Source organism: Meles meles, chromosome 18, assembly GCF_922984935.1.
Source record: "Meles meles chromosome 18, mMelMel3.1 paternal haplotype, whole genome shotgun sequence".
Taxonomy (NCBI): domain Eukaryota; kingdom Metazoa; phylum Chordata; class Mammalia; order Carnivora; family Mustelidae; genus Meles; species Meles meles.
The window spans coordinates 59,944,332-60,085,275 of record NC_060083.1 but is presented as its reverse complement, the minus strand read 5'-3'; the positions used below and the strand labels follow the sequence as shown (position 1 = coordinate 60,085,275).

The window sequence follows — 140,944 nt, the reverse complement described above, 5'->3', positions numbered from 1 at the left end:
GCACGGCTTTGCCACAAGGCGGAGCTCCAGAGCTTGGATGTGCTCGCGCAGAAGAAGGAAAATCATCTTTTTAAGGCGAGGGCGATGCTTTAGCTGCAGCCACAGATCCTTCCTAACACCGGGTGCCGCAAGCGGGGTTGCCGATTGGCGGAGGGGGGCGCTGAGGAGTGGGTTTGGGGTAATTTCTCTGCCTGGCCTCAGGACAGGGCCTGAAGGCGCAAGGCGATCCGCAGAGGATGCATGCTCCTCCCCAGGGAGCAGCGGCCTGTGAAGGAGGCTGGGAGGCGGGAGGCAGAGGCTTCGGATGCCCAGCGAGGCCAGAGGGGTTCAGAGCTGGCCCCTCCCAGCCCATCTGTGGGGGGCGGAGGGAGGGGCAGGCGGGGCAGCAGCTTCTGGGGTGAACAGTGTGGTTTGGGCCCCGAGGAACATCTGCTCAAAGTTAAGGCCTGGCTGCTGGGGCTCTCCAGGGCCCTGCCACGCCGTAGCCGAATGCCCAAGTGTGTGTGGGAACGTGTGTGGGAACGTGTGCACGAGTGCGGCCCTGCACGTGACTGCGGTCCCGCCTCCGGACACCTGCAGAGCACCTGGCTGGGGCCGGCAGGATGTTTCCGCCTCGGCCTCGCTGAGATGAAACCGGACCTCATCGTGGCCGGAGGAGGACCAGAAGGCGGCCCAGAGCTGGTGACACACGCGCGCGCACACACACGCACGCGCAGGCACGCACAGTCACGCACAGATGTGCACGCACGCACACACGAGCGCGTACACAGGCACACATAGATACGTACACACGCGCACCCATGGGCCACTCACAGACACGTGCACACACGCAGGTGCACGGGTACACACACGCCCATCTCCCGGTCGGAAATAATGTGACAAGACACTCCAGAATGAACAAAAAAATGTCGAGGCTGGTACAAGCCAAACCTGCAGGTTCCTGGTTCCCTGTAATCAGCCCCACTGAGTCGAGTCGTGACTGAAGCAGAAACCCAGTGATTTGCTTGCTGACAGGCCACGGAAGGGCCCTAAAGTCAATCATTCTGGTGGCTGTGCTTTTCTGGCCACTCACCAAGTTGGGGAGCCGGGTCCCTGGGAGGAAAGGAGCAGAGCTGGGCTTGGCCAGGCTGACGTCATAGTTGGCTGAAACCCAGGCGCCCCCCTCGCCTGTCCCCCAGGGCAAGTGACAGAGGGGGGGCGATGTCCCCCTCCCGCCGGCTTGCAGAGCTGTCTCCTCGGCCCAGCTCTGCTCAGTGGCCTGCAGAACCTTGAAAATAGAGCTAGGAGCTGTCTGTTTCCACGTTGGGTGCTGGGGGCACCCCCCCCACACACACCCGCTGGCCCCCAGCCCGGAGGCTCCTGCCTTTGCCTCCTTGGCGGCTGGGTTAGAGAACAGGCTCGTCTGACTTTGGGCCGAGGCATCTCCCACCCTGGATCCACTTTCTTCTCTCCTCAAATTCTGGGACCCCCCACCCCCGAGGTCCCTCTTCTCTGGTCCCTCCTCCTTGCACACTTTTTTTTTTTTTCTCATGAGATTTGCCCCTTCTCTCTTTGCACCCGCCTCATCCGGGGAGGAGGCTTTCTGTAAGGAGGAGTAAGGAGAGCTTCCTTTGCGTGATTCCAGCCGGAGTCGGTCTAGAAGAGACGAGCATCTAGCCTGCAGAGGTTTGTAGGAACCAGGTGTCCTCTCGGGCCTGACTGCAGGACGGAGCTGGGACCCTGGGGTGGAGAAGGGGTGTGGAGGCAGAGAAGCCAGGGAGCTAGAAAGAGACAGGGGGGTGTTGGGGGAGAGAGGGAGGAGGCCAGGGAGAGAAGGGCTTCCCAGTTAGATGTCAGCCCAGGGGAGAGAAGGAGTATTTGCACTGGGCCTTCCGGACACCATAAGGACCAACACCCCCGAACCCTGAGCCTTCTCTCCTTAGAGCATCTTCACACCACCTGGACCCCGATGCCGCAGGGACAGCCTGCAGGGGACCCGCGGGCAAAAGCGATGCTGCTGGACACGGCCGGGGACCCTGAGACCCCAATCTCAGACCAGTGTCCGGAGGCACCAGGTGCCCCTGCCAAGGGTGAGGGGCAAGCGCCATGTCAGTGACAGGGGCCAGAGTGGCCAGAAAGGGAGAGATGGACAGGGCCAGCCGGGGCGTGGGGAGGGCAGGACAGCACAGCTTCCAATATATCTGCTCTGGGCAGCCCTTGGGAGGGTGAGAAGGGGTCCCAGGCACTTCAGCAAGAGGCCTGGTACCCACTGGAAGGGGTGGCCCAAACCTGCCCCATGGACAGCCCAAGCCCTCCTCACCAGGTTTTCCTCAGCACTCAGGATAAAGCCTGAACTTCAAGTACTTGGCCCCGAGACTGTCCTTCCTCGTGACGCTGCTGCCCGAGCAGGCCATGTGTTCAGGCCTGTGACTCAAGTTCCCAGGGCCGGAAAGAGCAGAGTCAGAATTTGAATGCAGACCTCTCTGACTCTGAAGCACTGTGATCATGACCTTGTGGATGGCGGTGGTAACTGAGGGCTAGGGGGAGACTTCCCGGAGCCAGACTCTGTTCCAAGTGCTCCTTCTGCCTCGCTCCTCTAGCCCTCACACAGCCAGCGAGCCCGGGGCCATTTGAACCACTGTTTGTTTGTTTGTTTGTTTTAAGATTTATATATTTATTTGACACCGAGAGAGAGCAAGAGAGCATGAGCATACCAGCCAAGGAAGCAGCAGGCAGAGGGAGAAGCAGGCTTCCTGCTGAGTAGGCCCCCCGCCCCGAGGCAGGACTCGATCCCAGGACCCTGAGATCATGACCTGAGTCAAAAGCAGAGGCTTAACAGACTGAGCCACCCAGGCCCCACTGAACCACTGTTTTATGGACAAGGAAATGGAGTTAGGGTTCCAAATGAGGACTGGACAGTGAGTATTTCGGGGAGAGGGAAGAGCGTGAGAAGCCAAGACGGTATTCTGTGGGGAGATATTGTCCAAGCAGCAGCGTGCGGGGGGACCATGCCTGGCTCAGCTCTACGGAGTGACCCCTCCCACAGTCGTCCCTCACTCCAAGAACTCCCGACGTAGTAGGGCACAGGGTAGCTGGCGCTCTATGAAGGTGGTGGGGGCGGGAGCTGCCGGTGGCAGGACTCACGGGGCATTCTGAGGAATTTGGACATTCTCCAGAAGCCCTAGGACCCCTCGAACCAGGGGAGGGACGATCCGCAGATGGACAACTTCTCCCGTGCCCCTCCTACTCTAGCACGTTGGGGAGCGCTTGTTCCTTCTGTAGTAGGGAGAACAAAATCGGCATCTAAGACGACACTAAATGAAACCCAAGTGCGCCCATTTCTGTCCGTCCCTGGGGAGGGTTCTGGTGTAAAGCCCATGTAAGTCCCTTAGACAAACACCTGTTCTTCCTGTCCTGCTCACCCCTAAGTCGTGGGCTTTAGCTTTCTACTGGTCCATGGAATTACTCAAACAAACACATCACATCCTACCAGGGAAACAGAGGTCACTTCAGCCTTTTAATATTACAGTGTCTGTCTCCCCCAGCCCATCGCCACGCTCACTGTGTTCCTGAAGGCAGCCCCCGTGTGGTGTGTGGTCCCACATGGCCTGCAGGGTCCTCCCCCCCGGGCTCCGAGTACATGGGACTAATAAACTGTGGATAATCATCTGTCCAGGGCTGGGTGCTGTGTGTTTAGTCCTCCCTCCCCGGCAGGGTCAGGTGCAACGTGTGTGTTTGGTTTTGCAAAGATGCCTTGAGGGGCCTTTGTGGTGACGACAGCAGGTGGCGGTTCTGAATGAGGTGGGGCAGCGCCGAGAGAGGAGAATGTCCCTGGGAGTCTGGCCTGAGCAAAGGGCAGGGAGCCCCGGGGAAGCAGAGCGGTGGACGAAGGGTCCTGATGGGACCCGAGTGCGCTGAAGGTGGGGCTGGAAGAAGGAGGGCGGGGGGGGGGGGGGCGGTGTAGACATTTCTCCAAGGAATTCAAGAAGAGTAGGGGATGTTCACTAACCATAATAATCAGAGCTTTTATAGCGCGTGGCTGCGGCAGGAGCTTTGTTTTGTTTGTTTGTTTTTGCAGGAAGAAGTGCACCTAATTCCCAGTTTTGCCCTCAGAGTCAAGTGTTTTTCCCGTTTTGTGGATGAGGAAAACAGAGGCTGGAGAGGCCAGTCCTTGGTCCACAGACACAGACCAGTGGATGGTGGAGTCTGTCTTTAAACCCATGTCTGTCTGGCTACAAAGGCTCGACCCCCCACCGCTGACTGTGCTGCCTCCGACAGGTGACCAGAGGACAGTGCCATGTGGCCAAGGCTGACCCAGGGTCTCAGCTGGCCCACACCCAGGATCTCCTCTGGCTCTTTGTTCTTCATTTGCATGGCCTGGGGAGTAGCCCTGGGGAGAGGCTCCTCATCAGGGATCCTGACACGGCCTTGAGCAGCTGGATGGGATCATGCTTGGGTCCCTGGGCCCCTGGACTGCCTGCCTGGCTCCTTTTCAGGAACAGCAGGTAGTACTCAAAGTGACGGTTTAAACCAACAGTCCTGGCAAGACAGGGAGGCAGGCTGCAGCTCTGGCTGCAAGGCTGCTTCTTCTGTTCAGCTGACAGGGTATGTGGGGACGTGGAGGAGGCCGGAATTTAGCTTCTGCCTCTGCCTTTTGGATAAGCTTGGTCTTGACGTGGCTGACATCACGGCACAACTGAGGGAGTTTTCTACTTGCGCAGTTTTCAATGTATCGTCTGCTTTTTTTTTCCTAATGCTTTGAAGAGGTTTTAAGTGCCCATCAATAATACTTTCCAAATGTTCACAGATGTTGGGTAATTGATTGGGGCTGGCATCAGAGCGTGAACAAGGGAGGAAGGAGAATGCCTGGGAGGCATCCTTAGCATAGTCAAGCACGCGCTAACTCCCTCTCCACCCCACGAATGGGTTAATGTGGTTAACCAGGGCCAGGGTTGCGGTCCCTGGTGGAGTAGACTAAACACCTACTTGTCTGTTCTTGGTGGTCTTAGAAAATGTTCTCTTTTCCGCTTTACTTTTAAGTGAAATCCAATGTGAATGTTACTGTGCTGTAGTTGAAAAGATCAAATAATAACAAAAATTGCAGCCCCAACCCTCGGTTCTGGGACAGCCAGTTACAGTGTTTTCATCTTTCATTTCTGCATTGTGTCTCCATGATTCTAAATGCTATGCTTACATTGTTATTTTCTTGATTTATTAAGTTTAGATATTGTCTGTTTATTTCCTATTCTGGTAGGTGAGGATTTAGCTCTTTAATACTCCAATTTCCATCACGTATTCTTTCCCAAACTTTCCCAATATGGTTATATTGCTTTTTTTTTTTAGTTAAATAGTCAGTGTTTGTATTATTATGCCTATCTAAATATTGCTGTTTTCTTTCTTCTACAGCCTTTTGTTTTTCCTGGTGTTAATCATTGCCTCAGTTTTTTTATTTGTATAGTTTTCAATTTCTCTTGGATAATATTTTCACACATGCTTTGAAAAAGTCTCAGATGGTTATCAATAATATCTTCTGAATGTTCACAGGCATTAGGTAATATATCTATTCCATTCTTTTCTTGGAGACTTCTCTTTTTGCTCTGGTCTGGATCCATCCCTTCCACCACTGTACCCCTCTCCATCATTCTGAGACTTCAACATTTTCCTGTGCTGAGTTTCCTGTTACTTGGATCCCAAGTTTTTGTCTAACTTGATTTATGTCTTCGTTTTGCTGGAGCACATCCTCTGAAGCTTTCATAGAAGGGGTAAGTGGGGGTAAGTGTCCTAGTGACTCTGAAATCCTTCTATATAGAATGTCTTACTCTGCTCAGTCCTCCCACCAACTCCTTCCATAATCCAAAGAGACAAAGTCACTTAGAACCAAATGTCCGGCCAGAGTCAGGTGAGTTCCAGGTGTCACAAGAGGAGGACAAGCTATGGGTCCTTAGCCTCCGGAAGAGTCTGCCTCCTGCATCTGCCCAGGATTCACCCCAGCTGATCTGGCCTTGCAGATAAATTCCTGTCCTCCCAACCAGACAACTCAAGTGTTAACCTATCCCATGATTTATATCCTCTATAAGATCATATGGAGTGAGCTCCTGCCTTGGACACCAACCTGGAGGTCCAGCTTTGGATGGGCCTTACATACTCAGTGGCCACAGGATTTTCCCTATAGCCTGACTTTTTTTCTGCAGAAAAGAATACCTCCCACCCCTCCACAGCCTACTTCCCTTCCTAGGCCTGTATTTACCGTGTGTCATAAGGCAGTTCAGGTGGCAAGGCCTTGAGCTCAGGGTCAGAGGCTTGTATACCCAGCAATCATGAATAAGTCACTCAACTCCATTTTACAGATGGGGAAATAGAAATTCAAAAATTCATACTTCTCCATGGTCAAATAAGAACATATACAAAGGGGTTTATATGATGTTTAAACATGACACAGAGTTTGGGATTATTATTACTCTTAAAGAAATCAAGTCATTCCCAGGGGTCCACTCTATCAGTTAATTTGCCAAGTTACTGGGATTTTCAAGGTCAATTTTACCTGTGGGCAGAGTCTATGCAGAATTGAGTGACTTTCAGGGCGCCTGGGTGGCTCAGTCAGTTAAGTGGTTGCCTTCAGCTCAGGTCGTGATCCTGGGGTCCTGGGATCGATCCCTGTGTCAGGCTCCCTGCTCAGTGGGGAGCCTGCTTCTCCCTCTGTCTCTACCTGGCACTCCCCCTTCTTGTATACTCTCTCTGTCAAATAAATAAATAAAATCTTAAAAAAAAAAGAGTGACTTTCTTAAAGCCAGCGGGACCCAGAGTTTCTAGGAACTCATTTTTAAACACAAGGATAAAAGTATTTAGAGCGGCAGCACAGTCACCGCTGAGCATTAGGCTTACCTGGGGAGTCTGAAAAATGCTGCTGCCTAGGCTGTGCCCCAGCCCCATTAAGTCAGAGTTTCTGGAGCAGGATCCTGACATCAGTGTTATTTAAAGCTCCCAGAGAGTTCCAGGACACCTGGGTGACTCAGTTGGTTAAATATCTGACTCTTGATCTCAGCTCAGGTCTTGACCTCAGGGTCGTGAGTTTAAGCCCCATGCTGGGCTCCATGCTGGGTGCGAAGCCTACTTAAAAAAAAAAAAAAAAAGAAAGAGGGTGCCTGGGTGGCTCCGTGGATTAAGCCTCTGCCTTCAGCCCAGGTCATGATCTCAGGGTCCTGGGATCGTGCCCTACATCGGGCTCTCTTCTTGGCGGGGAGCCTCTTTCCCCCCTCTCTTCCTGCCTGCCTCTCTGCCTACTTGTGATCTCTGTCTGTCAAATAAATAAAATCTTTGGAAGAAAGGAAGAAAGAAAGGAAGAAAGAAAGAAAGAAAGAAAGAAAGAAAGAAAGAAAGAAAGAGAAAGAAAGAAAGAAAAAGCAAGCAAGCTCCCAGAGAGTTCCAAATGCAGTCAGAGTTAAGAAACCCTTATATCAAAGGTTCCCTTAAGGGAGTGAGTCTCAGCTCTGGCTGGACATTCAAATCCCCCCCATAAGGGGACGTTAGAAACACTGATGCCTGCTGGAAACTCACCCTGGAGAGTGACTGACTTGCTTTGGGGCAAAAGCAGCCAGGTGATTCAAATGTGAAGGCAGACAGAGGAACTTCGCTCTAAGGTGGTTATCACCCTCCTCTTCTTGAGACCCCCAGGAATTAGAGGGCAGAGGTTGAGTGTGGGTGTCTTGTGATCCACAGAGCTTTCAGATGTAAAATTTGCCTTGCCTGGAGGAGCCACGGGGAGCTGGTGTTACCTCTCTACCGCTTGTTCTGCCTCCACAGCCGCCACTGGCATTTCTTTCCAAACCATTTCTTCTGCTGTAGTCCCTGCCAGTGCACCAGACCTTGCAAACCCAGGGGGTGATAGACTACAGCCTTCCAGCCCAGGTGGAAAATGCTCTGCTGGCAAAGTGGGAGGAGTCAGGGCTGGGGGGTGCCTGCAGAGGAGTCTTGGGTTGGTTCCTTGGATCCTTTACCCACTGTAGTGGAGAGGTCAGCCTGGGATCTGAGGACGCTCAGAGATCACACGCAGAACATCTCACCCCTATGAGCAGAGCATGATGGGGGGCTGGTGGTTATTGAGAGTGGAAGACACCGTTTCTCCCCGGAGAGAAACACAAACACACAAAAGGTGTGTAAATCCATTCATCTCCTGGTCCACAGAGGACTGAAGCCTGCCGCAAAACAGAAGGATTTGGGTTCCACTTCCTGGTCATCAAGACAACGATATCCTGGGGTAGTCCTTGCAAATTGTTGAACTCACCATCCCCGAATTAATGGCTAAGTGTCAGGCACTGCTGAGCTGCCAGAATTCCCAGACGAAGGGTACTGTCTTTGTCTTTAGGACCTTCCCCTGGTGCCATGCTGGCTGGAGCCTGGACCCAGCTCAGCACAGAAGCAGGTGGGTTCTCTGTTGGCATTTTCACTCCCTCACTCTTGACCTCAGACTTTGGACCCCGGTTTCCTCCCCGTCGAATGGGGTAATACTTTTTTGACTTAACAAGATTTTGTGAGGCTCACACATGATAGTGTGAGTGAATTGGCTTTGAAAAGCCTTTCCAAGGCACATAAACACAAGGGATTATAGGGCAAGGTCCCACGGGCTCGGTGGTGCTATGAAGCTGTGTGCACAGCCCGCGATCCCCCATGGAACTGGAGACTGTAGAATTCATCACCTTTGGAGGTTCACTTTGTTGTGTGTGCACAGAGAAGAGGAACAGAGGTGGGGGGGGGGCTGGCCTTTGCCTTTCATGGCAGTCTGGGAATTTGAAACACTCAAATCCATCATTCTTAAAAAGCTTTTTATAGTCTTTCACAGGCTTACGTCTCTGCAGATCCACACATCACAGGTACGCAGCTAGACAGAGCTCGTTAAATCATGAGCTAATGCAGGGGCTAATTAAATGCTACTGACACTTGTTACCATCTGCCGAGCTGGAGTGAAGTCTGAAAGTTCTGTGTGTTTTATTAAAGCCTCAAGTCACCACCACCCTGTGGGGCTGCGCTCTCGTGGTTAAGCCCCAGAACTAGGGAAACAATATCAGAAGACAGATTCGATCCTTAACTGATTTCCATTTTAAGACACAAGCTGTGGGGATTATTACAAAATTACTCCAGTTAATTAAAAAAAAAAGAAAAGCTTTGAAGTAATTTACTTGTGTTTATGTATTTTGTCCCAGAGTGGTCTCTGCGGATACACTAAATTCCGGGACTGTGTGGCTTTCTCTTACTGCTGACTGCAACAGGAGAATCTGTGAGATTAATTATTAACATTGATTTTTCTTGATCTTTCAGTAACTCAGACGAATCCTGGTTAGTTGGGCTTGGTAAATGGATCGGTTTCTACAAAGTAGCCCCTCTACTCCTCCCGTAAACACACAAGATGTTCATTTCCACGGATGAAGGGAGGAGAATGGGTTGTCCTCACGTCCCACAACCTGCCATACTCCCTCTCTCTGCCCAAGCCTTTTTTGTTCTTTGGCTTTCAGATTCAGATTCAGCTCTAGGAGAAAGGAATAAGGAGCCTTTTACTTAAAAGGAGGGGGCTGTCTACTGTTTCCTTAATGATTTGTAAGGGCTCTTGATATATTCCGGACACGACTCCCTTGTCAAATATATGTGTGCACATCTCTCCCTCCGCTCCGTGGGTTGTCAGTCCTTAATAAGCAATCAGTGCCTGCCAGCCTCACAAAAAGGAGAGAGAACCACACATTATAGAGTACTGATAAAGGCTACTTATAAAGTAGTCTTACCAACACGTCAAAGCTGAGTCTGACCAAGCTGCTTGATCTAACCACTAATCTACAGGAAACATGGGGGATGGGGGGAAGCTGGCAAACCACAGCACGGACGGGGTGTAAGATTCGGCTCGTGGGAATCTCCACAGGGCAGACGATCCTTTTTTTCAGCTAATAAACCAAAAGGGTAGATTACAAGAAACTGAAGAACCATACCAACCAATTACAATGTTCAGAACTTATTTGGATCCTGATTACAATAAAGCTGCGAAAAAAATATTAAGACACTTGGAGACATTTGAACACTGGATGTTTGATGTCGTGAAGAAATGAAGGTTATTTCTCAGAGGTGTTGTCATGAGGCCGTGGTTTTCGTCTTTGGTTTTAGGAGTCCTTGCCTTTCAGAGATGCCTCCTGAGGTACCCATGGATGAAGTTGAGGATTTACTTAAATAGAATCTCATGGGAGAGCGGTCAGTGGGGGATAGGATGAAAGTAAATTCACCAAGGGTTGATCATTATTGAAGCTGGGTGACAGGTCCATGGGTATCCACCGTAGTGTCTCTGTGGGTGGATATTTGAAATTTTCTACAATAAAAGGGATTTTTAAGCAAGCGGTTTGCTGAAGCCAGGGTATCAAGTGAGACATCACTAAAGTCTTGAGAGTAGTGAGTCCCTCCTCACCCTGTGATGTGATTCTCTGGGTTCACGTGCTGCTGATCCTTAAGAGCCAGCCCCATGTGCTGCCCCACTTTTGACAGCTCCCTTCCCTGCATGAGGATGGTGTGAAGGCTTCCAGTTGCCTAGCAATAGCTGGCAGCAAATCGATCCCCCGCTCGGCAGCACAGCAGTTGAATATTGATTATCTGGGTGATTTGGAGATTTGACTCTCTGGATGAACAAACTTTTTTCCTGGGTAATTGATCAGGGCCATGACAGGGGGTGAGCAAGAGACATGGAAGAGGAGGGTTGCATTCAGGTGGAGAGACTGGCAAGAAAGTAGGGAGTGTTTAGGGCAGAGGGTGGAGAGCCTAATGTCAGAAAAGTCAGTGATGTCCGTGAGCACTCCACCCTTGAGCTCTGCTCTCCAAGACCCGCCAGAAGGGACCGCCGTGGATTCAGCACCTCCACTGCTGGACAGAGCCTCAGGGAGTCCAGGTTTCTGAAGGTCAGCCTCAACGCTGCACATTCTCTGAGTGCTGGGATGGACCCTGTTAGAGCCGGCTAACTCAGCTGGTTAGCACACGATGTTAACGGAGGCCAAAGCCCCAGCCTGGAGCCTGGCATTGACCAATGACTTGAGCAGTTGAACTAGGTTTGCTCTGCTTGTAGCCATATTGATAAGCAATAAGAGGTAGCTGTTTTCTGGGAAGCTTGGTAAGATAATGGGCCTGACACCATGTAATGGGACCCTCACTCTTGGCAAAGCTACTGCAAGTTTATGCTCTTCTTTGGGGATGATCAGCAATGCCAACTGCTGCCGATTTCATATTCAAAAGAACAGCTGGGGAGAATGTGGAAGGAGAGGAAGCCTGCCCCCTTGAATTAGCCGACTATTCTTGTCTAACAACCAATTGCAAAACTCAAAGGCTTACAACAATAAGCATTTATTTCCCCCCATTTTTCTGTAGGTCAGTGGGGGATTTGGCTGAACTTGTTTGGGCTCAGCTGGACTTGGCTCCAGGATTTGAGTGGGGTCTAGACCTGCTCTGTGCGTTTCTGTCCTCACCGGACCTGGAGTTACTCAGGGCACATCCTAGTCATAAGAGAAGGCAGATGACCTAAAGGGCAAGACTATGCTCATCAGTTTACTTCTACCCTTTGCTCATATCGTGTCTGCTAACATTTCATTGGTCAGAGCAAGTCCCAAGGTCAAGCTCAGTAACAGTGAGGCAGGAAAGTATGCTCTGCCCACAGTGCACACAGTGAATACTTGCTGAACAGTAATTTAATTTACCTGAAAGGTGGTCTGTATTATAGCTAGGACAGTCCTGAGAAAGACAGTGATGGGAGGGGGGAATCAACAGGGTACATTCCAGTTAGCAATGGCTTAGGCAGGGTCTGTCTCTGGACCTCTTGCCCTCCATGGGTCCCTGGAGGTAGAAGCAGGTAACTAACATGAGAGTCCAGCAGCTGCTGACTGCCCAGGGAAACTTGGAGGCTAGGAAAATGTGCCTGCAGCTTTTTTGAGCTGAGCAGTCTTGCAGCATTAAAAGTTCTCCTGTGTGTGCGTGCGTGCGCACGCGTATGTGTGCATCTATTTATAGACCCTTGAGGGGGGCAGGGAGAAGTAAGGCCTCCATCAACACCAGGCAAAGAAGGCAAAGGGATTGTCAAGTCTGCCAAAGATGTATCAAAGACGCAGTGGTGTTTGCACAGAAATCTCTGGCGTGTAATAAAGGCTGGGAAGAGCAAGGAGACTGGAATTAAAACACAGGCTGGATAGTTAACTAAACACAGTATTTCCTGGGAGGTGTTGGCAGCTGTTTAAATTCCAGAACACGGAATAGCGTGTAATTCTGTCTTATTCACCTAGCAACTACACGGCAGCCCGGCTGGGCACTGACAAGGAGAACCGGACCGGCAGACCCATCTGCCTCCGACAGATTCCTGGGTTGGGGCAAACAGCAGGTGGGCCCAGAGAGCCCCTGGCTAGCTCGCACGGCGGAACCTCGAGAGTGGGAGACGTTCTCTTGCCTCCTTCCCGGGAAAAAGTGAGGGGAACAGCCTCCGTCCGAGCACCCAGAGGAGCCACGGATCCCCTCCCCGCCTCTTTCCGGCCACGGTGGTTTGCCTGCACGTGGAGGATCAGAGACGAACGCGGCATCGCCCCTGAGAATGGTGGAGGAGGCTCCCAGCAGAACGTAACACGAGCTAAATCCTGAAATACATTTAGGCCAACAAGAGAGCAGGAGGGCGTCGGGGTAACGACGAAGCGAGCGGCGGCAGCGAGTCCGCCGGGGCCTGCAGGACACAACGCGTCCGTCCGCATCAGCCCGCGGTGCCGACTGCAGAGGCTGCGAGCAAGAATCATTTATTCGCGCTGGGGTCTGTGCGGGGGGCTGGAGTGAGGGCACTGGATTCCACGGACATTCATCCGGGGCCCCCCGCACAGCAGCCACCCCCAGGAAGCCCTTCCCTGGAGATGGCAGAAACGCAAGAGCATGGCTCTCGGCACACGGGCCTGTGTCTCGCCTGCTTGCTTCCCATTGGCCAAAGCGAGTCACATGCCCCCAACACTTCCCATTGGCCAAAGCAAGTCACATGGCCAAACAGCTTCCCATTGGCCAAAGCAAGTCACATGGCCAGCCTGAGGCCGAGAGCCCGGAAATACATCTTAACTTTGGCGGGAAGAACCGCCGAGGCACGTCTTAGAAAGGGCGGATTCGGGGACAGGTGATGAGCTGGGGCCGGTACACGCGTCTCCCACAGCATCGGAGGGACGTCTGCAAGCAACTGGACAGTTCGCCGGAGCGCGGCTCGCGCCACGGGGTCAAAGGAGAAGGCACTGCGGAGACGGGGAAGATGTCCCGGCTGGGACCTCGGGGGCCGGGCAAGGAGCCCGGTCTGTCCGCGTGGGCGGCGGGGGCCTGCCCTGGCCCACACGGGCTGCTACGCCAGCGTCCGCAGCCTGCCGGCTCCAACGACGGACGTTTCTCTCTCACGGCTCTGGAGGCCTCCTCCGGGCTGTGCCGCCTCCTCCCTCCGGAGCCTCCTCCTCCCTCCTCCTCCCTCCGGAGCTTTACTCACAGCTCTGTGTGCCCTTTCTCTCCTCTCCATGTGCTGGAATGCGCCTCCTCATTCAAGGCAACCTTCAGTGCCACCTACTCCAGGAAGCCTTCCGTGTCTCACCACTCAAAGGCCACCCTCCCTCCTCACCTGCACCTCCTGCGATGTAAGACCCAACAGTAAGGTGTGTATTAGGTGCTGCCTTGGTATCTTCGAGCCTCACAAGACCACAACGGCCTGAGTTTGGGTTCCTCGAACCAGGTTCCCCCTCCCCCAGGAGCTCCGCAACCAGCCCCGCCAGCCGCACTTCCCCCGGTCCTCAGCCTCATGGGTTCCCTGTCCCTGCTGCCTGCAGAACCACGCAAACAAGCCAGTTATATCCTCCCCGGGAGCCTGGGGCCACCTCACCCTCTTGTTACTATAAAACCAGCCGCCCATGGCCCCTGGTTCTTCACTGCTCCTGAGTGTGGGCCCCCGTGAGGCCCTCCATAGTGGGCAAGGCCCTTCCCCAGCCCAGACCGTGCATCTGTCCAGTGTCAGGCGTCCTGTGCTTGGCCATCTCGCACTGTTTATTGTGGGGTTCCCTTCGTCACCGTGGGGTGCATAGGAAACGGTCAGAATCTCTCCCTTCCTGCTCTGGTCAGTTTGATTAGGCACTTTTGGCCCTTATCACTCTTTCCCTCAAGGTCAGGGAGAGTCTGGCTCCATCTTGGCGGCCCCAGCACCTTGCTTGGCCCATGGAGTCAGCTCCAGGAATGCGCCTGGACCAGATGCTTCCTTCCCTCCCCTGCTCAACCCCCAGCGCCCCTCCGTCAACCCTTGTAACCTGGGGCTCTGTCTTGCTTTCTCAGTGTTCTTTGTCCACGCCTAGGCTGAGCCTGGGAATTCTGGACAAACGCTGATAGACCCCCCCACAGCAGCCCTTGCAAAGACTGCCTCCAGAATCAATACCCCAGGGCCATTTAAATATTGTCTGAAACCAAGCCAGTCCCCGGCTCATCTCCCTCACTCGCCTCCAAATGATGTTTAATTTCTCTCTAAATGAACTTGCACCATGTCATACCACATTACGGCACCTTGGAACATCCCCATCCTGATCCGCGAGCAGCTGACACGCGAGCGATGGCCCCGCTTCCTCTAAGGACATTTTCCCGTAATGTAGCTGATTAAAATACAGCTGACTGCGGGAGAGGCAGCGGCGCTCCAGCCCGCCGGGGTGAGCCGCTGAAACGCAGAGATAATGAATAATGGTTTGTGGCAAAACTGATAACGTTCCCGCTATTATATCGACTGGGGCTGCGGCTTCAGTTAATCGTGCTAAATTGCAGGGCCGGAGCTGTGTTCTGCCGGGGGCCGGGCCGCTGCCCTTCCTCTTTTGAAAATGTCCATTTGTCTGAAGTTGGGTTCTTGTTCCTTCCTCCTGTCACTCCATTCAAATGAGCTGGCTATTTTTGCCACTGGCCGCCGTGGGAGTGTGAGTTTGGAATGCAGTAGAGCTGTGCGTTCCATCTGCTGGCGTGTGCGCCCACCTCCCGCGGGGGTGCGCGCCACGTGCGCTGGGCGCCCCACACATGAACCGGCAGCCTGCGGTCCAGAGGAGGAGACAGACCCCCAGCCGCGGGGTCGGTGCCGCCCCTTGAGGACTGTGGCTCTGTGGCCTGGCTAAGGGTCGGTTTGAAGCCGGCCTCCTGCCCTTTGTAGCCATGAGACCTTGAACCTGAGATCCCCTTGACTACAAAGGGGCAATACCCCTGTACACACATTAGGGTGTCATGGCATTAAATGGGTCACGCAAGGGGACTGCTGAGCACTGTGCTTGGTACCAAGTGAGCTCCCGCTATGTGGGCTTTGTCGCCGGGAGGCCTGTACAAGGGCCGCAGGGAGCAGAGGGAGCAATGACTGCTGCCTCGAAGATCAGGGTGGCTTCATGGAGGAGGTGACCCGGAGCTCAGTTTTGTAGGGGAGAGTGAGACTGTGGGGCCAAGTCCTCGTGGACGGCTGGGGCTACCTGGACCCAACTCCTCCACCAGCTCACGCCCAGAGCAGCCCTGAAATACGGAGGGGCCCACACCCCCAGAGACGGCTTCTGGCCCCCGACGGGAGTCGCAGCCTCCTGCCCAGTGGTCAATGAGTCTGGGGCATAGTCCACGTTGCTCCTGGGGCCCCAGCAGGCTTGAGTCGGAGTCCCTGACACATCCTCGCTGCTTTGCCTTGTGCTCCTGCCTCTTGGGGTCTCCCCGGATAAACGACACACATCTACATCCTGGGCTCGTGTCCTGCTTTCGAGGGAACCAATGGAGGGAGAGAAACACACTCCTCCCCATCCCACCCCTACGAGTCTGCTCTTCACCCGGCCAAGCCTCAAGAAAAGAAAGGTGGACACAAAGCTTTCTCTGAGACGCACGGTGGGCAGGAGCTGTGCCTCAGAGGGGCAATTCCAGCCCCCCCCCTTCCACTCCCACCCTGAAGAGAAGCCTGGGGCTCAGAGCTCCCTGGAGTTGTAACCGGGGTAACTCCCCAGTCACAGTAAGCCGCCCTCTGCCTCATCACAGACGTCAGCGGTGGGGGGATGAGAAGGCTGGCAGCGGGCCCTCTGCCCCCAGGGTCCTTTATCAGCTCCAAACCCACCAGAAAGCGCCCCATGGGCCTCCTAGATGGGCTGACTCACCCAATGCAGGTTCTGATTGGAATCCAAATGTGTCCACCAGCTCCTGCTGCAGGAAGCCGGAGCGACACCCCGCCCTCCGTGGCACTCCACGCGGAGCGCTTACCTTGGTTCCCAAGGAATCTGCGTTTGGTGGGATGTCTCTGCTGCCAGGGGCTGGGCTTGGCTGACGGCAGCTGGACCTGTGTGCACCTGCTGTCGGTTGGCAGGTGCCTGGGGGCTGACGGGTCAAGGACAGCCGTGACCGGTCTCCGCATCACCGCCGTGCTCTCCCAGGGCTGGCCCGGGCTTGTGCTCAGGAGAGAGCAGAGGCCGAGGCTCGGAGCTGACATTAACTTGGCCCCAACCTTGGGGCTGAAGCAAGTCAGGCAGCCCCCCCGATTCAAAGGGTGGGGAAGGCGATAGACTCCCGCCTTGTCACAAAGAATGTGGGTACAAGGGGAGGTGGAGGGGATCTGTCTGCCCACCGAAGGGGTGAAACCTGGGTCCAGTCCCTGCTCTGCTCCTCTTAGCTGTGTGTCACTGGGCTGGGTGCCAAACTTCAACTGCAAAAGGAGATGATGGTCGCCGTGAGGCTTGCTGGATACTAGGGACAATTCAATTCATTCATCAAACCAGTGTTTACTGAGTATATACTATGTGCTAAGCATTCTCCAGGTATGGGGGTGGTGCTGTGAACGAAACAAAGATACGTGTAGCTTGCTCTGCGGCTGTAGGGGACAAACCTCAAGCAAGCAGAACAGCCAGTAAACGAAACAGAACATTACAAGGTGCTACGCGGTGTGGCAAAGCAGGGTGGAGAGGATTAGGGGGTTGGGGAGGATGGAAAGGACACACCCTGAAACAGGGTGTCAGAGCAGGCTTCCCTGAGATGGTGACACTCGATCCCAAGGCACAAAGGCGATGAGGATGTTAGCCATGTGGGCAGGAGCGTTCCAGGCAGAAGAATGAGCCAGTGCAAAGGCCCTGAGGCAGGAGTATGGCCGGTGTGTTTGAAGAAGAAGAAGGAGATCAGTGTGGCTGAAGCAGAGTGAGGGAGGAGATGAGCACAGAGGTGACGGGGGGTGATTGTGAAGAGCTTGGAAGCCTCCAGAAGCTCATTTACTGGGTGAAATGGGAGCCCATAGAGAGTTTGGCTGCTGTGTGTGAGAAAGCGCCTGTCCTCTGTGCTGAGAATGCACCGTAAGGGCTGTCACGAGGTGGCATCCAGGACCCATGATAGTGACGGCCGGGTGGGGCAGTGATGGGAGCTGGGGGGCATGGGGGGAGGGCTGGTCCCCCTCTGAGTGTGTTTTGAAGGGGGAGCCACGGATTTCCTGTGCAGTGGCTAAGGCATGGGAGGGGAAAGGGAGTCAGGAAGAGTACCCTTCCCGCAGTCCTTGAACCTGCGAGTCCAGACAGAGAGGAAGCAGAAGATGTGCGCAACAGGTGCCCTACAGCAGGGGGAGGGGCCTGGGTTTGAGTCCCACCGCCACCACCACCGCCGCCTACTGGCTGTGTGTCCTCTGGCAAGTCACTGGCTTCTCTGTGCCTTTTGTAAAGTGAGCTGTTAATGATGCCCTCGTCCACGGGGCCCCACGAGCACACGGGGCTAATGTCTGCAACACTGAGCAGAGGCCTCACTGAGCACTTGGAAATGGGATCTGGAATTCCGGACAGGGAGGGCCCTAGGGACCCGACTGGCCCTTCTCCCGGCCTAGCAGGGACCCCGGGACTGGGAGTCCCTCTGAGCTGCCAGTGGGCTCTCTGCCACTCTCTACCAGGTTTCCTGGGGGGCAGGGTCCTACTTTGGGTCAAAGGACCGCTGAGGAGGCGCAGAGATTTCCCCAGGTCTCTACCAAGTACTTACCACTGCCAGGCCCGGACTAAGCCGCTCTGTGCACCTTGCAAATCGTGCCGGGACCTGGGGACCCCAGTCCTGGCATCGCCCCTCTCCGAAGACCCCCTCCTGCTCTCCACACCTCCCTGGTCCCCCGCCCAGGCCAGACAGTCTCCCCCAGGGGTGGAGGCTCCGTCCTGCTCCTGAAAGGTGACTCATTAAATGGACAGTTGAATGCAAATTGGCGTGCACGCTTTTTCGTAAGGCTTTTTATATAAGTAAGTGGCTAAATCAGGAAAACATCTCTGGGCAGACCATCTGTCTCAGTGTGAGCTTTGAGAAATATGGTCACCTAGCAATGTTCCTGTGTCAGACACTAAAAACACAAGCCCGGGCAGGCAAGGGAACATCACTCCTGCTCTGAAAGTGGGTGACCAGCCCCGGCTTCATGGAGCACAAAGACCCCCCCCCCCACCTCAGGCCATAGCGAGTGGGGCTGGGGCTGCCCGGGTGGGGGCCAGCTCCAGTGGGGGAGCGCCTGGGCCGGGCCCCATGTCCCCAGCAGGCCACACGGGAATGTGCAGACACGACTTTAACTGCCCTTGTCTATTTTCCACATCTCTGTGGCTCTCGCGGGCGCCCCCTTCCACACCCTACTGGGCCCTTATGAGGCAGTAATCGGGGGCCGCTGCTAGAATGGCCCCTAGAGATGATGCAGGCAGCTGGGGGCCATGAGGGGGATGGGGTGTGTAGGGTGGGGTGGTGAGAGCCCAGCGTGGAGGTACAGAAGGGCGCCCACAGGTGGCCCCCTCCTGGGAATGCCACAGAAGCGCTTCTGTGGACCGAATACTCATCATTGTTTCACTTCTGTGACCTTTTTCTTCTGCTTGTTCTATTATTTGAGTATCGATGAGGGCCCGGCAGGGAGATGGAAAACACGCAGGTGTGGAAGTTGGAAGGAGCGCTGGTCACGATGTGCCTGCTTTCCACCCCTGCTCCGTCGCAGAGAAGCAGGCCTTGGGCCCGCGTGTGTCCTCACAGGGGAACAGAGTTCCCAGGACCTGGGCGGGCGGCTCTCTGCGTTTGGGGATCTTTCCCTGTTCGGGGCTTGAATGCGCTCCTCGGTTGTGTGTGTGTGGCCCTCGACTGTGCGACCCCCCTGCTGTGTCGGCTGTTGGCTGGGACGGAGAGGCGACCGGTCCTTCACAAGAGAGGGGTATGTGCCGATGGCGGGCCAGACCTGTAGCCACGGGGACCGGGGGCCGATGCTCACTGCCGAGGCTGGTCTTGCGCGGCCGGTTCTCTGCGTGACTGACGCCCAGCTCCACGCCATGCCTGCGAGAGTTGCGTGCGTCTTGGCGAGTCCGACACCTGCAAACGGTGCTGACCCCTGGGGCCGCTGCTCCCCGTGGCGGGTCCTCCGGCTGGGGGCTCCCCCCGGGGGGCCGGAACAGGTGTCACTGGTGTTAACAGTTGCAGGGATGGTGGAAGACTTGAGGATCCAAAGCAGACGGTGAGGTGACCTAGAGGACACGGCTACCACACTCGGGGCTGGAGGGACGGAGGACAGACATGGAGCTCCCAGGACCTCAGGACCAGGGTCAGTGGTGGGGCCACGTGGAGAATTAGAGCCTCTCCAGGTGGGGGTGGCTGGAGGAAGAGGGTCAGGGGAGGCTCTCCCATACTCCCACCCTCCCCCTGGCCACCAGTGGCCTGAAACCAGTGGGAAGCCTACGGATAGGGGAGCCCTGGCAAAGCCAGTGGGGGCTCAGACCCCCCAGAGCCCAGCGCCCAGAAGGTGAGGAATGGATCTGAGGGTGCACAGCCAAGACTGACCTGGTCAGACGCGTATACTCATGACAAATCTCAGAAGGTCCCAGGATGGCTTCCTAAGGCTGCGGGGAAAAATATGACACGAGCCTGGGGGTTTAAAGCCATGCACATTTCATGTCTTCATCGGGAGGTCGGGGATCCAGAACCAGTCCCACTGAGCTGGAACCGAGCAGTCCGCAGGGCTGTAGTCCCACAAGAGAGTCGGCTTTTGCGGCTTCTAGAACTGCATCCCTTGTGGCCCTTCTCCTGTCCTCAAAGCAGCAGAGCGGCCTCTTCTCACCTCTGTCTCTGCCGAGGTTCCCCACACCTTGTCTTTCCCCTGTGGTCGAATCTCCTTCTGCCTCCGTCTCAGGAGGGCTCTCGTGATTGTATTTAAGGCCCATCCAGAAAATCCCGGATAATCTGCCCATCTCAAGATCATTAACCGTGGGGCGTCTGGGTGGCTCGGTTGTTCAGCATCTGCCTTCGGCTCAGGTCGTGATCCCGGAGTCTGGGATCGAGTCCCGTGTCGGGCTCCCTGATTAGTGGGGAGTCTGCTTCTCCCTCTCCCCCATTCCCTGCTTGTGTTCTCTCTCTCAAATACAATAAATAAAATAAAAAATAATGGATTATTAACTTCATCCATTGGCCCAATCCCTTTTGCTGTAGAAAGTTATGTTCACTAGACCCAGGGATTAGGAGCTGCATACTTTGGGAGCCGTGACTCAGCCTTTCCTCGGTACCAGAGTGGACAGCCACCACGATGGTGACCTGCTGCTGGGTGACAAGTTAGCCCCACACGTGGCAGCTCCCAACAGCGGATCTTTATCATCTCACAGTTTGGGCAGGTCCGACGTTTGGGAGGAGCTAAGTGGGGTGGTTGGGGCTCAGGGTCTCTCTGGAAGTCGCAGTCAGGCAGTCAGCTGGGGCGGTCAAAGGCACTCCGAGGTGGCTCGGTCCCGAGGCTGCTGGCAGGAGGGAGCTTCTCTGGAAGGCTGGGAGGCCTCCCCCACACCCAGTGTTCTGGGACCGGGAGCGCAGGCCGGAAGCCTCAGTGCCTCTTGGAGTTGGCCTGTGTTCCCGTGCTGTCCCCCACTGCGACAGCCCCGCCGAAGAGGGGCCACCACAGAAATAACCCTTCCTCACAGTTGTGGAGGCTGGAGGTCTGAGATCCGGGGGTCGCAGGCCCGGCTCCACCTGAGACCTCGCTCCTTGGCGTGCAGACCTTGTCCGTGTCTTCACACGGTCTTCCTTCCTTCCGTGCGTTTCTGGTCCGGATTTCCTCTTCTTGTAAAGACACACATTCTAGAGGGTAAGGACCGCCCGTGTGGCCTCATATTGCCTGACCCACCATTTTAAAGGCTTCTCTCCAAATACAGTCACATTCTGCTGTGCTGAGGGGTCAGGACGTCAACATGTGAAGTGAGGAGGGGACCCCATTTGGCCCCCAACATAGCCTCGGAGGTTCTGTTCCCAGAAAGGGAACGTCTTCTCTTAGGCACATGGACCGATCCCGCTGCAGGGAGGGCTGGGGGGCACCAGACAGGGTGTGAAGACCGGAAGTGGGGCTCCCTGGGGACATCTGAGAGGAGAACTCTTACTAGTTCTTGCATGTGTCTCTAGAGCTGCTGTGTGTGTGTGCACAGGCACGTGCACGTGCGTTCTTTGCACGCGTGTGTAGAAACGTATGAAGCCGTCATTCTGCACCTCGCTCTCCTCGCCGAGCCGGTTGCCAGGAGCTGTTGCCGTTTGTTTGACTCTGGACGTTTACGTTGTTTCCACTGTTTTGCCATTGCACGTGATGCGACAATAAATATCGTGTACCGTGTCGTCCCCGTGCACACTGGAGGACTACAGGGGACGTGCCTGCTGCCGGAGCGCTGGGCCGGAGGCTCCAAGCCCGAGACGGATGCTCTCTGATCGCGGAGTCGTTCTGCTGGACCTGCTCCCATCTATCCTCCTGCGACCCCCTGCCGCAGGACCCGCTCGCCCACTGCCTTGCCGCAGCCCTCACCCCACTCCCTCCGGCTAGTCGGGGTGGTAAAAAAAAACTGGTATCTTCCCATCGTTTTTTTTTTTTTTCTTTTTTTTTTAGGTTTTATTTATTTATTTGACAGAGAGATCACAAGGAGGCAGAGAGGCAGGCAGAGAGAGAAAGAAGGAAGCAGGCTCCCTGCTGAGCAGAGAGCCTAATGTGGGGCTCGATCCCAAGACCCTGATATCAGGACCCGAGCCGAAGGCAGAGGCTTTAACCCACTGAGCCACCCAGGTGCCCAGGCATCGTTTTTTCAATGGAGGTAAAAATCACGCAACAGAAAGTTAACCATTAAAAAAAAAAAAAAGTCTTCATTTTTCGGAGCAAAATGGGGCAGAAGATACAACTGGGCATCCCCGCACATGCACAGGCCCCCCCCCATCAGAGGGCACGTGGGTCACACTGGACAAAAGCTGCCTGAACACCTCGTCCCCCGGAGTCCAGGCGGTACGTGACGACTCCTCTTGGCATTTGGACAAATATGACACAGTGGCATCACAGTGTCAGGCAACACTTTCACTGCCTGGAACAGCCTCTGTGCTCCCCACTTGCTCATCCCCCTCCCTGCCCTCCCTGACCCCCAGCGACTGATCTTTTCACTGTCTCTTAGTTTTGCCCGAATTAGCCATTTTGAAGTGAACAACTCTGTGGGATTTCATACAGTCTCAGTGTCGTGCGACCCCCGCCTCCATCTAGTTCCAAAACGTTGTCATCACCCCCAAATAAGCCTGCGCACCCATCAGCCCTCGCTCCCCATGCCCCCTCCCCACTGGCCCTGGCAACCAGCAGTCTGCCTGCTGTCGCTATGGATTTGCCTTTTCTGGGCATTTCGTATCAATGGAATCGTATGACATGTGGCCCTTTCTAAATGAGTTCCTCCGCTCAGCACAAAGTTTTCAAGGTTCATCCTCGTTGCCGCGTGGACGGCGATCGTCTCCTTTCTGCGGCGGAGGGCTTGTCCGTGACGCGACAGGCCACATTTTGTTGGTCCGTCCATCCACCCACTGCTGGACATCCCGGTTGTTCCCACTTTGGTGCAGTTTCGGCTTGCCTGTCCCCAGCCGGCGGTGAGGCTGGACCTCTTCTCCCGTGTTGGCTGCTCTTCAGGGTGACCTCCGAACCCCGGGGAAGGACGATGGGGGACAGGACGAAGGGACGGAGCTGGAGCCGCGCTCGCGTCTCTCGTTCCCACACTGGTGTCCCCGTGGGGGCCAGGACCTTCTGGGTGTCAGAGGAGAGAGGGCTTCTCTTGGGGACGTCATGACTGGGGGGATGAAGAACAACCATTTATTTATTTATTTTTAAGATTTTATTTCTTTATTTGACAGACAGATCACAAGTAGGCAGAGAGGCAGGCAGAGAGAGAGGAGGAAGCAGGCTCCCCACTGAGCAGCGAGTCCGATGCGGGGCTCGATCCCAGGACCCTGAGATCATGACCTGAGCCGAAGGCAGAGGCTTAACCCACTGAGCCACCCAGGCGCCCACGAGTGACCGTTAATAGAGCAGGTGCTGCGCGCCTGGTACTCTCCTCTGGATCATGGCCTCCCACCCCTGTGGGGGCTGCAAGTTGGCTTGTGACTCTCCAAGGGACTGACCCAGGAGGTGTCACACCACGCATCAGCGGGTGCCCCACAGGTGCGGGGCCCATCAGCAGGCCCGGCTGACATACCCCTTGAGCGCCTGCCATGCACCCTCAAGAGGGCTGCCTCGGGGAAGCTCATTCCTGCCCTCCCTTCCCCAGCATCTCAGTCTCCAGCACTCTGGAGAGGATCAGAATTTCTCTTTCTCACACTTGTTGGATTCGTCATCTACTGCAACTTAACAAAAGACTCCAAAACGTAGCAGCTGAAAACAACACGCATTTCCTATCTCACAGCATCGGAGCATCAGGATCTGGAGGTGGCTTAGCGGGGCTGGGTTCTGGCTCCGCTTCCCCGGGGAGGCTATGGGCAAGCCATCAGCCAAGGCCACGGTCATCCGAAGGTTTGACCGGGGCTGGAAGGCCCAGTTCCAAGATGGCCCCTCACACAGCTGTTGCCCGGAGGCCCCGATTGCTCTCTGGTTATTGGCAGGATGCCCGGGTCCCTTGGCCTGTGCAGCTCCATACGGGGCTGAAAGGATCCTGCCTTCCCCAGAGTGAGGGATCCCGGGGAGAATCAGAAAGGAGCCACAGTGCCTTTTATGACTCATCTTGCAGGTGAACATTAACGCTTTTACCAATTCTGTCTGTTAGAAGTGAGTCTCCCAAGCCCAGCCCATGTTATACTCAAAGGGAAGAGAACAAAAGTCCGCTTCCGGAAGGGAGGAGTATCAGAGGATTTGTGGGCATACTTGAAAGTCCCACACCTCTCTGTCCCTTGGTTTGGCTCTGGGTCTTGGGTCTTTGGGCAGGTATCCAGGTTCATTTACGTGCCCGTGTAGTGGCCATACCCGCGTGAGCCTCAGACTCCGGGATGGGGTAAGACAGTTACCTCTCAGTTATCTGGAATCTGGGGTGGTTGACCAACCTTCCTCCATCTTAACACACTTTGTTTCCTGGGAAAGGAAGGGGCAGATCACTAGGGGACGGAGTCACTGCCCCTGTTCCCAGCTCCCTCCTCCAAGGACCGCTGGTGAGAGTCACAGGCAAGGGTAGGAGGGGGGGTCATTGTGCAAAGCTGGAGTTTTGCACCTGGTGTTCAGGGATCCCAAGAGGTTTGTGGATAGAATTTAAGGAGTCTGTGGACTTGGCTGGGGGAAAATTTCCTTCTTTATTTTCATAAAACTCCACCTGAAATTTCCCACCTCCTTCCCTTAAAATGCCGTCAATAGGACCGCAGTGTTAGATGTGTCTTTGACTTTGTCATTAAGGCCCGTTACGCATGGTTTCCTACCCCATCCCAGCTGTGGCAAGAATCTTGAAACATCATGTACACTTATTACTGTTACAAAGTTATTGTCACAAAATGACTATGGTTATTAAGCCATCCACTGGGTAGTGCTATTTAATGCACCAGTTAAAAAAAAAATACACACACACACACACACACACACACACACACACACACACGGCTTTTCTACTGCTTTGTAAATATTTTGATAACTGTATTTCAACATAATTGAAAGTTGTCTGCTTTGGGGGCCCCCGGTAAATAGTTCATTCCTACTATCCTTCAGTATGGGTCCAATGTCCATTTCCCTACCACCGCTCCCTCCCCCTCTGTGGGCATGATGTCTGAGGAACTCAACTCATCTCCCATTACCCCTGCCGCCGGCCCGGCCCCCTCCACACGCTCTCTTTCCCAGCCATGACCTTTTCCACCTTCCAGGTGGAAACTCCTTCCAGGAAAGTCCTGGTCATCCTTCAAAACCCAGCTCACATAGGACTAATGATGCCCCCAGAGAGCAATGATCCCTCCCCTGACTCACTCCTCTGTGGGCCTGTCCTGATGGTTGTTTCACGGTCACGCCATCCCCCGCCCCCCTAGGGGCTGGGAGCTCCCCGAGCGCCTCAGTCTTCTCAAGTTTGAAATTCTAATTCTTGGCATGCCATCTGACACCCACAGAAGACACGTTATAAGTGAAGGGAGTTGAGTGAATCATAAGCAAACACATTCCAGCCTGCAGGAACCAAGCGGTCTGCTCTCCCCCTGCCCCCAAATAATTGTACCCTGTTTGATTCAAGTGTTACTCATTTGGAATTTGGGGGAAAGAAGGCTAGGCAGGCCGTGGCTTTAGCACTGTCCATAATAAGTGACTTACCCTTTCAAATCTCCATCGGTAGAACCGGAGATGGTCCAGGGATTAGAAGGGATAATGTGTGCAGGGCACGCAGGAGAGAGGAATTCATACAAATCCTACAAGACAGCAACAAATCGCTGACAGAAAGGGGACGTAAGCGAACTCCGTGAGTTCGGAGAAGGGAGACGTTGTTTCTGATGAAGCATGGGAAGACATGAGACGAGGTGTTGGATCCTGGTCCCGGAAGGTGCCTGGTGGACCCAGCAAGGCCGTTTCTGGAAAGGATGGAGCACTCAGTCGGGCCTGGCTGGTGAGGCGGTACCATGAGAGGAACGAGTGTTCATTTTTCCATCATCCTCAAGCATCGCACTCGTACACGCTGGCAATGCTGATTGCAAATCGTCTCTTTCCGTTCTCTCAAGAATTCAGCAAGACATTTGACGAGGCAGATTCCATTTTGTCGGCTGTGCTGCTGGGTGGGTTTTAAAAAGTTCCTTTAGGGACGCCTGGGTGGCTCAGTGGATTAAGCCGCTGCCTTCGGCTCAGGTCATGATCTCAGGGTCCTGGGATCGAGCCCCGCATCGGGTTCTCTGCTCCGCAGGGAGCCTGCTTCCTTCTGCCTCTCTGCCTACTTGTGATCTCTCTCTGTCAAATAAATAAATAAAATCTTTAAAAAAAAAATAAAAAAAAAAAATAAAAAGTTCCTTTAAAGATCGTCCAACAGTCTATAATTCACCCTTTTTCCTAAGTAGGACAGAGCTCGACCGTAGGGAGTCCAAATCTGGGCTGGGCTTGGAAGATGGACGCCCACAGCTACGGAGGGTACCACCTGCTGTCCTGGTCCCCTCCCTCTGAGGTTGTCTTGGAGCTTGAGGGGTGATGCCAACTCTTTTCCAGGCATAGAGGCTGGGACTCCATGAAAAGCACTGGCTTCTCTAGACAATTGCCTCCCCTTCGACCTCAATTATTTGTTTTTGCTCCTTTGACAAACCTTGAGGAGCCATGATTCCACGTACCAGGGGCACAAACATGGGACAGTTTGGACCTTGCCCCCGGGCTGGCGATCTGGAACTGGACTCAGTCCCCAGTGTGCCCGGCTTCTTTCCCCAGGCCCCTCCTTGCCCACTGCCTTAATCCACATTTCCTCCTCCTGCTCCCAGGTCTGGAAAGCTGCAGCAAACCTAAGCCGCTCTGGGCAGTGGGGCCCGGTGGTAAGAGTGCTGATCAGCCTGCTTCTGGTCCTGGCCTCTGCCCCCTTTCAGCTGTGGGGCCTTGAACAAGTCCTTTACCCTCTGTGCCTCAGTTTCCCCATCGATCAAATGGACATCATATTGGCACCAGCTTTGCAAGGTGGTTATAAGCATTCGATGAAGGAATAATTGTGAAGTTCTTAGAGTAATGCCTAGCCCCGAGGAAGCGCTAACCTAAATGTTTGCTAAATCGTGTTTGGTCATTCGCTCATTATTTATGTATTACGACCCCACTCTTTCATTATTATTACTCTTTCTCTTATTATTCACTCAATTGCGAGTCCTTGTTTATCCCACGGGCACTGGGTGTCTGCTGAAGCCCAGGCACTCATTATGACCTCAGTAATAGGCTCCTGCCCTGGGAAATTTGACCAGAGGCCCCATGACCCACACACCTTGCCCAAAGCATCACTGCACGTTTTCACACTCCAGAACACTCGGTCTTGTCAAGGTGAAGAGTCAGGCCTTGATTTCACAGCTGGCAGGTAGCAGAGAAGGGTCTGATCCCCAGGACAGTCTATCTTATTAGCCCCCCCGCAGACTCTTGGAGGCCCCCACCGGCCAGCTGTTGGCAGGAGGCGTCTGGATGGAACTGACACGTTCCTATCAAATGCAGGTGGTGCCGACGGCGCTCAGCCGGCTTCCTGCCCTGCCCACCCCCCACCTCCTGCAGGGCTGCCCTGGGGGGCCCATGGACACCCTGGGAAGGAGAGTAGTTAGAGGGAGGCTAGACTGGCCCAGCTTCCGGTTCCAGAACAGCAGCTGAAGCCATCCGCAGGCAGACTTCTGGAGCAACCCTGCTGAGCTCAGTGGTAGCAACCCCGGAGGTGTCAGGAAGGTTAGCCGCCCTGCCGTTGCGGTTCAACACTAACTGCTTTGCACAAGCTTCCCTTTGGTGCCGAGCAGGGGAGCCAACAACCCTCAGAATCCTCCAAACCCACAATAAGCGGACAGTCCTCACGGAGGATTCCAGGTCCCCGAATTCCTCCCTCAACCAAACTGGCCGGAGTCCCTGGTTTCCCAACGACTCTGTCCTGGGTGGATACAGATGTCACTGGGATGCAAAACTTCTCAGTCTCTGAGTTGTGTGGGTGGGGAGTGTGCTTGGCCCCGCCTGGGAGGCGGGTGTGAGGGTAGGGACAGGGGAGGGTCGTGGAGGGGAGAGCCTGAGGGCCCTGGGGGTCTGCAGAGGAAGGGTGGCCGGGCAAGGTTGCAGACTCTGGGGGCAGGGAGTCTGGTTCCCCAGGCTGCTGGCTCTGGACTGTTCTTAGCTGGGGTCTCTGAGTCCTGGCTGAGTCGCAGGGTCCTGGGGAGCATCAGCCCCCATCACATGGAACACCACGGCTTTGAGTACTACCTTACTTCTCCCCATACTGACCCGAGGAGGCAGGCGATCTTACGGACCCCATTTTGCAGACAGGGAAAATGAAGCTTAGAAAGGTAAATAACCACCCCAAGGTGACACAGCCGGCAAGGCTCAGGGGCAGGGCTAGAGGCATGCCCTGCTCCTCCCGCCCCCCACCCCTACCGTGTGCTGCGCCCTGCAGGGGGTGCTCCTTGCCCCCCACAAACTTCACTCCCGTGTTCAGCTTGGGGCAAGCGTTACGTCTGCAGGGGTGAGGGTAAGATACTATTTCAGGGAGAAATGGGGTAGGAAAGCCAGAGGTAAAGAAGCTCAGAGAAGTGCAGTGTGGACTTGGTTTCAGCCGTGGTTTCGAGCTGGGTGTTGGGCTGACAGCTGGGGACAGCTGGTGCCAGCTGGGGGACAGTGGGGAGTGGTGACGGGGAGACAGTATCCTCAGTCCTCTTCACTCCCCCAGAGGGTCCAATGGTGTCTCCCTCACCCCGGAGTTGTGTCTATTCAGACTATGGCTGTTAGAGATTAGAGACTAAACTGTGTCCCGTCAAAGTTCATCCATTGAGGCCCTTGCCGCCACCGTGCCTGTGTTTGGAGACGGGGCCTTTAGGGAAGTAATTCAGGTTAAATGACGTCAAGGGTGGGCCTGCATCTCTGAAGACGCCTGTCCTTTGAAGCTGAGGGAGGACACCAGAGTGCTCGCTCCACGCCCAGTGGGAAAGCCACGTGGGGACACGGCTAGAGGACAGCCCCCTACAAGCTAGAGAAAGGTGTCTCACCAGAAACCAAGCCTGCTGACACTCATCTCTGACTCCTGTCCTCTGGAACCGCAGAAAAAGACGTGTCCTTTGTCTAAACCACCCAGCCGAGATGGACGGATTCAGCCACCTTGTTTGGAAATAGGATTTTTGTGGACAGAATGAAGTTCCCGATGAGGCCACCCCGGATTCGAGTGAGCCATAATCCAGTGTGACTGATGTCCTTATAAGAAGAGGTGAGGATGCACGGACAAACAGAGGAGAAGGCCATGTAACAACAGAGATCGGAGGGACACCAAGGCTCGCAGGTGGCCCTCCGGCGCTGGGAGAGAGGCCTGGGAGGGACTCTCCCCTCTAGCCTCCGACAGGACCAACTCTGCTGACACTTTGATTTCCAGAAGCGTGAAGGAAGAAATCGGTGTGGTGTTAAGCCCCGGGGTCTGTGGGCGCCCCGTATGCAGCCCCAGGAGCTCGGCTCCTTGTCCCTCCTCATCCCTCCTACCTCTCCCAGAAGGAAGCTGTTCTGGGGAGGCCAGCGCTGTTGGCCAGAGAGGGACCCGTGTGTCCTGTGGACACCCTGCTCTGAAGAATGAGCCTATCAGGGCAGACCAGATCTTCAGCCCTGTGCACAGGACCTTGTGGGGGGTGGGGAGGGTAGTAGGAGCAGAAGGCAACCCTCTGGGTGCTTCCAGAGAACCTGGCTGGTTCTCTCTGGCCTTGGACAGAGCCTGTGCCCTCCAGACATCATGCGCCTCAGCACAGGTACCAGATCTGGGGGCCGTTGGAGACGAGGTGGCTGATTCTGGAGGAGGGCTTGAGGCTTGAGGCTGGAGCTGCCGCAGTTCACCCGTACTGTCCACCCCACATCCTGGGGTAAGGATGTCTGTTTTGAGATCCTGCAAAGATGAGAGAGGTCTCGAATCTGCCGACCAGAGTCCCTCCTCCCTCTGGGTTTGTCTTTCTGCAAATTTGGTACTTACTTCCATTAATTCCTGAACAAATATAAGAACTCAATCAGCAAGGATTCCTACATGATTTAAATGACTCCAAATTCTTGCAAATTTGATTGATGTACGTTTATTCACTTTGGAAATACATGAGATTAGCCGACGCGCATGGCTGGTCCGTCAATAAACATGGAGTCTGTAGTATTTCACCTACACATTCCTGCGTGTGAGTTTTGATGTTTGATCCTTCCACCCCGCGAACACACCGGAATCTGCTCAGCTGCGGCCCACGTTCGGGTTAACGCTTTTTTTGCGAAGGCCCTCCTGAGGTCAAGGTCTAGGACACGAATTCTGGAGGAACAGGCGCCGTGATAGTGGGACAGGAAGCACTGCCGGCTGAGACTGGTCTGGAACTGCCTTAACCAGTTCACGCCCAGAGAGCAGTTCCAGTGGGAAACGGCAGACTGTGCTTCCTGGGAGTGGCTGGCGGCAGCAGCTTCACTGTCACAGAGCGCTCTGTGCATGACCCTTTCCGCTTGTCCTGACTTAGCCCACCCAGCCGCTCACCTGGCCTCAGGCACCTGCAGACCACAGCCAGTGGAGGGCTGTCGTGGCCCCCAGGGGACTGAGCAGCGGGCTGGGGGCTCTGCCATCAAAGCCCCAGTGGGCACCCCCTCCCCCTTCAAGGCCACGACCAAGGCCCCCTAGATGGGGGACAGACTTCAGTAAAGCACCCGAAGTGAGTGTGGACGGTTCGAGTGGTCTCTGGGAGGGAGTCTGGGGCGAGAGGGGAAGACGGCAAAAGTCAGGAAAGGTTTGGGGGGCTTCTCTGCAACCTAGAACCCAGCTGCTAGAGAAGCCCCAGGGTTGGTGAATCCGATGGCATGAACCCCCAGCTCGAAACATCCATCAGGGTCTGCCCAGCCATTTAAACGTGCAGATTCTCAGGCTCCCCCCCCCCCCCCCCCCCCCGCGGACCTGCCTCTCTTGGGAATCCGCGCTCAACGCTCACTTTCCAGGGTGAGACCGACTCCCACGAGTGTTGACGGCCATGCCTGAAAGATGATGCCCATCTGGGCAGGGCCGAGGCCCCATTCTCATTCCCATATGCCCTTTGACCTTGTGCCCTCCCATGTCCATCACCCTCCAGCTCCAGCTCCCGGTCTCTATCCCCTGGGCGCCAAACCAGCAGGGACACTTCCTCATTAGACAGCGTGTTTGCACGTTCCTCTCCTGTTACTGCTGCGATGGCTGACCATGAATTTAGTGGCTTAAACAACCGAATGTGTCGCCCGAGAGTTCTGTAGGTCCTAAGTCAGATACAGGTCTCACTGGGCTCCAGTCAGGGTGGGTCCCATTCTGGAGGCTCTGGGGAGGACCCCTGCCCTTGCTCATTCTTGCTTCTGTCCCTTGTGGTTACAGGACTGAGGTCCCTCTCTACTTGCCGGCTATAAATGGAGGCTGGTTCTCATCTGCCAGAGGCCACCATCTTCCCTGGCTCATTCCTCCATCTTCAAAGCCCACGACGGGTGTCACTCTGAGCCTTCTTTCCCAGCACAGAAGGGAAAGGCTCTCCACCTATGAGGGGCTCAGGGGAGGAGAAGCTTCCCTCTACCGGCACGTTCCATGACCAGGGGCAGGGAGCCGGGCTGACAGAGGCGTACGAGTGGAAGGAAGGGCACTGAGGTTGGGTTTGCGCGGACCCGTCTTGGCCATCCCCATCTCCAGGGATAAACGCTCTTCTTCCCTTCCGGGGGCAAGAGGGCAGGCTCCTTCCCGGGGCGGCTTCCTGGTAGGCCCCTGTGTCTTTGATGTCCCTCTGGTGCCTCCTGAAATCCTTAATACTGTGAACAAGGGACCCCCGTTTTCATGTGGCACCAGGGAGGCCAAGAATTACGTAGCTGGTCCTGCTCCTTCCATATCAGAATTTTCGGCTTTCTTGGCTGTCTCTCCTGCAGACGCGTGACCCTCCACTGTCTGTTTCATCTACCGCCGGCTTCCCAGGACGTAGCTAGTCTATTACAGAAACCAGGAAGTGTGGCCGAATGGATGAGCTTTCCAAGCAGCAGAGACCGGGGAGGTCTCCGGCAGATTCAAAGCCAGAGCCCTTCCCCCCCCCCCAACAGACCCGAAGGGAACCCCTTCTGGTTCCAGGTCAGCGCCCCTCCCAGTGACTGCCGGGGAGGGAGGATGTGGGCAGGGGGAGGGGACGGGACCAGCTGGTAGCCAGTCTGGGACCAGTTATGCGGGCAGCTAGAGTGAGCATCTCGTTCCTGCTCCAGCCCTGGGGGAGAGTTCCACAGCTGGGTTCACATTTAAATATCCTAAAGTCGATACTATGAGATTAATCTAGGGTTGATTTTCACTCATGCAAATGAAACATTACTTTGCTCGTGTAGGGAGCTCGGCAAGAAAGCATTTGGGGAACAAAGTGGGCTGGGTGCGTGAGGCGTGTGGGCAAGACAGCGAGCCGATCCAAACAGCGGGGCCTGTCCCAGAAGGGCCGTCCGTGTGTCCCTCCTCCGGCAGATGGGGTGAGGCCTCATCTTGCCATCAGACGAAGCAGGTGAAGGTAAGAAACCGGCGCTTTGGCACGTCTGCCAGGCCCTGTGTGCCAGGCGCCAAAAATAAGGCACAAAGAAGAATAAATTTTTGGTTCTGACACTTTAATTTCATCCTTTTCTCCCGAAGCTCCAGACTGAGCAGCTGTTTACCAGGAAAGGAAATTCAGAGCAAGGTGATAAAAAGGTCGGAAGATGGGAGCAGTAACTGGTGTGTGACGGTAGCCGCTGCGCTTCCAGTTTCCAGAGGCTCCATGCTCCCAACGTGGGCACTAGGCGCACATGCCGGGCACGCCACCTCCTGGACCACCTGGGCCCCCTTGCCTTGGCCTCCTGCTCCCTTGTCGGCTTCTGCCTTCCTTCTTCCACCTCTCGCCCTGGTCAGAGGGGAGGCCTCCTCCCCAGGGACGTGCTTTTCCAATACACATCAATCAATCCAGAGCCCCCCACCCCAAAGCTCCTTCTCTCTCTCTCTTTTAAGATTTTATGTATTTATTTGAGAGAGAGAGAGAGAGAGAGCGCAGGTGCACAAGCAGGGGGAGGGGCAGAGGGAGAAGTAGAAGGGAGAAGCAGACTGACTGCTGAACACAGGGCTCCATCCCGGGACCCTGGGATCACGACCTGAGCTGAAGGCAGATGCTTAACCGACTGAGTCACCCAGGCGCCCCCGCAAAGCTCCTTCTCTATCAGGCTCATGCTCCAGGCCACTATGCACTTGCCGTAATCATTCCAGCACCAGGCATCAGACAACTCCAGAAAGCTCCTATGCCCTCGAGCCTGCTGAGATTAGTCCCAAACCCGCTTACCCTGCCGCGCCCATTCCTGCGCCCATTCCTTCCCCGTGGCAGCCTCAACAAAGGTTCTTGCTGTCAGTTCCCTCCTCCCCCTGTGCCTCCTGCCCAGAACCCTTGTGACTTCCCTGCCCTGGCTTGTCCCCCCCCTCCCAGGAACTGTGAGTAATGAACTATCTTTTCAGCGGGGGTCATCAGAACGGTTTCCTTACCATAACTCAAATTTTCTATCAATACACGATGTTTTAAAACAGTAACAAACAGGCTCCTCGCCCACGGCGTGGACAGGCGGGAGAAGTAAACAAATGACTCCTTTCCACGGTCCCTCCGTGCACGTCTTCATCCAAAATTTATTGAGCAATAAGGGGCTTGTAAAACATCTCCCAGAGTGAAGCTTGTCCTTTTACTCCGTTCCACGGTCCTTAAATGTCCACGTCGTCAAATACATTTCTCTTGATTCTGTATAATCTGTGCCTTGGGGATCAGAGGTCCTTCTCTATCTGGGCATCATAAAGATTGTTCTGTATTTTCTCCAAAAAGACTTTTAAAGTTTTGCTTTTTTTCCACATTTAGGTCTTTAATTCACCTGGATCTCATTTTCATGTGTCGCATAAGGTCGGTTCTCATGTTACGTTTGACCACACCCCTTATTACCGTAGGTACCGCTCATTCTTCCCCTCCCCCATTCCTATTACCATCTGCCCAGTTCCCACAAACCGGTCATCCGCTCCTGGCTTCCGTTCTGCCCTGTGGGTCTGTGTGTTTAGATCCGGATCGCACTGCTTTATTTAACGGATCCCTTTTAGCAAGGATGTACTTCTGGAAGGGCCCGCGTCTCATCTGTCTTTTTCAAAACAGTGTTGGCAGGTCTTGGACCTTCATCTGCAGACATGGAGCATGGGGGGGGGCGCGGAGGACAGCACTCCAGGGACAGTGAAGCCCCAAGATCAACGGGACTGGCTCTCAGAACAACCTCATGGCTCATCAGGGTTGGCCCTGGAGCACCTGCAGAAGGTCACGTGAGGAAGAAACATCCATTTGGTTGAAGTCACCATGAATTTGCATCGATACCAATTAAATGCCACCAAATATTTACCCGGAGTCATTTTTTTCTTTTTTTCTTAAAAGATTTTATTTATTTGACAGAGAGATCACAAGTAGGCAGAGAAGCAGGCAGAGAGGGGGGGGATGTAGGCTCCCTGCCGAGCAGAGAACCCGATGTGGGTCTCGATCCCAGGACCCTGAGATCATGACCTGAGCTGAAGGCAGAGGCCCAACCCACTGAGCCACCCAGGCGTCCTGTAATTTTTTTTTCTTATGTGTTAAGTTAGCTGAAGATCCTGGCAGAATACGGAATCAAAATCACAGGACAGGAATCCTCATCTCGTTCTTGGCTTTAAGGAAGATAACTCTAATGGTTCATCATTAAGTACGATGCTTTTTGGTAGGTGTTTCTTATCAATTTAAGAAAATTGCTGTCTATTCTCAGTTCTTTAAGAAATCATGAGTGGATATTGCATTTTATCAAAGGCCTTCTCTGCATCCAATAAGGTGATTATATATATGGACTTTCTCCTTTAATCTTTTAATGTGGTGAATTATTTTAACAGATATTTCGGTGTTAAACTGCTTATATCCCTGAGTTAAAGACTGTGCACTCACGATAAAGTATTTATATATAGACTACTGGATTTGGTTTGCTAATTTTGACATAGGATTTGTGCATCTGTGTTCCTATTTTCCTTGTAGGTACTCTTTCTGCCTGTTTTAGGCATCAAAATTCTGCAACCCGTATAAAAGGACCTGGGGAGCCCCTCCTTTTGTCCCTGTCCAGTATTTCCCCAAAGGAAATTTCTATGGAACAATTTGTATCAAAAGGGGTTCTGTGTTCCTTGAAGGCTTAGTAAAACTTGCTTGTAATATTGTCTGGTCTGATTATTTTTTTTTGGCAAGTAGATTTATGACGGCTAACTTAATGTCCTAAATGTTTCCAGGTTTTCTATTACTTTTTGAGATCATTTTTGATCATTTTTATTTTCTCTATGCATCTACTTCATCTTTTACAACTCTTAAATCTTTTTTGACATAAAGTTGTTCATAATGCAGATTTTGCTAAAGAATTCTACTGTGTGTTTATGTCTTCCTTTGCGTTCCTGATGAAATTCATTTTCGAGTTCTTTGCGGGGGCGATCTTTATTTCCAAAAGTTTATTCACTTTGTCTTCTTGAAGAACTAACTGTGCATTTGTTAATTCTTTCTTTTGCATATTTCCGTTTTCGCTGATCTCTGTCCTTATCTCTTGTATTTCCCTCCTCCCATTAAACACTTTATTTCTGGTATTTTTTTCCCAGTTTCTTGTGTTAAATACTTCTTCATTAATTTCCACTATTTCTTCCTAATGATGAATTACTTTTATTACAGTTTTTTTCCATGTTTGGAAATCTCATCCTTTCGCTGTCTTACTTGTAAATACTGGCTACTTTCTATTATGCCTTACCCTCTGAATTATTTAGAAGTATGCTTTTTAGCTTGCAAACATTTGGGATTTTTCGTTTTACTATTTAGTGTCAGGAGGTGACCTGTATGTTATCAGTTGAAACTTCCTTTGCAAACTAATATGAAATTCAGTTTTGTTAAATGTCAGATTCGAGTTTGAAAAGAATATTTAGCGCCTATGTACATCTAGATCAAGCTTGTTAATTATGAGGTTCAAATTAAGCTATGATTTTCTGACCGAGACATGCTCAGATTTTCCCTGTGGATGTCTCCTTGGTTTCTTTGGCTGTTTCACTTTCTATATTTGAGAACAAATAGAGGCAAAGAGTTTCAGAACTGGCATATTTTTCTTAAAGAATTATTTGGGGGGGGGGTGGCGCCTGGGTGGCTCAGTTGTTAGGCATCTGCCTTCCACTCACTTCGTGATCCCCAGAGTCCTGGGATGGAGTCCCGCATCCGGCTCCCTGCTCAGTGGGGAGCCTGCTTCTCCCTCTCCCACTTCCCCTGCTTATGTTCCTTCTCCTGCTGTGTCTCTCTCTGTCAAATAAATAAAATCTTTAAAAAAATTTTTTTTATTACTGAGTAAACAATTCTTGTCTTAATGACTCCTTTGTTAGTAATATCGCTATTTCTTTTGTATAATTTTATGTATGTATATATTTTATGCATACATGAAAACTTTTTTTATACATGTTTTTTAAAAGATTTTATTTATTTATTTGACAGAGAGAGAGAGAGAGAGACCATATCTTCCCAGATATGGGAAGTAAAAGAAGGGATTAAAAAAAAGATTTTATTTATTTATTCAACAGAGATAATGAGAAAGAGAACAGAAGCAGCGGGAGTGGGTGAGGGAGAAGCAGGCTTCCCGCTGTGCAGGGAGACTGAGGCTGGGCTCGATCCCAGGACCTTGAGATCATGACCTGAGCCCAAGGCAGACGCTTAACAACTGAGCCACCCAGGTGCCCCATGCTTGATTATTTTTTATGGCCACTTATTCTTTTCAAAATGTCAGATTCTAATTCCTTCTTTCATTTCCCATATCTTTTAAAATACATTTTAATTATACTTCAGATGTTCAGACTGTGAAAATCAATAAAAGGAAACCTCATTTAGCATGGAGCCCAGAGGCCACAGGGAAAGCTCTCACTTTCTATCATTCGTGTCCATTGCGGTCCCAACAGGAAAAGACCAGGGGCACAAACCCTTACCACCTGAGCTACAACTTTGAGATACCAGCAAGAAGTTTTTCTCTTCCCCTAGCAATAGCCCAGCCAATGAGAGACAGTCACAGCCCAGCCAAGGAGAGACTGTCATAGTTCAACTAATGGGGGGGGGGTCACAGCCCAGCCAATGAGAGACTGTCATAGCTCAGCCAATGAGAAGCCCCCATACTTCCAATTCCCAGTGTACTCCAGGACTTTGTCTACAGCAACCCCACCAGCATCCTCTTTCCTCTATAAAACACCCTCCTCTTTGTTCTGTGGACCTGCGGGTGGTTCTGCCGTGGCTTCCACGTCCTGGAGTGCTGTTCTCTGCTATTTCAGAATAAACCCATCTCTGCTGGTAAAATGACAGGTAGTTTTATGTTTTAAGGTTCATAAGATGTTCTATGAATTCCAGGTATTGGGGAGCTAATTCTTGTTTTGTTACTTCTAATGTTTCCTTTTTTGGGGTGGTTTATATATGCATTCCATAATTTTTCCTTCGTGGGTTCATAAGACAGTGTTTGCCCCAGGCCCGTGGGAGTCTGGTACACTTTAGGTTGCAAAATTGTCCCCGTGGAGCAATTTCATATCTGCTTCTGCCAGGGCTCAGGTGTTTAAATGGTCCAGGAACCGTTTTTATGTTGCTCTTGTGACTTGGGCTTTATCCAGCTCTCAGTGTAACATCAAGAACCTTGTTCCTGTTTGGGGGAGAGGCCCGGGGTTTTGATTCCTGACAAGCGAGTTATTTTCTATCCAAATCCCTCAATCCCTGGCCCAGCAGGTGGAGTTTTGCTAGCCCCCTTTGTGCTGGCAGCTCTTGAAGACCCCAGGCTTTAAGCTGGGGGCTCCATCCCAGCCGCTTCACCTTGAGTGAGCTCCAGCTGTCACCTGGGGTCCCCCGTGTTCGAACCTCAGCCCCCATCGCCAGATCTGAGGAGTATCAGGGTGCTGGCGTCTGCTTTCCGGCTCCAGCCTTTAATTCTCAATTCCCCATCCTCAGGACCTTCCTCTGTTTCTTTCGAGTGTGAATAGTCAGTATGAAAACCATTGGGTGCTGGTGGTATATTTTGCTCTGTTTATCTTTGCGCTAGAAGAGAGGAGAGAAGAGCCCCAGTGCATTGGTTTGCGATGTGGCTGGAAACCCTTCTCTCCACTCACCTGTCCTCCACCTGTTTTAACATAGACACACACGTTTCAAAGAGCCCTTAGATGGAGGAGGTTGGAGGGAGGGATGAGGACCAGCCAGCGGGGAGGTGGGTGGATAATGAGGGAGGGAATCCTCATGGAGTCAGAACTGAGCTCACCTGTCTGGCCAGGCGGAGATCCAGGCTACAGACCCTCCTTGCCCCCAGGGAGCACACCGCAACCCGCAGTTCTAGAATTCCTGCCGGAAAGAGGTCACTGGAGGGAGAGCTTCACAGGGAGCCGGAAAAGTGCTAGGGAGAAGGCATCAGTCTCTCCTAAAATGGAAAGCTGCCCGCTGCCAATCCCCAGTCAAGCAGAGGAGACAGTCGAGGTGGCCGTCACCAAGCTGCCACAGCCCCAGAACCACTGTTGAGTGATTGTTGGGTACTTTAGTCTGGGATGGGGGCTCTTGAAGCAATATTTCATGGGTGAGCTATTGAGCCCTCATTAGGACAAGAAATACGGTTGTTCAACAGGCCGATCACGGTATAGCTTTCTTCTCGTGGCAGATGTATGAGGTTCATTAAGCTGACCAGCGCAGCCTCCAAAGAGGGAGGTGAAATGAGCCAGAGGAGGGAAGAGGTAAGAGGACAACGGCGGGAGGTGGGGTAGAAGCAGCTTGACTTCCTGGGGGGTGATTCTGGAACGTGGAAAGGAAGCAATGGGAAGTTGGTCTTCTTCCCTGCTCCTTACAAAGAATGTTCTGACTCCGCCGCACAGGTGCCTAAAAGGAACCCCCCAGTCAGTGCATCTGACCAGGACACCCCAGAGATCTCCCGACTTCCATCGTTAAATTTCCACCCGGTGCCACCCTCCCCCAAACCAGGACACCCTCCCCCAAACCTGCACAATCATCCTGACCTGTGGGTAATCAGGAAATCAAAAACAAACTCGCCTCATCAGGAAAACGCTGGGCACCTACCTGCCCTGGGAAATCTGTATGCAAATTCAGGCAGATCTGCAGTCCTCGGTGCTTCTGGCTTGGTCTCCAGCCAGGTCCCGAGCTCCACCAGCTCCCGAGTTCCAGCAAGACGAAGCTGGCGGCAGACTGCGGTTCAGAGCGGGGAACTGTCAGGACGAGGGGTTTCTGTTTCGGTGGGAAGGGGTGGGAAGGGGTGGGAGGGAAGGAGGTCAAGCTTTCTTCCCAAAGCCATGTCAAATGGTCTCTGCTTTGTCCTGGAGAGCCCCAACTTGCAGCTCACTTTTTGATTCTCAAAATTGTAATTGACACTTGGGGCGCCTGGGTGGCTCAGTGGGTTAAGCCTATGCCTTCAGCTCAGGTCATGATCCCAGGGACCTGGGATCGAGCCCCGCATGGGGCTCTCTGCTCAGCAGGGAGCCTACTTCCTCCTGTCTCTCTACCTGCCTCTCTGCCTACTTGAGATCTCTCTCTCTCTGTCAAATAAATAAATAAAATCTTTTAAAAAAAAATTGTAATTGACACTTGAAAAAAAATCAAAGAACCCTGGAGGGAGAAAATTAGATATTGCAAAATTGTTTCAGATATTGCGAAGCAAAGCTTCCCACAGCCAGGGCACTCCTCCGTGGTCTCCGTGTAAGTCGCCTGGTCTCTGGCCACACCCAGCTCCTATGTGCTTGGGGACATGCAGCCCGCATCTGGTTGCTGTCACTTCACGCCTAGCATCACTCTGCAAGGCCGGCTTGTGTTACGGTGCATACCGCCCCTGACTCTGGGGGGCTCGGTGTGAGCCGCGGTGTCCTTAGCTCGTGCTGAGTGCCTGTCAAGTCCGCTCCAGCCCTGCCCCAGGAGGTGACCCAGGCAGAGTCTAGCGTCAGGGAACACCAGAAGCTGGAAGGGGCAGGGAAAGGGCGGGGGGGGGGGAGCTTCGGAGCAGAACACAGCCCTGTGACACCCTGATTGCTGACTTTGGGCTTCCAGAACTGTGAGAAAATAAATTCTGTTGTTTTAAGTTGTGGTACTTCCTTACGGCAGCGGCGGGGGGAAACAAATACAGATTGATCTTCGCTCTAGGACTTGGGCTGATGGAGCAGTCACTACCCAGACCGCTGGGGGGTTTCATCAAAGGAAAAGAAAACAAGGCACAAGGTTTGATTCGGTTCTCAAAGTTCCCACACAAAGGGATCCTGCTCCCATTTCCTTGGCTGGAGCAGGTTGCCTGGATGCCTGTGACTTCAAAAGGCAGGGAAATGTAATCCCCTACCCCAGAATTTGGCAAACTTCTGTATAGGGCCACGTGGTAAATATTTCATGCTGCGGGCTGCGTGGTCTCTGTTACAAACACTCAACTCTGCCATCTTAGCGAGAAAACAGGCACGGACGAATGTAAATGAATGTGCGCTCCAATAAAACTTTATTTATAAGACCAGACAGTGGACCATATTCTGCCAAAGAAAGGGGCAGGGGATGTTGCTGAGTAATGGGATTGTCTAGCAAACAATCTTCAGTGTTTTTTACGTCCTCTTCTGGTTATCTATTGTTGCATAGCAAATCACCCCAAAACTTCGTGGCTCAGAGCAACAACTATAGTTAGCGTTGTCTCTTACAGTCCTGGGCGTTGACTGGGCTCACTTGAGGGGCTCTTCCTGGGATCCTTCATATGGTTGCTGTCAGGCGGTGGCTGGAGTTGGAAGCATCCGAAAGCTCACTCGTGTTCACATGTCTAGACTAGCTGCTGGCAGCTGGCGCTCCCCGGTGTCCTTATCTTTTTGTGTCTCTCCACATGGTTTCGTCCTTCCTTCCTTTCTTTCTTTTTCTATCTTTCTTTCTTTCTTTTAAGATTTTATTTACTTGACAGAGAGCACAAGCAGGAGGAGTGGCAGGCAGAGGGAGAGGAAGAAGCTGGTTCCCTGCTGAGCAGGGAGCCCCATGCGGGTCTCGATCCCTAGATCATGGGATCATGACCTGAGCTAAAGGCAAATGCTTAACCGAATGAGCCACCCGGGTGCCCCCCTCCACATGGTTTCCACAGCGTGGCCTCTCTTACCTGGCAGCTCAGGGCTCCGTAGACCAATGGAGAGAGAGTTCGAGAAAGCACCCTATGTGGCTATTTCAGTGAAATTCAATTAAAATTAAATAAAATTTAAAATTCAGTTGCTGGGGCACCTGGGTGGCTCAGTCAGCTAAGCATCTCTGTTTAGCTCAGGTCATGATCCCGGGGTCCTGGGATCAAGACTAGCATCTGGCTCCTTGCTCAGCGTGGAGCCTGCTTCGCCCTCTGCCTGCCACTCCCCTGGCCGGCGTTCTGTCTTTCAAACGAATAAATACAATCTTTAATAAAGAAATAAATAAATAAAGTTGCGTCGCTGAGTCACATGAGCCACATTTCAAGTTTTCACGGTGGCCCCCATGACCAACAGAACGTGCGCCAATGCAGCCTTGCGCTGTCTAGTCTCGGAAGTCACACGGCATCATTTTGGACTCATTCTGTTCCCGGCCCTGCCCAGGTTCAAGGGGAGGGGAGCTAGATCTCGTGTCCTGATGTGGGGCGGCAAGATTCTGGAAGAGTGCTCGGGGCCAAACGCATGGCTGGGGCCATCTTTAGGAAGAGCAGGCCCATGGGCGGGACTTGGAGGGGCCTAGAGATCACCTCTGCAGAGCTGAGACCTCTCCAGACCCTTCTCGACACAGTCTAATTCCTGGGTCGCGAGGGGGCAACGAGCTAACCCCATAGTGTTTGTTGCGGTGCTTGACACGTAATGAGCGCTCGGTACACGCCAAGGTGATGGCGTTTGAAGGTGGGGGGCCTCTGAGGGCTGAGTAGGTCATAAGGGTAGAGCCCCCGTGAATGGGATTCGTGCCCTTAGAGAAGAGACTCCAGAGAGATCCCTGGAACCTTCCACTGTGTGGGCCAGCCCCCACGCCCACCCCAACCCCTATCCCACAGCAGGCCTCTGGCCCGGCGCAGTCTGAGCTGGGGGGAGGGGAAGACAGCCAAGTTCATTTGGGGCATGCGACTAACATGGTGGGCTGTGTCAGTGACCTAAAGTGGTCGCGGAGCTCTCACCTGAGAGAGGTTGCCAAGAAGCCGTGGCATCTGCCAGCCTTTTTCTCCCGGGCTGAGGGAAGACGGCTGAGGGGCGGAGGGAGGCACAGAGGGGACAGGCTGCGCTGAGCAGAGTCAGCGAGGACATTATGTCTAGGAGCAGGACCAGGGATATTTTCCAAAGCACGAACAGTGTTTATTCGGGTGGGGGTAGGTCTGATAATTGGCTTTGCTTTATTCTGTGTGTTTTTCTCTATTTTGCCATTTTTCTACGGTGATCTGAATTACATAATTGCAAAAAAATACTTCCTCTTTTTAAAATTGTGTAAAAAGTGTGCACGCGGAATCAGGAGGTTGTCTCTGTGGCCTGATCCTGGAGTGTTGTGACCAATCGGGCCAAGCTTGTTTACTGTCCTGCCTGCTTGAACAGGTCTCCACGGGCCCGTCAGGCAGCCTCCGGTTCGGGGCTCCTGCCTTTTCTCCTTCTGAGCTACATTTGCTCAACACATGGGGTCCCTCCCAAGGACAGGAGCCCAGTAAGGCAATTCGAGGTGGGACATATTGAAGTCAAGGCCCAGACTATGGGAGCGTAGAAGAAGAAAACCTCATTGTCTCTGGGTTAATTTGGTGCCAGGAACTGTGTGTGGGATCTACAAAGCCCCTTCCTCTGCTTGGCCGGGGCAACTTCTAGAACATTCCTTAATTAATATCTGTCCTTTCTTGCCATGCTTTCCGGGCCCCTCATCGGCCAGTTGAAATGTTCTCCTGGAAACAAAAACTCTGTTTGGAGGCTCTGAGCTTCCAGTAGTTTCTTTCCAAGATCTGTTTGTCTGGAGAAGAGCTCACTGAATGGTACATCCATAAATTCCTTTTCGAGATCACAAAAACACTGGGCGGGGGGGAGTGGTTGCTACGGTGACAGGGAGGGGCCACACTATTAATCTGTAGAGAAGGATGGTGGATGTCGCTGACCCTGGCAGGAAGTCTCCGGTTGAAATGACCGTGGTCTCTCCTCCCACTGTTTCCGGGTGAGGGGGAGATGGGCGCGCGCAGACTGTGCAGAAAATTGCCCAGGACCTTTGGGTTCCCTGTTCCCGGTTCTTTGCAGACGTGTTTGCACGGTGCACCCCGTTTCCAGCTCTCCCGGGAGACTGTGCACACGTGTGGGCTGTGCATTTAAACAAATAAACATCCACCGACTCTGAAGAACAAACGGGGCGGGGGGCAGCTCTCTAAGGCTGAGAGGAGGGGGGATAGGAGGCCTCAGAGGGATTTTCTGGCAACTTCGGAGCCTTCACAGTTATGCAAAACGGATGGTGATTTCCCTTTGATCTGAGGAAGATGCAAAGCAGAAAGGAAAAGCAAAGCTGCAGGGGAAAGGCGGGAAGGAGCCAGCCTCTGTGGGTCCCAAGGCAAGACTGTAGTCACAGACCCCAAAACGGCCTTCCCCTCCCACTTGGCGGTCTCCGGCACCCCCATCTCGGGACCTGGTGCTGGAGTTTCAGTCTTCCAGCCCAAATAGGATGCATGGCCTGTGCCCTCCATCCCCAGAGCCCAGAGAACGTGAGTCCCGTTCAGGGGAGGCCCAGAAGGCCGGCGCAGGGCGTCAGGGGTACAATAAGGGTGGCAGAGAGGTCCGCGTCAATTTCCAACCTGCCCCCCCATGAAGCCAAGGGCCCGGAGCACCTCCCCACAGCACCCCGTGGCAGGGGGGCGCCCACAGGGGAAGGAGGCGGCTCCTGACCCTGGGACAGCCGGTCTGGGAGCTGGGGGCTATGAGAGCAAGCTGGGGAGCTCTGGTATCTTGGTACTTTGGGGAAGTTGCCAGACAGGGGGTAAGGCTGAAGCCCAGGGCAGGAGCCGAGGGTGGCAGAGGAGGCAAGAGACGAGACGCAGGAAAGAAACGCCGGAGTGTCGTGCCTGAGTTTTCGTGTCCGAGAGACCACCAAGGAGCCAACACCGATGCAATCACACGAGGGTTTGTTCGACAAGCTTAAGCTTGGGCCCAAGTCTACCCGACACAGCGGAGTAGGGACTTGGACCCCGAACCAGATCACAGTCAGAGTTTTTAAAGGCAGAGTAGGGGTGGACTCGGCAGTAGGTGATTGGGCCACGACTGCTGGCCCTATGTGCCTGTTGTGGTTTTTTTTTTCTGACATGATTTATTACAACGTTAAGCTATCCTATTCCTGATTGATCTTTGTCTTCAAAACCTTTGGTCAGTCTTCCTGGAACCAGGGGTCATTTACTGGTCATGGAGACCTAAGATGGCTGCCGGGGCCAAGATGGCTGCACTTGTGTCAAGGCTAGACTTGAGGTGGGTACAGCCTTGTTTTTCTTGGCCTCCATAGGAGCTCGGTGCACCCCCAGAGCTTAGACTCAATCTTGGGGCAAAAGGAACCACCGCAGGGTTTTCCAGGCCGAGCTCTAACTTTGGGGGGCCCCAGGCCCAGAGCGTAGAGGAAGGTACACGTACCACGTGTCAGGTCTGAGCATTTACAAATTCTAAGTCAAGCCAACAAACTCTCAATAAAATAGGCTCTGGTCTTTCTATTTTCCTACCTTGCGGATAGGCCTTTAGAGCACCTCAAAGGTCAGATTCAAGTTGAGCATTTTCAGACTGCTGTGCTGGAACATGATGTGGGACCCAGAGGCAGGAGAAAAATGATTAAATTTCCTTTACCTACTGACAAGCCCTTAAAACAGGTGGAGTGACTCTCCTCTAGGGACTCAACTACCCCCACCTTAAGGCTTTGCTCAGGGCAAAGGACAATCCTAGACTGACAACTCCCTACCCCCAGCCAGGATCCTGTAAGTCTACTTGAACAATTCCTTTGGAAACTTTATCTCTAAACCTCAAAGATAGTGTCAACAATTGTTCCCAAGCAGATGGCCTACTGATAGACATCTAAAGCGTCTCAGGAGAAGGTTTTATTACTGGTAATGAATAACCCTTTCCCCAGACAACAGCTAGCCCCTCAAGGTCCCAGAAACCTTGCTTCCAAAATTCCTTAGAGACTTAAACGCCATCCCTAACCCCCTCCCCAGCTTACAAGTATACAATAGACCACCCCTCACATCCCCGGGGCAGCAGCTCTTCCTGCCCACGGGTCCTGTCCCCGTGCTTTAGAAAACCACCATTTTGCACCAAAGACGGCTCAAGAATTCTTTCTTGGTCTTCAGCTCCGGACTTCGCCCCACCGAGCCTTACCTATGTTCTAAAACTTCATCAGGAGACGCGGCCGGGTCTTCCCCCTTTTCCTTTCCACCCCCAGCCCCAGGTCCCAGCTTGGGCCATGCCCCTCGAAACAAGGGCTGTGTACACCCGCCCAGCTGCACAAGGACAGACCTGGGTGTGGGCAGACCTTCTGGAGCCCCAAGTCCCAGGGCATGGTCTAGATGGGGGGCCGCGGCCTGTCCTCTTGGTCCCGTGGACTGTGTGTAATCAAGAACTATTTGGCCTTTGTCCCTGGTTCTTGGGAGGTCACCTATAAAACCCTGCACTTTTTTTTTTAAGACTTTTTTCCTTTTTAGATTTTATTTATTTATTTGACAGACAGAGATCACAAGTAGGCAGAGAGGCAGGCAGGGGTGGGGGGAGCAGTCTCCCCACTGAGCAGGGAGCCCGATGCAGGGATCCCAGGATCCTGAGATCATGACCTGAGCTGAAGGCAGAGGCTTTAACCCACTGAGCCACCCAGGCGCTCCATAAACCCTGGACTTTTCTGAGTGATGGACATGTCTCTGTGACTCGTGGCTGGTCCCTCCAACCGCCCTCCGGGTGGAAGCTGGTCATGTTACGGAGACCGACCACAAGACTAGAGCCCAGCTTTTGGGGAGGGGAGGGGCTGGAGACCGAGCTCTCCCTCTGGAAGGGAATTGTGATAAAATTTTGGACCCTGAGGCACAAGTGAGCTTTCTCCAGCTGGCAGTGCTCTCCAAACGGCTGTCGCATGTCCCTGCGCGGGGAGGCCAACGGAGGCTTCACACTTGGGACCTCACAGACTTTGCCCTTAGTGTCTCTCCCTGTGGCTTGTTCCAGTCGGCGTCCTTGGGCTGTAATTAGAGGATAAACAGAAGTTCGGTGCTTTCCTGAGTTCTGTAAGCCATTCTAGTGAATTATTAAATATTAGGGGATTGGAGCCCCCGAGTCGGCAGCCAGTTAATTAGAAGTGAAGGTGGGCGTGGGGGGGGGGCTCCTCTGGTTGAGCGCCAGCTCTCGGTTTCCACTCAGGTTGTGATCTCAGGGTCGTGAGATTGTGCTGGAGACTCTCCCTCTGCCTCTGCCCCGTACTCCGCACCCTCACTTACACTCTCTTTCATAAATCTTGAAAAAAGGGGGACCCCTGGGGGGCTCAGTGGGTTAAAGCCTCTGCCTTAGGCTCAGGTCATGATCTCAGGGTCCTGGGATTGAACCCCGCATGAGGCTCCCTGCTCAGCAGGGAGTCTGCTTCTCCCTCTCCCTCTGCCCCTCCCCCACAAAATAAATAAATAAACTCTTTAAAAAAAAAAAAAAAAGGAAGAAGTGAGGGTGGCCTGGTGACCCCCGAAGCTGCCACTGGTGTCTGAAGGGAGGGAGTCTTGTGGAAGACGGGTCCTTAACCTGTCAAATCTGCCACAACTCTGGTAGACTCCCTGCCCTAGGGGAAGGGTTTCCCCAGCGGGGGATCAGAATGGGGCCTACTAAAATGGGGACCCAGGGAAGGGGTCCCTCTTGCCAGGACTAAGTGGGTCCTGAGTTGCAAGGGATTGCTTGTTTGGGGTAACGCCCAGTGGACAGTGCACAGGTGGGACTGGGAGGGGGCAAGCTGGTCCCGAAGGCCAGGAGGGCTCTGGACAAGGACAGTCAGGGTAGGCAGGAGGGACGCTGAGGGAAGCACGGAGGCTCTGCTAAACCATCCCTCAGGGGTCACAGGGCAAAGGCCACATCATCCTCTGAGGGGCCAGCTGGTTCCCCTGACCTGAGGCCTTCCAGATCTCAAAATCCCGGCACACAGTATCTTACCCACAGAAGTGCCTAGAAGGTGCTGCCTGTCACCCTGGGCATTCAGCTGGATGGTAGCCTGCCCAGGCCCCTGCTTTCCCTCAGGGACACTCTTCCCAGCTCTCGATGCACAGAAAAGCAAAAATCAGATTTACAAAAAAAAAAAAAAAAAAAAAAAAAAAAAAAAGACTGGAGAGGGCTTATTTGCATTATAATTTCTTTTTACCATGCCTAAGTTTTCCCTGTTAAATAGCAAGCACCCTGGGGCATCGGAAATTGAATTCAATTCACAAAATCCTGACTCACTCCTGGGTTTCAGGGACCCACCCCCCTCCTTCTGCCCTGGTGGAGTCGACCTGGACTCGAAGTTATTTTGGGGGGAGCGGGGAGGGGAGCTGTGTGTGTCTGGCCCATCAGACCGCAGCCCTGACGCACGGTCCCCAGGATGACATCGTTCTGCCTAGGTTTTTGAAACCCTTGCAATTTCAACTAGTATATTAACGGATACATATTTTTGCAGCATTTTCTATTTGTGCTCATGGGCTTTTATTCTATTCAATAAAGGAGAGGTGTTAAACGCGTAACAGAATGTGACTTAACTTTACAGCCCTCTCGGCAACGCTCCAGAGACGCGCGGTCCTTGAGCCAAGTCACGAGGGCGAGGCGGGGTGGGGGCCTGGAGCTGGGAGGCTGGGGGCGTGGCTAGTAAAAGGACGGGGCGGAGGGCGTGGCTAGTAGAAGGACCAGCGACCAAGGACCCGGGAAGAGCGGAGCCCCCAGGCTGGGGAGAGCTGGCTGGGCCCGGCCCTGGGATCCAGACTCCTTTCTTCTTTTTCATTTTTAAATGCATTCTCAAGTAGAAGGGGGAGTCCAGGGTCATAATTTTTGGTTCAGAAAGTACAGGGATCTGTTTTTCCTGCCTGTTCTCTGCCTTCCTCAAGATGGACTTGTCTTGACTTCTCTTTACAGCCGACATCAAATTGGTCCCACACACCTGGGATCCGACCTGCTGTTGCCTGTGAGGGCTGAGTGTCCTTTAGTGACCTGGTCACTGCGGGTGCCCCGTGTCCCTGTATGGTCAGGTGGCCAGGGGGTCCCTTTTCCTGCCTCCTCAGGAAGGCCGTTTGCAAAAGCCTGTGCTTTTTGCAGAAGTCTGGTGCTTCGGAAAAGAGCTTTTCGGACCACTCGGTTGCGAGCACACGTCAAAGTTTAGCGTACACAAGAGGCGGTCCCAGCACCACTCCGCGTCCAGTCTCCCCGCGGACCCTCAGGGCGTAAAGTGCTGAGGGCAGAGCTGTGATTTCTCCCTGAGCTTGGGCTGGGGTCTCCTGCGTGGATGTGGGTGGGGGTTGGCCTCCCACCCGTGCACCCCGCCCAGCCTCTATGCGGGAACACCAGGCACACCCTCTCCTGCTCCCGCGGGCCTTGCCGTGAGCACACACACCAGCGTACACCATGTGATAAGTGTTCTGGGGACAGGGACAGACTGTTGGCCGGAAGCCCCCACCTGCTGTGTGCTGTCAGACAGGCCCTGGGTGTGCTCTCTGCTGGGGTTCTTTGCCAATGATCAAGGCCAACGCCGCCTCCTCCCGAGCCTGGTTTCCTTGCCCCGTCCGTCCTCCATCCTGAGAGGGGCCCCACGCTGATTCCTCTGGGCTGACCCCGGTAGTCTGTTCCAGCTGCTGTGACAAATTTCCACAGACTGGGTGGCTTAGCCACAAAATTTATTCTCAGGGCTCTGGAGGCTGGAGGTCAGAGATCAGGGCTCCAGCTGGGCAGGGCGCTGGTGAGGCCCCTTTTGCAGATGGCAAAAGGCGTCTTTCTTGAGTCCTCACAGTGCAGAAAGAGAGGGAGCTCTTTGACCTTCCTCTTAGGAGGCTGCTAATCCCAGGCACAAGGCCCCACCTTCATGACCTGATGACTTCCAAAGACCCCGCCTCCAAACACCATCGCACTGGGCGAGATCCCAAGAGCACCCCAGGTGGTCCCTGCGATGCTAATCTCTGACTCAAAGTCTGCCCCCTGGGGAAGCCAATGTGTGACAACGGGCGCCAGGAGTGTTCCAAAAAGGCCCGTGCTCGATTGGATTTTGGAGCTTGGTCCCCCACCATCTGGTTGGCAACATGGACCCCAATGGTGGTAGTGGCTGGAGCATGGACAGATTTCGGCACAGGTAACAAAACTTGTTAAAATCGTACCCATGGCAAACGGCATGGCGGGGGCTGAGAAGGCACCCTGTCCTAGATCTGCCACTGGATAAACGTGGAGGAGACGCTTGTCGAACACGGTGGGTGATGCCCTGGGGGGAAAAAAAAAGCAGAGAAAATCCAAGGGTAAACAGTGGAGGGCCTTCTTGGGGAGACCCTAAGAGGCTCTCATCTCTTGGATTAAGACCTCAGAAAACCCAAGACTTAACCCTAAGAGCAGCAGAACTCCATATAAAGCTCAACCCTCAACCCATGCCAAGCTCAGGGCCCTGGTTGGGGAACATGGGACCCTGATACACGGGAAAGGCATATCTGGACTGATGTTCCCCAAAATCTTGAATCCAAGATTTCCTCCAGACTCTCTGAGGCTATGGAAAGGCCCACACCTTGCTGCTAAGGGCCAACACCACCGTCCACCTCCAGCCCTGGACTTGAAGACCATGGAGAGGCTTCTCCCCGGCGAAACAACACGCATTGCTTTCAGAAGCTGCCCCCACCGCCCCTTCTGGCCACCGGCAGGCGGGGTCAAGTCGCGGTACTGCCCAGCTGAGGACACAGAAGGAAAGGATCCTACCCCAGAGGAAGTAGGGGGTGCAGCAAGCCCGTGCCTGCGGGAGCCAGACAGGAGCACAGGGAGAGGAGTGCTGCAGGGGTCTGACCTAGCCTGGGTGAGGGTCGGGGGAGGCACAGCTAGGGAGGGAGCCCTCCTCCAGGACTTGGGAATCAGCCCCAGGAGAGGCAGACACAACTGGGACAGCCCTGGAAACACGGGAAGGTGATGCCCACACCAAGCGAGCTAGAAATGCCAGAATTCCACGCAGACAAGGGAAGGACAGGTTAAAAGGCCAGAGACGTGGGTGTGTTCGAGGAGATAACACCCAGTAAGGACAGAAACCCACCAGGGGAGCGTGATCCACAACAGGGCCCGGAAGACGCAGGGTTTCCGGGGAGTGGGAGGAAGGTGCCGGTTAGAGGACATCGGAGTCACCAGAGAGTGCGGTGGTGACTTCTCAGTGAGCCACAGCTGGCGGTGGGACCTCACCCTCCGCTCCTCATCCCCACTCTCTCTGAAACAACAGAGGCCACATCTAGCCCTTAACCCTCAGGGTCCCTTTGGATGCAATCACCCCAGGGAAGCCGAGATCCAGATCGCAGGGACAGCCTGTGTGGTACAAGCTCCAGGCGGTATCTATGGAAATCACAAATGCACGCACCCTGGGCACTAGCGAGGCCCCTGGCAGTGTGTCCCACGGCTGTCCTACATTAAGAAAAATAATCCGCCACTGGGAAGTGTCCTTTCAGTTCCTGCTGGGATGCTCTGTGCCACACCCACACCACACGGGGACGTCTAATTACACAGAATGTTTGCACCTTGATCTGACCTACTTCTTACTACTGATGAGGCTAGTTTGCAACTCTGAAGGGCAGATGTCAGCTTGTAGAAAACCGTTAGCCGCGCCAATGATTCTTGTCTAATAACAATTCAAATGAATTTTGTCTGGAAGAGATGCAAATGATTTCTGTCCCATAGAAAAGCTAATCCCAAAGGTTACCATTTCATTACCCCTAAGGATGTTAACCAGCTTTGTACCTAACACAGCTGTCTTATTTCAGATTTCTCTACGGGCCTATATGTATCCAGGCTCTTGAACTCTCTTTGAACCGAGCCGGCTGGTTCCTTTGTTAATGAATTCAGTAAGTCTTAGATATATAATCACTTAAAAAAATATATTTTATTTATTTATTTGAGAGTGAAAGAGGGTGAGAGAGCACAAGTGGGGTGAGGGGCAGAGAGAGAAGCAGATTCCCCAGTGAACAAGGAGGCCGACAGAGAACTCAATCCCAGGACTCGGGAATCACGACCCGAGCGGAGGACAGATGCTTAACTGACTGAGCCACCCAGGTGCGCCTACACATAATCATTTTATAGTGGTATAAGAATCACGCTTTTCACTTTTCAAAAATTAAACTTTGAGGCACCTAGGTGGCTAGGGAGAAGGCTGCTCAGAACAGAACACAACAGTCTACGTGTACTAGGACAGGGCGAAGGGCTAGAGCTCAGAGTCCCCGAGGACCGGATTTCTCTAGATGTGGGGCCAAGTCTACAACAGCTTTTTCCCAAGACAGGTTCTTGAAGCGTAACGAAATACAGTAAAATTCACGCTGCTTACATGTCCTGTTCTGTGAGTTCTGACAAGGATATGCAGTCACATAGCTACCATCACCACAGAGACATGAAGCAGAGAGCGCCTGGGGCTCGCCCGCGTTACTGCGCAGACAGGCGTGTCTGCCTTCCCGTTGCTGTGTGCGACCCCGTTGCGTGACTCTACCACACTGTGTTGCCTGTTCTCCACTTGATGGGCTCTGGGATTGTTCCCCTTTTTTGGTGATTATGAATGAAAGGTCCTTGTAAACATTCCCATACGAGTATCTAAGCCAACGTAGATTTTCATTTTTCTTGAATAGACACCTCGGGGTGGGATGCCGGGTTTCTGTTAAACACGTGCTTAGCTCCATAAGAAATGTCCAGATGGATGGTTTCCAGAGCAGCGGTATCTTTCCACCCTCCTTCTAGCCTCACATGAGAGTTCCCATTGCTGTGTCCTCACCAAAACCTGGTCTTGTCATTACTGCTAACTTCAGCCGTTCTAATAAGCATGTAAGTGTACCTCCTTGTCGTCTTCATCTGAATGTCTGTGATGAGCGTCTTCATGGGCGTGTTGGCCATCTGCTTCTCTTCTTTGGTGAAGTGTCTGTTCAAAGCTTTTTCCATTTTTTATTGTCCAATTCATTGCTTTCTTATTATTAAGAGTTACAAGAGCTCTTTGTATATATCCCAGATACAAGTTCTTTATCAGATATGAGCTTCGTGGAGATTTTCTGTTTCATGACTTCTTTGAAGACTTCATTTCCACAATGAGCAGGAGGGATTTGGCTCACCTTCTTCTCATCCCCCTCTGCCTCTCAGAGTCTGAAAGTGATCGTTGTTGCCGTTATATTGCTATCATTGTCATTATTTTGGTTCTGTTGAGCACCTTCTGGCTCTGACATGTGGACCTGTTTCATGTTGTGTCACGGTCAACAGTACCTCTCAACCCTACTTTGTCATAAGGCTATGTGCACACCACCCCCCTCCTCCCCATAATCTTTCCCACTCCTTCTGACAGCCACGTTTTAATTTTTACAAAGGTCTTATGTATAATCTGTCTCTGAACTGCAATCGAGTGTTGTCTGCTTTATCCATAGTTTGACTTTAATCATGTCTGTATCATACTATAAATTCTACAGAATACCCCTTCTCCCAGGAAACCTTGATCTCAGAATCCTTGTTCCTTGAGTGGCAACCTTGACTGACTTTCTCTGGGTGTAGGGTGACCAGCCATCCTAGTTTCCAGGCTTAAAAGTCATACGCCTTTAAGTGCTGGAAACAAGAAAGCTACCTGGAATGAGCTGGTCACCCTAACCTTGAAACTTCCTTGACTCCTTTTCTTGATTGGATCCAGTGTTCTGGATCCTGTATGTTCCTATGTATTTATTTATTTATAAAAGGTTTTATTTATTTCTTTGACAGAGAGAGACATAGCGAGAAAGGGAACACAAGCAGGGAGAGCGGGGGACGGAAAAGCAGACTTTCCGCTGAGCAGGAAGCCCAATGCGGGGCTGGATCCCAGGACCCTGGGATCATGACCTGAGCCGAAGGCAGACGCATAATGACTGAGCCATCCACACACCCCGTTCTTCTTTATTCATTTCCTGATTATATCATCCAGCAACTTTCGAAGAAAGGACATGTTGAAGATCGACTGTGTCCTTCCACATATGAAATGTCTTTATTCTGCTCTAAGGTTTATTGACAAACAGTTTAGCTAGGTATAGAATTCTAGGTTGGGGACGATTTTCCCTTATAGCTTGGAAGGAATGTTCTATTTTCTCCAAGCATCTGGTTCTATGGACAGGTAGTGAGGTGCCAGTCTGACTCACCTTACTTTCTCCAGACTGTTTCTCTTTGCTTTTATGTTCTCCACCTGCTTCTGCTAGTTCTGCATTTTGAGATGATTTATTTTCTAGCGCTTCTATTAGACTTTAAATTTTAGCAAGCGTATGTATATATTTTAATCTCAAGAGCTCTTCAGTTGTTCTCTGGTCTTTTTCTCCCTAACCAAATTGAGTCCTTGTTATATAAATAGAACATCTTCTCTAATCCCTCTGAATATATTCAGCAGAGGTTTTGAATGCTGTCTGCCCTCCCAAGAATCATCTCTGCTTCCTCTGGCCAGTGTCTTTGCTGTTTTCCTGAGTCTCCCTCCAACCTAGTGGCCTTCCTCAAATGGCCTGATGACCTTCTGTGGTTCATCATGTATAACGGAAGAGGCCTGGGTGGCAAATTGGTGTTTCTTCAGCTATTGGGTCACTGGGCCTCCCTATCCCCTCTGGAGTAAGAATTCTGTGTAGGCCAGGGTAAGGACAGGTTTTTATTAATTAAAGCCCTCCACCACCACCTCCCCATACTGGATGGGAGAGCTTTGCAGTATCCTCCCGGGTGCCACCGTCCACTGGTGGCCTTGCAGCTCAGTGGCCTTATCTTCTCCAACAGTTGTTCCAACAACTTTTTTCTTCTTCTTTTTTTTTTTTTTTAGATTTTATTAATTTCTTTGACAGAGAGAGACACAGCAAGAGAGGGAACACAAGCAGGTGGGTGGGAGAGGGAGAACCAGGCTTCCTGCAGAGCTGGGAGCCCAATGAGGGGCTCCATCCCAGGACCCCGGGATCATGACCTGAGTGGAAGGAAGACGCTTAATGACCGAGCCACCCAGGTGCCCCGTGTTTCAACTTCCTCATCAAGGAGGCTTCTAGGTTTGGGTTGGGTGAAAGGTAGAGGAGGTGGGGGGGTCAGCTATCACTCGTGCAGAATCTCTTTTTGAAGGGACCTTCTGCAACTCCCGTGCCCGGCAACCATGTTCTCTTGTGCTTTACAACATCTATCCGCAGGAGCCCGGAGTCTCCGGGGGGCTCTGTCTATGGCCAGCTGCTCCCCCCTCGCTCTGCAGCTCCATCACTGTGTAGTCCAGGCTGCGGGGCCTTCCACCAGCGTAGCCTAACTACGTCATCTCTGTCACAGACCCGTGACCTCCCGCCCCCAAGGCTCTTTGCTGCTGTGGGTATATTTGCATTTCAGTGAGGACTTGGAGGATGCTCACGTGCACAGCCCTCAAAATGGAAACCTCACCCCAAGATTGGCAGGAAATGAGCTTTCATAACACAAATGAAAGTGAACTTTTTTTTTAAAGATTTTATTTATTTATTTGACAGACAGAGATCACAAGTAGGCAGAGAGGCAGCCAGAGAGAGAAGGGGAGGCAGGCTCCCTGCTGAGCAGAGAGCCCGATGTGGGGCTCGATCCCAGGACCCCAGGATCATGACCTGAGCCGAAGGCAGAGGCTTTAACCCACTGAGCCACCCAGGCGCCCCGAAACTGAACCTTTACTGATGCTTACAACACCCCAGGCACTGTTATTCCTATGCCTTATCTCATTTATTTTTTGTTATTTCTCATATCCCCACCTTATAGTTTAAAACTGAGACATAGAAAAATTAAGTAACTTGCTCCCTTTTGTGTGGCTAGGGAAAGGTGGAATCAGAATTCCAACTTCCCATCCTTTGGACTCGAGGCTTCAGATGCTAACGGCTCTGCAGCCTTCCCGGGGCCCTGCAGGACCGTCATCATTGGGCAACACGGCCCGGCCTTCAGAAACCAGCCACGTCCACACCAGGCAGCTGGGCGGATGCAGCCCCCAGGCTCCGTGTCCTCAATCCCCGCCCACGTTTGTGTCCCAGGGAAACTGCGAATACCGGGCTTACTCCAGGGGGTCAATGCTCTCCAAGAGGGGCTCCCGGGGAACGATCTGATCAATCCTGGGACAGCTGTGGGGCTGCAGCGGCCTCATTCCTCTCTTCCCTGGTCATGGATACACCGCAATTAGAGCCTCGCTTGGGGCTGGAGGAGGAAGGAGATGAGATCTCCCGCAGGTGTGGGTGCCTGGCAGCGTGAGGGTCCTGAGCCTAAGGCAGCGCTGTCCCCCACCTCCAACCCATTCCCCACCCCGTCCACAGGAAACACCATCTGCTGCGCGTCAGAGCGGTAGCTGCTGTGTCCGGAAGACCCCTGGTGGTCACGGGCACAAGCTACGTCATCTCTACTTTCCCAATAACCTCTCAGGTAGGGCGGATCATGCCCCCCCATTTTTAAAGATTTTTTTTAGGGTTGCCTGAGTGGCTCAGTCATTAAGTGTCTGTCTTCAGCTCAGGTCATGGTCCTGGGATTGAGCACCACATCGGGCTCCCTGCTCGGCGGGAAGCCTGCTTCTCCCTCTCCCACACCCCTGCTTGTGTTCCTGCTCTCACTGTCTCTCTCTCTCTCTGCCAAATAAATAAATAAATAAAATCTTTAAAGAAAAAAAAAATTAATTTATTTGAGAGACAGAGACAGTGCGTGAGCGGTGGGGAGGGACAGAGGGAGAGAGAGAGAGAGAGAGAGAGAAGCAGGCTCCCTGCTGAGCAGGGAGCCCAATGCGGGGCTCAATCCCAGGACCCTGAGATCATGACCTGAGCCAAAGGCAGATACTCAACGACTGAGCCACCCAGGTGTCCCCATCCCCAATCTTCTGATGAGAAAACTGTCTCAGAGGTTAGGGAACTCGTCTAAGACCACCAGCTGGTAAGTGACAGAGCCGGACTGTCACCCAGGTCTGAGAGGGGCTCACGGCAGGGTGCCCTGCACACAGAGACAGGATTCCCACCTCCGCCAGCCTGGCTTATCCCTGAGGGGCAGCTGAGCACCAGAGGCTGAGCTCATGACACCCCCAGCCTGGGCGCTCCCAAGGCCAAGGTTGTGATCCTCAGGAATTTCTGAGGGTGAATCCTGGGCACACACCCCCCACCCCCACCCTGGCCATACCCATTGTCCCGAGACACAGAGACACAGCCACACCGCTGTCCGCTGTCCGTCAAGCTTCTGGATCAATCCTCCCTCCCCAACTGGCCTCCGCTGGCCGCCTCACCCTGGGCCGCTGCCCCAGCCAGGCCAGCAGCCTCCAGCCCCGCAGCACTGAGCAGAGCTTACCCGCAGCATTTTATCACTTTTGCAGAGCAGGGGTCTAGCGCAGCCCTGCAGAAGGTGGAAAAAACCCAAGGAAGGGAGGGAGGCGAGGAAGTGGGGGGAGGCGTGTGAAAGAAAAGGACCAAAAAGTAATTTTCAATTTTAAAGGGACATCGTCCTTCCAAGTGGTCAGAGAGATCACTTTTTCTGTTGTTGTTGTTTAAGATTTTATTTATTGATTTGACAGAGAGGCAGGGAGAGAGGGGACACAAGCAGGGGGAGTGGGAGAGGGAGACGCAGGCTTCCCACTGAGCAGGGAGCCCCATGCGGGGGGGGGGGGGGGGAGCTCATGATCTGAGCCGGAGGCAGACGCTCAACGACGGAGCCCCCAGGCGCCCCGAGAGGTCACTTGACAAGCACCTAGCTCAGTGCCCCCATCTCCCTCGCTTTCCAGGCAGAGAGGCGTCCCCAGTGCCCCAAGGGGGGTGGTCTGGGTCAGAGGCAGCACAAGGAGGGGCTGGGGGACGTGGAAGCGCCAGGAGGTGTTGGGGGGGACTTCCACGGAGTCGCTGGGCGGGTGCCGGCACCAGAAATCATCTCCTGCTCCAAGCCAGGCACCTCCACGCTGAGCTCATTAAATTCCCGCGAAGCCTCAGGACGGAGATGTTGTAGTTCCCGCTTCGCAGACAAGCAGGGGGAGGCCTTGCTCTGGGAAATTTCCATCCTCACCCAGGGGAGGCTCCTCTGGGAAGCCTCCCGCACTGACCCCTCTGCTCCTTAACCCCCCTCCCCCACCCCGGGAGGGAGAGAAGAAACGGGTAGGAGGGTAGGAGGGTGGGAGTGGGCCTCGGGCCCACGGGGTCCCCTGGTGCCCAGCACAGCTCCTCATGCATAAAACAGGAGGGACCTTTTCCTCAGCCGCTAATCAAAACCCCGGAGCCCAAAGATTGCAAATGAAGGGCCCCTGTCAAGCCATTTCCCTTGCAAACGAAGCCGCTCCGTGTTTTTTCCTCGTTAATACCTCATAACACCGCCGCCTGCGGGGGGGCCTGGCTGCTCAGCCCGCCCTGGCCCCCCACCCCTGCAGCTGGTCGGCTCGTTTCAATTAGCTCCAGAGTCCCCGGTAAACAGAGGAAGCCAGAGGCCCCTCGGATCCCTGACCCTGCACCTCCCCTCACGGGGCCCAGGAGACTGGACTCCTGTCCCCTCAGGATAATTAGCTGATTTTCAAGGCTGGGGAGGGGGGCAAAGCTCTGCCCAGCTGGAGAGGTCAGGCTGGGCGAGGTCTCCAGCCTTTGTCAAGTCTTTGTGGTGGAGCTGGGGAGGCCGGGCCTGGAGGGTGGCATCAGGGAGCCCAGGGGCACACACACCAGGTCTGAAGGCAGACCCCAGACCCCAGTGGGACCCTGGAGGAGGCATCTCAGCCTGCAGATCCCCGCCCCAAATGAACCCAGAGATGAAGACAGACCCAATTTACTCCCTCCCTCCAAGTCTCCTGATCTGTAAAATGGGATAATAAAATTATCTGCCTTTGCAACTCTTGATCTTGGGGTCGTGGGTTCAAGCCCCATGTTGGGTATAGAGATGACTCAAAAAATAAAAATTTAATTTAATTAAAAAAATTTTTTTAAAGATTTTATTTATTTGAGAGAGCCAGAGAGCAGGAGCAGGGGAGGAGCAGAGGGAGAAGGAGAAGCAGGCTCCCCGCTGAGCAGGGAGCCCCATGTGGGGCTTGATCCCAGGACCCCAAGATCATGACCTGAGCAGAGGCAGACACTTAAAGACTGAGCCACCCAAGTGCTCCTAAAATAAAATATTTTTAAAAAAATTATCTGCCTTGGGGCGCCTGGGTGGCTCAGTGGGTTGAGGCCTCTGCCTTCGGCTCAGGTCATGATCCCAGGGTCCTGGGATCAAGACCCGCATCAGGCTCTCTGCTCCGCGGGGAGCCTACTTCCCCCACCTCTCTCTCTGCCTGCCTCTCTGCCTACTTGTGATCTCTGTCTGTCAAATAAATAAAAAAAAAAAAATCTTTTTAAAAAAATTATCTGCCTTGTAGGGTTGCTGCGAGAGGTAAATGACATGTTGTAGGGTTGCTGCGAGAGGTAAATGACACGATCTGGGCATAGCCCTTGGTTCAGGATCCGGCATTTAGAAAGCACTCCCCAAATATGAGCCCCCCTCTGTACTAACATCCAGCCAGTGCTTCCCCAGGACCCTCACCCCAGCATCCCTGGGGACAGCTGTTCTGTTGTAGAATCAGCTACTTACAACTACAGGGCCTGGGATGAGTTGCTTAACTACTCTGTGCTTCCCCGTTCTCATCTGTAAATATTGTACCCATTTGGTGGGGTCGGCTAATAAAGAACAGAGCTCCAGTGTTCTTAGAGGCACACAGATTTAAAGCCAGATTCCTACAGCCAAATCCTGGTCCCAGCTGTGTGTCCTTCTTCAAACTCCTCAACCTCTCTGTGCCTCAGGCACTTCCCCTTTAACCTGAGGGATTCTAACAGTACCCACCTCAAACACTGTGAGACACCGTAAAGGACCATTCTTAGAAAAGCAAAATCACAGCTCCATCAATTAGAAGATGAACGTGTGTCCAAGAATTTCTTGAGCTCATTCATTCACAAGGGAACCAAAATGCTACAACCGTTTCAAAGGAGAATTTAAAAAGCGCAGGTACGCGGACGGTCAGGAAGGCTGCAGCGAAAGGACCAACGCAGCCAAACCAGCCACGGGGCAATAATCCACTTCGGGCCACCAAACTCAGTCATGTGCATTTTTACCGACGAGGATGATTTGGATTCGTATCTGTTTTCTCCAACGCACAGAGCCGTGACATAGCTCAAAGATAGCAAAAAGCCGAGATGAGCCGCAGCCGCGCTGGACAGGACACCTAGTTCTGGGGGGGTGCGGTGTGCGGGTTTGGGGGTGGCCTTTGTCGCTCATTCCAAGACCTTTCTCGGCATGAAGGAGTTCACCTACGCAGAGTGACTGTGTATCAGGTAAATGTTATCTACGTGCTCGTAGAAAATAATGCGGAAGGAGATGGGGACCAGCCACACGAGAGCGGTAACTACTGCGGGTTCTGTTTGCCGGATCCCCATCGCTTTCGTCTTGGCAGAAACATGAAGGCAGACAGGGGCGTGGAAAGCTTCCTGGTGGAACAGAAGGAAGGTGTCAGGTGCACCTGGCGGAGGCTGGTGGTGGGCAAACCAGGCCTGGGCTTCCTATGAGACGCGTTAGAGGTGCATATGTGGCCTTCTCTGGTTGGTGCTAAGTTGGGAGAGGGCACAAAAATCAGGGAAGGGCACAAAAATCAGGGAAGCCCATGGGGGCCTGGGAGGGGCAGGGCAGGAACGTCTCATCTGCTTGGGGTCATGGGCCACCAGAAGGCCCAGCAAGAGAGAGAGGTGTCTTCCCAAGGGAAACAGGGATGCTGATCCCACAAAAACGCTTGTGTCCACTCAGCAACCCCGCACATGGGCGCCATGGAAATGCCCACATTTCCGGCCAGAGCGTGGAGGCGCACGGAAGGCAGGAGTCCGGCTCAGGTCTGCCCGTCTTCAGAGCCTGGCTTCTTCCCCCCATGGCACTGGGCGTCGGTGTGCAGGGAACAGGGCAGCCCTCCCCTCGGACACAGCACGGGTCCCAGCTACCCTGCCCAGCACGGCCCGCAGAGCTCTCTTGGCGCCCTTTGACCCATCCATGTGCCTCACTGCCTCGTGCGTGGCCTCCTCGAGCCGGGACCAGCTCTTGGAGGTCACCTCCCTGTAAACCCCAGAGTGGGTGAGAATGGGGAGCTAAAGTGATAGCTCTCCACCCTCCCCTCCTGCCACAACCTGGGGCTTGAGGACCCTTCCTGGGGCTGCAGCCTCGGCTCCATATTTGGAATTTTATCATAACTGACTTCCCTGGAGAATGGGACATTATATAGCTATTGAAAATAATATCAGCCATCGGGGCGCCTGGCTAGCTCAGTGGGTGAAGGGTCTGAGTTCGGCTCGGGTCATGGTCTCGGGGTCCTGGGATCCAGTCCCACGTTGGGCTCCCTGCTCGGTAAGGAGTCTGCTTGTCCCTCTCCCCCGGCCCCTCCCGGCCCCCACTCCCTCTCATGCTCTCTCTCTCTCAATTAAATAAAATCTTTACAAAAGAAAATAACATCAACTAAGGCTTTCTAAGGACAAAACAAAATGCCTGTGATAGGCTATTGAGGAAGCAGGAGAGAAACCCTCCTCCGGTCTCCAGCTGGGGTCTGCATGTTAGGCTGACAGAAGGCAGATTCACAAGGAGAATAAACCAGAGTTTATTAACCTGTGAAGTACCCAGTGAGGAGTAGCTTAAAGGGGTTGGAATTCAGGCTTATACAGCATTTTAACAAAGCAAGGAATCCGAAGAGAAATGACAAGACCAAGGTGTCCAGGCTTCTAAGGACAGTAAATAAATTGTGGGAACCAGAGGAAGACAGGGGCTGGCTTCAGCGACGTTAGCTGGACCCCCTGGTGCCTCTCTGGGCTGGCTGGGGTTTAGAGTGTCTCTGGTGATTAACTTCCGTCCTTTCTTGGGGGAACAACTTTGCACATTCAGGTCCTGCTTTTAGGCAGAGAGGGAGGGAGCAGAGAGGTTTTCTTGCCTGTGCTGCTTCTCGGTCGCCCTCAGCTCACAATAATCCTTATGCCAAAGTGGCATATTTTGGAACGGCATGCTCTGCCACCCATCGGGAAGAAGGACCAGAACCCAGACCGCAGAGACGGCATGTTACCAGCTACGCAAACGTATCCACGTCTGCACAGACTATTTGGGAGGAAATATGCTAAAATTAACAGTAGAGGAAATGTAGGTGGTTTTCACTTGTTTGTCTGTGCTGCTCTAGATTTTCCGAAGTTTTCATGCGAAGTGTTGTAGACATTCGTCATCGTTTTTGGCTGCCCAGCGTCTGAACCCATCCTTAGTCTGGGACCGTCCCACTGTGGGCAGAAGTGGGCAGTGCCCTGAATTTCCCCGCCATCCTTGTAGCTGGAACTCGGGCTCCTGATGCTGTTCCATCAATCAGAGAGGAGACTCCCCTGAGGCTCCGCCAATCAGAGAAGAGAGTCCCTGAAGGCTCCACCAATCAGAGAAGAGAGTCCCTTCTTGGGAAGAAGCAGGACCAGTGATGGGCCTCGGTGGTAATGATTCCAGGGCAGAACATTTGTTATTTGCATCAAAAAAAAACGCTGATTTAAAACAAAACAAAACAAAAACCTTTAGAAGGAAATCTTGAAATCCAATGTCCTGTGAGCAAGGAACTGCTACTTATAGTCACAGCAGCGAGCAAAGGACAACGAGGAAGGTGTGTGGGAGCCAGTTCCTAGGGTTGTTCATATTCTTATTGTTGAATGTTAAGAGTTCTTTGTATATTTTGGATCACAGTCTTTTTTCACACGTGCCTTTTGCAAATATTTTCTTCCAACCTATGACTTGTCTGCTCATACTCTTTGATAAAGATAGCGTTTTGCTACCTCAAGTTAAGTTGGATCTTGTTGGACTTGATCACTTTTTTGTGCCCCCCCCCCCATCTTCTCAGAGGTCACGCGAGAATGGCGTAGCCCCTATCCCCACGTGGTTCCCATGGAGATGCTCATCATCCGAGATCATCATGGTCCAATCAGAGACGGCAGAGGTATGCCTGGAGCTAAGCTCGGGTGTGGGGACTCCTTTGCCAGGGCTCCCAAGGCCAGGGCTCTGGGATCCATCCTCACATCTGTGTGCCGTCCCTTCTGAGAGCCTGTCCTACGTCTGGCACCCAGTTTCTCCATCCTCAGAATCATCCTCCCCAAAGCTCTGGTCCTCTTCCTTCCTGGGGAAGCCACCTCCCACGGTAGCTACTCTCCTCATTTCGCCACGCCCCCCGGCTACTCCTCTATAATTCAGTCTTCTGGACTCAACGAATACCCCTGCTCCGTGTTGTCATTACACCAGGGCTGTAGCTCTTACAGTGGGATGGGAAAGCCACTCATCTGTTCCTCCTTGAGGGCAGGGCTGGGTCTCATCTCCCCAACTCCTGGCATAGCACCTGGCCCAGATGGGGGCACAGTGCATTCCCGGTCACCCACCCCCAAAGGAATGAGCAAACGCCAACTCGGGTGGGTGCAGGAGGGTCCCCACCCTTGGGAGGCTCACAGCCTGGCTGGGTGGCAGATCGGCGATGGCGCCCTTGGCTTTTGAGTTCACCCAATTCCCTAGACTCCACTTTGTACAACTTGACTCTCTCCCTCTGCCCACGCCCGCGGGTTAGAGGCTCCTTTGAGATTCCGCTCACATTTTCATTAATTTCTATTGAATAATTAAAACCAGGAAATTAATACTTTCAGCCTAAACCTGAATTGCAGTGTGTGCTTTTCATAATTGTAATTCTGCTGGAGCGTTAAACATTCGAGTGAGCTCCCCTTCTCCAGAGACAGAGGGGACAAAACCACATCTTGAGGGCTTAACACAGTGGTCAGCTCTGGCTGCGCACTCCGTCATTGCTTTTTAAATAATGAAAGGATGAATGGATGGATGGGTGGATGGATAGATGGATGACGGATGGGTGGATGAATGGATGGATGGGTGGATGGTGGATGGAGGGATGGATGGATGGATGGATGGATGGATGACGGATGGATGGATGGATGGGCGGATGAATGAATGGGTGGATGGATGGAAGCAAGGACCCCAAAGGCCAAGGCAGCTGTTTGGAAGCTTGCAAAATTAGAGATGACCCTTACAACTTTCTGGGCTAGAGTCAACTTCGTTTCTTTTATCAAAAGCTAATTGAAATTGTAGGATACCAGGAGGCTGAGAACCCAGTGAAAAAGGTTTTGCTTTTCCTTTATTTTTTTTTTAAAGATTTATTTATTTGACAGATAGAGATTACAAGTAGGCAGAGAGGCAGGCAGAGAGAGAGAGAGGAGGAAGCAGGCTCCCAGCCAAGCAGAGAGCCCGATGCGGGGCTCAATCCCAGGACCCTGGGATCATGACCTGAGCTGAAGGCAGAGGCTTTAACCCGCTGAGCCACCCAGGCGCCCCTTGCTTTTCCTTTATTTCACGTCCAATGCCACACCACCTCCCAGCTAGATGTCGCCTGTCCTGCTTCCAGCCTTCTCCTGGAGGTAGGTTTCGTTTTTTCAAAGAGAGAGAGAGAGTGGGGGGGGGGCGAAGGAGAGGGACAAGTAGGCTATACTGAGCAAGGAGCCCAATGCGCGGCTCATCTCAGGACCCTCGGATCATGACGTGAGCCAACACCAGGAGGAAGACACTTAACTGACTGAGCCATCCGGGCGCCCCCAGAGGTAGGATTCTTAAAACAGCAGGGCTGTCCTGGGCCCAGCGGTGTGCTTTCTGATGAGGAGGGGAAGCACGGAGGTTGGGTCTGCAGCCCTCCACCCAGCCCCCTTTGGGGACAGCCAAGGGACCACTCTAGCAGGTGTGGACACCCTTCTAATCCCTTTACTACTTCTTCTGCTCCTGGCAGAACTTGGGGGTCCTCAGTGTCATCCCAACAAGCTTTCATTAGCTTTATGTGGGGCTCAGAGGGATAAGCATCTCCTGACTTTAGAGAAAGAGAGCGAGCGAGTGAGCAGGGCGGCTGCAGATGTCTACATTCTCGTGGCTGATCTCTGGGAGGGGACCTGGTACCCTCATGTCTCCTGCAAATTCCATCATTTCCCCCAAGAGAAGGGAAGGGATGCAGCCATTATCCTGAGTGACTTGTGGCCTCCTGTAGCAGCTTTTCCCCAGAGGCCTCGACAGGAAAAGAATAAGGCGGATGTAGCCAGGAAAGCGGGCCGAGAGCCCGGCTGGAGAGAGATGGAGGCAATCCCCAGGGGCAGGTTCCTCCCAGACTGACCTTGGGGACTGCTGGAGAGGTAGGAGATGTAGAGGGAAGGGTTCTCTGGGCCCCATCTGTCCTTGTTCAAGCCTAGGATGCCCAGGATCATAGGGAGCGGCCCCCCAACTGACCGTCATCAGGAGCCTTGGCGAGGGTTCGATCACAGCATTTCTCCCTGCCATTCAAATGCCTCTCCATGCGGGACTCCATCTCTGTATCTCAAGGGTCTAGTGCAGGGCTAGCACGCGGCTGAGATTTCAGGTGGTCTGTAGGGACAACGGGGTCTGATCACTGTTCCTCTCTCTGGCTCTGTGCCCACACTCTAGTCTCTTTCCACCATCTTGCAATTAACTGCCTCAAGGCCTTTGCACAGGCTGTTCCTTCTACTTGGGATGCTCTTCTTTTTGGCTCACTTCCTCGAGCTTCTGGGCCAAATGTCGTCCCACTGGGAGGTCCTCTCATAACCTTATACCCACGCCGCTCTCCTCCTTGCTGGAGATTTTCCCTGTAGCAGGTCTTAACTATCAGTTTATTGTCTGTGTTCTGCCATCAGGCACCTTCTTCTGTGCACAGCCATATTCCCAGAACAGTGCTCGATGCCTTGTAGGTTCTCAATGAACACTTGCTCCATGAGTGAAGGAATCATCACCACTGGCTAGAGAAGGAGCACAGGGCATTGGGTCTAAGACAGGAAAACATCCCTTTGTCCTCAGCACGCACACAGGGGCCACGTGTCTGAACTTGGCACCAGGGGCTTTGCCCTGCCCCTTCGTGGAGGAGATATTTGATGTTTGAATCGGTAGATGGAGTAAAGCAAATTGGCTCTCCCCCAATACAGGTGGGCCTCATCTAATCAGTTGAGGACCCGAAAAGAAGAGAAAGGCTGAGCCTTCTGTGAGTTAGTGGGGGACTCCTCCTGACTGACTGCCTTGAGCTGGGAGGCTGGTCTTTTTCTGCCTTCAGACTTGAACCGAAATATTGCCTCTTCTTGGGTCTTGAGTCTGTTGGATTTTGGATCGAACTTACACTCACATGGTTGTCAGGCCTTTGGACTCAGACAGGAACTATACCATTGGCCCTCCTGGCAGTCCCCTCAATCATGGGAGTCAGTTACAATAAATACATATGTTCTACATATAATAAATTACATATATATTTTTTTCTATTTTATTAGTTCTGTTTCTCTAGAGAACCCTAGTTCTCTAGTCATCAGAGGTAGTTATGGTCATCAGAATAATGCCCCCCCACAAAGATGTCCATATCCTAATCCCTGGAACCTGTGAATATGTTATATTAGATTGTGCAATGGTTAATTTTGTGTGTCAGTTTTACTGGACCACAGTGTCCAGACACGCAGTCAAACTTTATTCTGGATGTTTCTATGAGGCTGTTTTGGATGAGATGAACATTTCAACAGGTAGACTTTGAGTAAAGCTGATTGCCCTCCAGGATGTGGGCGGGCCTCGTGCAATCAGTTGAAGGCTTGAGTAGAACAAAAGACTGATCTCCCCTGAGACAAGAAATTCTACCAGCGGACGGCCTTCAGACTTGAACCACAACATCACCTCTTCCCTGGGTCTCCAACTGTAGATTTTTGTACATTCTCTGTAATCACGTGAGCCAATTTCTTAAAATAAATCTTTCTCTTTCTATGTATATGTAGTCATCTATATGTATACACACCTGTTTCTCTGGAGAACCCAGACTGATACACAGGGTAGGGAAGAATTAAGGTTGCAGAATTTAAATTGTTCATCAGCTGACCTGAAAGTAGGGAGGTCATCCAGGATTACCTGGTGGGTATGATGTAATCACGGGGGTCTTATATGCAGAAGGAGGAGGCAGGAGGGTCAGCGTCAGAGTGATGAGATGTGAGAAACAGTCCGCCAGCCACTGCCGGCCTTGAAGATGGAGGAAGGGGCCACAAGCCAAGGGAAGCAGGTGGCCCCTAGCAGGTGGAAAAGGCAGGACATGGACTCTCCCCCAGAGCTTCCAGAAGGGTCGCTGCTAACACCTTGTTTTATACCTGAGGCCTGTTTTGGACTTGGACTGAAAAATAATATATAATCATAATAAAATAATACATTCATGTTGTTTTATGACACTGAGTTTGTGCCCATTTGTTACACAGCGATAGGAAATTAGTACTCATAGATATTATCTGTACTTACCTACCTGATGGGCTAAAACCCAGACCGGTTGACTGCTCAGGGTCGCAGCTAGTGACCAGTGCCAGAGACAGGGTTTGACCCCAGGGCTGGCTAATTCCAAGGCCCAAGTTAGTGTGCGCGTGCATGCGCTTGCCTTTTTTTCCACGAAAGAAGCCGCTTTTTAAATGTAAGTCCCCCGCTCTGTGGAAAGGTTGCCAGCTTAATCCCCTCTCAGCCTAGGTAACTGGAAAGCTTTCTTTTTTCTTTTTTTTAAGATTTTAAGTAATTCCTACACCCAACATGGGGCTCGAACTCACAACCCTGAGATCGAGAGTCGTATACTCTACCAACCGAGCCAGCCGCGTGCCCCACGGAAAGTTCTTCTTCACAAAACACCGGAAAATAAATGCCACAAATGGCAGGGTCCGGGTGAAGGCAGAGCGGGGCTTGCAGGCAGGAGGGGCACCCCCAGAGGCCGACCGAAGCCAGAAACTTGAAAGCCAGGTGGTGACCGTGTGAACGCGGCCGTGCAGGCCCTGGGACCAGGGGTTTGGGTGTTGATTCCTCCATGGGGATGAGGGCTGTGGCCTTGAGATGGGGACAGAGAACCGAGACCCTTGTGGACTACAGCCTCGTGGAACCAGAAAGCAGAAGACATACTGAGTTCCTGAACAGTGAGGCGAGGAGGCTGGTCCGTTTTGTTGGAAGAGCAGATGTGCAGGCCGAGGTGCTTCCAGAATTGGGAAATAAGAAAGGTCCTCAGATTCAGGAAGCCCAGTGAACCCCAGCAGGCCCAGGCTGGCCACCGGTGCTCAAGACAGAGGCTCTGGATGGGAGACTTTGCATGCTCTGGGTCAAGCGTCACAGCAAACCCGTGTGCTGGGGGAATGTTTGCTGAATGATGAATGCTGGGGAGAGGGAACGAGATGGGAAATGAGACCCAGATCCGGCTGTAGATAAGCCTGGGAAGTCACAATCTCTATCTGCCCCTCCGCTCCTACCTTCTGAGGACCCCAGAACGGGGCGCACACAGGTGAGGGATTCTAAGGCATCGAGGGGGACCTCGGGCAAGGGGAGGGAGTATCTGGGGGTATCCTGTGTACTCCTGGGAAGCCGTCGCCACCTTGCCCCAGCCTGAAACTCCAAAAGCCAAATAAACGCCCGAGCCCACACCAGCCCCGGGGACCCCGACAGAGAGTCTGCAAGGAGGAGGCGACTGGTGGCCAGGCCTGGGCGCCCAGGGCGGGAGCTGGCAGCAGAGAGTTGACCGGGGAAGCATGTGGTCTCTGTCACCCTCAACATGGGAAGAACCAGCCGCACTGTTTTCCGGCATCACCAGCCTCTTGAGCCCAATATTCAGATATGTGCAGGAGTCGGGGCTGGGCTATTTTTAGCAGAGTCAGAGAGAGGTGATCTAAGGCTGAATCAGCGGGAGGGTGACAGTCCCAGAATCCACCTGGGAAGTTGGGCTCCAGGCCCATCCCTGGGGGGCCAACAGCCTGGCAGGGGTGGGGGGAGGGGGTCAGAGGGCGGCATTCAGCTCACGACCCTGGGGATGTGAGCTCCGGCCTCTGGGCTGGTGGTTACCTCCCACTTCTGATGATCCTTAAAGGCAGCAGAAATCTGACCCCTTCCTTGTTGGTTCCAGGCCTGGGGGTCAGAATATCTGGCGTTGGGTTGGGTCTGGGCAGCGGCCGGGAGCCTGTCGGTGCTCACCTGCCAGGAAGGGGTGAGGAGCTGCTCGAACCTGGAGGGGGCCCCAACCTCACAGCCCAGCCGCCCTCAGCCATTCACACCTGCTTTATCTCCCTCCGTGCACTCGGACGGGGATCTGCCTCGACCCCACGGTGTCCGAGGGTCGTTTCCCTCATTTCATGCAGGAAGAACGGCCACTGCAGTCGGGCGGCCCCGCAGCAGCAGGCTGGGGCTTTGAGGGGCTTTTGGAGGTAGCCACAGGGAAGGGGGGCTGCGGCGGTGCCAGGACGCAGAGAGCGCGAATCCACCTCGTTCTGGCCGCTCTGCTCCAGCCCCACCCGGCACAGCCCCAGCTAAGAGGGTACCTTGGTGACCAAGAGAAGAAACCAAATTGGCAATGCTTCCGGGCCTCTGCAGAGACCAGAGGGGACCCTGGGTTACAGGATTTCTGCCCGCCCCCCCCCGAGTGCTCACGGTTCTTAGTCACGCTGCCCCAAGAACAAAGAGGTAGACACAGACGAAGAATGGTGGGCGGCGAAGCAAGGGTTATCGAGCGGAGAGGACGAAGCTCCTGGAGAGGGAGGGGCACCCGAGCGGGTTGCCCCCGAGTTTCTAAGTTTAGGGGTTTTTATGAATTCTTTTGCAGAACTTTCTGAAGCAATTGGCTGAGTCGAGCCAATCAGGCTCTGGTCACGAATTTCTCTACCTATTAGGTTGATGTCCACGTGCTAATGGTCTTTTTTTTGCTAACATCTGGGGGCTTAGGTCTTACCTGCTCCTTGCCCGTGATATTGACAAATGCTTTTGGGCTTAATGGTGTTACTTTAGGACGTTTTGCAGAAGTCATTTCTGCAAAGGCTGCAAAGCAGAACGTCAGTGCGGTCCTATCTAAGCCGCACAGCAGGACGTCGTGAGTTTCCATCCTAGCTGTCCTGCCTCTGCATTTCCTAGTTGCGACCCTGGCCCTGACTCCCTAACTGTCCGACTCACTCCTAACACCTGTCCCCTCCGCCGCCCTCCAGCCTCCCCAGTTCCGGGGAAGGGTGATGGTCAACAACCTCTCAGCGGCTCTCTCCTCCCTTTGAACTCGGGACTGTTTTGGAGTCAGCTGAGGCCTCTGCCCCTGCTTTGCCCCAGGCTAAACCTGGCCTCCTCCCTTCTCATTCCCAGCTGATTGATTGGCTGCTGCCCTACAGGTCCTGGGCCCTCAAGGTGGAGGAAGGGGCAGAGTTTCAAATGCTGGCAGGTCCTCACCCTGATCAGACCCTCTGAGAGCAGAGCTGGGAGGTTGGGGTGCAGAGAAGAGCTACCCTGTCTGGATGTCAGCCCAGTGGCTCACATCGGATGCTCAGTAGAAACACCTGGAGGAGAGCTTTTTAAAACCTCAGTGGCCTGCCCCTGTTCTGAGCCGTCGGTTTCACGGGGCTGGGGGCAGCCTGGAAGTGGGGGTGCCTGATGCTCCCCAGGTGATTCCAGAGGCTAACCCTAACCACAGGCTGGTGAGGGACTTCATGGGACCTGTTAAGTCACCTGTAAGCCGGGAGGGGTGGGGGGGAGAATGACGTCACCTTGCAAGGTGGGGGAGAGGCCGGCCTGGGCCTGTTCTCTCCTCTGCTGTTCAGCGGTGGGTGGGGGGCAGCACGTTGAAGAAGGGGGGCCTCATCCCGGTGCAGGAGGTCAGGACAGAGAACCCACAGCCTCTCCCAGGCATCTGGGGTCTGCTTCCGCTTCTCCCCCTACCAGCCCCCACCCCAGCTGAGTTCAAAGCCCGCCAGGATTCAGAAGTTGGCTCCTATGCAAAGAACACTGAAAACCCAACAATGAGAAACCAGCAGCTGACGAAGAACTGCGGGGAAGACCGGCAGAGACACCTCACAGGTGACTTGCAGATGGCAAGGAAGCCTGTGACAAGATGCTCGGCGTCGGATGCCGTCAGGGAGCTGCAGATGAAAAGTCAATTAAAAATAGATGCAACACCGAATGGCGCCTCGTGCTCCAGACCCGGGCTGCAGGAGCATCGTTGCGCAGGACCCCAGACCGAAGGAAGTCCCGGCTCACAGAGGGTCACAGAGCACTGTCCGAGAGGCTGCAGGCGGAGCCCCAGGCTGGGCGGTCACCCTGTCGGGTCATTTGATCCTCACAGCAACTCTGAAACGACCCCCCTACCCCACCTCACCGCTTATAAGCTGTGTGTCCTCGGGCAAGTTGCTTAAACTCTCTGTGCCTCCGTTTTCTCCACTGTAGAGGGGAATATAACAGTACCTGACAGGACGGCCGAACGCATAAAATGACATATTGTGTGTCCAGCTCTCAGCCCAGTGTCCGAAGGACAGTCAGTCCCCGATAAGCGTTAGCGAGGATTCATCCCGACCCGGCTCAGGCTCTTATCAAGATACATTTGTGTTCTCGGACCTCACAGAGGCCAGCCCGAGGGGAACAGGACGGGGGACAGCCAAGTTCGCCATGCAGGGTCCCTGGAACCATGGCGCCAGGGGTGGGCGGTGGCTCGCAGGCACAGCCCTTGGGCAGCCTACCCCAGGCATCCGGTGCATGCCAAGTGACAATATGCCGCAGGGGCCGGGGTCCCCAAGACAGCCGCCCCCCCACCGCACTCGGGGCAGCCCAGGAAAAGATGGAAAACAGTGCACATGTCCTCTGCACCTCACATCCCAATAAAATATTTATTATTTCAAGAAATAAATCTTTAAAAAAAGAGAGAGAAAAGAGTGTCTCTATTGCTTTCCCCCAACAGGTCAGGTCCTTGGTGACCACTGAGTTTCTGCAGCCGAAGGGGCCGCCCAGGCCCAGAGAGGGGTCTTGGGTGGGAGGGTCCCCGCCTCAGCCCTGCGAGAGCCCGGCTCCCCTCTCCCAGCTCTCAGGGCCTGGGCTGCCTCCCTGGCAGGGGGGAGGGGCAGGCCTGGGGGAGGGGGTTGCCTGGTGAGGGCGGGTGGGATTGTAAGACGGGATGGGATGGCAGTGTCTCTGCAGGCCGGACCCGTGGAATCAGGCAGGGCTCTGGGCACGGGGAGGTGGGGAGGGGGGCATCCTGGGGCCGGGGCAGGCATGCCACACAGAGATGACGGTTTGAGGCTGGAGGAAGCTGGAGGTGGGGATGGGCAGCATCAAGGGGGTGGGGGCTACCTGGGGGCTAGTGGGTTTGGGACGCCAGGAGCTGGGCTGGGCGGGCCATGGGGCCAAAGGTCCATCCCAAGCCTTTGCCTACACGAGATGCCGGGGGGGGGGGGGGGGGCAGCGTCCAGAGTCTGCTGGGGCAGGGATGGAGGTTCTGGGGACCAATCCTGGAATCGCAGTCATGCCAAGATGAGTCTCGGAGAAGCCCGAGTGGAGAGAGCTGGACCAAGCAGGGGAGGAAAAGAGTTCAACCCAGGGGCTAGGTGGCCCCCCACGCCCACTGTGCCCCCCCACGTATAGAAAGGAGGGGGAGACTGCGAAGGCAGGAGGGGTGGGGCTGAGAGGGTCCCCCAGTCCCTGTCCCTTTTGTCCAGACCCGAACAACCACAGAGGGACAAGACTGACCCCCACGCATCACTCCCCACCCCCTGGACCCCTCGGTGAGCCATCGGGCACCTTGCCCCTGCTCCCACCACGGACATTCTGAGTCCCCATCCCCAGGGCCCTGAGTCTGGTCCAGAACTGGCCTTGCACAAAGCAAGGGGCCTCCGACCACCTGCTCCTGCCCGGGGCTCTCTGACCAATCCCACAGCTGCCTGGCCACGACGCTGCCACGAGTCCCGGGACGACATCAAGGAGCCTGCCTGGGGTGGGCACGTGGCCCGCCCCTAACCCCGCGCACGAGTCTGCTCTGCCGGCTTCCCGGCCGAGGAAGGAAACCCCAGCGCCGGGGTGTCGCGGGGAGGGCGGGTCGCTGGAGCTCAGAATTTGCTGGTGCTTCCTCCTGCGGCCGGGGCCAGGCGGGCGGGCGGCCTCACAGACAGTCCCGGCACAAGGCCACCTGGCCCTTGCGGAAGTCTCGGCAGGGACACAGCCGGTGGTACTTGGTGCTGGAGCCCGCGCAGCTGAAGAGCAGAGGCTCCTTCTGCAGGAAGCACTCGCGGCCGGGCTGCGCGAAGGCCGGGTACAGGTGGTTCATCTCCGACTCGGTGCTGTCACAGGGCACCTGCAGCCTGGACGGGCGCCGTGGGCAGCGGTCACGGCCGCAGCCTGGGGCCGCCCCCTGCCCTCTCTGGCCCATCCCATCCCCAAGCAGGGAAGAAGCTTCTAGGAGGCACCAGGGCAAACTCTGGGCCGCAGCTCCTTCTCCCGGCTGTGAGGGAGGAGGCCGGGATGGGGGCTGGGCTGGGCTGCAGGCTGACCCACTGGGAGGAACCCTGGGCCTAGAGGATGCCCGGACAGGCGAGGCAGAGGCTCAGGAAGGGACCAGCAGGGGCTGAGTCTGTGACACGGACTCCTGACCGGAAGGGCCCTTCTGGGTTCTTCCTGACCATGGGGGAGCATGAAGCCCCCACCGCCCGCAGGGCTGCAGGCAGGGCAGCAGCAGGGTGAGACGCTGCGGGTCGGTGAGGCGGGGCCGGCCCAGGAAGGCGGGCGGGGAGCAAGGGGGTCTCACTTACTTCTGGAAGGCGTCCTGGCTGTTGAGGAAGGGGAAGAAGGACGGCTCGCAAATCAGCCCGTGGTCCAGACATGCGTCCGTGCACGCCCTCCCAGCAGCGGCCAGCCAGGCCCGGAGGGAGTATGCCGGAGGCCAGGCCCCGGGGGCCAAGCTGGCGTTCTGGGCCCACTCCAGATGGGTGGCGTTGGGGGCCAGAACGAAGGGGCTGGATGGGGCTCGGGCCGCTGCTGGGGCAGGCCCTGAGGCTGCACAGAAGTCCTGGCAGGAAGAAAGCTGCGTCAGCCGGGAAAGGGGGCCCAGACACCACTGGCTGACATGGGGCCCAAGAGCAGTCACGGCGCGCTGGGGGCCTCCTGAACGCCGGGCGACCTGCCACGCGAGACGCCATCTGTTCCTCGAAGCAGCCCCACCGGGAGTGCACTAGCGTGTCTCCAGCTGCCTTACAGGGCGGGGGCCAGGGGGAAGCAGAGGCTCAGAGAGGTCACCCGCGCAGGGCCTCACCGCTGAAGGGCAGAGGCAGGATTTGAACTCAGGCCAGCCCAAGAGCCACCGGCCCTGCATGGCCTCGCTGCAGATCCCGCTAAGTTAGGCGCAGAGTTTCTACACGGAGGCCCCCGTGCCCTAGCTGCGGAGGGGCGCCAGGGCCGACTGGAGGGGCGCTCCTTGCCGGGCTCAGCTCCAGGAAGCACCTGCGGGGCCCGGCAAGTGTCTCCGTGGGCTTCACGACAGCATCCCTGCGGCTGGCGGGGGGCTGAGATCCCGGGCTCTGGCTCTGGTCCCACCCAGCCCTCCCTGCTGGGGGCTTCAGTTTTCCCGTCTGTAAAGCAACGGTCTAGAACCGCTCTCCAGCCCTTGAGGTCGGGGACAAGGTACAGACACAGGCCACAGGCTACTTGTCTGAATATCAAGTAGTTAGAAAGCAACCGACACCGAGTCCCGTGGCCCAGCCAGGCCTGCCGCCCCCAGCCACCAGCCCCAGAAGCCCCAGGCCTGGTAGAGCTCCGTGTAGGCCCTCAAGAGCCCGAGATCCCCTGGCAGGGAGGGGGAGGCGGGGCTTCTCCGATGGTCCCTTCCCCTGGGTTCCCAGCACGGAGTCCTCCCCCCACCCCGGAGTCTTCTCCTCCCCCCACCCCGGTCTCACTGCTCATCCCTGGAGGAGGAAGGAGCGGGGCCCTTCCATACCCACGGGTCACTCAATCCGGTACCACACTTCAAACAACTTCTTTACCAAAGCAAGTCTTGGCCTTTCTGTGTTGTGGTACGGGGCTGCGTCCTAGATGAGTGATGCAGCGCCCTCCCCACCCCCCAGGCCTGGTCTCCGAGCCGGAGCAGAGCAGGACCGCCCTCCACCTCCAGCCCCACCGCCTGGCGTCTCCAGGTGAATGGAAGCGGACAGATGGAGGGAAGCAGGAGTCTATGGGGCACAGAGCCCTGGGGGAGAGAGCTTCCTCGGACAATGGAGTTGGCTAGGCCCCCTCCTCCGGTCTGATGGGGTTGGGGGTATCCCCCCTCATTCCCGGAGCAGAGGGCCACCTACTTGGTGCTGTATGTAGGCGTGGATTCGCTCCAGCATCCCCTCGCAGGTGTACTCGTAGGGCAGGTAGGGGTCTACCTGTAGCAGAGATGGGCAGACACATGGGGCAGGAGGCGGCCGGGCCCCGCTCGACCTGGCTGTTGGGGGGCCGGCCATGCTCAGCATTGGGGGCAGAAATCTGGTGTGCCTAGAGAGTCCATCACCCCTACCCGGCCCCTCCACTTGGACCCCTGGTCCACCCTCCAGTGGCCCTGGGGGTCATCCCACTCCCTCCTGCCCCCTTCCTAGCCGCCCTCTGCTTCCCCTAAAGCTCAGCTCCCATCCCCTCCCGGGCTATGATGCCTGCTCCTCCCACAACCAACCAGATGGATTCCCCCCGCCCCCCACTTAAGTGACACCTCCTCCGGGAAGCCGTCCCTGAGCCCCAGCCGCGCCCGTTACTGGACCACGTTCCTTCGTGGCCCCGGAATTCCTCCAGCACCCGTGTCAGCATTTCTGATTTAACCCTCATGTCTCCCGGGGTCCAGGTCCCTCGAGAACTGGACTTTGGCTCATCTACCATGGAGCCCACTGCCAGGCACACTGTCTCATGCAGCAGGTGCTCAGGAAACAGCATCTCCAGCTCTGCCCATGAGCTGCCCAGAACGTAGAATCTTCACGAGAAGGAACACATGGGCATGTCCCGCAGATGCAATGAGACGAATCCGCAAGTCTTCCTGCCCAGGCCAGGCCCCTGGCAGGACCTTGAGACATGTGCCCCCAGCGGAGGCCACAGACGGTTACACGGCCGCCGGCGCTGGGGGTGGCTGGGAGCCACAGGTCGCCTCGTGGAGCCGCCGGTGGCTGGAGGAGCTGGGAGCCGAGGGGCGAGGGGACTGGGGAGACGTGTGGAAGGGGGCGCCCACCTCCTGCGAGCGGCTACCCTGCCTCCTCTGCGCTCTTCTTACCCGACCAACCCCTCCCCGTTGTCCCCGCCCGGCACACAGCCACCGGGGAGGAAACCCGCGGCTGGACAGGGATGCAGGGGTGACCCACCCCAGACTCAGACTGGGCCTTCGCCCTCCCTTCTCCCCACAGAGAGTGTGTGTGTGTACACGTGTGCACGTGTGTACATGTGCGTACGCGTCGTGCATGCATGCGCCCTTACACCATGTGTCTACGTGCGTATAACGTGCTACGCGTACGTATCTGCGTGTGTGCACGCGGTATGCGTGGGGGTGGCCCCGCCTGGTCCAGCCCGATCCCGATTCGTGCCCTTTTCCCACCAGCAGCCCAGGGAGTGTGACTAACACTTGTGCCCAAGTGGGCGTGGCCTCCCTCCCCTCTGCAGAGCCCGGCAGCATCAGAGGCCCAGCAGGTGGCCGTGCCCGTCCTGCTTCCGGCAGAACCCACTTTGCAGGGCTGGAGGCCCATCCTAGGCCCTCTGCCTAGGGGCATCCGGACCCCCAGGCTGGGGAGAGGCTCCCCTTGAAATGGGTTCAGGCCACCAGAAGATTCTCAGGACAAGAGCCTAGCCATGTGGCTTTGCCCCCAGTTCCCACTATGAGCGGCCACTCTTAATCCGAGGGCGAGTCCCCCTCCCCAGAGAACCCCAGGTCCTGCATCCGGCCACCACTGCACAGCCCAGCCACTGGGTGGCCTTTCCAGCCCTGCACTGTGCACCGCTGGCTCCCGACTTTGGTGCCCTGGACCCTTGAACACCTCTGGGGTACATGACTTCCAGGCCTGGTTAGAGATAAACCCTCAGAGGAGAGAGTTCCCCTCCAAATGTCACTCTGCCTGCTCCACGGCACCCTCTCCACCCCAGTGACTCCTCCCCCATGCCCCCCCTCCGGGCTTTGAAGCCCACATCACATCAGCCAGCCGCGTCCCACCTGCCACGAATCCCCGTGGGAGGAGCCGGCCTGCCTGGGAATTAGCTCATTAGGCCCAGTTACAGGTGTGCCCAGTAATCAGTCTTGATGGGCTGGCAGGTGCCGGCCCTGCACTGTCAGGAGTCTGGGCGGAGGCGGGTGCTGGCCTGGCCTCTCCCCAGCAGAGACGTGTCAATGGCAAAGCCACCTACCCCTGAGTGGGGGGACAGGGGGTCTCTCCCAGCTCCTCTCTGTGCCTCGTCCTTCTTCCTCCCTCTCCCCATGAAAGGCCCCAGGACCTGCAGAAGAGCCATGTCCCCGGACGGGGGCCCTCAACCAGTTCTCTAAAACAGGATGATGAGGGCCGCCCAGGCTGCTTGTTGAAAATGCAGACGCCAAGGCCACACCCGTCCTTTAAAATCAGAAGACAGAAAGGGGCAGTGCTTGGTGGCTCAGTTAGTTAAGCATCTGCCTTCAGTTCAGGTCATAATCCCGGGGTCCCGGAATCCAGTCCCGCATCGGGCTCCTTGCTCAGTGGGGAACCTGCTTCTCCCCCTCCCCGTCTCCTGCTCTCTCTCTCAGAAAAAAATCTTTAAAAATCAGAAGATGGGCCCAGGACCTGCATTTTAATGACCTCCTAGGTGACTCTTGGGTAAGGGGGTAAACTGCCCCGGAGGAAGGGTGAAGGCAGCAGGGCGGTCAGGTTGGGGCCCACCTACAAGTCTCAGCCTGGCAGACTTGCAAAACCTTGGTTCCTTGACCCTTTCGTTATTGTCATTTTTTAAGGCAACTAATGAACAAAATTAAACAGATGTTCATGGAAAAAAACCAAAAGGAAAACCAATGAAAAGTAAGTTTCCTCCCACCCAGACACCCAGGCCTGTCCCCAGGGCAGCCACTGTCATCAACTTCTCGCGCATCCGCCCAGAAAGAACGAGCGAAGGCTCGGGCGCTCTCCCTTGCGGCCCCTCTGCAGCCCCTCGGTGTTCTGCGGCGGGAACGAGCTCCCCACGGGAACGAGCTCTCCACGGGAACGTGCTCCCCACGGGACCGGGTGTCTTGGTCCTTTAGCTCAGCGACGATCTTGCTGAGATCTGTTGGGCCAGACCTGAGCCCTGGGGGTGGGCAGAAGCCTGCAAGTCTCCCATCCACCCCCCAACCCCCCACCCCATCCTTGTCCCCTGGGATAGAAGCTTCGGATGTTTGCTCTTCAGTGGGAGGGCAGAGGGAGCGGGAGCAGCATGTGCGGTGGGTGTCCCTCCCGGGCAGCCATCTGCCTTGCTGGGGGCCTTCCGCTGCAGCGTCCAGCTGGGACGTTCAGTGCTGTGTGCTTGGGGCTGGGGTTGGTCAGCTGGGGGGGGTGGCTTCTTTCTCCTGGGCCGAGGCCACCCTCTCGGAGAGCCCCTTGTTCGGCCCAGCGAGGGTCCCCAGGTGCAGCCCTCTGCCCGTGACGGATGGAGCTGGGGATAAGCACCTGGGTTTACTCGATCCTCAGGTAGGACAATCTGGGATGTGACTGGCTCCATCCATCCCCTCCAGCCCTGAGTGCCAGGTGCCACCGGCCAGGGTGACCTACTCCGTAACACAGCATCTCACTTTGTCACTCCAGGACCCTTCTTGCTGGGATCACTTCCCAAATAAATGGCTTGTGCCTTGGGGTTCCCGCCAGGAGAAACCCAGTCTAAGACAGTCGGTGACCTAGAGGAACTCACAGTAGAGATGTGCTCAAGCTGATGCTTAAGGAGGGGAGGGCACCTCCTAGCCGCTCAGGGGTGGCCCAGGGGCTCAGCCACTCCGCAGGCCAACCTGGCCATGTCCCGGTCCGTCACAGCTAAAGACGGGCGGAGGCTCTGACACAGCAATGTTCTTCTGGGCACCTAGCTAGACAAACACTCAGAAGGATGAGGGTGTGGTCAGGGGAGGAAGGGAGCAGGCGAGGTAGGTCGGGATTTTCTGGGGGCATCTGCAGGGGTGGGGGCCCAGGCTGGGGGTTCCAAGTGGGAGTGAATGACAGAGAATGCAGGGAGCTGTTAAAAAAAAAAAAAAGCAAGCCTGCCTCAGGGTCAGGAAAACCAGGCAGGGGCTCTGGGCTCAAAGCGAAGCCCGTAAGTCCCGCTGGGGGGTGTCTATTCCTGTTAGTCTCTGCCCTTGAGCCTGACAGTGCCCCCCCGGGTTCCCTGGGGCAGCAGAGACGCTGGCCAGCTGTGGCCTCCCAGGGCGTGGCTCTCCCTTGCAGAAGGAGCCTATCAGGTCACTCACTTGTGGCAGCCCAGCCGAGACCAAGGCTCTCTGGGTCTGCCCCAGACCCAGAACTACACCCTGAGCGATGCATACCTCCCTCCCCGGGAAGACACACCCCATGAACATGGGTTTGGGCAAGGAAGGGGACACCCGCAGGGCTGGTTATCTTTGTTCAGCCTCATGTCCAAGCTACAGCAAGAGGCGGGTCCAGAGGGATCGTGGCAAGCAAAGCGCCGTCTGCATGGTCTGTCCCCTTTCCCAAATGAAGGAGCCAGAAGAGCATGAGGGGCCATCAGAAGGCACGGATGAGGGGCGCCTGGGTGGCTCAGTGGGTTAAAGCCTCTGCCTTCGGCTCAGGTCATGATCCCAGAGTCCTGGGATCGAGCCCCGCATCGGGCTCTCTGCTCCGCAGGGAGCCTGCTTCCTCCTCTCTTTCTGCCTGCCTCTCTGCCTAGTTGTAATTTCTCTCTGTCAAATAAAAAAAAAAAAAAAAAAAAAAGACGGCACGGATGGGCCTGCCGAGGAGACAAGCTGCACAAGCCCCTCCTCACCCTCTCCCCACCCACACACCAGCCCCTGCACAGGCCAACGCTCACGTACCTGCCGAAGGAAACCCAGAAAGTTCTTCCCCCTTGCTACTCAGAGTGTGGCCCTAGGCCTGGCACCACCCCAGAGCTACAGAGCAACACGGGATTTCAGCCCCACCCCAGACCTGCTGAATTCTGAACCTTCATTTTAACAAGATCGCCAGATGACCTGTAGGCACAAACGTGGTCTGAGATACGCAGCCAAAAGGCCACAGGCCCACACCAGCAGCAGAGTCCCAAGAACCTCCACGCACTAATTCTGGAAACATTTACTCAGCATCTAACTTGTGCTACGAGTGCTCACGGGGCTTAGCCTCTGAAGGTGCTTAATAAGTGATTCTGGATCCAGGGCTGCCATGTAAGGTTGTGCAGGTCGCTCATGGCACAAAGGCATTTCCCTGCCTCTCCCTCCCCCCCACCCCCAAACGCAAGCTGGTAAGTGGGAACCCCTGTCAATTATGCCAACCCAGGCCTGAGAGTCTGAATTCACCAACAGGAACCTCTTTTTCTAATTATAGCTAAGATCCCCAGCAGCGGCTTATGGCAGTCCTGACTAGATCTGAGCCTCACCTGCGTTCTCATGATGGCCTTGATGGCTGCTTCAAACTCCTCTGAGTTATTGTAGTCGACGGTCCACACGTGGGGTTTGCCAATGAAGTTCTCCGCATAGGGGTGCTGGGAGAACACCTGGCGGGGCAGAGAGAGCAGCGGCTTCTCCCTGCGCCTGCCAGGCCGGCCCGCGCTCAGGGGAGGCGCCCCCACCCACCTTGTCCCACCCATCCCTTCCCCCCTACTGTCTCCCCCTTCCATGGGCTGCGGGGTCCTCATCTCAGACCCCCCCCCAACTCACCTCTCTGGAGGTGGGCTTGCCTCGGAAGAACTCGTGGTTGAGGGAGCTGTGGGGTGGGCTGAAGCGGGACTGGAGGAAGACGCAGCCGTTGGCGATGGCCTCCAGGGGCGCGGGACCCTCGTAAGGGAAGCCGAAGCCTATGAAGAGCTGAGGAAGGAGAATGACGCGGTCAGGGAAGGCTGAGGAAGGAGAATGGCCGCGGTCAGGGAAGGCTGAGGAAGGAGAATGACGCGGTCAGGGAAGGCTGAGGAAGGAGAATGGCCGCGGTCAGGGAAGGCTGAGGAAGGAGAATGGCCGCGGTCAGGGAAGGCTGAGGAAGGAGAATGGCCGCGGCGGTCAGGGAAGGCTGGGCGCCAGAGCCCCGGGAAGCCAGGGCTGGGACATTCACGGGAGGCGGCCAGGGCAGGAAAGACTGCTCAGACCGGCAGGGTGCCATGGCAGGCTCCTCCCCTCTCGGGCCTCAGTTTCCCCATTTGTGAAATGAGGAGGTCTGATTAGGTAATATCAGGAGCCCCTGCCTGCTCTAGCCGGCTGTGATTCTGGAGGGGGAGGGAGAAGAGTGAAGGTCTCAAGCCCAGAAGGCTTCAGACTCACACCTACCGCTGAACTCAGAGGACTTTACTCATCCTAAAAGCGGTTATTCAGCACCGAACTCGTGCCAGAAGTGCTCGCAGGGCTGGCGCCCGGAAAGCAGTCAGGAAACGACTCCGAATGCCGGCCTGCTGTGTCAGGTTGTTCAGACCGCTCACTGCACAAAGCCTCTCCCCCTGCCCCAACACACATATGCACACACCCAGGAAGCCGGAAGAAAGGGCTCCGGCTCCATCAGGAGCGGACCTGAACACTGGCCGGAGGCCCCTCCAGGCTCAGCTGACCCCACGGGGCCCTGCAGCAGAGTCACGGCCCCCGCGCCCGGAGCTGCAGCTCCAGGAACGCAGCGGAGGGCTTCCAGCAGCAGAACTAGCAGCCCCGTGGAACTCCAGGCGGGACATGCCCTCAGCCGGCCCTGCCAGCCCTTCCGCGGTTCCGAAAGCTGGGCCCGGCCCCGGAGTCCGCCGGGCAGCCCGCTTTCTCTTCCCCACTGCTGAGCCTCGGCTCTGCTGGCCCTGCCCAGGTCCCTCCTGAGTGAGCAGCTCAGGGTGGGAGAACATGCTGGGGCAGGTCTGCACGGGGAAGGGGCCACGAGCCTCAGTGGCAGGCATGGCGGGGAGTGGGGCACGTAGGGCGACCTCCTCGGCGTCCGGGGCCAGGCTGGGGTGAGGACGGTGAGGGCGCGGGGCTCACTTTGGCCTTGCGCAGCAGCTGCTGGAACTCGGGCTGTGGCAAGAGGCCGTGGTTCTTCACGAAGGCCGGGACTTCGGGGGGCCGCTGGCTCTCATAGTACACGGTGCCGTGGATCTCCATGTACTTGTTCAGGATGCCCAGGAACTTCTCCTTCCCCTGCGAGAGGAGGGGGAGCAGTGGGAGCCTCGCCCCAACCGTGGGAGGCAGAGCTGTGTGCAGAAACACCCCGGTCTGGAAGTCGGAAAACGTGGGGCGGTTCTTAGGTCGGCCTTCAGCCAGCTGCGTGACCCTGGGCAAGGCCCCTCCCCTCTCTGGTTCTCATTTTTTTCATCTGTGAGTTGCAGAGGTCGGACTAGACAATTTTTAGCCACGGAACTGTCTTCTTTGCAAAGAAACCCTAGGGGGACCCATATTCAAATGCCTCCCAATGTAGCTGTTCAGCCCCCCTGAAGCGCTGGTGATCTCCAAGGCCACCCGAGGAGCTGTGGGGCTGAGATCACCTCCCTCCGTCCCTCCATGCGCGTGTCCATCTGCCCATCCCCCCACCTGTCCATTCATCCCCTCCTTCCCTCCATCCACTCATCCCTTCTCTCCCCCTCCCCCATCCATGTAGCACATTTTTATTAACCACTTGCCAGGTGCCGGCGCTGAGCTTACTGCCAGGAGCACAGCCGGGACAAGACGGAGCCCTTGTCTCTAAGGACACCCGTGAGCGAAAACCCTCCGAAGTAGAAAAGGCTCAGCCCCTCCAGACTCTAGTCCCACATCCAGACTCTGCTTTCAGCCCAGCCCAAGGGGGCTGGCAACAGGCCCAGCCTCAGGGGAAGGGGACAATGGGAGGCAGAGCGTAGACGAAGAGATAACAGCTCCGCCCAGGGCACCCGTGGGACCCGTGGCCAGAGCCCTGAGCCAGGAGCTGTGGGCAGTGTAGGACCTCACTAGGGGTAAGCATGGGGTCTGTCACTGGGTTCTACTTTTGGGGGCCTCTTGAGACTCACAGGAGAGAGGAAGGGATACAGGGACAAGAAAGGATCAAGATCACAGAGGAGGCTGGGGCAGGGAGCGGTTTTCTCAAGGCTAGTCCCGGGCAGACCAACAGGTCAGGAAAAAAGCAGCCAGGTTCTCCCCATTCTGCTGGCTAGCCATGAGGTCAGATAACAAGGAGCTTCGGCCAAGGTTCAGTCTGTAAACCGCAGCTTTTGAAGAATGTTATCAATGGACATGAAAGTAAGGACCAATTCACGTTCTGAAATTCCAACTGTACACGTTGTTCATAAGGAGGCCTTCCTCTTTGGGCAAGGGTGGACTGGAAGAGATTATTCTGAGCGAAATAAGTCAAGCAGAGAGAGTCAAGTATCATATGGTTTCACTTATTTGTGGAGCATAACAAAGAACCACGGAGGACATGGGGAGATGGAGAGGAGAAGGGAGTTGAGGGAAACCGGAAGGGGAGATGAACCATGAGAGACTATGGACTCTGAAAAACAACCAGAGGGTTTTGAAGGGGCGGGGGGTGGGAGGTTAGGGAACCAGGTGGAGGGTAATAGGGAGGGCACGTACTGCATGGAGCACTGGGTGTGGTGCAAAAACAATGAGTACTGTTACGCTGAAAATAAATTTTTTAAAAAGTGGGGGGAAAAAAAAGGGTGTACTGGGTACTGCAGATGGTCCTGCCTCTGAGAACAACCAGGAGAGATGGGGAAACAGAAAATTTCTGTGAAGGTAGTGAAAATCTACCAAAGCAGGAAGAAGTACAAGGCCGAGATCTGGGAGAAGAACGGAAGGAGATTGTGGAGGCCGGAGCTGGGGTCAGCGCTTCCCCGCTGGGAGGCACCCGCTGATTCCTGAGTCAGCATCAAGGAGACTGAGCTTCTGGTCACCCTGTAGAGCGGGAGGACAAGTGAGGGTTCAGGGTCTGCCCGGGTGGGGGGGACCCTGATGGAAACCACACACTGTGGGTTGGAACTCTGAGGAAACATGCTGGAAGAAAAAGGGGTGGGCCAGACCTAGAGAAGCCCGGACAGAGGCTGAATCTGTGTGTATTTGGAGGGGGGGGTGTCTTTTGTTTATCTGTTTATTTTGGAGAGTGAGCGGCAGCACAAGCAGGAGGGGCAGAGGGAGAGAGAGACTCTCAATCAGACTCTGCAGGGAGTGCAGAGCCTGACACGAGGCTGGATCCCAGGACCCTGAGAACAGGACCTGAGCCGAAACTAAGAGACAGAGGCTTGACAGAGCCATCCAGTCGTCCCAGGGGCTTTTTAATAGGCTTTTAAATCAGTTTTAAATAGTCTTTTTTTTTTTAATTTATTTATTTGACAGACAGAGATCACAAGTAGAGAGGCAGGCAGACAGAGAGGAGGAAGCAGGCTCCCTGCTGAGCAGAGAGCCTGATGCGGGACTCGATCCCAGGACCCTGAGATCATGACCTGAGCCGAAGGCAGAGGCTTTAACCCACTGAGCCACCCAGGCGCCCCAAGTTTTAAATAGTCTTAATCCCTATCACTGATTCTGTGATTCAAGATTGCGGCAGCCCCAAACACAGGCTAAGAGTGGAAGTGAAATCCTCTCCAGAGGAAGAAGGCATCGTCCCCAAACTGTTTTACACTTTCTTATATTCATTTTCCAGAACTCCGAAACACAACAAAAAAACAATGAAATCCCAATCAAAACCCCAGCAGGCTTAGAAGAAACAACTTTGAAAAAGAAGAAAGCAGGCAGATTTATATTACCTGATTTCAAGACTTATTTTAAAACTACAGGAATCAAGCCGGGTGTGCTACTGGCATCAAGACAGACAGAGAGATCGAAGCAAAAGAACAGAGTCCAGAAATAGACCCACACGCGCATGGTCAATTGATTTTTGACAAAGGTGCAAAGACATTTCAGTGGAGAAAGGGTAGTTTTTTCAACCGATGGTCACGGAACATTGCGTATCCACGTGCAAAAAAGGGAAAAGAATTAGAACTTCGATCTCTACCATATCATACATAAAAGTTAATTCAAAATGGACCATAGACTTAAATGTGAAATGTAAAACCACAAAAATTACAGAAGAAAGCACAGGGGAAAAATCCTTAGTGAGCTTGGGTTACACAAAGATTTCTTAGATGCAACACCAGAAGCATAATCCTTAAGACAGTGGACTTCATTAAAATGAAGAACTTTGCTCTTTGAACGATGCTATTAAGAAAAAGACAAGGGGGGGGCACCTGGGTGGCTCAGTGGGTTAAGCCTCTGCCTTCAGCTCAGGTCATGATCTCAGGGTCCTGGGATCGAGCCCCACATCAGGCTCTCTGCTCAGCAGGGAGCCTGCTTCCTCCTCTCTCTCTGCCTGCCTCTCTGCTTACTCGTGATCTCTCTCTGTCAAATAAATAAATCTTTAAAAAAAAAAAAAAAGACAAGGGGCGCCTGGGTGGCTCAGTCAGTTAAGTGGCTGCCTTCAGCTAAGGTCATGATCCCAGGGTCCCAGGATCGAGCCCCGCTTCGGGCTCCCTGCTCGGTGGGGAGCCCGCTTCCCCCCTCTCTCTGCCTGCCGCTCTGCCTACTTGTGATCTCTCTCTCTCTGTGTCAAATAAATGAATAAAATCTTTAAAAAGAGAGAGAGAGAAAGACAAGCCACAGAAAGAATATATTTGCCAAGCATATATTTGATAAAAGACTGATATTCAGAATACGTACAAAACTCTAACAACTCAATAATAAGAAAACAAACAACCCCCATTCTTTAAATGGGCAAACATTCTGAAAAGACACTTTACCCCAAAAAAGATATAAGGAAGACAAATAAAAACACAAAAATACCTTCGCCATCATTCGTCAGAGGGAACTACAAGTTGAAACCCTAAGATGCCACCGCACATCTGTAGGATGGCTCAAACTGGAAAGACGGACCAAGTATTGATGACTCTGTAACCAACTGGAATTCTCACACATTGCTGGCAGAATCGTAAAATGTTGTGACCACTTTTCCTAGGATGTTAAGCCTAGTTCTACCATATGCTCCAGCCATTCCACGCCTAGGTGTTTACCCGGGAGAAATGAGAGCATATGTCTGTACAAACACTTGTACATGAATGTTCATAACAGCTTTATTTGTAGCGGCCAAACACTGGAAACAACCCCAACGTCCACTAACAGGAGAACAGATAAAAAAGGCGCGGTGGGATACGATGGAAGTCCGTGCGACGGGATAACTATTCAGCCGCAGAAAGGAATCAGCAAATGATCCGCGCGACGACACGGGTGAATCTGGAAATAATTATACTCTGAGAAAATCCAGGAGTACGTACCATATGAGTCCATTTATACAAAATTGTAGAAAATGGAGACTGTGTTAACAGAAAGAAGATTGTGGGCTGCCTGGCAGGGAGGAGGGGAGAGGTGGGAAGAGGGAACCTGGGAGCAGTGGACGCACCGTCCTGACTGGGGCGATGGTTTCCCAGGTGTACGTGTAGGTCGGAACTTCTAAGTCATCTATTTGAATCAAGTGTGGTACACTGCATGTCAGTTATACCTCAGGAAAGCCTATTAAAAACAGATTTTTTTAAGATTTTTTTTTTAATTTGACAGACAGAGATCACAAGTAGGCAGCAAGGCAGGCAGAGAGAGAGGAGGAAGCAGGCTCCCTGCCGAGCAGAAAACCCAACGTGGGTCTCGATCCCAGGACCCTGGGACCATGACCTGAGCCAAAGACAGAGGCTTTAACCCACTGAGCCATCCAGGCGCCCCTAAAAATAGATTTTTAAAGAAAAAATGTAAACACCTTGATTTTTAGACAAATCAGGTACAATGTACCTGACAATGTAATTAAATGACAATTTAATGACATTAATTATTAATTAATTATTAATAATTGTCATTAATAAATGACAATGTAATTAAAACCCAAGAGACAAAGGGGCACCTGGGTGGCTCCACTGGCTGAACAGCCGACGCTTGGTTTCTGCTCAGGTAGTGATCTTGTGTCAGGAGATCAAGCCCTGCATCAGGCTCTACGCTTGTGGATTCTCTCTCTTTCTCTCCCTCTGCTCTTCACCCAGTTTATACTCTCTGTCTCTCCCTCTGTCTCAAATAAATAAATAAATCCTGAAAAAAAAAAAACAACAAAGAAACCCAAGAGACAGACAATAAAAACAAATCCCTAGATGACCTAGAAACTGGAGTTATCAGATACAGATTTCAAGATAAATCTGCTGAATGTAGGCAAGGAAATCGAAGATAAGGCTTGAAACCAAATGGAAGAGCTGGAAGTGAGAAATCCAGTGGCTGAAATGAAGAACTGAACGGACAGATTTCCCAGCAGATTGGACCCCGCTGAGGACAGAATTCATTTAGTGAAAGAACGAAAGAAAACATCCAGAATGAAGCATAGAGGAAGGGTGGAAATCACAGAAAAGAATGTAAGAGACAATGGGAAGTGTTGAAGTCTAACGTATGCAGAAACAGAGTCCCAGAAGCACAGGAGAGAGACTAGAGCAGAAGCAATATTTAGAGACTAACTGAAAATTTTCTAAGACTCATGACAGATCAGACCACAGGTTCAAAAAGATCTACAAATGCCACGTAGGGTAAATCCAGAGAAAACCACACGGAGGCACACCACCATAAGTCTACTGAAAACCAAACACACAGAGGTCCTAAAAGCAAACAGAGAAAGAAGACAAATTACCTTTAAAGGAACAACAAGGCTCACAGAAGCCAAAAGACAATAGAGTATTTTCATAACGCTGAAAGAAAGTAATCACCAAGCTAGAATTCCATACACAGCGAACATATCCACTAAGAATAAGGATGAAGTAAGGGCGTTCTCAGGAAATCAAAATAAAATGAGAGTACACAAGCTGGGGGAATGTATTTAAAGCATTTTAAGGTTCTTTTATTATCCAATAACAGGGAAAGGTATTATTTACATGAGACTTGTTAAGTCAAGGATGCATGTTGTCATCTTTATAGAAGCAACCACAAGACTAGGAGAGAATATAATGAGTCCGCTAAAAAGGGGGGTGAATTTCAAAATGCAGATCAGTATAAAAGAATGCCTGAGAGGGAAAAGAACATGGAATGAGGCAAGAAAAAGTTATAGAGATCAGCTAGTGAAATGGAAATGGTAGCTTCTAAGCCAAATATATCAGAAATCACACTAAATGTAAAAGGACTACATCGCATAAAACTAAACAGGCTCACAGAAGAAAAATCAAACCAGGAAAGTGAAGTATGGAGAGAATGGCTCCACACCCCATCAACATCAGCTTCCTTATCCCCTTGTGTACCTTCTCAGAACTTTAATGCGTTCGAAGCATATTTGCATTTTCCTTAAAACACATGCACAAATGGGCTCATGTTAGATATACTGTTCAGCAACCTTTCTTACCCATACACACGAGTATCCGTGCAGGTAGGTATGCGTGTGTGCACGTGTATGTGTGTACGTATGCATGTAAAGTGTGTGTGCGTGCATGCATATATGTAAACTTCAAGTTTCGCAAAACAATATTTACTCTTGGGGCATCCGGTGGGCTCAGTCAGTGGAGCACTCAACTCTTGATCTCGGGGTTGTGAGTTCAAGCCCCACATTGGGTGTAGAGATTATTTAAGAAAAATAGAATCTTAAAACAGTATTTACTCTTAATACATGTGAGGTCTTCTGATGTTCCCTCTGATATTTTACTTCCTTTTAAAAGGCTTACTGAGACTCCCTAAGTTAGAAAAAGACAACTATGGCATGATGTTACTTCTAGGTGGGATCTGAAAGAGTGGAACTTGTAGAGACAGCAGAACGGTGGTCGCCAGCGGCTCAGAGTGTGGAAATGGGGAGAGGTTGGTCAAAGGAACAAACCTTCAGTTGTATGAAGATTAAGTTCAGGGATACCATGAATGGCATGGTGATTGTGGTCAGCGATACCGTACTGTATACTTGAAACTTGCTGAAAGAATAATAGGTCTTCAGGGTTCTCAGCACATGCATGGGTGACTGCGTGAGGCGATGGTGTGTTAGACAGCCTGATCACGATACTCATTTCACGATATATATGTGTCTCTAGCCACGGTGCTGCATACCCTAAGAATACACCGTTTTCCCCATCAACTGTACCTCAGCAAGGCTAGGAATAAAACCCCAGAGCTCTGAGCTCATCTCATGATTTATCCGCAGGCTGCGACCCGCCAACTGAGGAGTCCCACATGTGCCCCCCAGACAGCCCTTCTGATGTCTGGCCTGTTTCCTCCGGCAGCAAGGGTGGGTCTGCCTCTCTCCCATCCCCCACTCCTGCCCCCTGGGCCACATGCTCTTACAAAACAGCACCCAGGCCTGAGCCTCAAGGCCTGCCTTCTGGGGACCCAGAACAAGACAGGCCTCCTTTGGCATAAAATTCACCCAAACGCTCGCCCTCATCCCCACTGCTGTTCCCATGAGGACCCCTACCATCCTGCCTCCTGTTTCTCTGCCACCTGGTCCGATGAACTCTGGGCTGCTCGGTCCCAGGAGGCTCCCCTCATCCTTTTCATCTGGCCACCTCTGACTTCCTCCAGTTGCCAAGACCAGAGCAAAGATGTCTTTTTTGAGAAGGACTTTCTTTCAGGTCTCTTGCAGAACAGTGTTGCTCCTGGCTATCACAGAGACGCCTGAGCTAAAGCCTTTCTCTTCCCAGACTTTGTAACCTCTCACTCTCTCGGGGCAGTGCCTTAGCCTTCTACTAAAAGCAGACACAGTCCGTGCCACACCTTCCCAGTGTGGCCCCCGCGGCAGCCTGCTCCTTTCGCATCACCAGAGAGTGACCTCTCATCCCTCCCCCTGCAGCCCGCGGGGTCAGGGGACAGCCTACCCAGAGCAGAGGGGAGCAGGAGGAGCACATGGCTGGCAGAAACCTTACCTGGAGCTGCCTCGTTCCCGGGAGGGCACAGAGGAAAGAGGAGAGAGAACAGGTCAGTGAGCAGTGAGCACACAACCTCCCACATGGGCACGGCTTCTCCAGGGAGCCCGCCCTGAAGGTGGGGTTCTGCCTCCTGCACCGCCTCCCAGCCCTCAGAGGCCCCAAGTCTAGCCTAAGCCCCCTTGCCAGGCTCGCAGTGTTTATTGATGCAGCCCTAGGGAGGCTGGCACGTTAGGTCACAGTCCTTGCTAAAGGACATCTGGGCTTGTTGCAGAGAGGTGGGGGGGGGCAGGTTTGCAGCCCCCTGGCTGGGTCTCTTCAGTGGCAATTAGGGACCTCTCTTTTCTGACCCATCAGTGGGCACATTTTGGCATCCGGAGCCGGGGGTGCCACCAGAGCCAGGTCTTGGAGGTGGGGGCTCCCGGGGGGCCTGTGCTTACCTTCCAGATACTCGCTTCCTTGCCGTACACCACGGCCATGTTGCTGGCCTTGCCGCCTTTGATGAGCTGCTTCTCCGTCTCGTTGAGCTCCTCGGACACGAAACCCATGAAGGAGTTGTCCGGGGTGTGAGCTACAGTCAGACCACGGGGTCAGGAAGGGGGCTGCCGCACAGCCAAGGCCACGCCCCGGGTCTACCTGGACCGGCCCCGTCAGAGGGGGCCCCATTTGACAGTGATGGGGACAGGGGGCTGGGAGGTATGGGGTCTGGTGAAGGAGGGGGAAACTCACATCACATCAGTGTCCCCAGCCCGGGCATCTCCTGCTCCCAGAGACTGTCACAAAGCCTCAAGCCAAGGGAAAGCCTGGAGGTCATCTGGCCTCCTTGCTTGTAGGCCGACAGGCAGTCAGGACCCTGCCTCCATCAGAATCCTCCCACCGAGGCTGGCTCAGGCCCAAGGCTTTGGCCCCTCCCCTGTCCTCTCAGTGCCCACACCCGCCAGCAGAGCCTGTGTTACCCAGGTGGGACTTTCTTCCCTCATGATGTCCCCGCCCGGGGATCACCCTCTCTGTCCTGGCCCCCGTGATCTGCTGCCTGCCCCCATTTCTGCCATTCTCTTGGCCTTGCCTTTTCTCCTGAGCAAGCCTTTCAGATTTAGGTCAGACCAGGTCCTTCTGCACCACACCCTGCCGTGGTCCCCAGAAGCTAAGGATCTGCCCCCACCGCCCCCTCTGACAGCCTCTCTTCCTCCCTCCTGAGACCCTGCTGGGTGCACTCCCTCTGTGGACACGCTTGCTTTCAGGGTCCTGCCAAGAGGTCCACCCTGGCCCTGTCACCCTCTGTCCCTCACCTGCCATTCACCGGCTAGACATGAGATCACATATCTAATTGATCGTTCACTGGTGTCGGAACATAAGCCCCAGGAGGGCAGGGCCTCTGATTTGCTCACTTCTGTGTCCCCAGCACCCGGGAGAGCCTGGCGTACCAGCTCATGAGTGGGTGGGCACATCCTTCCTTCCCCACCTCCAAGTTTTTGCCCCTGCTGTTCCCTCTGCCTGGAGGGCTCTCCTGCCTTTCCCTGGATGAGAAAATGCCCTGCACGGGGTCTGTGCCCTCCCTCTGTGGCTCCGCTCCCATGCTTCTCTCTCGGCCGCAGGAGAGCCCACGCTGGGTAGCCGGGAAGCAGGTCTGCTCATGACTTCCTTCCTGGACTTGTGTATCGTTAAAGCTGGCAAGCCTCTCTCTTCCTTTTTTGTTCTGTTTCTTTACTTGATTCAATCAATTAAAATTTTCTGAGGACCCTGATAGGCTCCAGGGAAATAAGGGTAAATTAATCAGTGCCCCTTTTTGAGTGGTTCATAATCTATCAGGGTGGAATTAATGTATAAGCAAATAGCTCTAACATACTTCAACATACACTTTAATAGAATTGGATTTAAAAGGTATAAAAATAGAGGCGAAGGAGCAACAGCAAATGAGGGAATCCGTGAAAGTGGCAGGACATAAAGGAGATCTTTGGATTGGGGTTTTGGAGGGTGAGTAGGAGTTTGCCAGGTTTGGAACTCCACATCCAGTGGGCCCTGCTCCATGTAAGTGCTCATTTTCTCAGTGTAGATTGCTGCAGAAGTCTCTTACCCCCTCCTGCTTCCCCCGCCTCTACCACTGCCCCTTTGGCCATCTGTAATCTCCCAGAATAATGTGCCTCAAAAACCTGTCTCTCAGGGCACCTGGGTGGCTCAGTCGGTTGAGCATCCGACTCTTGATTTCAGCTCGGGTTGTGATCTCAGGGTCATGAGACTGAGCCCCGCAATGGGTTCCACGCTCAGCATGGAGTCTGCTTGTCCCTCTCGCTCTGCTCCTCCCCGCCCCCCACCGCCTCTCAAATTGATAAATAAAATCTTAAAAACAAAAAAAAAAAAAACCCATTTTCCTCCATGACGTTCCCCGGCTCAAGAACCTACAGTGATTCTTGAATTATGGTATTTGGCATAAATTGAGGAACCGGTGCTAGAAGACCCCTACCCTCTGCCCCCAGGTCCTCCGTGTCCCTCTTGCCAGCCTCATAGCTCGATGCTCCCCTTGCAAGTGAGCCAACGCCAAGCTCTGTGCCCACCTCTGCTCTCCGCTGTCACATAAGCTGCTTCCACAGCCTGGAGCATCCCCCCGCCCCACTGACCCTACCTCCTTCCCTCCAGAGTCGGGTCCCCCAGAGAGCCATGTGACCTCAGTCCTCTGGTCCTCAGTGCCCTCCCCTGGGCTCCAAAGAACCTGCCCACCTCCCCAACCTTCGGAATCCAATCAAGCCATTACTTATGGGTCCAGAAATGGCATCTGCCTCTAAGAGGCCCTAGAACCTGCGGAGTAAGACAAAGAAGGACCCTAAGCATCCCGGAGAGGCGCATTCATTTGACAGGTTAAATAAAGACCAGATTCTTTACTTCTGAGCAACTTCCTCGGGACCCTGCTTTGTTGGCTTCATTTAGACACATCCTAACAAAAGGTGCTTATCTGGCTTTCTGACCCAGAGCCTTCAAAGAGCCACAAATTAGATGTGCAGGACGCTGCTGGAGGCAGATATACTGACGGCAATTAAACGTGACAGCTGACAGCCTCCCGACGAGGAGAAAAAGCACCACATCAAACGGTGACAGGAGAAGGGGCCACTTAGCAAGGGCACCCAGCTCCACACACCTCTGCTGTCCCCAAAGGCCAGGCTCGCGCACCATGGAGAGAGCGAGAACTGACCCTTGGCTGTCAAGAAAGGATTAAACCATTTGCAGCAGCCTGCACGTGAGGGGCAAGTCAGCGCACGTGTACGTCTTAGAGACACGTGAAAAACAGCTAAAGCTCCGCTCTAAATGGCATTCCTTGCCTGATGCCCATGGTCAGAGGGTTTCCGCAGGGGCCCCAGCCCCCAGCCTCACTCCCCAGCATCCCCAGTGTTGGCGCCTGCTGGAGCTCGTGCATTTCCAGAACCTTCCAGTTCTTTCCACATCTGTCCCCACTTATCTGTTCCCTCCACTTGGAAGAGCCTGTCTGTCCTGCCCTTTTGCTGCCCCCTCGAACTCTCCAGTGTACCTCTGGCCTCTCTTGCTACAAGGTCACCGAATCCTTTTTGTCCTGGAAGGTGCACTCAGCAGCTCTCTGAGAGCAGCATGTGATGCTGGAGGCCAAGGCCACGTCCTTCCGTGGCGGAAAGGTCACCACATTCCTCCTAGGCCAGGCTGGAAGCCCCACCACGCCAGCTGCTCCCCAGACACCCTAAGAGACTTCCTCTCTGGCTCACACACTCACCGAAGGGCAAGCCAGGCTTTCCTGGAGTGGGCAGGAGCCTGGGCCAGCCTGGGAAGGAAAGCCAGGAGACTCCGCCTCCTCCCAGGCTTGAGGGAGAACCTGAGAACCGCGAGGACACCCCGTCTGCCTCTGACCCCCAGGACTCACGGAACATGGTCATGAACTGCTTGGGGTTGAGGTTCCAGTAGCCCCAGTTGGTCCGGTAGCCGTGCAGCGTGGCATACTCCTCGTGGTTGTACGCGGGCTCTGTCCCGAAGGTGTCAATGACCCGGATTCGGCACCTGCTCCCCGCCCGGGGGTGGGCGGTGCATGAGGAACCAGGGTCAGTAACCTCTCGTATGTCTCTGGGCTGGGTTGCCCCAGTGAGGGCGCGGTTGCCAGCCACGGGCCGGGGACTGCAGTGTGTGGTCAGAGCCAGGGCCCGGACTACCCAGCTGTGTGACCATAGGCAAGTGCCTTAACCTCTCTGAGTCAGCTTCGGCATCTGTCACGTGAGGACGACAACAGCCCAGCTGTCTCGGGGTTGGGTGGCGATGCCTGAACCATGGACCCTTCACTCAGAAACTTAGGCTGCCCCAAGAGCGTCTAGGAGGGGGCGCTGCCTGGAGTGGGGGTCCTTCCCCCTGCAGGATTTGCACTTTCCTGAGCACGCTGCAGCAGTAATTCAAGTTCACAGTCCCCCCTGCCCAAGAACCTGGCACCCCCAGGATGCCCCTGGCCTATCTTGGCTGCGACGCGGAAGGGCGGGGCCCTGGGGGACCAGCCGCTGCCATCCCTGGGCAGGCCGTGCTTTGACATGTCCTCTGGGATGAAAGCCCTGCCACCTCGGAGGCACCTGCCAGCTAGACAGAGGCTCTGTCTCTGCCCCAAAACCTCTCCCTCCATCCATCTCTCCCCCCGGGTGCAGGCACCCGAAGGAAATGGCGGAGACTCAGAGAGCCCCCCCGCCCAAGCAGCCTCACACACGTCCTTCCCAGTGACCCAGAATTGTCCACAGACTGCTGAGGTCGGCACTATTCCCCCAGAGAAGGGGTGGGGGGTGGGAGGCGGCGGCACCGCGTGCATGAGGAACACGCATTAATAATAAAACCAATAATACCGCCTGTCACTTTTCTACCTAATAAAATCATGCAGGGTAGTCACTGGGACTGGAGCGAATGTAGGAACGAGCGGGGCTCTCTGTGCTACATTCAACCCCTGCTGACTGCAGAGACCGGAGCGATGGTACTGGCCTCCTGCAGACCCGGGGGGAGGGCGGCGGGAGGAGGGAGGAGGAGGGGTGCAGAGACCCCATGAGCCGAGGTCACATCAGTCAAGTGTCCCATTCCTTCCACTCTTCCCTGCCATTCCCCTGTATGCCTACCCAACCAGGTAACCTCTGAGCCCCGCCCCAGCCTGCCCTGCAGCCGAGGGGCACTGAAGAGACTCCAGCTCGGAGCCAGCCAGGAGGCAGAGCTCCTTGGGGAAGGACACTAATGGGGGAGGGGGAAAACAGAGGCAGGGCGAGCCTCCCGCACCCCCCCCCCCCCGCCACCGCAGAACCCAGGACAAGGCAGTCCCCCCCCCCCCCCGGGGGCTAGCCGGCAGGGTGTGAAGGGAGGCCTCCTATGGACACGGGGCAGGGCGCCACCCGCCCGCACCCTCCTACCGGTACTTCTTGAAGGACAGTCCCATGTGCTGCTTCATCTGCTGCAGGCCGTGGTAGTCGGTGTAGATGAGGTCGAAAGGCAGGGGCATGGTGAGCGGGCAGTTCCCCCGGCCTGGCGGCACCCCTAAGTTACTGAGAGAAGAGCCCTTCAGAATCTGAGCCCCAGGAGGACAGCGGAAACCCACCTTCCCCAACCATCCCTGAGTCTGGGGCACCTGGAGCCACCCCGGTTCTTACAGCCCGGGATGAACATGGGGGAGGGGGCACTGTAAAGGAACATGAGGATGACACATGAGTGTTGGCAAACTTGGAAAGGAAGTGAATGGGGGTGGCCATGTCCAGTTGCCTGGGTTTCTCACTGCACAACAAACTCCAACAGGAGCAAGGACTGAGATCCAGCCTGGGCTAGTTTCCCAAGCTGTACCCCTGGCCTAGGCTACCTGCCAGGTGGAAGGAGCACCTTTTATAAATTTGCACAAACGTGCTCCCTGCAGGGCTGGGTCCACCCAGTGGGGGCACCTTTATCTAGGGTTCCCAAACTGCCGTAAATGCTCGCTATGGTCCTCAGAGCAGTTTCAGTGCCTGGAGAAAGCCCTGCAGCAGAAGAGAAAATTCTGCTCTGCTGACTGGCTTGTGGCCCACGGAGATGCCCAGCCGTGCCCCACAGGGTCACCCCGCTGGCCAGACCGTGTACACAAAAGTTTTCCTCTAGTGACCCAGTGCCAGAGCCTTTGGGTCACTTCTGTGGAGCCTAGAGGACATGGCCACAGCTGCCAGTGTGTATTCCTTTGCCTGGAACCCACCCCCCCCCCCCCGCCCTGCCCTCTATCCAAGAACCCAGGCTCGGCCTGCAACCAACCCTTCTGAGGGGATGGAGGCATTCAGACTGCCCATTCAGTAAGTCTGTCCTGAGCCCCTGAGCCAGGCAGGGAGCAGAAAAGCCCGCCTTTCTTTGGGGACCACACAGCGGCCACCCCTCTCCCCTGAGTTCTCATCTCCCTTGGATTCGTGGTCCAGATGCCTGCGCTGGACGGCGTCCCGGAGACCTCCCAGTGAGCCCCTTCAGGATCCATGTGAAGAGCAGACTCAGGCCCGGTAGGTGAGGAGCTCTGACAAGGTCACGGGCTCATCAACAGCAAAGGGCCATGATGGGTGAGCTCCCTGGGTCATATCTCGGGCTCCTGGAGCCCGTTCAAGCCAGGTGGAAAACTACCAGCCTGGACGTCTTTGTGCTCTGTTTGCTCATGATTTGCAGGTCACCACCAGAGGCTGGGGTGGGGGGCGCTGTGCGCACTGTCCCCCGAGCACAGCAAGATTTATGGTACCGGACTGCAAGGCTATGATGGAAAGACGTCAGGGGAGGCTGCGTGTGATGTGTGATGGGGACTGAGGCATCAGGGGTCAGCTGTGCCCTACAGAGAAGGGTAGCAGGGGGGAGGGGCTGTCCCTGTGCCTGTTCCCCACCAGCCAGCGTACCCCAGACTCACCCAGCTCCCCCCGCCATGTTAGAACCTTGGCTGCTAAATGCCTAGAGGAGAATGCAAAACCCTCATAACCAGAGTCTCCCATTTCTCATCTGTATAGAGAAGACTGGCCAAGGGCGCCCTCCCAACTCGTCCAGCTCCCATGCATCCCCTCTCTCCAACCAGACCACCACGCAGGATGCTCAAAACCAGGACTTCTAAGGCAGGGCAGGCTTCGTGAGATTTGTTTTTCCCCCTGTGGAAATACCCAGAAAGCAAAGGAGAATGAGCAGACCGCAGGGGTCTGGAGCCATCACAGGAAACAGCTCCCACAGCCTGGAGAGCTCATGAAATATTTGGTGGTATTTTTAAGTGGAGCAGACTTTGCCTTCTACTCTGTAGGACATCCCTACATCCGTATTCGAGCATGGGCTTTCTCTCACCCCCACAAGCTCCTCTGGTAAGGCTGATGCCCCACAAAGAAGCCACATTTTTGCTCTGAGCTATGAAAGCTCCGGGTATAAACAGACACTATCCCCTTCCCCACTTCTCCCCACTCAACGGAGAGCCATGGGCAGGAGGACAAACGATTCCGCTGTCCCTTCCTTGAAGGAACCAGGAGGGCAGTGGCTGCCCCTCCCACAGGGAACTGGGGCCTGGGAAAATTGGCCAACAATCCCGAAGCCACCAACCGTGGGCGGGTCTGCTTGCTGCCACCTGCGCGGTAACAGGCCTACTTTCCCACGTTCCATGTCAGGCAACGTGTCCTGGTGCGGTGCCGACAAAATCGTGCAGGCTTCCTTCTGCTGCCCATTACTGCCCACAGCCCTGGCTTCTGCCCCAAACCCCAGGACCATTAAGAGGCCAGACGAGCGGCTTTCCCCTGGGACAAAGAGTCCGCCCGGATGTTCTAAAGCACCTGCCTTCATCTTTGCCACCCTGGGGGCTAAAATGTTGTACCCAGGAACCAGGCTACAGGCTTTTGGTTTAGTAACTCGTTCAATCCTTCCATATGAGCGACCACCCTATGGGAGAGACCCATTCTTATCCTGTTCCCCTCTTTCCAGACGAGGAAACAGAGAGTTGGTAATTTACCAGGAGTGCACAGCCAGGAAGCCGTGGAGCCGGGACTGGAAGCCAGGCAGCCGGGCTCCGGAGCCCACACTCCCGCCCGCTAAGCTCTCCTGCCTCCCTGGGCTGGCCAGGCGGCAGACAGTGGGACGGCGGGTGGTGGGACCTTAGTGCCATCCCCGGAATCTGAGCCCCGGCTGCCAGCAGAGCCTGGGCTGCGGTCCCAGTTCTGTTGCTAACCCCTGAGGGCTCACAAGCTTCCTGGAGTTTCATCTTCCTCTTCAGTCACAGACCAATTAAAAACGGCTCCCGCAAAGGGCTCCTGGTAGGATCGACTGAGGCAAGGTGAGTGGAAGTCCCCATAAATATCATTTCCTCTTGTCATCCGTTCTGCCTCCTGACCTTCTGGGCCCAGTCACTCCTTCCTGACCCCCTCCCCCCCATGCCACCTGCGCACCCACCCCCCTCATGTAAGGTCCTGTCATCTGTCACCTTGAATCTTGAGATAATTTCTTCTCTGCTCTGTGTCCTTCCAGTCTTGTCTCTTTCCTAGAGAGATCTTTCCACAACGTAAAACTGGTTTTAATCCCTCCCAGATGACTCCGCACCTCTTGGACCTTGCTTCCTCCTCTAGGAAGCCTTCCTTGGATTCCTGGGCTGAGACACGCAGCCCCTGCGCTCGCCCACTGCTTGCTTCAGCCCCCGCCCTGCACCGTCCAGAGTCACCTACCTCACCACTGGGGCCCATGAGGACAGGGCCAGGGCATCTTTGAAAGGCCAGGGTTGGGACAAGACTTGTCCCAACAAACAACCGCTGTGTTCAGGAATGAATGAACAAACCAACGAAGCAGGTGAACCCCCTTAGGAAGGACTGGTTAAAGGCTGACGATGTGGCCAAGGACAGCATATCCGGAGAGAGACAGCGGGTGAGGGATGGCTGTCTCAGCTCTTGGCTCTTCGGCGGCGTGGGGCAGTCTCCTGGGACACGCCGGGACGGGGGCACCAGTGCCCCCGCTTGCCCTGCAAAGCCATCCCGCAGGAAGGAGAGGGGACAGAAAATGGCACCCTTCCCAGGGGGAGTTAATGAGGGGGCGCCTGGGGTTCCCAGTTCTAGAAAACAAGGGTTTTCCATTTAAGGTGACTTCAGTGGGGAGAAGAAGCACCCGCAGCCGCCGCATCCCTTGGGTCCCAGGGACTCAGAGCCTGCTGGGAGGATGGCGGAGAGGGTCGGCTGTGAGGAGGGGAATGTGGTTTCATTGCTGGTAATTTCAGCTCGCTTTTACGGGCAATTTTGTGCTGAGTGGTTGGTTGCAGCAGCAACATGAGCTGGAAAACGCCGTCTCCTGACAGCCTTCAGCCAAGGGTGCCTGCGGAGGGCTCGGCTGGACACGCCCGCCTTCCATGCGGATGTCTCAAGAGGCCCTCTCTAGACGGTTCCTTCTTCCCAATGCCAAGTTCCTCATTCCCTTTTGGACTCTTCACCCAGGGCTGGGTCAGGGGGAGAGGGAACATCAGGGGGCCTCCCCAGCCCCAGCACACCACAGGGCCACGGGGTGGGTGAGTGTGGCAGGGAGAGCCAGCGGCTGCCAGGCAGGGACCTCACACGCGTCCGCCTGACGCTGCCCACTACAATACACCACGCTTGGGAAGGACAGGAGTCTTCATGGAATTGCCAAACTGGGTGGCTGGAACGTATCTCTAAATGTCCCCAGGCCACCTGTGCGGGAGCCTGAATACAGGACGAAAGGGGTGGGGGGAAGGGGGTGACCTCGGGAAACCGGGCTTTTCTACAACACACCTGGTTATCGTGGGGCCCCCAAACCCAACCCCAATTAATGCACCCATCGCAAGCACCCTGGGAGGAGGGGCAATGGGGAGTTAGTGTTTAATGGGGACAGAGTTCCAGCGTGGGAGGAGGAGAAAGTCCAGGAGAGGGATGATCGCGATGGCTGTACGGCCTCGTGAATGTACTTGATACCACCGAACCGTACACTTAGAAATGGTTAGGAGAGTAAATTTTGTCATGTGTACTCGACTATAAATGTTTTAAAAAGCCAAACTGTTCACACGCAGGGGCCCGTGCCCAACCCCACAGGACGTGCCATGTCCCCAGGGAGCCCCTGGACTCCCAGCCAGCCAGAACGTAGGGTGCCCAGCACATAGCCAGAGACAGGGAAACTCAGATACTCTTTGCTAAAAGATCAAAAGGGAGGATGGGTAGATGGGACGAGGAGGGAGGGAAAACAATAGTCTGTGATCAATTGAAAGGAAAAAAAAATCTTCAGGGCCACCCGGTGGCTCAGTCGGTTGAACAAACGTCCGACTCTTGATTTCGGCTCAGGTCATGATCTCAGGGTTGTGAGATCAAGCCCCGCATCGGGCGCTATGCTCAGCAGGGAGTCTGCTTGGGATTCTCTCTCTCCCTCTGCCCTTCCCCCTGCTCGCTGGCTCTAAAATAAATAAATAAATAAATCTTAAAAGAAAAAAGAAAAAGAATCCTCAGCAAGGAATCAAAATGCTGGGTTCTGGCACAATGGAAATCACTCCTGGGCTCCAGCACGAACTTGCTGGGGGGCCTTGGCCAGACGTCAGATTGTTCTGGTGTCCGCCTCCACTCCCATAACATGACGCTCGGACGGAGATCTCCATGGTCCCTTCCGGGCTAAAAATGCTCTGGTTCTATTTCTCCCTGTACCTTTGGTCTGTGCCTGGAAATAATCTCTCCAGGTAGTGCTCAAATTCTGGAACAAATTATTCTCTCTCTCCCTCCCTCTCCTCTCTGTGTGGGAAGGACCTAATTAAAAAGAATTCTCACAAAGTGTTCAGAGATCCTTGGCTCCAGGTGCTAAGGGCATGTGGGGATCTTCTGCTTTTCTAGGCCCATCTCCTTGCTGGGAGCGCACTGGCTGCAGCAGCCCAGGACTTTTTGGCCTCCCCGGGGGCCCGTTATCCCTCCGATCCTGTCCAGCACGCATCTCCTGAGCACGGAAATCCCCCTCTTCTCTCTCCCATGGCCTGTTTCTGGAGCAGGCCCTGCCTCTGCCCAAGAGCAAAAGTCAAAGAAAGAAAGGGGCCCAGAGAGTTAACTGGGCATCTCAGGAAATGCTCCAGAAGGGCAGCCGGGATCACCAAAGAGAGAGGAATTCCGCTGTCCTGCAGGGTTTTCTTCCCTTGCCCACGATGCTCTCTTGCTCTCCAGCAGCCAGGCAGCCAGAATGTGCTCCGTACTCAAAGGGCACAAAGGAGCAAGGGCCGGAGGTTTCTAAAACAGAAACGCAGGGAGCAGCCTGCCTCCCAGCCTGCGCGGCCTGCACTGGGACCAGTGTCCAAAGCTAACACTTTCTTCCCCAGCATTCCTTCCTACAAAGCAAACTCAGGTCTAAGAATAGGGCCGCCGCTCCCGGGAGAGCTGGACGAAACCACAGATTCCCTCCAGCTCCCGGCACAGCGAGGATGTGGTCAGAGAAACAGGAACACATCCCTTTGGCTGTTCCCTTCCTCCTTCCTGCAGACTGGCCCCAATTTACATAACGAAAATCCAGGGAAGGCTGAGCGCAAAGCAAGCTTCTCTCATCTAAGCTACGCCTTAAAGGTTGCCGGACGGCGCAGGTTACAGTCCAGAGAGCTGATGGCTTCCCATGCCCAGGCCGGCCTGGAGGGGCTGCCTTGTCATTCCGCTGGGACCTGGGCATGGGGATGTTAATTTCCAGGTCCTCAGGTGCTTCTCAGCCCCAGCTGCTCTCACGATTCTTTCCAGTTTCACACAAACCTTCTTCGAGAAGCGCAGGGCCCTGGAGGGCCCAAGAAGGGGAAGGCGCTGCTCTCGATGCCACTAGAACACGCCCCGTGGGAGACGTGGGCTGAAGGAGAGACACAGCGCTGGGGGCCGGATGCGTACTTCGGGGGGTCCGGGGGCCTCTGGGGAAAGCTTAGGAAAGAGAGGTCTGTCTGGCTCCCAGGAAAAGGCCTCCTTTTCACCAAAGCCCCTTTAGGAGTTCAGAGAAGGATGGAAGGACCCTGGGGGCTGACGCGTACCACCTGTGCTTCTGCCAACTTCCCCGAAATAAATAAGGCCCAGGTCAGTCCATCTGGGGCCAAGCGGCCAGGCTTTGCCCATTCTGCTGGGGCTTCGGGCTCCAGGAAGCCCATCCCACTGCCCACCTACCAGCCACCGCCTGACAAGGTCTCCCCTTGTCAGCGAAGACTGACAAACTCTGGACCCCACCTCCCTCGTGAGAACCCATAGCCCCCAGGCCTTGTAGACAGGTTCTTGCTTCCTCCCAGAGACAAACCCCACCTTGTTAACCCTCCTTCAAGAGTCTCAAAAGGCAGCTTGTGCCTCGTTTCTTCCCCATGGTCCCGCCCACCCCACCCCGGTCTCCTTTAAACATCTTTTCCTCTTGTAGCCCTCTGGCCCGGGCGTGGACCAGGCCGAGGCTGGGAATGGTGCCTGGGCCATGGCATCAGTACCGTCATGTTTGCTGGCCAATGTCAAGCCTTGGTCAGACTTGTCAGAAATAGATTCTGACAAGATTCTGTGGCTCAGCACAGCATGGAGGGAGAGGCAGTGGGGGGGGGGGGGACTCTGGGCGGGGAGGAAGGGCGAGGCCAGCATGGTGTGGGGGGCCCACCGCGGAGGTCCCCCACCTTCCACAGCGTTCAGCCACGCGGACCCTGATGCCACTACACAGGAGATTAAAACACCTCCTTGGAGTCCAAGGAAGGAGAAAGAAAAAGGAGTCAGGTGAGGGGGCAGAGAGATTTTTTTTAGCATAAATTAAGCATTTGCCTCTCATGCTGCTGCTTGGAATGGGTGGCTGGGATGTGTGGCAGGGACAACCAACCCTTGTTTGCAGAGTCAGCAAAGTGCCAAAACGTGCTAGATGGGCTCGTCCTCCCTTCTTCCCATCCGTGTACTTCCTATGTTATAAGATGTTAAGAGCACCCAGAAAATTATAGAAAATAATATAATGATATAATGAATACCTTGTAGTCCACTTCCCAGCCTTGACAAGTCTTAACATTTTGCCATACCTGGTTCAATTCTCCCCCTGCCCAATGGGTAACACGCTACAAATCCAGGTAGAAGCCCTGGGCTGTGTCTGTCTTGTCCGTGCCCTCCGCCTCACTCCCTGCAGATGCTGGGCACCCACCACACCCACACGGGGCTCTCTTTCTTGTCCTCTGGGGCCGCCAGGCATCACGCTACCCCGGTTCTGAATCCTCAGCAGCTCCCCTCTCCGGCTCCTTCCCACGAGCACGTAAACATGCCTGCACTCTCCCACCTCGAGGGGTGAGCAAACACGCCTTCCCCCCGGGATGCTCAAGTCCTAACCCCAGCACCTGGGAGTGTGACCTTACTTGGAAAGAAGGTCTTTGCAGATGATGAGGTTAGGATGAGGTCATTTAGGGCGGGTTCTAATCCAGCATGGGGGTGTCCCTACGTGGGAGGGATTAGACACCGAGACAGACACACACGGGAAGGTGGCCATCTACGAGCCCGCGGCCGTGAGAAGCTAGGAGAGGCATGGAGCCCGCAGGCTCTCCTCACAGAGGAGCCAGAGCAGCCAAGCCAAGGCAGGCATCTGGGGCCCACAACCCTGAGACGATAAACCACGCGACTTTGCCCTGTGCTTCTGTTGTTACCCGCCTCCAGGCCTCTGCTCCCCTCACAGCCAGGTTCTCCAGAGGCCGAGGCCTCTCATCAGCCTTGCTCCTACCTCAGAGGCCTTGCTGCTACCGCGCCGGCCTCCCCCTCAGCCTACAACCAACCAGTCTCTGGTGTGTGTTCCTACAACTCAACCAAGATGGGTCTTTCTAGGGTCAATTATGGGCAATTTTCAGTCCCCTTCTTGCTTCTGGTCAGCAACTGACATCACAACCACACCCTCCTTCCAGAAGCGTCTTCTCCATTGGTGCCCATAGCTCCAAGCCCTCCTGGAGAAAAAGGTCCTGAAAGAGGAGACTGGGGAGTAGCCAGGAGGGCTTGGAGCCTGGTTCAGGCCGCTCAGAGGCAGTCCCAGCCAGTGGCACCCTGAGGGCCCCCTGCCTGGCTCTCAGAGGGCTGAGCTGCCCAGAAGACAGATGCGCTCCCCGCCTCCCTCAGTCTCCAGGGACCCTCCCCGTATTTCCCTCCGACAAACAACAACACTGGTCACATCAAAAGGCCAGAAGACCGATTTCTACCCGGTCCCCATGCTGACAGGCACGAGTTTTCCCTCCTCGTCTTCTTATTTAAACATTCTCCTCTCAAGCTTTCATCATTTGCCAGTTAAGTCAACTAATTTTCTACTAAGCCCAATTTCACTCATGGATGGAGGAAGAGCTCAGTAATTTTTTCCTCATGCCATGTACTATTAATGATGCTTGAAATTATGCAAATAAAATTAATGAGCACTGCTGGTTCTGGCCAGGCAGGAAGGGAAAGGCTTCATTTAAAATGCCCACTGTGGATGGGGCATTCAGACCCAGCAGGGGTGCAGCCCACAGGGGCTCTGGCCCCGCCTCCCCTTCCCACCTGCGAGCGTGGTGGGCGGGGGCAGGGTTGTGACTGCCCCCCAGCCCTGCCCCAGACGCCCCGCCCCCTGCGGTCCGGCCCCCTGCAGCCCCGCCCCTGCAGTCCCGTCACTGAGCGCATTGTTCTCGCCCCGAAACACCCTGCAGCAGCAAAGCCAGATGTGGGCTCTGTGCATTGCCCCAAACATCACTCCAGTGAGCTGGTTAATTAAAACACCAGAACACGAGGAACAGAGAAAAGCGGCTCATGCGTCCAGCCTTGTTGCTTAGTCAGTGGCCAAGACATCTGCCGTGAACATCTACGACAAACGACAGCACACGTCCGAGTGGCAGCATCTCCGTCCTGCTGCCTTCCCCTGTACAGGTCATTTAGCCAGACCAGGGAGAGGCTTGTCACGGAAGCCACCCTTCCGTGGGCTCGCCTTCATGTCTCATTGACCTATTTTCCAGTTAACCTGGTGCTGCGGGGGGGGGGGGGGGGGGGGGGAAGGGCTCCCTGAGGCTGGGAGGTGAGGCTGCCGGGTGATTCTCTTCCTCCTGCAGGGCCCACAGCAACGCCATGAGTGTGCTCAGCGGGATTTCTGCCCGTGACCCCTGTGCAAGCTCAGAAGATCACCCTCTTTTTGTAGGGTGCCTTGTGTCCCCCCCAGAATTCATTTTAGAGTCCTAAAGCCTAGTATCTCAGGGGTGTCTTTATCTGGAGATAGGACTGTTAAAGAGGCAATCAAATTGAAATAAGGTCTAACGACCTGATCCATTATGACCCGCATGCGCGTAAGAGGAGGAGTTGGCTAGTTGGTTACACATGCACGCGGAGCAAAGGCCCCGTGAAGACAAAGGCAGAGATGGGGATGATGCTTCACAAGCCAGTGAGCACCAAAGGTCACCAGCAAACCACCAGAAGCCACAGGAGAGTCCATGACCTACCCTCCCTCACTGCCTCGGGAGGACAATCCTGCTGACACCTTGACCTTGGACCTCTGGCCCCCACACTGTGAGACCAGACCGTGTCAGACCCAGTGTGCCGAGCTTCATCGCAGCGGCCCTAGCTAACTGATACACAACTGTGTCGAAATCTCCGCTGCATTTAGGCAGCATTGGGCTGGTCCTGGCGGAAGGAGCCTGAGGAGCTCACAGCCCTGGCCTCCATCTGTCACCGGGGGTGGGGGGTGGGGGGGGTGGAGTAGTACATCCAAGAAAGGGCATGGGACACAGTGCATTCCGGGTCAGCAGGTTCCCACCTGATGCTCTGGGTGAGGTGTGAAAGGCCCCACTCTCTGGGCCACTTCCAAGGGGTGCCTCCTCAGCCCATCCCCTGCAAATGTGCGCTTGGGAGGAATCCATACGCGCTTTCCACGAGTCTTCTAGGGACCTGAGCCTGAACCCCAGGCCCCAATCCTGCACTCAGGACCTGCACTAGGGACACAGACGACAGCTCTTGTGAATAAGCCAAGAAGGCCAATGTCCCGACCCCACAGCAGCCCACACGCTGGGGGTGGGGGATCTCAGGGGAGACTCAGAAAGGCCACAGCCCCAGCTTTTCCACTTGTCAACCTTCACTGCTCATTAGATCACCTGGGGAGCTTTGAGAACTGGATATTTGGGCCCCCACTGCAGACCAGTTAAACAGAGACGCCAAGGGTGGGCCCCAATGTCAGTATGTTTTCTAAGGCTGCTCTGCAGCTGGAGGGGTGAGGGGAAGGGGTAAGAATCCCCACCAGAAATGTATTCCAACCACAGCTGATGTTGTTAATTTTGTAGACATAATTGTAGTATGTCTTCTGGGGAAGGTGGTTTCTTTTTTGTTTTTATTTTTTAGTTATCTTGAAATTGTTTCTGATAAGAAATTTAGAAAGCCCCTTCAAGAGGCTGTTCCCTGAGGTGTGGGGGCTGTTTACAACACCCCTGCCCTGTCTGAGCAAGAGCAATTCGCCCACACTTACACCCCACCGGGGACCAAGATCGGAGCCGTCCGGACACAGCCCGGAGCCTGCCCATGGGAGAGCCTGCAAGTCGGAGATGAGGTAACGTCTCCCCGGAGCCCCTGCTTCTGGGCATTTCAGATCCGCATGAGCCTGGCATGAAGTGACGTGTTGGCGGGAAGATACGGAGTCTCTGTGGGGTGTGTGTGTGTGTGTGTGTGTGTGTGCTGGCCCGTGTGTGGTGGTGTGGGCCTGTGCACAGGGATGCACGTGTGTGTGTGTGCATGAGCCATGCACACGTGGCCATACACTGGGGCACGCAGGCATGTGCATGTGTGTGTATATGTGGGTACCCATGTGTGCAGTGAAAGAAAGCAGCAGGAGGGATTTCAGATCTTGGTCCTTTCCATGAGGCCCTCACCCTTGAGACCTCGTGGGTGTAGTGACCCCCATCCTCCCTGCTCTGGCCCCGTTATGAGCAACGCCTATCTCAGAAAACACAAGCTCGGGGCCGTGCCCCGGAAGTGGCCAAAGGAGGAAGTGCCCTTGGCAGGGATGGACTTGGAGTGAAGGCTGAAACAGGAGACACCCCAGCATGGGTTGAGAAGCTGAGAAACTGAGTTAAATTCCCATCTCTTCAGGAGACTGGTCGAATACCTGCTCTCACAGAGGGATGGTTCTCTCCGTGTGGTTGGTGGGCTGCCACAAATGCATGGGAGAGGCCTTCCCTCAGGGAGCAGTGAAGGAAGGAAGTTCTCACATCTCTGGGCCCAGAAGTCGCACGGCCAGAAGGAGCAATCAAGCTGAACGCCATTTGATAAGCATGAACTCATCTGACCTTGAGGCAGGTCAAGGTGTCAGCAGTGCCGAAAGGATGCTCCGCACTCATGGGGGTCTTTGTGGATGGCAGAGCCTGTGACGAGGAGTCCAGACAGCCCTCACCCCCCAGGAGTCTTCCCACAGCAAACTGGGGGCTCTGTGACCTAGAGCACATGCGCCCCTAGACCCTTGCTTGCTGCTCTGCCCGAGGCAGGTCTGGCTCATGGCTACCCACAGCCCCTGACTGTGCCATCCACAAACTGTCCAAGACTTCTTTGACTTCCCAGACACTGGCCCCTTTTCTCTTTCCTCCTCCTCACCCCCACCCTATTTGACTTTCCTGTAGGAAGCTTCAAGGCCAGGCAAAGCTGCTGCTTTCGTCATTTGCAAACATTAGCAGCATTCTGCTCCACAGTGTTGGTGCTTCTGCGTCCTCTGTTCAGAGGGAGCTGGGGGTGAGCAGCAGTGTGTGCTGGCGGGTGACGAGTGGGCACACTCAGCCCTGAAGTGGCCTGAACAATGTGAAAAGCTTGGTCTGATGACAAAATGTCACCAGGGTGAGACCAGAGCAAGGGACATGCAGGTTCGAGTTGCTCGTCTACAGGTTCAGCACCAGCACACGGGGACAGCGCCCTGCCCAGTTCCTTCCCACCCAGGGGCCGGTCAGCCAGATTTTGCAGGACCCGCTGGGGGCAGTTGCTATTCCCAGGTATCAGCTCTTCCCCCAGAACCTGCTGCCCCCAACCTGGGATTGTGCTTCCCAACACTGCCGCAATCGTGCAGCCCCCTCGTTAGTCCCTGTTGCCTTCGTCCCCTTCAAAGTAGATCCTCTATATACACTGTTCCTCTCTGAAGACACTTTGCAACTTCCTAGTCCTACTGGAGAAGTGCATCAACCTAAAAGAAAGACTCCAGTGTTGTGAATTGCAAGCCACGAGAATAAAAATCTTCAAATCACTAAGTCATTTAGTGGCCTCCCCCCTGCAATACAGCGGGTCCTAGTACTGCCTTCTGATCGAGGTCATGAGAAACACTACTCGAGTTACTGGCAGACTCCAACTCTCAGGGGAAAACTGCAGAGGCTGAGTAGCTGCCGGAGACCAAGTTGTCAATGGCGTTGTCCCCACCAACATCCTCCTCTCTCCAATACTCCTATGCTACAGAGCATTAGCATTTGTGGCCAGGACAAAATGCTGGTCAGAGAGAGACATCTAGAACCAACAGACCATCAAGATGATGGGTGGGCTCTGGACAAGAGTCACATTTCAGCTTGAAATCCACCCTTAGAGTAAGTTAATGGACTGATGAAGAAAAGTCGATTTGTAGGTGACAACTCTGAGGCCTTCCTTAGTCATGCCCTATGAGAAAGAGGGGAAAAAACCCACAAAGCACAAACCCCTAACTATGAAGAAAAAGAAAAAGATCAATAACTTTGATTACATTAAATTAAGGCCTTCTATTCCTTGGTGGGGGGGGGGTAACAAAGATAAGCCACAAATCACGAGATTTTTAAACAGGTAAAAGTTGCATGGGATTTATACCCATTGTATATAAAGAACACCTACAACTCAATAAGGAAAATGAACCACCCAGCAAAAGGTGGGCAAAGGAGACATGAATGGGCATTTCATCAAGAATAAAGAAGGACAAGCCTATGGCAGACTGCTCGGCCTCACTAGCTGTCAGGGAAATAAATGCAAGTTAAGAACATAACGAGAGATCATGACACGACTCGACACCCTCAGTTAAGAAGTGTAATGACCCCACACGTGGGTGACAATATGACCACTGGGAACCTCCAAGTGGTGAGGCTAAACTGGTGCCGTCACTCTGGCAAACAATTAGCATTATTTTATAAAGCTGGATTTTCACACACCATGAGTCCCAGCAACTGGATAACTTAGTCGATACTGAAGAGCAACTCAGTCTCTACCCAAGAGAAACCGTGACACAGGTACCCCATGTACAGGTGTGTCTACCACAGCGTCACTCAAAATAACTTACAAAAAGCAGGGGGAAACGTCCACAGTCAGGAAAAACTGAAAAATAACGATGGACCGTCCACATAATGAAATCTCATACAGCAGTGAAAATGAATAAAATAGAGTTACATGAACAACATGAATGAAACTCTGAAATGTAAGAATGGGTGAAGAAAGCATGTCTCAAACATCACATACAGCAGGTGCCATTTATACAAAGCTCAAAGCAAACCAAAATGAAACAAAACCATATATTGTTTATGGATACCTGGGTATGTAAAACACACACACATACACACAACCACGCACAATCCTACCCCCCCCCCATCACCATCTCCCATCCCCAAGAACATCAGGAAGACTCTGGAAAGGCAAGTTTTGGGGATGGGACAGCCATCACGGCCCACCTCACCACCTCCAAGTCTTACCAGCTCCCAGAATAGGTCCAGGAAGGAGCCCAATTCCAGAAGGAAAACCCCGAGGCTATACCTTGCCCACCAAGATGACAGAGAGGACGCCTACTACATGACATGACTCGATTCCACAAACCAGTATTTGTCAGCCCCTGAGTGCAAACACTGGGGCACCTATTGGCCCAAGATGGAGAAAAGGACCTTTGAACAGCGCTGTGCAAACATGCTTCCTTGGTGCCTCCCAAGCATGACCAGGCATCGACATGGAGGAGGAAGAGGGAAAGAGGACTATCACTATCCCCAGTACACTAGGAAGCCTCCCAGAGACCTGTAGGTGGAACAGGGGCTCCTGGGGGACAGGTTCCCCTTCCTCTCCTCCCCTCCCCCGGCACTCACCTCTGCAGCTCCTTCAGGGACACTGTGATCCGCAGGCCATGGCCCAGGACGTAGAGAGTGGCCAAGATGTCTGCCCACTGTACCATCTCTCCCAGTGGCCCGCCCTTTAGCACCCTTGGGCTGAACACATCACCAGACTCCTCCGTCAGGAAGCCGATGTGAACGAGGATCTGGGGAGGACACGGGGTCAGCGTGAAGGAACAGCAGCATTGCCCTGCCACCCCCAGGGGGACCCAGCCAGCAGCAGTCACTGTCTCCAGGCTGTGCCTGGGCAGGCGCTTCCTGGCACCAGCAGGGGGACCAAGAGGCAGAGTGACCATACTGGGCACTGGGGGTCAAAGTGAACAAGATGGTCACATCCCGCCCTCAAGGCGCTTACGTTCCAGATGGAAGAGGTAGACAACAGTAAACACAGACAAGAGATAATTTCATGAAATGATAGGGACTCTGAAAGAAATAAACAGGGTGATGTGAGAGTCAGGTAAATATTTATTGGATGGATGAATGTGGATAGATCGATGGGTAGATGGATGGGTGGGTGGGTGGGTGGATGGATGGATGGATGGATGATGGATGGATGATGGACGGGTGGATGGATGGATGGACCTACAAACCTCCCCAAACAGGCTCTATCATTCCCAATATTCCAGGCAAATGCCATGACTTTTCTGCCTGAAAAGAACAAGATGTCTACAGAACGCAGAACCCCTACGTGGTGGAGGGGAGGGTTTGTCATTCTACCCCAAATCAGAAAAGGGCCAGGGGCCACCACATGCATCCATCCTGACTGCCTCTCTCACCCCAGCTAAAACTCAAATGAACTCAGTAAAACCTTTTCAAGGGCAGACCTGGTGCCCACTTGAAGGCCTGGGGCCCTGAGCTCACTCTCTAAGCTCTCTGAGTGCAGCTCCCTGAATGCACAGAGAAACAGTACCTGCTTCTGGTCCCTCCAGACGCTTCCCAGCTTCCGTGCCAGCCGCTGGGCAGCCAGCGCCCACTGGGCCATGAGCTGCTTGGTCCGTTTCTTCATGAAGATTAGAGACTCCTTCCCACTGCCCATCAGCTCCAGGAGGTGGGACAGGTTGCTCCGGAAAACTGCCTGGAGGGGGGCCCAGACCTGGGTTCTCCAGCCCTCAGCCCCAAAGCCGCAACATCACCATCATCTGCTGCCCTGGATCAGGGGCTGGCACGCTCCCAGGAGGCTGGGGCCTACTCTAGCTTCTCCTGCCATTTATAAAGGCCCAGGGACACCCCCCCCGCAGTCAGGGAGCCCTGCTCTCACCTACCAACACTAGCCCCCCAGCCAAGCCGGTCTGCCCCAGCCCAGCTCTGGTCATCCTTCTGTCCCGAGTCCTTTCGGGGTGACCAGCGATGACGGTCCCCAGGCGTCTCAGCTGCTACATAGAGACAGCAAGGGTGGTGGTCAGAGCTGGCCCTCGGACAGCAGGGAGGCCGGGCCACCTTTCAGTGGAGCTGGAGTCACAGGACGCCTTGAACAGACTAACTGCGCTCCCCAGACCTCAGACTTGGCACCTGTTCAGTGTGGTCGCGTAAGGGACTGCTGGGAGGTTTCAGTACAGACAAAGCATCTGGAAGCCCTCCAGGAGCGACACTATTGTTACTACTATCCTAGCCTGTTTAGGGGTGCCTCCAGGGCCCCAGCTTGGCCCTTAAGCTGGCTAAGCTTTGCAGCACCCCCAGAAGGCTGGCAGGCTGGGACGCGCCCCCCCCCCACCAGGCACGGCTGACCGGCCTCATTTTACCAGGGTCCCTTAAGGATGTCCCACCCAAGCAGGCCAGTCGACCTGTCCACCAGCCCCCACAGGCCTACCCACTTCCCAGGCCTACCTGGACCTTGGGGAGGGGCTTGGGGGCCGTCTGGGCGGCCGTCTGGTTCCTCCAGGGCAGCGGGGGACAGAACCACTCGACCTCACTGAGGTAGATGAGGAAGGAGCACTCGGTGCCGTCCACCCCGAAGAAGGCGTAGCAGGGGTCAGAGGTCCAGCGGGCACGCATCCACTGCGGAGAGGGCCAGCCTAGGAGAGGGTGCCGGCACAACCCCACCCACGCCCTTGGCAGGCTCTTCGCGGGCATGTCCTTGGGGACCCAAGGTCCCTCAGGACAGGCCTCTGGGACACACATTTAGAGACGCAGCAAGGCCAGAGCAGAGAGGAGAGAAAGACCAGAGCCCCACGACCCGGCCCTGTGTCCTGGCCACTGAGAACCCCGAGAAGGGCTGAGCAGGACCACTGTCCCCCAGGCCCAGAGAGAGGAGGGCCCCGGAAGAGGAAGGCCAGGTCGTGACACGCTCAGGGAAAGCTCTGGGGCGAACAGTGGGAGATGCAGCAGCTCGGGGCCTGGCTGGTCTCCATTGGGAGCAGGATCCGGTTGAGGCCAAGGTCAGGAGACCCCCCATGGGGATCCCCACGGAGACCGCCCAGGGCCGCTGCCCCACCCTCTTGGGGGGTTCAGAACCGGAGAGGAGCTGGCTTTGATGCCACAGACTGCATTCCCAGATGGACAGACTTCACGCAGCCACGGGCCCCTGGAAGTGAGCCCCCGGGGGGAGGGGCCGGGGGGCTTTCTCAGTCCAGCTGGTCGCAAGGATGGGGAGGGATGGGGAGACAGGGCCACTGGAGAGATCCAGTCTTGGTCTGAACCGGCAGGGATGCTAACAGTTTGTTTGCTGTAACAGAGTACCGGGACCCTGAAACCTGATCACGCTAGGCAGTGCGGGTTGGTGGGCCCCGCAGACGGCCCACGCAGAGAGGCCGTCCCCTGAGGCTGGCCTCCGCCAGCGGGTACCAGGGTCAGGGGCTAGGGGCTGGGCAGACGTGGCTGCCAGGAACAGGATCTCAGAGCTAGTCCAGGGGCAGGGCCCCCCCCCCCCCCGGTCACTTCCACCCCATCCTCAGCTCCGAGCCTCACCTCCACCTTCCCTGAGCAATCAGGGAACTTGGGGTCACTGGGTGCCTCACACTGGTCCCGCCGGCCTTCAGACACTGTGGGGGGGAGAAGGTCAGCTTGCTGGGGGGCCTCGGGGGAGCCCAGGTCTGGGGGGAGGGGTTAGCCCGGGAGCACACACTGCCCTCCCTCCCCTGGGTTTCCTCACCTTAAAGGCCACTCGCCAGGGGGTGCCCACGCCCGGGTTTCCCCCTCTGCCACAGGCCCCCTACCTTCCATATGGGCTTTGGAACCAGCGAGGAGCCAGCTTGAATGGCCCAGTGTCCGGATAGGCAGACCTCACCCACCCACCCAAATGTAACCCTCTTAGGGGGGCCCCAGCCTATTGCTCCCCACATCAAGAAAAATGGAGGAGGCCCCCCCCAGGGACTCCAGGACCTCTGTTCTCACAGCAGTCCCAGTGGGGTGAACCCCAAGTCACCCCGCTCAGAGCCTGAGGCTGGAGGCGGGAGAGCTGCCGGGGGGAGCGGTCAGGGCCGCCCAGCACACTGGCCTCCTGGGGCCAAAGGGGTGCCCTGGGCCGCACCCTTGCTGTGCAGGACCAGGCTGTGACGCAGGATCTGGTCCACCTTCACGGCGATGTCCGACACGTTCTGGGCGATGGCCTGGATCCGCTCCATGAGGCCAGCCCCAGGGGGAAACCTAGTGAGAGAAGCCAGGGGTGAGCGCACACAGCCCGCCGTGGGCGCCTTCCTGGGAGGGGGGACGAGCGAGGGCAGCCGGTGTGAACGCTCCTGGCGCCCACATGCCGCCCTGCCGCCCACCGGAGCGCAGCGATGGACGACGCTGGGCCTGGAGGTGGAGGCGTGTGCCCCCCGGGCCCCCGCCCGGCTGGAGGGGCTCTCTAACCACCCGCTGCACACACACGTGCATGTGTCTCGGGCGTGTCTGCACACTCACGCCCACGTGCGTGTGCCCCGCGTGCTGAGGGGCAGCAACTGAAGCTAAAGCGGGCGGAGGGACTCTCTGGGAGAGCCTGGGGGACCAGCCTGGGACCTCCAGGCAACGGAGGCCTTTTCCCGGGCACGGCCAGCTGCCCTGAGTCTGCGTCTCCATTTCCTCCCAGAGGGGCTCCGTCGTGCCAAAATAAATTCCACCGAAAGCAGCCTGGGGACGTACCAACTATTAAGCCTCTAGTAAATTACTGTTGCGCTCCTGAGCCTGAATTCTCCCCAGGATCTTAAACACATTTACCGCCACAAACATCACAGCCCTCCGCCCACCACCAAGACTCGCATTGCCTTTATTTTTGGAGAATTTATTTCCTGGCGTTGATTACTACTCAGCTCTCAAGAGAAGTTTATGAGACATCGCATGCAGGATTTATCTCATCGCGAGGGCCTGTGTCGAGACGGACCCCACACTCCAGGGGCGGGGCTGTCTAAGCGGCCTGCCCTTTCCGACACACTAATTCCGTTCCTTTGATTCGCACTTCACCCTCTGGTTCCGCGCACCTCGTCTGAGCTCCGTCCATCCCTGTACAAGGACGGGGACTTCACTTTTGCACAAACTGGGAAGTACAGGAAGGAGGACACCTCTTCAGTGGCCTGTCATCTAGAGGAGGCACAATGGTGACGGCTGCCTGTCCCCTCAGGCCGCCCTCCCCTCCCACTGCTGCCTTCCGCGTGGAGAGGTCGGGCAGTGGCCCCATCCACAGACGGTGCGGGAGACAGGAAGTCGGGGGGCAAGGCACTCATGGGGTGAGGTGGCAACAGAAGGAAGTGGCAGGAAGGGGCAGACAAGCCCTTGAGACACACACGCGTGTCCACACACTCACACACACACACACACACACAACAATCCCATCAACCCTCTCAAAAAGAAATGAAATGAAAAACTAACAGAAGCCGGCGTGCCTTGCCCACGGTAACACACGACCACAAATTTATTCCCTCGCCGTCCTGGAGGCCGGGAGTCCAAACGCAAGATGTCAGCAGGGTGCATTCCTCCGGGGACGAAGGGAGGGGCCAGCCGTGGCTAGTGGGACACATCCCCCAGCCTCGGCCCCTTGCTGTCCCTTGGCCTTCTGTGTGTCCACATTTCCTCTTTCTACAGGGACCCCGTCACTGGATGAGGCCCCCGATCCAGTGTGACCGCATTTTAATGTGACCGCACCGGCCAAGGCCCACTTCCGGGGAAGATCAGGTTCACGGGCACTGGGGATTCAGACAGTGACATGTGTTTTTGGAGGGCAGAGCTCAGCCGCAGCAGCCTTCTACGAGATTACAAAGAAGGAGAGCGCTCAGAGATGATGCTGCTTTTGCTCAAAACGTCCTCAGACAGGAGAAGTTGGGATAATTCTCCTAGGTCTTCAGGTGGCCGAGGAACGCCGCGGGGAAGAGGGCGGCCAGCATCTCTCCAGGTTGCGGTAAAACGGAGGAGCTGAAGATCTGCCTCTCGGGAGCTGTGCGACCCCAGGCAAGTCACTTAGGCTCTCTGTGCCTCAGTGTCCTCTTCTTGAAAAACGGAGGCCGGCGATGGCAGGACACCAGACCAATGCTGCTTCTCCACTTTTCCTTGTCACCGCCCCTGAAGGAGCCTCTGTAGACCTGTTTCTCCCCACTAGCCTCCTCTGGAAAGAGTTAAAACCAGGGACATGCTGCTGCTCTGTTCACACACTGGGGTCTGTGGACGGCCACAGACTGTGGTGACGTCGAAGGTAACTTCTGCCTCAAGAAGCAGGTTTCAGGGGCACCTGGGTGGCTCAGTCGGTTAAGTGTCTGCCTTCAGCATGATCCCAGGGTGCTGGGATCGAGTCCCACATAGGACTCTCTGCTCAGCCGGGAGTCTGCTTGTCTGTCTCCCTCTGCCCTGCTCGTGCGCTCTCTCTTTCTCTCAGTCTGTCTCGCAAACAAATAAATAAAATCTTTAAAAAAAAAAAAAAGCAGCAGATTTCACCCTTGGTGGGTGACGTGTCTCCACAGAGGATGCCCCGGCGTCTGTTGGGCTCTGCGGTCCATTCCGAGCGAGTGTTCTGGAGCTGCTTTCCCTGCTGACCTGCAGGGACAGGACAGACACCCCTCTGCCTGGAGGAAAGTGCTGCCGTCTGCAGGCGGCGGCCACCATGCGGAAGGCCCGAAGCTCGTGGCTGCCAGGTCAGGGTTCGTGCTGGGCATGGGCGGCCGAGGAACACAGGGGGAGCTCCCGGGTGGGGAAGGGTCGTGTACCCCTCCCAACTTCTAACCAGAGACCCCAGAGCACAAACAACCCTTGTCAGGGACAAGTGGGAGGTCCTGCAAGGTCCCTGGAGACTTGGGAAGGGACCCTGCTTCAAGTCTTCCTGAAGGGGTCTCTCCCTCGAGGGTCTGCTCTGCCACCCTTTGGGAGCGAGTTCACGCCTCTGAGTCCCCCATGTGCTGGGACGTGGTTGTGAGTGGCCGGCTTGAAACCCCCAGTGGAGGTCGGGAGGGCCCGGCTGGCTCAGTCGGTGAAGCACGGCACTCTCGATCTTGGGGTTGTAGGTGTGAGCCAACAGATGGGTGTACAGATGACTTTAAAAAATCCTTTTTTTTTAAATATTTTATATATTTATTTGAGAGTGAGAGAGAGAGCACACAAGCAGGGCAGAGGGAGACGGAGAAGCAGGCTCCCTGCTGAGCAAGGAGCCCTATGCGGGGCTCGATCCCAGGACCCCAGGATCATGACCCGAGCTGAAGGCAGACACTTAACTGACTGAGCCACTCAGGCGCCTCAAAAATAAAATCTTAAAGAAAAAAAAAAGGAAAGAAAGGAAAAGAGAAGAAGTCCCAGTGGAGTCCTGAGCCCTCAAGGACAGGAACGTGCTTTTGGAAGGAGCCTGGCCCTACTGCCCAGCATGGGACGCGTGCCCAGAGCTCCATCCCCGTGTGGGGCTGAGTGGCGGCCCCCCTCCCTGTGGTAGATTCACATCTACCCAGAACCACAAAAAATGTGACCTTATTTGGAAACAGGGTCTTTGCAAATGTAATTAGTTGAGATGAGGTCATGCTGAATCAGGTTGGGCCTCGGTGTCCTTAGAAGGCCATGTGAAGACAGCCACAAGCCAGGGGATGCCTGGGCCACCAGGACCGGAGAGAGGGAGGGAAGGATCCTCCTCGGAGGTTTAGGAAGGAATGAGGCCTTGCTGATACCTGGATTTCAGACTTCAGCCCCCAGAACCGAGAGAGAAAATCATTTTTATTGTTTTAAACCTTCCGGTTTGCAGTCATTTTTTATGGCAGCCCAAGGAAACAAATGCATCACGGTCTGCAAAACTGAGGGAAAATGGTTTTTAGCCCATCACAAAAAGAGAGTCTGCGGGGTGCCTGGGTGGCTCAGTCAGTGAACTGTTTGCCTTTGGCTCAGGCCAACATCTTGGGGTCCTGGGATCAAGCCCCATCCTGGGCTCCCTGCTCAGCGGGGGTCTGTTCTCCCTCTCCCTCGTGTTCTCTCTTTCTCTCTCTCAAGTAAATAAATAAAATCCTTTGGAAAAAAAAACAAAAAACAAAAAAACTAACAAAAAAATCCAAAAAAATAAAAGGAGAGTTCAGGTTCTCCTGGGCCCCTGCTGTCAGAAACGTCTCTCTAACAGTTCTGCTTGCTGAAGCCCAAGCGTCCCCCGCTGCCACTTTCAGTGGAGACAGAGAACAGCCAGAGACGCCCTTGACCTCTCAAGTCCAGAGCGGGTGATTCTCCACATTATGCAGAGACTGGGAAGATCGAGGGCCTCAGCGTCAGAGGTCCAGGCTTCAAATCCTGACTCCAACGGGCAGCTGTGTGACCTTGAGCAAGTTACCTGACCTCTCTGAACTCAGGTCAGCTCCTGTACAGCTGGATAATCTCGACTAGCTCAGAGGGACTCCAAGGACTCGACGTAAGGCTGAAGAGTCCAGCTCGGCAAATGCTCCGGTTGAGTACATTCCCTACCTGCAGCAGTCAACCGTCCCCAAAAGGAAGTTTCAAATGTCCGACCGTAGAACAAAGCACATCCCTTTTTGGAGGATTTTCACCCGATAAGCGTTTCCCGGGAGCATCACCCGTGAGGGCTCTAAATAGCGCAGGTGGCATCTGTCTGATTTCACGAGCTCAGCTTGTTCGAATCGGAATGACTTGGCGTCTCTGTTATTCAACCGGACTTAGCATTTGGGCAGTACTGCCTATTGTCAAATAATCTACGATTCGTCCTCTCTCCCTGGGATGCTCTTTTATAAAACGGACAGCGAAAGCAGATGCCTTGAGACCACAGACCACAGCAGGGCAGCAGCCGGAAGCGCAAAGAAGGGGAATAAACTGGGAAGTCAGGGCATGGCAGCCTCCAGCCGAAGGGGCCCCAGATAGTTCTCCCGACAGCATCATGGTTCTTCTAAGGGCCCCATCGTGCAGAGGAGGAAACCAAGGCACAGCCAAGCTGAGTTACTCACTCAGGGCCACTCAGCTTTAATGTGGAAAAATCAGGTACCAGTTCACCTGCAAGGGGTCTGTGCCTAAGGGTGGGCACAGAGGCAGGACAGCAGGACCGAGGCCTTGAGCTAGGGAGACATCGTGGGGGTGGGCCCTCAGTACCCCCGGCGGGTGGTGAAGGCTAGACGAGCTCTAGCAGAAGGCATCTCCCTGTCAACACCACTCCTAACCCTGTAGGGCCTGCTACCGGGGTAGAGAGCTGGAACTGTGTCTGCAAGGCAGGGAGGTCACGGGGACGAGGCACCCAGCCTTGCCCCTGCTGGTGCAGGTGACCGGGGGCCCTTTAATCCTTCCTACTTACTGCTTATTTTTATTCCTCCCGTTTTATCTTTGGTGCATGCTTTGGTGCATAAGCCAGATGAGCCTGAACGGGTGGGCTTGTGAGGAGGGTGGCCTGAGCGGAGACCCAGGGCCACGTCAGGGAGAGGTGGGCAGAGGGCAGGCTGGAGGTTAAAGAGAGGGCCCCGAAGGCGGCACCTTTGCCTTTCGCCCTGGAGCAGCAGAGAATCCCTGAGCCGCCCGGCGGCTCCCTGCGACACGGTCAGCAAGAGGAGAGTGAGGTTCTCAGCCCCAGCCTGTAAGCTGTGGGTGCCAGGCAGGGGCAGAGAAGATGGGGGCCTTCTGCATTATCAGGAAGCTCTTAGGACCACTGGGGCATCAGCTCAGATGGGTCCCCCCCCAACCCCGCAGCTGGGCAGATACTCCACGAAGACTCCTGGGACTTTTCACACCCCACCTCCGACAAACGTGGTGGTCCCGTGGCTGCCGCGGCTCTCGGGGCCACAGGGCTGTGCAGACCCCGGGGAGCCTCTTGGAGAATTCTCCAGTATCCACAGTATTCCACGTTCTCTGGCCCAAGCATCCCTTACCTCATACCCACAGACCGCCAGTCCCTCCTGCCTGAGCACAGGCGGCCTCCTGGAGCCAGATGGCCTCCCACGGCCACCCCTCCTGCAGCCAACCACTGCCCCAGGGTCCCCCAAAGAGACATCCAATACCACAGCCTGTCACGGGATGCTCTGCTCCTTCCGCCAACCAGGGCTGGGGCACAGCGGCTCCTTCCCCTGGGGCCCGGCTCCAGTCATCCCCTCGTGTCAGGCCCCCAAGAGGCCCCCCAGATGCCCCATCCCCTCCTCTCAGCCCCTGAGGCAATCACCCACTTGGCCCTCATTCCCAGGCCCCTTGAACAGGCTCTCCCGGACGCCTGAGGAAGGAGGTTTAATTTTGTGTTCCTCCCATGATTTATGAAGGTTGCATTCAATTAACAGAGTATCGATTTCCGGCAGCTGGCCAGCATGCTTGCTGGGAGTTGTTATTTTATCATGAAACCAGTCACTTTCCTTTTAAAACCCGGAGACTCTGCAAACAGGTGCCCACAGCCACGCTTACCGGGAACACAGACGCGAGTGTCGTGGACGGGGAGACGTGTTCTCTCTGTGACTGTCTCTCTGTCTGTCCCTTCTCACACACACCACACGGGACGTAAGGAACTCCAGCCCCAGCGTCCAGCCTTCCCCCCAATTTCTCGGTGCCCCTCCGCAGCTTCTTCGGCTCCCTCTGCCCCCATCCGGGTTGCCGGAGGCTGTGGGGGACTCTGAACGTCCCGGAGGCTCTGTCAGCCCCTCCCCGAGCAAGAACAGAGAGCACTTCTCTCTCTTGCGCCAAGAAACGCATATACACATCCCTACGTCTACGTTTGTATTAGATAAACAGACAGACAGACAGAAGGATGGATCGTGTCCCCGCTGTTGACAGGAACACAGTCAGAGCTGAGCCGTGTTGTGGTTTCAGCACTTGGGGGAGGGATCAGTGCCTCTAGAGTGGGGCAGAACCAGGGTGCTGAGGCTGGGCTGGGGGACACAGGAGCCGGACACCAGCCCCCACATCTCAGGGCCTGGCTTTCCCCTGGAGGATTTTCTAAAATATCTCCTGTGTATATTTTATTTAAGACACACCGAGAGCCTACTGAGCAGGTGCGCCCTGCCTTCCAAACGGCAGATACTTGGGATGTTGAGAATCTCTGGTCTTTGTTAGGACGCGTAACCCATTCACACTTGTCACAGTGGCTAGGTTTCCACGCTGCAGGGCTGACTGATCCTGACCTTGCCTACCCCAGTCAGGGGTAGACCTGACCTACCCCAGTCCCTCACCACCAGTCTGGCCTCTCTCCAGCGCTGGGGCCTGACCAGCGCCCCGACCTCCAGCCGGAGGCTGTTCTGGGAGGGAGGGCCCTGCACGGGGTGTGACATCATTGAGGCAAGCCTTTGAAAGCAGCCCCCAGAGTTGCCTTCCGGGGTCACTTGTCTCCTGCCCCACCCCCCTCCACACTCACGTGCAGACCCCAGAGGCTCTTGGCTCAGGCCACAAGTGGCCAAGAATGTCTAGAAGCATTTTTTGAGGTTTTTTTCATAAGGAAATTGGAAAAACCCTCATCCCCTTACCCAGGGACAGGGATCGTGATGTGCTGCCCTGAGTATCAGTACTTGGACTCTCGCTGAATTCTGCGCTCTCGCAGTCTAACTCTGTTCATAATTGTAAAACCTGCCCTTCACGTGGTCCCTTACCACTAGAATCCCTGCCGGTCCCGTCAACATCCCATCTGACGGCGGCCCAAGCAGCGCCCAGCAGAGGCGCCACGGTCCGCGTGCTGTTTCCTCGCTGGAGGACGTTCGAATTGTTGCTCTAACTTCGTGAGGTTTTTTAAGATTTAAGATTTAATTTAAGTCATCTCTATACCCAACACGGGGTTTGAACTCACAGCCCCGAGATCAAGAGTTGCACATGCCACCGACGAAGCCAGCCAGATGCCCCGCTGCTCACGCTTTTTGACACCGTAAAAAAGGCATCAAGGACCAAGCTTATCATACACCTGTTTCTAAGTTAGGATTCTTTTCCTAAAGACAGATTCCCAGTGTGATATGACCAGGTCGTTACAGGCCATGTGGCAGTAACCGGGCCCTCCCAGATGGGCCAACCTCCTCGGCTTCCAAGACGGGGAACTCGTCCCGGGTGGCGGTGGCCGCAGCGCCCCTGGCTTCTGTCTTGCTGTCCCGCCATGTGCAGAGGCACAGGCACAAATCCTCAGAGCACCCAAGGGCGTGCACACCGCCTCTCTTCCCTTCCTCCCTGTCTCCCTTCCTTCCTCCAACGATACCTTATTGAACTCTGGGATCCGGCAGTGATACAGGCAAAAACCTCTGCCCTCACAGGGCATCTGTTCCAGCTCTGGAGACAGCGGACAAGCAAATCATGAAAATACCCGGGGTGAGGTGGCGACGAACGAAAAGGGATGGGGATGTGGGAGACGGGGTGCAATCTGAAAAAGGTCCTCGGGGAAGGACCCGTTGGTGATATGTGAGCAAAAAGTGAAGGAAATCAGGGGAGAAAACCGTGGGAGCATCACCCGGCCAGGTCTGAGACAAGAGCATTGCAGGCAGAGGGCACAGCCTGTGCAAAGGCCCAGAGGGAGATGGCTGTGCTGCAGGAACAGTGACGAGGCTGGTGGGCTGAAGCCCAGGGAGCAAGTGGGAAGATAGCAGGGGGGGGAGCCAGACAGACAACGGGGCTGGGGGCATGGGGGTCATGGGCCACTGGGTGTGACAGGGAGCTATGGGGGAGGTGGGGAACAGAGGAGGCTCCTGACCAAATTGGTATTTTAAAATAATCTCTCTGGCCGCTGAGTTGGGCATCAGTGGGAGGAGGGCAGAGGTGGTGGGCAGTGGAGAGAGGTGGGATTCTGGGCACACTCTGAAGGTGGGGACGGTTTGCTGACGAACTGGATAGAAGTGAGAGAGAGAAGGGTCGAGGTCGACTGCAAGGCTGGGGGTCCAGACAATGGAAAGGCTGGGACTGGCATGGCCTGGAGTGAGAGGGCTGGGGAGAAGGGGGGCTCGGGTGTATCCAGAACACGCCGCATCTGAGTTGTTCCCGGGACACCCAGCTGGGTGGGCACGCAGATATTTGAGACTGAAGACATCAACTGGGGAGTATAGAATCTGTAGACAGTTTTCACAGCCCTCAAGCTTGGGGATCGCTCTCCCCCGCCCCCCACTCACCAGATCCTCCAGCCCCTCCTCCCACATCTGAGCCTTACGGGAGGTTTTGCTCATTGCCTCTGTCTGGAGCACACCTGGCTCGTCCTACTTTGTTGAAATGCCTGCCCCCACTTCCAGCAGGCTCACCCCCAACTCCCTCTCCTCCTTGGGGAATCTAGGCCCTCCCAAATGGGATCAGCTCGCCCCTTCTCTCTCTGCTCACCCAGCGGGGAAGGGAGAGAAACCAGAGGGCTGGGGAGGAGGAGGGGGCTGGAGGGGGAGGCAGGGTCTCTCCCCCCAGCCCCAGCGTTCCTCTCACTGACAGATGAGGACAGAGACCATGAGGGCTCAGAGCAGTCACATGACCTGCTGCCAGCCCCCCAGCCAGACAGCAGCCAGGATGCAGCCCCGAGTCTGCTCCTCACTGCAGTGAGCTACAGACTCTCCAACACAGCCTGCTGTCCCTCTCGCTGTGCACACGGCCGGGTGCCGGCTGCCGCTCCCCAGCAGGATCCCTCTGGGAACGGAGCTCCAGAAACCCCGGGCCCAGACTCCACACACAGAAGCGTCCAGCAGATACGGACTCCTATTTGACTCGAATAACAACAGCCTAAAATGTTGGTGGTCTCTGCTGCTGCAGAGAAGCCTTATGGGAAATTCAGAGATCATTACTGTTTGGCTTTAGGACACCTAATATGATGCCATTTGCAGCAAATCTGCGAATTTCTCATGAGGTTTTCTAGGCTGAAAAAGCAAATTTGCTTTCCCCGAGGACATACCAACCATGGGGAGGAGGCAACAGTCCAGAAGCTTCCAGCAGGGCCGGGGGAGGCCCGTGGGGGTTGTCCAGGCCACGGATCATTTCGAAGTGAGGAATCCAATGCAGGTGAGCCGAGTTTGCTGGAAACACAGCCCGCGCGTCTGCAGAACTCCCTCCTGCCTAGCCCAGAGAGGTCAGTCCAGGGGTTTAGACGGGGCAGGGGCTGGAGTGTCTGTTCACAGGGGAGGGGTGAGCAAGCAGCACCCCCCCCATGCCCTGAGCACACCCACCATTTCTCTCCCTGAAACCAGAAGCAACAATGTCCCTGCAATTTATGGCTTTGCCTGTGGGGTTTGATGGGCTCTGCTGGTCTTGATGGATTGTTGCTATTTTCCGGGATGGAGCTAGGAGGTGGCGCGGACTCCCCTCTGAAGGAGATGAAGGGCAGGGCAGGGGAAGGAGGGAGGGAGGGAGGGAGAGGCCAGGACTGGAAGAAACCAGAGAGGATGCGAACGAGCCGAGGGTAGGTCCCCCGCCCAAAAAGACAGGCCACCTGACCCTCATCTCTGCCCCCCACAGCAGGGTGCTCGTGGAGGGAGAGCGGCCTGGTGTTCTGCCCTCAGCCTGGTGAGCAGCCCTGTGGGCAGAGGCTGAGCCAGTAGCCCAGAGAGGCGGCAGCACAGCTGGGGGCAGGCAGGAGAGGGCAAAAGATGCCATGAGGGTAAGGGGCTGGATTAGAGGGGCACAGACAGCGAGAGGAATATGGACTCTCTGCACAGAGGAGAAAATGATCCCTTGCCCCAGAGGGAGCTCCAGGGGAGCCCAATCCTTTTACTTCCTCTCCCCATTTCTGCCCCCAGCTCCTGGGCTTCCCTTCTTCACACAGTGGTTGGAGCTCTTTTTAAAAAAAAGAAGCCAGGTCCCAGCACTCCCTGGTGGTAAGCCCTCTGGCAAACTCCCACACCTCTCAGAATAGTGTCCCATGGTCTCACCACAGCTGACAAAGCCTCTGCCCCCTGCCCTGTGGGCCTGTCCTATTCCTCACCCTGCTCTGCCACATCGGCTTTCACGTTGGCTCTTTTCGTCCAACGTACCAAGCTTACGTCTACCCCAGGGTCTTTGCACCTGTTGCTCGCTCTACTTCAAATTCTCTACTCCCAGCTCCTCCTGTGGCTGGCTCCTTCCCATACACAGAATCAAGCTTAAGTACCACCAGCTCAGAAAGGGCTTCCCAGACCTCCGTGTGTGACGAGTTCCTTCCCTGGCACCTACCTCTACCCTTCAGAGAAGGCATCAGTGACTAAACTTGTCTTCCTTATTTCTGTTTCTTGGTTACTGCCCGTCTTCTCCATAGGAGTGAGGACAAGGCTCATCGCTGAGCCCCCAACACTGCTGGCCAAGCCTGGCACTTAGTAGGTCCAAGACATACTTCACGAGCGGATCGGTTCAGCTTGCTGTCAGATCCTCGTCCGGGATGCTGAGACAGCATCCACCCGGCACACGGCCACGCAGCCTGCTCAGGAGCCGGGGCTGGGAGAGGCACCCAACACTATCATCGTGTGGCCCCAGACTGTCATTTCGGTGCCTACGTTTTCCAAACCAAAACAAATCCAGGCAAAGAGCTCACGAAGGGTATCTTGTCCGTGGGCTGTGAATTCGTTGATCTGAAACGTCTTGCAAAGTTATAAAAACCAACCTGCACACAGTCCATGTTTCGTGAATGGCTGCCAAGAGCTCAGTGGTGCGAACACGGGCTCCGGAGTTGCTGGCCCAGGCCCAGAGCCGGGCCCAGCCCCTTAGCAGCTGTGCAGCTTTGGGCGAGATCCTGACCTTCTCTGGGCCTCCGTTCCCTCCTCGCTGTGGCAGAAAAGGAAGCACCTGTAAAGCAGGCCTGGGACCAAAGACACCACTGAGGAAACGCAGTAACGATGACGCCGGGCCCCGGGTGAGCTTCTGGTAAATGCCACCTCATATGAAAGCAGTCACGCCAACACCCGGTGACCCAACTGGGCCTCCAGAACATTCCATCGGCAGGGCCAGTGTGAGATGGTGTCATGGCCAACAGCCCAGCCTAGGCAGGCTTGGGGGCAAAGGACCCCCAGTCCACAGGAGGGGTCTGCCACCGACACCCCCTTCCTCAGGCCAGCCGGGGTCCCGCCATGACCAGGACTGGCCCACCAACACTTTAACCCAGACTGTGCCAAACTCCAAACAGCCAATGCCTGGAGCCTTGGCTTTTCCATCACACATATTGGCTGGGCTACAGCTTTCCTACAAATTGTCTGGAAGTGTGGATTTCAACGATATTTTTCAGCAGTAGAACAATTTTAGCAAGTCACACTGGCCAAGGTACAGCTTTTGCTAAATCGTGTAAAGTGTGGGTTTCAACCTTACTTTTTAGCAGTTAGAACACATGGAGCAAATCCACCCCACGAGGAACCCGTGTTGAAAAGAGGTCAAGTGCAGATCATCTCCCTGGGGTGGGTGGGCGGCAAGCCCCTCCCTCCACAGCCGAGCCTGAGGGCCAAGACGCCCCATCAGGATGGCCCCGACCTCACACATCCTCCTTCTCTGGGGTTCCAGATCACTCACACACCTAAGACACATGATTTGGTTTCACGCAGGGGCTCCGGGGCCACTGCTGAGGCGCAAAGGACTATGGCACCAACTCTCAGAGACCTTTGGACTCAGTAGGGGAATATTTAGAATGAAGAAAGCAAGAAATTCTTTCTGGCAAAAATGGCCCAGGCCCATTAGTAGAGGACAGACAACCGCTGGGCCATCTCACCCATACGCCCATCCCACACGTGACCGTCAACGTGGACCAGAGCTCCAAGCCGTCGTGTTGAGTGGAAAACGCAAGGGCAGGAAACCTGCTGTGGGACCCACTCACATGGGGCCAGCAAACGCCCCACACCACGTGTTTGTGGTGTGTGCGTGACTGTGGTGTGTGTGTGTGTGTGTGTGTGTGTGTGTGTGGCGTGTGCGTATAAAGGAGGCATACGCCAACGGTTACCGCGGACTCAAAGAACCGATGCCTAACTCAGGAAGGCCCTTGTCCCTGCGGGGAAGCCGGGAAAGGGCCCTCCAGCTTTTCTCTGCGATTTTTAGGAAAAAGGAAAAAAGGACGTCAGGCCACTAACATGACAAAACGATAACAGCTGTTGAGTATGGCGGTGGGCATGTGCTCGGGCTTGTGACACCCGGTGGCTTCTGCATTCTTAAACGTCTCCACATGGCTAGGCAAAAGGGGGCTGCCCGGCAGGGCCCCCCACCCCTGCTCTGGGAGTGCACTTTGATACGGTGCCCACCAGCACCCGGGGTGCTCCCCCTTCCTCCACCCTAAGTGCCCCTCCCCCTCCGCGTACCCCTTACCTGTCCGCAGCCAAGCGCCCGTGGCCAGCAGCCCGGTGCGGCTCACTGCCGTTCTCCAGCCGGGCCAGCGCGTCCATGCGCTTCACCATAAGCTCCAGCAGCTCGTTCATCTTGCGCAGGACGCCGCGCGACTCCGGCCCTCCCGGCACTGCGGACAGAGTGCGGGCACACGGTCAGGCTCGGCTGCGGCCTGCGGGCCCCCTGAAGCCACCTGGTGGCTCTCTGACTCCAACCCCACTCCCGCTTCTGCAGGCTGAGGAGGGGTCAGGAGAGTGAGCCCACCCCACCCCTCACCCCTGCAGGACAGGGACTCCCCCACTGTGCTGTGTTGGGGAACAGAGCCCCAGGCCAACCCTGCTCTCTACCAGCTGGGTGACACTGAGATCATCTTAACATCTCTGGGCTTCTGTTTCGTCGCCTGCAGAACGGAGTGTTACACCTAATCTCAGTCAGATCATGCGAAGGTTTTTTGGTTTGGGTTTTTTTAAAGATTTTATTTATTTATTTTTGCGCGCGCGCGCGCAAGAGAAAGAGGGAGAGAGAGAGAGCACAGGGGGTGGGGGGCGGCCAGGGGAGAAGCAGACTCTCCACTGAGCAGGGAGGCCCACGTAGGGTTCCATCTCAGGACCCTGGGATCATGACCCTAAGACTAAGGCAGATGCTTAGCCGACTGAAGCCACCCAGGCACCCTCATGCGAAGGTTTTAACACCTTCACATGTAAATGGTCCACGGATGCTCAGGTCCAGGCCCCGCAACCCCCAGTGTGGTTCTCTGCAAAGCCCAAGAGCCAGCTTTGAACCTCCACACCAAATGAGCCAAGTCATGGCGAGCTGAGTGCTTCCTGGGGCTTCCAGGGGGGTGGGAGGGCCTGAGGTTGGGTTCCCTAAAAGCAAACCCCGAGACAAAGATATAAGGACAAGTCATGCATTTGGGAGTTAAAGGAAACCCCAGTGAGGGAGTGAAGAGGTGACACAGCCCAGAGAGGGCGAGTCACTAGCCTGGGGAGACCAGCAGATGCCAAGTCTGCCCCAGAGTCCTCTGCCCGGCGGTGAGGGAGCTGGGCCATGTGCATCCCATCTCCTGCCGGTCACTGCATGACGGTGGCTCGCAGAGACAGCCAACTCCTGCTACTCCCCACCTGCTGGAGGGTGGCCAGCCAGCGGCAGTGGCTACAAGAAGCCCTGGGCAGAGAATGGCCATCACCAGCAGCTGTGGGTCAGCCCGAGTGCTGGGAAACAGCAGGAGCCAACGGCGGGGCACCCGCAGCATGTGCTTCTCCGGAAAGAAGGGGCCAGGGCCTGGTGAGCTCTGAGAGGCTCTCGCCTGCCCCTGCCAGCACGCACACCTCCCCCCCCCCCCCGTGGGGCTCTGTGGCCAAGGGACATTCACAGCAACATTATCCGCCTCTGGGGCCCCAACTCAAGTCAGTAACACCAAGTCCTATCTGCTGTCTGCTGTCACGGTGCCAGGAGGGGGCAGAAGAGAGCATCGCAGGCCACAGGGACCCAGGGGCAGAGGTAGGGAAAAGAGAAGAGGCCAGAGGGGCCGGTCTCCCCTGCTCCAAGCTTAGGACTGAACTGAGGGCGCGGGGGGGGGGGGGTTCCCAAGACAGGCTTCAGGTACCAAGGCTGCCTGTGACATTTCCACTTTGCTTGTCCCCCATGCCCCCTGGCTCTGGGCCCGGCCTGGTCCAATGGCGTTCGCCGCTTTCTCTTTTGACTAAGTCACCTCCTGGCTGTGTTCCCCAGAGGACTGAGTCCACCTGAGGTCAGAAAGGAGGCCACCAGGAGCAGGGGAGCGGTCACTCACATGCCATGGAATCTGGAGCATCGGGGAGCTGCAGTTTCCTTACGAAAGCCAGGGTCCCTGACTCCAACACCAGACACACACCCACACACACGCACGCACACACGCACGCGCACACACACGCTCGTGCACACACACGCACACAGCTGCCCAAGAATGAAAACGGGTGAGTTTGGGTTTTGATCAAAAATGCGTATCTAGAGGAAGGAAGGAAAGAAACACGGTCTCTATCCCGTCTCCGCACCAGCAGCTGAAACAACTACTCAGAAAACTGGATGGATTTTTAACAAACCCGTCGGATTGGGCAATTTCACCATTGTGCTAAGGGAAGCAAGCCTCTCCCGCCCCTCCGTCCCAGCACACCCTCTCAGTACTCAGCCAGTTAGTCAATCAATCCAAGAAGATATAAATAGCTCCCCCTCTCTTTCAACCCACAGAGCTAGGGATGATGGTTAGTCTTTCGAACCATTCTCATCCCTGGGACCCCCACCCAAGCCCATCATCCATCCGAACGTAATATGTGGCTTTCAACTGGTGCTTGAAGCACAGAGTGAAACAAGGTGGGGGTGGTGGTTCCTATCATCTCAGCTAGAAAAATAGGGGAACATCAGATGATCTGACCTGGCCGCGGCTTGGTACCACTCCTGGAGCTGTGCAGTGCACAGCCTGCCCGCCCTCCCTGGGCAGCCCTGATGAGCCAATGCTACAGCTCAGGCTGGGGTGGTCCTTTCCTCAAAGGTATGGCATGAGAAAAGGAGAGCAAGACTGCGGCTGGGGACACCCTAAGTCAGAGCTTGTTAACCAAGGCCCCCCGAGCATGACCTGGTCGGAGCACGCAGGCCCAGCGGGACCACAGAGCCTGGGCAGCGGCTCGCTCCTGCAGATGCGGCCCCTCGACAATGCCGAGCCCACATCACTGCTTCTGGAGCAGTGCTAAGCTCCCCGGAATGTCTCAGGCATGGCACCCTGCCCTGTCCCACTGCTGTCCCTCTGTCCGAGCTCATCTCCAGCTTCCCTGGCTCCTCCTCACTGCCTGAGCCCCTCCCCGGAACCTCAGCAACACAGCCCCCCGCCACACACACCCAGCCCCACAGCACAGGCGCAGAAGAGCTGCCCCAGAAGCCAAGCAGAGCCGGGGCAGCACCACGGCGGGGGACAGGCTGGGGTGGGAGTGACAATGTCTGCACCCCACCTGCTCTGTCACCGGCCACGTGGGTGCAGGACGGGGGGACATGCCACTTTCCTTCTCTGGGCCTCAGCTTCTCCTCCTATAAATGAGGCACTGGACTATGGAACCCTGAGTTGCTATGGGCCGGGACTCCTGTTTTGGCTCTTGCTAACCGCCCCTCTCGAGATTAGGGTAACAGGAAAGGAAAGACTGCTCCTATAAAAGCCAGCAGAATCCCCTTAGGGAGAGAGCTCAGTTTTGTTTTACTAAACCCTGGGTGGGCCAGAGCAGAGTCTAGGAGTCTAGAAGCCCAGAGCAGTGAGACAGAGAGAAAGCAAAATGACTGCATATTCAAGTCGGAAGACTGGGGATTCCTGGTTCAGCCTGGGAGAAGACGAGCAAGAACAAGGCACAGGGGCTCAGAGGCGGGGGGAGGCAGGGCAGCTGGAGGGCAATTCGGGGTCGGGTGGGGGTTTCCAGCTCGGGGATGCAGGAGGGACCTGTCATCTGCTTGCTGTGCGTCCCAGTGGTCCCAGCCCCCAAGCCATCATCCCTACTCTGTGCCAGGAATTGGGGGAAAGGGTGCCCTTCCCAGTAGGTCAATATCAGGGACACACACGACACAGGAGGGGACAAACTGAGCAGGATAACTCACAGAAGCAGGAGCTCAGAGAAGAGGTGGCCAGGGACACATAAGCCCCCCCAGAGAGTCCTTGGAGATCTGTGGGGCTCTGCGTGGATTAAGCCAATTCTTTAAACACATCAACAGAAAGAGTGACCCCAGAAGACCCAAGGGCTTAGGGACGCCTCTAAGGAGACACACTGCGGCTCTCAGATGGGTCTGTAAGGACACCGCCATCAGACTGGACCAAGACCACGAGACCCTCCCCCATCGCTGGGGCTTAGATGGCGCAGACTGGAAGCTGCCCACCAGTTCCGGGGAGCTTCCCGCGGGACCTGCTCCCTGACCGGCTCCCTGGCAGCCACCGCCCACCCCTGACTGTCATCGGAGCCTGAGCCCTGGCTGGCCCTGAGTCACCTTACCGCTCCCGGTGTCAGCTAAATTGAAGTGTATTTAATGTGAAGCCCCAGGAACACATCTCGGGACTCACACGCACTCCCTCCATATTTCCATATAAATAAGGAAAGCCAGCACCGAGAGATACAGACGGCTCCTCCTGGTTACAGACTGAGGTCTTTTAGGACCCATTCAGGCCAGGCCCCTCCCCGCCCCTCCCCACCCCTCCAGACACAGATGAGCTCCTCTGTCTCTCCAATCCTCCCTCGTCCCCTGCCTTGTCCTCCTTTCTTGTCCCTACCCCAACCCTCTCTTGGTTCCTAGAACTGAAGGAGCCCCCAACTCACCAAATAAGAGAGACCTCCCTGGCCCTTAAATAGGGGCTGCGACTTAAGTGTTTGCCCAGCTGGAGAAATGAGCACATGTGTCCCTCAGCACACAGCCACCGGATGCCAGCTGAAGTCACTGAGGCTTGAGGCTCTGGGCAGCACAGGAGACAAGGACAGGCCCTGCGCCCTGGCCCACCCATCCATCACCAGCCTCTGAGGGGACGAGCTCCTTAACACCAAGGTCCAAGGCCAGAGACAGCTACAGAGCAAGGAAATATTTTTTCTGCTATTCCCCAGATTTGAATCCCAGCTGGGGGTAGGAAGGTCTGGCAGGGCCATGCCCCCGGGGAACCTCAGGGCAGCCATGTACAGCTGAGCCAAGGCCCTCCTGCCTGCAGGCCTCTCCCCAGCAATGGCCTCTAACCGCTACCTCTTCCAGACAAGAGAGACCGGGAAGAGCCAGCCACACGTGCTCGGGGAATCCGCGGCAATATCAGGAGAGAGGCCTGAGACACAAGCTCACATCCCACTCCCTGCCCCTAAGAGGAGAGCAAGTTCCTCAGGATGAGAGTGGGGAAGTGCAGCCAGGAGGCAGGGAGAAGGGGCGGGGGGAGGGGGTGTCTGGTGAGGGTGCAGGCAAAACCCCCTCCTTCTCTGGGAGAGAAAGCCCCCAGGGCCCGAGGCAGGCCCACCTGCAGCAAGAGGGAATCAGGTCAGACTTGGAGTCACGCTTCCTGTTAGTCTCCCTCCCTCTCCTGAATCTTAAGACTAGTGTGCAGAATATAGAACATGTCTCTTACGTTTTTATCCCCAAACTAGAGAACTTTATCACAAAATACAACCTGGCTTAGAAGGGACTCCGGAGCCTCCGCTGGGAGACCACAGTCCACGGAGGCTATGGCAGCCCCCCCTCCTTTTAGGGAACACCCTGCTTCTCCCAGCCCTCCCCAGCCTCATCGTGGGGGCCCACTTCCCTCCCAGGCTTGACAGGCCAGGACACAACAGACTGTTTCCCCCATTTGTGCTCAGATGGTTTGCTGATCAGTGCAAGGACCCCCCCCCCCCCCATGGCAATGCCTTCCTGAGGTTCCCTCTCCCAGTTGCGCCCTGGGGCTGTACAGACACGGGAACCAATGCAACTGCCCCAACCCAACCACCACCCTTGACCTCCAGTCTCCCTTTCCCCCTCCCGCCCCATCCACCTGGCCGCCCTCCAGCCCCAGTCCTCCGCTCAGGTGGCTCCCAGGCAGAAAAGCTCGCACCTCCCAGGGCTCCCGCAGGGCCGCTCTAGGCACAGTGTGTGGGTGTTTTGCAAGATCAGGCTTTTAAACCCACAATGTAAACTTGGGGCTCTTCCAAGTCCCTGCTTTTGGGTCTCTCCAAAAAAATCCACTTCATCCAATGGCATGAAAGAAACCAGGGGGGATGAAGATAATCGGGATGGGGGCCAAGCCAGGGTCAGTTCTCCAGAAGGGTGAGGCCTCCCTCCCCATCTGTCTCCCCCTCCCCACCTTTAGTTCCACATTCTCGGCGCTTAGCCTCCAGCCTAGGGACCCAGAAAATGTGAAAAGTCTTTGAGTTGGCTGAACCTGCTCTGAGAACTGATGTCACAAGAGACAGGAGACCCGGCAACTTCACCCTTCTGTGTACGCAAGAGAAATGCGCGTGTGGCCTGGAAGACAGGGACCGGGATGTTCCTAGCATCACCAGCCACACGCCCCAAACTGGAAACAACGTCCACTGCCAGTCGAGTGGGTAAACCACGCAGGGGCCTTCGCACAACGGAATTCACGTGACAGCAGCGGGGACAAACGTCTACGGCCACACAGCGGGGACGGCTCTCAAATGGAGTAAGAGAGGAAAAGAGCACACGCGGGAGAACGACCATGATGCATTTCCACCCTCACGAAGTCTGAAGAACAGGCCAGCCCTGTGCTATGCGAAGTCAGGGTCCTGACACCCTAGGGGAAGCACTGGGTGGGCGGAGCCGGGAGGGCGCCCCGGGGGCTGCTCACACTCCATTTCCTGGTCGCGGTCGCCGGCTGCGCGACGCCTTCGTCTTGCGGATATTACGCTCCAATGGAAAGCCTGAGCACGTGCGCAGGCACACGCGTGTGCACATACACACACACACACACGCCTCTAATCTAACTGGGTGACCTTGGGCGAGTGCTCTCCCCTCCAGGGCTCTGCCCACCCCAAAGACACAGATCTGGTTGGGGTTGGCCTCCCACCGCCCCTACCAGGCAAAACTGCACAGTGCACGGCTCGGCAGGGCTCCCACAAGCCCCCTGTACTCTGGGCCACTGGCCCCATCCCCTGCCAGGGAGATGAGCGGAAGGACGGGAGCCCAACCATACACCCCTCCTCCCCCAGCCCCCGATCCCCACCTCCTGGATCCGTTTCTGGAGGTCCCACTTCCTCAAGCCCCCGTAGCAGCCCCCCAGGCAGGCGTGACCCTCTCCAGGAGTGGCTTGAGCACCTCTCCCTAGACGCTGTCTCCTCACACTCCACGTCCCCCATGATCCACCCCGAGACCTCTAGTACCCCTCTCCAAGCCGCCCCTCAAGTGTGCCTTCACAACCGCCCCCTGCCCCCTTTTCCAGCCTCAATCTCCTCCACACCCACCTCCTGTACGGAAATCCCAGCATCCTCTCGCCCTTTCCCCTAAACAACCTTTTCTGCCGTGTCCCCATCTCGGACTGAACACAATAAATATTGACGGCGCCGGTATTACTTGCCAGGTGCTGCTCGAGCCCCTTCCCATGTGCTATCTCAGCACGACTCACATCAACCCTGGGCACACAGGGCTCGTCCCCATTTATCGGAGGAGAAAACGGGGGCTCAGAGAGCCTGACGCATCTCTGCGAGTCAGAGGTGGGGTACAGTCATTTACATTCAGGCTTGAATGACTAATAAACGTGGAATTCCTGCCAGGAGCTCTGCAAGTTTAAAGAAGTACATGCTAAACCAAAGGAACAAATCTAATGACGAGACGCCAGATGGCATAACAAGGGCCCCTCAGAGCACCCCCCGAGACGACAGCCACGCTCCTGGAGGGTTTACTTGCCATTGGGAACAGGGCAGCCACACAGCTGGGCCCTGGGGCTTTGAGAAAGCAGACTTCGGACAGAGACGTGCCCAGAGTAGCAGGGCAGAGCCCACCGAGCCAGCCCGACGAAGAGTTCCAGAAACCCTACTCGCCCGGCCGCCCCACCACCCTGCCTTCCTCCCTCCCGCGGTGACCAGAAGAGCCTCTGAGACCCAAGAAGCTGGACTCTGCACTGTTCGCCATTCTTCACTGAGTAGAAAGAGAAGGGGGGAGGGCCCGTCTTCAGGAGGCCTCCCAGGTCTGGACCCCATCACACCCCCACGCCGTGAGCTCATTCAATCCCACAGGTGAGTTGAGTGACTTGGCCAATGGCGCGCAGCTGGGAAGTAATGAGCCGAGGGACAAACCAGGTCCATCGGATCCCCAAAACCCGTGCTCTGAACCCTGCTCCACCGCCTCACAAGTGTGGCGTGGGCAAGGAGCCACGAAGGTCTGGACTATGCTGCAAAACTCAGAGATAAGACATGTGAGCTCAGGGCCTGGCCTGCCCTCAGCTTCTCCCCGCCCCCCACCCCCACCCCAGCCCCAGCCCCCTCGGCTGTGGCCACAGCCTGGGTCAAAAGCACAGAGTGTATGCGTCTCAAAGGGACACTCCCCTCCACACACACACTAAGGAAGCAACTCAAGCAGCCTTTTCTGATGCCTGAGAAGCCGTGACTCGAAGGCCCTTCCTTGGCAGAGAGTCTGGGTCAGAAGAAGCCCGATGATCACAGCCGGGACCAAAGCCAAAGCAGTGTGCAGGGTCAGACAGCCTAAGCCAAGGCCCCGCTCCCTTCCCACGTCCCTAGATGAGGTGGCCTGGATCCCTGGTATGGAGCCCCCGAGAATCCCTTGAGCTGCTTGGTTCAAAGGCCTCCTTCCCCTCTGCCCACAAACACCTGGACCCACTTCTGACTCCCTTTTCCCCACCAAGATACCTTCTGTGCGGATGGTGAAGGGGGAGTCCCCCGGGCGCCGGGCAGAGAGCTGGCCTCCCAGAGACGTCATCAGGAAGCAGAGTGAGAAGAAGCCGATGCCCAGGACAAAGAGCCTGCAGAGAGCAAGAGGGCAAGTCGGAAACAGGTCGGTGGGAAGCATCCCCATCCAGCAAGGGCTCTGTACAAATGAGGGGGTGAGGGAGTGCGGATGGAATGGATGGATGGGGGGGACAGAAGATCCAGGGCTGAGCTCAGAATGAAGACAGCTCGGCGACAGGGAGTTGGCTGAGAACCTCACATGAAACCCCAAGGGACGATGATACAGGCAGAGTTCGGGCAAGTTCCAGCCTCCAGATAGAGCCTGGCTCATTAGCACGGCCCTCAATGTGTGATCCCCGGACCAGCAGCACCGGCATCACCTTGGGATTGTTAGAAATGCAAAATCTGGGGCTGCACTCCTGGGCTTACCAAATCAGACACTCTGGGGGTGGTGCAAGCAATGTGTTTGAACAAGCTCTCCGGGCAATCCTGATCCCTGCTCAAGTCTGAGAACCGCTGGCAAGTCATTGGTCCAGACGAAACCCACCTGGATCCCATCAGTCACCCGGGCCCAGCTCTGCACTATGTACACAGGTCTTGCCATATCCATCAGTCATGAGCTGGCTTGAACACCTCCTTATCGTGTTCAAGGGGGATGGCCTGTGCCCCCATCCCTACCACAGGGGAGGATCTACAAGGACAGGGCCCAGATTCTCCCTAACCCACACCTTTAACAGCCAGGCACATGGTAGTTGCGTGCACTGGACCGGTCCGAGCGAGTGGACCCCTGTGCGCAAGTGGTGGGGCGCTCCTCCAGGGCGCAGATCAGGAGAGCCGCCCGAAACAGGACAATCGTTCATTCTTTCAACATACATCTGATTGTTTCCCAGGTGTGGGGCCCTGGGGTGGCCCCAGGGGGAGAGCAGGGAACTCCCGTCTCCTGCTGCTTCCATGCCAGGTGCTGGGTCCCAAACGGGAGAACTGAACTAACCAGCACTGGGGAGGCCAGAGATGGAGGTGTTCCGGGACCCTGAATGGATCAGAGGGACTTGCAACGCCGGTAGAGGTGAAAGGGGAGCCCCTCCCCGGTCAGGATGAGGAAGTCCATCTCATGTGGAGCCGGGCTCAGGACGGGGAGCCCCCACGAGTCATGCTACAGGCCCCAGCCCTCTCGCCTCCACCCGCCAGCCTCACCCCGCATTCATGTGTATCTCCGTGCAAGACTTGCTTTATGCATTTTAATCTCCATTATTTGAAGCTGGCAGAGTGGTATTTAATTAAAACTTAGCCCATTAAAGAAAACACACAATTGCTGAAGAAAATAAAAGCGCAACAAAATTCCCACCCCACATTTAAGTGAAGCTGTTGGAGGTTAAATCAGAGAGGGTGCAGAATCCCCAAGGCAGAGAAAGCGTTGAGGGCTTCACCTGGGAGAGGACAAGGAGGACAAGCAAGACAGCATAAGGGACGCTGCTCCCTGACCTCTGAGGGCCCCTCACTGAACTCCACCACGCTGGGGGATGGGGCCCTGGGATCCCAAGGTGAAGCCAGGCTGCTCCCAAGACAGCAGTCAGAGAAACAGTGGAGAAGGTCGGTGGTTGCACACCCAGGAAGATCCTGAGGGAATCAGCTGTTCGTCCTCCCAGCCTGAGGACAAGGACAGATTCCTCGAGTTTATGGTCCCTTCCTTGCTCAAATCCCCTCCCCAGCTGTGGGATTGTATTTAGAGCTAGGGACCTGGGCTGCAGAGTCCAAACACCCGCTGTGAAAAAGGGGTCTAAACTTTTCACCCAGAACCTGAAGTCCCCAGCACACTCCATCTGCCTCTCTCTCTGCCAGACCTCAATCCTAGGGCCATTTACAGAAGACTCAAGTTAAAATGGTTTTGTCCACCCACGTATCTATTCAAGCAACATGTCAGGAGCAACTACAGAATAAGGGTCCTGCCAGAGGGAGAGAGAGGATACAGGGCCTCCAGTCTGCCCTTAAAAACAAGTAGGGGTGATGTGGTGGGATGTAGCCCCCCTCCATCTGAAAGGGACACAAAGACTCCACGGGTGGCTGTGGGTCTCTGGGCAGCCTAGACAGACCCTATGCAAAGACACAACTTGAAGGGAGGGGAACCTATGCAATCCCACCTCTGAATCCGGCCTTCAGATAAGAGCCCAAAAGAGCCAGGACCCCAGAAGGAAGCAGCTCCCGGGAGTGGGCGCTGTCCGTGGTGCTGGCTCCCGTGGCCGTCTCCAATCGCACTAGAAAATATCCAGCCAAAGCTTGACACCCCAGTTGGCTGGCCCTTCCATGACTTGGAGGGCGGGGTCGACATGGGGCAGCAGACTTGGGAAGAGGACCCTTTAAAGAGTCAGCGTCAGCCAGGGATTTGAGGATTTCCCTGGAGGAGTAAGGCCCTTTCCAGAGACACCTGATTCCCGCCCTGCTTCTCATGGGAACCTTCTTTCAGGGCTCCAGCTGCCTCCCTGTCTCCTGCCCAAGACCATACCATCAGCATTACCAGCTCTACGATCCTCCCCTCCTGTATCCTCCAGACAGTGGTGGTCCATCATGATCCCTGCCGTCCCCAAAGCGGTCTCCTCAGCTCCACAAAACAGGGCCAGCCCACCCAGGAGGGGCTGGGGAGGCCACAGACACCTGAGCCATGGTCTCCCCGGGGCTAGAGGGAGACCAACCGGGACCCTGGCAGGGGCAGGGGCTCAAATCCCGCCCCTCCCACAACCCAAATCCGCCTGCCCAGTTCCTGCCCCTGCAGGGTGGATGGCACCCACACCCCACCTGTGGCCTCTGGAGTTCGACCCTGCCCCTCCCTTGGCGCCCTCTGCTGCCCAGCCCCCTGAGCAAGGTGGTTCTCCCATCCTGCTGGGCGCCCATCGCTTAGCATCTCCTCCCAGACTTGGGCAGCAGGCGGGCTCCTCAGGCTCCAGAGAAAGGAAGGAGCTGCCCCTTCCCTGACAGGCTCTGGGGGCCCCTGGGATGGGTTCAACAGGGACCAGCCAGCCCCACGTGACCCCAGCTCTGCCTAGCCTTGGCCGCGGAAGACTGGGGTGGGGGCATTGGTCTTCGCCTCCATCCTGCCTCCGGAGGTTTCGGGAGTTCCCGGCTCCCGCTGCCCTGGGGCTCCGCAGCGCCGCCCCTGCCACCAACTCTCCACCGCTGCCGATCCAGGGTTGAATTCCCATGAGAAGGGCCAGGAGAGGTCCTTCCGTTGGAGACAGGCCCGCACCCCGTCGCGAGAAGGGGAGTGCGAGCAGAAGGCCGGGCAGAGGAGAGGCACAGGCGGAGGACTCACCCCAGGGCTCCACGCGCACGCGGGGGTGCGGGGTGCCGCCCTGCACGGGGCACTAACTTCGCCGCCGGGTGGGGCCGTCTGCAAAGTGGGAAGGACCCCAAGGAGCAGGAAAGGGACGCCCTGGGCCGAGGCCCAGGACCACAAGCTGGGTGCTTTCTGTCCTCATGCCCACCCTCGCATCCCGAATCCTCTCCAACCCAGACCAACTGGAAACACGTCTCCGGCTGCCTCCCCTCCCCAACCAAACCCGAAGCTCGGCTCCATCCCTGTCACAGCCCCGCTGGCCATCACAAGATAGACGCACGAACCGCCGCCCCCCCCCCCCCACCACTGGGACAGGCACCCTCTCGGGGAACGACCTCGCCCACCCCTACCCAGCGCCCCCTCGGAGAAAAAGACCTCCCCGCGCCATCCGGGAGAGAACTTTACCGAAAGGGTCTCAGGGTGACCAGGCATCTTCTGACCATTATCTTCCCATCGGGGTTGACTGTGATCATTGTTCAAACTTGTCTGGGCGATGAGCCGCGGGCGAGGCCGGACGCACCGTCCCGGGCCCTGCTCCCGCCGCGTCCGGGCCGCGAACCCGCTGCGGGCCGAAGCCGGGTCCGAGGGAGGCGGGGGTCTGGGGGCGCGGGGGCTCGGCGGCTTCCCTGCTCTGGCAGCGGCCCGCGGGGTCCGCGCGGCCTCGGCGGGCGGGGAAGCGGAACGACGCGGCTGCCGGAGGGCGGCGAGGGCGCCCAGCCCGGCCGTCTCTGCGTCTCCGCCCTCCCCGCTTCACATTTTTGGGGCCGGGAGGCGGCGCGCCCCCCGACCGCCGGCCGCGCGTCTGCCTGCTCGGGCTCGCTCGCTGGGCGGGACGGCGCCGCGGCGCGCAGACGGGCTCCCCGCCGCGGGCGCCCTCATCCCCGGGCCCGCGCCCTCGGTGCCGGCTAGAGGCGGCCCCGGCCCCGCGCCCCGGGCCCCCGCGCCTCCGGGCCGCGCCGTACCCCGGCCCGGCCCCGCGCCGCGCCCATGGCTCTCGACGAGGGCGCCCCACGCCCGCTCTGCCGCCCGCTCGCTCGGCGGCCCGCGCTCGGGTGTCGGGTGTCCGGCGTCCGGCCCCGCGCCGCGCTACGCGGGGAGGCGCCGCATTGTTTCCTCGGAGGAGGCGGCGGAGCGGCTGCTGGGGCGGCCCAGAAGCGGCCGCCGCGCTTTCTCGGCGCGCCGGCGCCACCTCGTGGCCGCCGCCCGGCAGCGCGCCCTCCCGGCCCGGGTACGGGGGGGGCGGGGGGGGGTCCCTATGCTACCCTCCAGCTGTGTAACGTCCCCAGCCCCGCTTTCGAGAGCAACCCGCATGCCAGCAGCCTCTAGGGCCGAGGGCCGCTTCGAAAAGGTTGGTGCTGGGAGAAGCCCCCCCCCGCTGCTGCTTCTGCACCCCCCCCCACAACTCCCACTCCCACCCCCACCCCTACACCCTACCCCAGGGGCTTCTGCCCTGGTCCCAGCAGCTGTGAGGTCGCTTCGCAGCCCTCACCCATCCTCTGGCCCTCTCTGGAAGAAACTGCCCTTGGCTCCCCTTTACTCACTTCGCTGGGTTCAAACTCCGCCTCTTGCTCTGCTAGGGCACTTCCGCGGAGCCCAGCAGCCAGGGCGCCCTGGGCAGACCGGGGTTCTGGTCTCAGATCCTCCACTACCCAGTGGCTGATGCCTGCAAGTCAGGGAGACTCCAAAGCCTCGGTTTCTCCACGATGAAATGACAGTGACTAAAGTCAGCTAAGGCTCTTCCCAACTCTGCGAAGCATTTGCGTGCCCTCTCCCCCAATCTCCTCCACCTCTTGACTTTGGGGATGCGTCTGCCACAGCGGAGGGGGGTCAGCGGCTTCTCTCAGCGCAACCAAGCAGGGCAGCTGCCAAAGCCAGACCCGCATTCACATTCGAGAAAGCATTCAGGCAGAAACAGCACTTGCCCGACCAGACCTTGACCACGCACAGACAGGGAGGCACCTTGCTAGGAAGAGCCAAAGGCCTCAGACCACGTGTTAAAGGACATGGATGACCCTGAGGGTCTAAAGCCTGGCTTTGGAGTAACAGAGTGGCGCAGCGGAAGCATGCTGGGCCCATAAAGCCTGGCTTTGAAGAAGAGAAAACCTTTACTTTCCATCTACCCAGCCCAGGGCTCATCCAGCCGGGGCCCTGGCCTCCATCCCCTCTGCTAGCCCACCTCCCAGCCCCACTTGCGAGCCATTTCTCACCAGCGATGACTCATGCTCCTGCTTTTCCTGCTCCTTCTTCATCAAAATTCACCTGTCCCGCATTCCATTATCTCGCCTTGCTCTCTGCTAATGTGAAAACTGATGATGAATTGGTGTTGGCGGATTAATGTGTTACTCCAGCTAGGTAGCAAATTTGCATCGAACAAGGACATGCTGACCGTGCCCCCGTGCAGGGGAGTGACGACCGGCAGCGGGAACCGGGCAGGCCGGCCCAGGCACTAGCTGAGGGAAGGGGTCTCTGCCCGGCCCACACCTGCCACACACCCAGGCACCGATTTACACTCTGGATGTCAGGTGAACTCCACACCTACACTCAGAAATGAAATGGCCCTTCCAATTGTGTGTGTCTTGTGTAAGCTCGGGGTGGGGGGGCGCGGTGGGAGGGGGTGTTCATGCTTTTGGCACTTCGGGCCAAAGGGGAGGAAAGGCACAGCCATGTCTGGTTTGGCTCAGAAGGTGGGAATGGGTCTTCCCCATCCCCTCTGGGCCTTGCCCTCTAGCACGTGGCCTCTGAGGTAGTCAGGGAAGGTGCCTGCCTGGATCCAGGCAGGGAGGCGTGGGGCAGACAGTAAAAGATCCCCTCCGAGCCAGACCACCCAGCCGCCTCCTTTCGGACTGTTCCCCTCCTCCAGCCCCACCCCCACCCCCGTCTACGGTTAAGATCAGTGTAAATGGTCCTGGGTGCTGTCTGCTGTAGACATCAGGAGGAAGTCTCTGCACCCTTAATCATGCAGCCTCGTGGACGCTCTCTTGGTGCCTCAGTTTCCCTGGCCATTGATTGAGCTCTTTAGAGCCTGCCTCCCAGGGGGACATGAAAATGCAGCGGCTGGTGCCTATGAGCCCTTGCGGTGTGGCCGACTTTTCCCGCTCCTGTCTACCTGCATGGACGCTGTCGGTGCCCCTACCCTTTCCCCGGCATCTACCTCCACAGGCTGAAGGGCAGACAACTCACGACACATGCAACAGTGCCCGAGGCTTTGCTTCTGGCTGTGGGAAGATGCTGGAACGTACAAGGGCAGGACAGCAGCGCCAAGGCACTGATACCCCGGAAGCAGCCCTCGAGGAATGGACAGATACCTCTCCTCAGGCGGGATGCTCCAGCACATTCCACACCGGCTCCCAGAGTTCCCGCAGAGCGCGCGCGCTCCAGCTGCCCGTGGTGGTGGCCGGCTCCATCGCACACCCCGAGCTGGCTTTCTTCCCCTCCTACCTCATCCCCTACTCTTCCGTCCACGCTCCTGGGGTCACCTCTGAAATAAATTACGGGCACTAGCATCCTTGTCTGAGAACCTACTTCCAGAGAACCCAAGCCAAGCCCCTGCCCTCCAGGCCAGAGTTCCCAGCCCAGATCGAGCAGTGTCCCCTGCAGAACCTAACAGAACAGAAGCTCCCTACTTCGATTCCGTACCAACGTTGGGGCCTGGGCACATTGGTTTTTTTTAATGCCATGGATTATGCTGACATAACTGGCCAGGATGGGGAACCATGGTTCTAGTTAAATAGCCATGGCCTTGAGAAGGAACCAGAGCCACCCTAAGCAAGCCAGAAGAGATTAGCGGAGCAGGAATTGGGGGCACATCCAAGGACAGACACAGCGGGTCACACTAGATTCCAAAAACATCCCCTTTTCACTTTCTCTCTTGAGGCTACAAACAGAACCA

At 55.5% G+C, this 140,944-nt stretch overlaps 1 protein-coding gene across 3 annotated transcripts; it reads right to left on the bottom strand.

Moving 5' to 3' along the window:
• Window positions 1-70,682: 70,682 nt before the first annotated feature.
• MGAT5B (alpha-1,6-mannosylglycoprotein 6-beta-N-acetylglucosaminyltransferase B) lies at window positions 70,683-137,904 on the bottom strand. Of its 3 annotated transcripts, XM_045985384.1 has the most exons (19): window positions 137,461-137,901; window positions 133,689-133,801; window positions 125,338-125,485; window positions 112,277-112,392; window positions 111,715-111,788; window positions 110,635-110,805; window positions 110,073-110,183; window positions 109,721-109,885; window positions 108,787-108,956; window positions 94,205-94,336; window positions 92,704-92,837; window positions 89,264-89,394; window positions 88,824-88,829; window positions 80,956-81,111; window positions 79,672-79,818; window positions 79,392-79,508; window positions 74,144-74,218; window positions 72,608-72,864; window positions 70,683-72,160 (listed from the first exon to the last, which is right to left on the bottom strand). In XM_045985384.1, the coding sequence occupies exons 1-19, from the start codon at window positions 137,526-137,528 to the stop codon at window positions 71,962-71,964; spliced, it is 2,490 nt and encodes an 829-aa protein (XP_045841340.1). In that variant the 5' UTR covers window positions 137,529-137,901; the 3' UTR covers window positions 70,683-71,961. The 3 variants fall into 3 exon arrangements, with proteins under 3 accessions (XP_045841340.1, XP_045841341.1, XP_045841342.1); XM_045985385.1 differs by lacking the exon at window positions 110,073-110,183 and having other exon boundaries at window positions 137,461-137,900; XM_045985386.1 differs by lacking the exons at window positions 70,683-72,160; window positions 72,608-72,864; window positions 74,144-74,218 and adding an exon at window positions 74,548-74,883 and having other exon boundaries at window positions 137,461-137,904.
• Window positions 137,905-140,944: the final 3,040 nt, after the last annotated feature.

What these genes read in the sequence shown, in the direction of transcription:
- MGAT5B (XM_045985384.1), bottom strand. Translation starts at nt 137,528, where the DNA reads ATGATCACAGTCAACCCCGATGGGAAGATAATGGTCAGAAGATGCCTG. An exon ending in CCTGGTCCTGCACAGCAAGG is followed by an intron (nt 111,789 to 112,276) that starts GTGCGGCCCAGG and finishes TCCCCCCCACAG; the next exon opens with TGTCTGAAGGCCGGCGGGAC. An exon ending in AGGCCATCATGAGAACGCAG is followed by an intron (nt 74,219 to 79,391) that starts GTGAGGCTCAGA and finishes TCTCTGCTACAG; the next exon opens with GTAGACCCCTACCTGCCCTA.